The 144,179-nt window shown below is 42.9% G+C and overlaps 1 protein-coding gene across 2 annotated transcripts; it reads right to left on the bottom strand.

The window, feature by feature from the left end:
- Positions 1-40,729: 40,729 nt before the first annotated feature.
- Positions 40,730-128,704, bottom strand: PCNX1 (pecanex 1; the record flags this gene model as incomplete). Of its 2 annotated transcripts, XM_084262905.1 has the most annotated exons (37): positions 40,730-41,028; positions 45,814-45,954; positions 46,442-46,507; positions 47,339-47,775; positions 48,795-49,039; positions 50,725-50,999; positions 52,062-52,292; positions 53,973-54,123; positions 55,356-55,456; positions 56,859-57,089; positions 58,018-58,271; positions 58,688-58,903; positions 59,639-59,697; positions 60,725-60,854; positions 61,404-61,512; positions 61,900-62,077; positions 63,509-63,650; positions 64,940-65,090; positions 66,593-66,685; positions 68,375-68,480; positions 70,149-70,258; positions 71,443-71,534; positions 71,997-72,107; positions 75,260-75,431; positions 77,423-77,455; positions 78,098-78,251; positions 79,323-79,540; positions 81,574-81,631; positions 83,316-83,406; positions 90,455-90,639; positions 95,126-95,258; positions 105,924-107,621; positions 109,199-109,288; positions 110,147-110,192; positions 114,437-114,542; positions 120,399-120,607; positions 128,552-128,704. In XM_084262905.1, the coding sequence occupies 37 exons, from the start codon at positions 128,702-128,704 to the stop codon at positions 40,888-40,890; spliced, it is 7,116 nt and encodes a 2,371-aa protein (XP_084119031.1). In that variant the 3' UTR covers positions 40,730-40,887. The 2 variants fall into 2 exon arrangements, with proteins under 2 accessions (XP_084119031.1, XP_084119032.1); XM_084262906.1 differs by lacking the exon at positions 46,442-46,507.
- Between the last annotated feature and the right edge of the window lie 15,475 nt (positions 128,705-144,179).

Below are 144,179 nucleotides of genomic sequence, written 5' to 3'. Positions count from 1 at the left end.
TTTAAAGGATTATATACATGTTCTATTTCTGGAATCAGACAAGAATAGTAGAAGTGGAAAATTGTCAGCAACTTTGACAATAGGAATCAGAACCTTCAGGAGAGGCACGCAAATACTGAGACTTCCAAAAAGAGTTTACTCAGAAAAGAGCTTGATCCCAGTGCTTTTCTTCAGCGCAGGCTGACCCAGTGGGCAGCTCAGGTCTCTTGACAGTCAGCAGCGCTCCAGTTTCAAGGGAAGAGTCTTTCTTTTGTACTATGGTGCTTCAAATGGAGTTGAGTTTCCTCTAAGCTTTATGCTTGGAGTGAAATAACGTCCTAATTGTTGAAAGAGTGGTTATTGACCATAGTAACGTTAAAAAAATAAACATTTAAAAGGCTCAATTATAAAACAAACCGAAAAAAGCTTATAGCCAGGCCGGCTTTAATGCCACCAAACAGAATTTGTGTTAGCTGTGGCTCTGCCTTTAAATACCAGATTGTATCTGGCACTATCAAAGAAATCCACACCCCCCCTCAGAGAGTCCAATTATCCAGCAGGACCACTCTGCTGGGACAACGCTGAAGAACAATGCTCGGCTAGAAATAGAAGGCCGAACGTCTGTGGCTGTGTCGGGGAAGACAGCAGGCCGGCTGCGGGCCTAGCTCGCCTCACCGAAGACATAGGCCCTGACAATATCCTCATGTTCCCATGAGACAGGAGTTACTCATGCTGAGAGGATGTTAATAATCACATTCTCAAAACACAGCAGCCTTGATGCCAGGGGTACAGACTGCCCTAAACCAAGAAGGAGTTATGGGAAGGTACTTGGGAGTAACGAAACATGTGAAGAACCAGCCATAAGAAATGGTCACAACAGCAGGTGTGTGGATGCTTTTAGGCATCAAAGGTAAACTAACAATGTTTAGTTATAAGATATGCTTGTCAGAGCTCGTGATCATCACTAACCAATCAGTGGGGTGTAAACAGTGTGTGTAACCAATTAGCAGTTTTTTAGCTTGCCACGTTTGCAGTAACAAACGTATAGAATCTGTGTGATTTCACCCAATAAATGGCTTCACCTAAAATTCATATCTAATTGCGTGTTGCCCATCACTGATCTCCGCATGGCTTGCAAAAGAGAAGCCCACGCTGAAAGAACAAGGGCTGCCTCAGGCTGTTTGGATGGCCAGTATCATATTGATAGGAGGAGGCAAAGCTAAGGTACAATTCTGCCATCAGCTACCCAGCACAAGAGATTGCAGTGTCAATCACACTACTGAAGACCCTTTTACACCGTATTTCGTTCTTCCATCAGGAGAAAAACCTCAGTTAGTTTTCAAGAAAATCACATTTATTGGTTCATTGGGTTCAGAAGTGTGGCATGCCATTTGGATGCACACTGAACATTTTCTCTCATGAGCTCACCACAAGCCCTTTGCACCTAGCTATTGCCTCATCCTTTGTACACAAGAAATCTGACATCTCATAGCCATCACTCTTTAGGCAGACGTTAAATATCAAGCACCATGACGAACAGTGACACAGGCACCCGTATACCCTGTATTTACAGACAGCCCCACCACTCATTCACCCTGGCTTGTCAAGCCTCAGAAACCAGAGACAGGTTGTTGACATCCCTGGGAGGTCTCTCACACACGGCAGCATTTCTGTGTTGCCAGGCTGGCCCAGTAGCATGGAGGGTTTGGGATGCCCACCCAGCAGAGCAGCAGCTCACAGGTACATTCGCTCAACCCCTTCTGCAATTGTTGTGCAAGTTTTTTTTCCCTCAGCTTTGGGTGGGCTTTAGTAAGGGTCTCACAGCTCTGGTGGTCTTTGCACATTAAGAGAACTATCTTCACCTGGAAGAAGGAAGCCTGAGACTCTAGTCTTCTGGATTTTCCTTTCTATTTTTTGGGTCATTTTTCATAGGGAGAGTGAATTACGTGCGTGCGTCCCCCCGTCCCGTCCCCCCCCCCCCCCCAGCCCCCTCTTGTTTCCCTTGTTTTCCCTCAGCTCAGGTTGTCCTTCATCCTGCCTAGGCTACAAACAGAATCAGCAAACGTGCTGAAGCAAGTTCCACCACCATTTCCTTAATCCAGCCAAGTAGAGTTTAGTCCTACTGAGAATAATCTAGCAAATCTGTTTCAGGCTCGTGGCACAGGCACCAGTCACCCTCAGACAAAGCAGGAAGCTCCTCACTGCAGATCTGCCACAGATCTGCATCCTGTATCCCTTAGCCTACCCTCAAGCTTCCCCATGTCCCAATCCTGACCCTTCCTGTGCAATACTGAAAGCACGGACTCGGATTGTGGTGGATCGAAGACAACTTTAATAACAGCTGAGCAAACTTTTACACCCTCTCACGGCTGACGCAGCAGCCTCGTGTCAGGTTTCAGAACTTTTCATGAATACCAGAACCACAACATTCCAATACAAAAGGTTGTCCCAGGGGATATCTTTCCCTCTGCACCTTCCTTACCATGACAAAGCACACGGTGCTACCTCCCTGCTAAACAACACACAAATTCACTTGTCTAAACCACCATCTTTCCTGCTTTTTCTCTTGCTTTTGCAGCTTGTCTCCAACAAGGAGAACTGTTTCTTTTCCAGGGCTGCTTTTCCACTTCCCACACCTTCCCAGTCTTCTACAAACCCTCCCCTTCACACCCTGGCAAGGGCAGGCTGGAGAGGACAGCCATGCCGGCTGGGAACTGCCCTTGGCACTGACCAGGGCTGAGTTACTGCTGCCTACCTGCCAGCAGCAGGCTCACAAGTGGGCGGGGGGGAGCAGGGTGCACACCCCTCCTCTCCCCACAGGCCAGTGCCATGAGTTACCCTTCACAGCTCAGAGGCCTCTGATCCCTCTCAAATTTGTTTAAAACTATCATATGAATGTAAAAGCTGTGAGTGTTTGCATGTGAGGGGCAGAGAGGGTAAGGCTGCAGAGACAGAATTGTGTAAGCATAACTCACTTAGGAAAGTAGGCTAAAAATAATAAAGCCACATCATCACATTCTTTCACAATGCTTCAAAAGAACTGGAGCAGTGCTGTGATGAATCCCTAGTAAAACCAAAGGGGAGTAGGTGAGGGCAACAAAAAAGCAACCTCTGCACCCTGATAACTGCCAGGCATCACCACCCCAGGGTGCTGTAGCCCCTCACAGACCCACTTGCAGGCTGCAGCAGGGATGCTGAGGAAAACCCTCACCACACTGCTCCAGTCCAGACCAGCATGCAAAAAAACCTCATCAACACACCTCTCAGATAAGGGCCCCCCCGCCTTCTTAAGTAGGTTTTTGGACACAGCTGGTCAGCAGGAATGAAGCCAGGTGTTAATCCATGTTTTCCCCAAGCACACTGACTAATTAAAACTCTACAGGCTGGTGGTACTCTTGGAGCTCTGCTTGCATTTGTTTGAAGGAGGAATACCACCATTCAGGAAAGGAAAGGCCATAGGAAGAGTAGGACTATTCAGACCAAAGCTTTGCTGAAGTTTAGGGTAGCTAAACACAAAATCATGTGCATATTCACCCCGAGTTCCATCTGTTTTAAATATCACCTCCCTTAGGTGTCTATTCCTGTTAGCTCTAATACCATGTGTTGTGGTTCGGGAGCCATGGCTGATGGGGGTGGTTAGCATGTACAAGGAAGGCTCCTGCTGCAAACATCTGACTCACTGAGGATAAGATGGGAAGAAGAAAAGGAAGCTCCAGATATGAAAGAGACCACAGCGAACTGCTGAGACTGTACTTGTCAGTGCAGTGGGCAGTGGTCTCGGCACACCAGCGACTGAATTGCTGCCAAACACTGTGTAGCAGGGTGCAGATAAGTGCTAAGCAACATCTTCAGCAGAGCCTGTGGGAAGGGAAGAGAGTGGCTTTGGCCACAGGTACCTGGCTCAGCTTTATAAGAGAAGGCGCTTGGCTGAAATTAAAGGGCAGTGGCACAGCGGGCAGTTCAGAGGTGGGAGTCAATCTCTCACTGAGTGATGGATGAGCAGGGAAGAAAGGCCACTTATTTCTCTGCTCCCATTTTCTGCCTCCTTTGCATGCGTGGAGCCATCCTGGCAGTGCCAAAGGGGATGGGAATGGGACCGTGGCTGAGCTGCTCTGGCACCAGCTGTGGGACTTGTGCTTTGGCATTTTTGTTTCCCCCACTGAACATCTGATGAGCCTAAGGTGGGTAGGCAATTTTAGGACAGGCTCATTCCTTTTCTGAAGCTACGATTTTCTGTGGAGACACTTGGTCAGTCCCACCCCCTAAGCAATATAGATGATGTAGCAGAGGCACTTGTGTCCCTCACATATCCATCTCCTGGGGGTATCTTTATGCCAGGTTGGCTGGTGCAAAGGACCCAAGCACCATGCTGTGTGTCTGTGCTACATGGGACCTGAAAGAAAACAGAACAGATGCTTTCTAGTAAAGAGAGGAAGAAAAGGCTGACAATTCATGTAGTGCAATGCTGTGAGGGCTGCAGTGAAAGAGGAATCAACATTTCTTTTTGACAGAGCCACGTTCCAGTGGCTAAACAGGCTTTATAGTCAAGAAAAAGACACATGTACAGTGCGGTGGCAAATAGTGAGCATACATTTTTATTATCTCATTAACACCCTCTCCCACCTTCCTCAGGATCATTTGGCTCCAAGTTTGGCAACACAGTACCATAATGTTCCCAGCAGAAACAGCTGGTATGGAGACAGGATGTTGGTTGCAATGGGCTGAGACATTGTCAGCAGGTGGCATTTATCAGCTCTATGCAAACCCCTTGAGTGAGGTGCTCTAAGAAAGGTTATATATCAAAAAAGCCCCCCAAAAAGATAAGTACAATTTAGCAAAGAGAGGATTTGTAGCTGAAACCTCCTTTTTGTTATAGATAGAAGAGGAGGGAGTAATAAACAGTTCTGTTAAGCTAGTCTGTTGGCTTTAAACCAAGGTAATGAGGCATGCGGGTGCTTTGACAGGGAGCCAGGAACTGCATTTTGCCACCGATTCGACTTCCACCTTTTTTGTCTCTCTTAAGCTGACAGTAAATTCCTCACAGTCCACTGAGCATATCAAAGTGGGGCTCAGGCTAGGTCTAATGCACTGTTAATTGGGGATATAACCTTTTAAAGTACTACTAGGAAAATAATTCATTTAATTAAATATTTCCAGTTGTGGAAACCGCCCTCTAGGCAAATCACACCACCTCTCCCTGCTTTGCACGCGCAAAATGTAGAGTAACAATTCCTGCACACAGTGTTTCCCACACCCATCCCTTCTCAGCTGTCCTCTCTAGGGCTACCTCGGCAGCAGAGGAGGTCACTCCAGTGCTTGGCTCAGAGAAGCGGGAGGGTGAGGTCCTGGCTCTGCTGCCTGCTTGTTTTGTAGCCCTGAACAAAACTCAACCCCTCTTCATGACAGCTTCTGCATCTCTCCAGCCTGGAGACAAGCAGTGTCCTTCCACCCCATCATTCTGCACATCAAGTAAGTGTCCACACAGCAGCGCAGACCTCCTTTGGTAGGGGATATTAAACAGAAGAGGATTAAGAGTTTGCTCAGGCCAGGGTACTGCCAGCCTGTGCCTTGGGTGGGACCTGGTTCAGCTCTGGGCAGAACAAACAAGCCCTGCCTTTGGGGAAGTGCAAGCAGCTTGACCCCCACCACTTGATCAAAGGTGCGTGACCCTACCAGGGAGTCACTGTTGGCACAGTCCACACAGGGAGACAGAAGGACACAGGAAATAGGTCCAGTCGTTGTGTACAAATCTGCCTGGCACTTTGGAGAACCTGACCATGAAAGAAAACTTCCTTTCTGTGAACGAGAACTTGGGTTTTGTGCAGAGACAAACCTCCTGAAACAAGACTATCCAATCTTAACCCCTCTTTGCAGGAGTACTTTTTTTCCCCCCTCCAGATGCAGTACCAACACAGCCAGACTGAGCAGGTCCCACCGGGCTTCCTGATCCCTTTCATGAGATGAGCACAAAGTTCCGACTAGAGAACAAAGAACAAAGGGCGTGAGTGATCTCTTAACAACCATCTCCAACTAACTGGCGGTACTTGCCCTGCAGTAGATAGGCTCCTTATATCTAAAAGGCACCCTGCAGCGACAAGATGGAATCAAAATATCCCCGTGTCTTTGTGCACAGTAGCTGTTTGGTGTACAACCTGCACCAGACCCCCAGGCAGCTCTGTATTTTGTCCAAGCACATGTCTACTCTACTACTGGTACCTGCAACTATTTCTACTTTGCAGCTGGAAAAAACATCTCAATCTCTCTGTGTTTTCACAGAATCACAGAATCATAGGGGTTGGAAGGGACCTCCAGAGATCATCGGGTCCAACCCCCCTGCCAAAGCAGGGTCCCTAGGACAGGTCACACAAGGAGGTGCCCAGACGAGTCTCAAATCTCTCTAGAGAAGGAGACTCCACACCCCCCTGGGCAGCCTGTCCCAGGGCTCTGTCACCCTCACTGGGAAAAAGTTCTTCCACATGTTGGTGCAGAACTTCCTGTGCTCCAACTTGAGGCCATTGCCCCTTGTCCTGTCCCCACAGACCACTGAAAAGAGGCTGGCCATTTCCCCCTGTGTCCCACACTTCAGATATTGATAAACATTGATCCGATCCCCTCTCAGTCTTCTTTTCTCAAGGCTGAACAGCCCCAGCTCACTCAGCCTTTCCTCACAGGGGAGATGCTCCAGCCCTTTGCCCATCTCCTGCTAGATGCCACCATCAATATTTACAAATGTTGGCTTGTAAGTGAGGAAGGCACAGAGTGTTTGAGAAGATTACATTTGCTGGTGCTGCTCTCAGGCTGAACTTGCTCTCTCCTGCAAACCCTTCAAAGGCTGGGAGATGCTTTCTCCAGCATCCCCCATGGTGGCAGCGCTGGAGGCAGGTGGAGGGAGCCAAGCTTGGACTCAGGACATCAAGAGCACAGCACTGGTCTGAGGGTTGCTGAGCACACCAGGTTTTAAGGTAGCACCAAAAGCACTTTGGGGCATCCCAAGCTGTCAAAGGATGGTGACATTCACCTTAGAGTTTTTCTCTCCTCACAACGAGGGAACTGGCCAGATGCAACACTGACACTGCGTTTCAAACTGTTTCCTCAAAACCAAGGAGGAAAGGGAGTTGGGTTTTTTTTTTTGGCCTGTAATGAAAACAAAGAAGAAGTAAGAAAGCCACATTTCTGATCTGAAATCATAGAAATTTTACTGTGGTCTCCAGCAGGAAGGGTGTTTTCTGACAGGCTCTTCAGGACACTTGCCTTTGGCTGCAGCACACCTCCCAGCAGTGCTGGCTCTATCGCTCCTGGGAGTGTTTTGACAAGGAGTTGCATTCCTTCCGACATTATACACTCAGAAGAGGACAGGGTAATCTCCTTGCCTGACCTCCTGCCTCGTGCAGGTCACAGAGGAGCCTGAGTTCATTAGCATCTGTACTTATTCTGTGTGAAAATTAGTCTAGAATAACCACTGCAAACTTTATCTCTGACAGCCCTCAGAAAGACAACGTTCTGCTGTCATTGATGAGATGGACATTTCAGACCCTTTCATGGGCAGCTGTTACAAGTCCTCCTGTCTGTGCCTGTTTCTGGGTGAGTTTTAAGCACATTAATTGATGCCACATGCTGCCTCCATAAGGAACACACAAATCCGTTGGTAGCTCACATGAAACCAGTTGGTGGGTCTCAGCCCAGGTAATAGTGGAGAGATGTCAACATCACCAGGTGCTTCCAAGTGTCCATCCTGCAGCCTAAGTGGCTGGAGACACACCACCACCACCACCACTTTAAAGAAGACCGTTATTACGGAGGTTTATGTAACATCTGGGTAGCTGTCTCCAGTCTCCGGCCTTGTCGGTGTGACACCTTTCACTGGCAATGAGCTGGAGCTATATTTAGGATTCAATGGGGAAACAAACCTTCCAGTGGTCTCATTGCTTAGTTGCTCTCTATTGCTTTAAGTACAATGTCTAACAGCTAAAATGGACTTTGGGGTGTTGCCTACAGAGCTCTGTAATGGTTTCCTGCTTTTTCTTTCTATTTGCAAGCTATTTTAAGTTGTTCTACCTTTCCTGGACTGGCCAAGGAGCAGCGTTGTGCACTTTCATCAGCTGATTCTGGGAAATGTCAGCTATGCTGTTCTTCTGTTAGTAACACGTTTCTTGAACGATTTAAAAATAGCACAGTATGAAACATTTCCATCTTCTCTCTTCTGGAGGAGAACTGAGGGGGAGTTAACTCTTTTCTGCTGATCTGGAGCAAGAAGTCATACAGCTTTCAGGTGCTCTGCGACTGGAACCAGCTGCTGGGGCTGGCAGAAGCAAGAGGATGAGGACACCTGGTTGGAACCTGAGCTAAACCAGGCACTGCCGCTGTCGGAGCCGCCGGCAGCCCTGACATGTGTGGCAGCTCTGTCACTGCAGGCCACAGCAGGGACAGACATCCCAGTGCTGCTCTGCCTCTCTGCTGCTCGCTCTGGTGCTGATCCTGTCTCTGTGAATTGCTCCAGCACTCCCTAACTGCAGAGTCTAAACCTAAGCTGGGAACTACATCTCCCAGACATCCACATCAGTCCTACAGTACCAGCCCATTTTTAACCTTTGTTGGAGCAGCTTATCACTGGCTGCTTGATCTGTGCCTTGTGTTCATTGGTGTCCCCTTCCTTAGCTGTTTGGACATTTGTTTTGACTTTCCAGCATCTTTGTCCTTTCTTTTTTGGTTCTCTCTTCCCCAGCTTGTTCCTTTTTTGCTTCTCCATCTCCAACGTTTCCTCCAGGGCACTTTCTCCTACACTTCCCATCTGAAAGCAGCTTGAAAAACAGTCATGCTGCCCAGGGAGCTGCTTGGCAGCAGCCTGCTGTGATAAACCTGTACTTAGGCAGGTTAGAGGCAGCCAGAAAGCAGAGGGAGAAAAAAAAAAATCCCAAGCACAGAAGCATGTCCTCATCAGACCCACCTTCCCCTGTCCGTTTGCACTTGCCGCACACTTTTCCTCGGGTCCGTGTCCCCTTTGGGGACTACTCTGGTAACCACAAGGTTGGGAAATACTGTTTCAACCACAAAATGCAGCTTCCTCTTTCAGATGACAACTTTTCCCCAGTGCCCGTGGACAGCCTAGAAACATTTAAACAACAACTAGTCTTGGCCTGCTTGTGCAAGCACCTCCAAAGTGCCCACCCGCTCGCTCAGACCTTTGCCCTGGTGACTTTCTCGGGGCACTTGTCTCCCCCAAACACCTTCCCTGATGAGTGCAGCCCTTCCAGCTTTGCCTCCCCCTTGGTGTGACGCAGGTTTTCTAAGTGCAGTCAGTGCAACTGCACGAACACAGATTGCCCACATCACCCAGGGCTGGAGGAACAGCAGAGGTCAGCAAGAGTTTACAGGCTGGTGGTGGTGGTGGTGGTGGAGGGGTGAAGAGGAGAAACAGTGCTGCAGTTCATTACAGAATCATTAAGATTGGAAAAGACCTCCAAGATCATCAGGTCCAACCATCACCCAAAGTTGACTTGTCCCGGTTCTGGCAGAGGTTCAGTGCCACCTTTGCTCTGTGCTGCAGGAAGGGCTGCACAGGAGGGTGTTTGCTTTGAAGCCCACCCTGTTGAAATGATGACAGATATCCCTACCAGCCTCATGGGTCTGGGAGTTAATGGCTGTCTCTTTTCAGGTAGGTATCTAGAGGTACATGGAGGCTTTAAACTGCTTCCAGAATGGTGCCCTTTCTATTTGTTTTCTTTCTTTTCTCGTGGGTATTTCCTGTGGTAGGTCACCCGTGCTTTCTCTGCCTGCCCAAAACTGCTTTAAACCACTGATTAGATGGCTATACATCACAAGGGATCTATGGTATTTTAGAATCACTCCGAACTTTGGCATTATAACTGAAGTCTTGAGTGCACTCTCCAGCAAATCCACTCAATATTGGTTTCTGTTTATTCAGCAGTGGTGTCATATCAAACTTTCTGGAGTGCTCTGACAGAGACTTAAGTTTATTAAAAGAAGTCTGGATAGCAGAGCCAAGTTTAGTTGCAGCCAAGTTATTCAGTAAGACAGCAAGTTGGGTAGCAAAGCAAAAGAATAACTCTCACCTCTGTGCTGATGGCTGGCTTGAGAGCTTGTGTCTGCTAATGCTGCCATGTGCAAGGGTCAGTCCTGGACAGGGATCATCTGCGCCCGTAGCCACCCAGGGTTCCAACCTGAGCTCAGGTGAAGACGACACCCACATGCTTTACTTCTCTCCACTTGAAAATAACACCACCCCAGATGCTTTTTCCTACCAAATAAAGGGCCCTATAGACATGAGGAGAAATGGCAGTGAATTTTGCAATAAAATGTCTCCCAGTGGGAGAATAAGAAGTTGCTTTATCTCTCATAGTTGTTTATCTTTCAGAAATGACTTATTTTCAAAGAATTTTCAAACAACACCAAGGAAGGTTTCCAAAGTTGCTTGGCAAGCAGCATTGCACGAGCACCATTCATGGCTTTTCCTGCAAGTTTCCTTGCTCCTCAGGAACCCACCAACATTGGCCCTTCCCCAAAGGACATGGAATGGCTGGGAACATAGGGCTTTTTATGCTCCCTGATAAAGTGCTTCCTGGGAGATACAGACTTGGGAAGCCTTTGACACCTGCTGATTAAAACTGGCGTGGTCCTTGTCATCTTCACTGCTCTTTATAGCTGAATATCTGCACTCAACCCTCTCCACTGTGATAGCAGAGATTGTGTCACCTCAAGCAGCAGCTACCCCAGGTCTGTGAAGCACGTTTCACCAAAGGGGGCAAAAAAAAAAAGAAGTAGCTGCATCTGCAGTATGAATTTCCCCTGATTTCTGTTTCCTTGGCAATTCTGGAAAGAGCATTTTCATTTAAATTTTGAAACAAACCCAAGAAGGTAGGCAGGAAGGGTAAAAATAAAATATTTTTAATGGTTTTCTGTAATGCACCTAAAGCGAAGTTGCTGGGACAGCTGCAGCTGTGGATTTCCACGAGTGCAGCTTTGTTTGCTGGTAGCAGCAACTCAGGCTGCTCTGAGGGGCTGAAGTGTGTCTTAAAGTGCTTCATACCCATTCAAAACTGCAGGGCAAACGCCACTGGGCTGGTGGCCTTTCCGCATGGCTGGGAGGGGACCAGTGGCTGGTGCGCTGCCAGGGTGCAGCACCCGGGTCAGGGGCCCTTCTTTCAGAGGTTTGGTGCACAGCTTTAGCCAAAGTGCTTGGATGCTGCCTGCCAGGCTCTCAGGCTGTGCATTAGCAATAGCACAAGCTGCTTCAGACAGGGAAGTTGGGTGAAATTCAATGTTTATAGAGTACAAGCAGAATGTCCCAGGGCAGCATAAAATATTATCTTCATTCCTTTATTGGCACTCACGGGAACAGTTAATGCTTGGTTTGGATAGGGCTGACGACTCTGCTGTTGTTCATCGTTTATCATCTCTGGATTACTGTGGCTGCAAATCATTTGGCTGATTTATCTTCTCTTCTGCTCCACAGATGGCAGCGTCAGCGAAGCATCCCACCCTCGCAGGCATCAGACCTACTGCGCGGCGGGAGGCTCAGGGACCTTTGGGGATAAAACCACCCTCAATATTAGTTGACCCCTAACATTCACAGACTGATGTGCTGGGAGCTGCATGGTCCTCCCTGATACAAACCCTGCCTGGGTCTCTGCTTGAAGGCTGTGCTCCTTCGCTGAGGAGACAGTGATGGGCCAGCACACGTGGAAGCATAACTTGACGTTGTGCTACTTAATGTTCCTTCTTCAGCTCCAGTTCAACCCCTTCCAGTGAGGCTCTCATGCACTTAAGCTGTAGCTAGACCAAGGCAGCATGGAATAAACTCACTACTGTAATTTTACCTGAAAGGAAACATGCAGAAGCTGTGCTTCTCCAGCTGATGGCCTGTTTTTTTCCGGGGTGGACAGCTAACAGCCAAGCATCTCTCACAGCTGCAAGCGGAGGGTGTTTCCAGTCCCAAGACACACTGAATCAGTCAATGTGCTGTTCTCCTCTGCTGCCTTATTAGCAGATAAAAAAAAACAACCCTAAGAAAACACAATGCCTTCCCCAAACATCTGCCTCATTTGCCTTCCTCTCAGCATAGCAACAGCTCGTGCTGCAGATGAACCCTCATTATGTCAGCTTGGGGGGAAGCGTAGGTCAAATTCTTCTCACATAACGAGCCTCAACCCTGTGATCTTTAATAGGATTATACTGGGGGAAAAGGACAGGACTCAGCCTTGTGATTGCAGAGAAACTTATGATTCACTGACATCAGTGTGTCTGGGGACATCCTGGACGCTGCCTCCTCCTCCTCTCCCCATTAAGGTCTCTTTGTGCAGAGACACAGGGTTTGTTCAGCTGTTCCTGACCTTGGTCCCTGACCCTGTGCAGCCAGCACCATCCAGCTGCCAGAGAGCTGGCCAAGTCCACAGCAGCCGGACAAGCAACAGAAGTGACCAGGCGTCCTCTAATGGGCTTTGTGCCTTTGGCTTCTGAACTGAACCACAGCACAATTCGGTCTTATCTCCTCCTAACCCTCTAAAATGCAGCTTCTTTTTGTCTTAGAGCTCACTTCTGGAAGAGTACTTTGGTGCAGGCTGGCATGGGCTGCAGCGCTGAGGACTCTGGGAAGCAAATTTGGGAACGATGCCTCCTCTCTTCCCATGTGCAATATTTTTCTGGTAAAACTTACAGGCCCCTTGCTATTTTTGAGCCCCTCCTTAGTAAAATTTGGTTGAAATTGGCTAACAGGCTCAAACATAAGGGTGACAGAACAGGTAGCCCAGGAGATCACATGAAACTTCCTTCCATAGACAACAGGTTTAAGACACGCACCTGCCATGTTAGGAAAAGGGGCGGATTTACAGGAAAGAGCCCTCTCCCAGGACCATCTTTCTGGACCACCCTCACAGTCAGATAGCCCATTCCTACCCCGAGTTAAAAGAGATTTTTCTCCACATATGATGGTCCTGGACTGAAGGGTAAAGGCCTAGGGAATGCTGAATCATGTGTTTGCCACCTCCTACCACCACTACCATACGACACTTAAGAATGAAGGTTTGAGGTTTCTAGAAATAGAGTGAAATAAAATATCATGTCATCTGCCTGAAGATTCAGCAGCCCACGTGTTCTCCCACACATGCTGCAGCAAAGGTACCATGCTGGTGCTCTGGGCAGTCCTCTGGCTGGTCCTTTGGTAGCAGATTAGATTAAACTCTGACTCGCGAGCAGGACCGCGCTTCAGAGGCAAGTGCTCACATCAGCAGCATCTGCCGGGGGCAGTGGTCCTCTCTGCACCAGGGTGAAGTACAGCCTTCATTTTCCTTTCACAGGAGCAGGATGATCTTGCTGTAACCAAGCCTGATTACAAGCCCCTGTCTTCTCAATTTAGCCCACCCCTTCATTACAAGAAAACAAAAAAAAAAAGGTTGGCAAATAAAATTACTAACATATCCTAGCAGGGAGAAGAATTTCTCCACAAAAACGTCTATTTATGTAACCCTCTGCAGCACTCAGATACCATGGAAATCAGTAACGAATAATATCTTGGTAAGCCTGTTGCATTGCAGATTAAGGTGTCGTTCACTGCTACCAAGCTTAAACCTCTTGCAGGGTTTCTGCCCACTGTCTTGTGCTGCTGTATTTTGGGAGCACACTGCATTTTCCACAGATTTCACTGTATTATTTCCAGCTATTTTTCCTTTCCCTGAGCCCAGAGGTCCTCCCTGCCCAGGCCTTTTCCAAGAACAGCAGCCACATCATGCTTACTCCTCCACCTGGCTCCTGCACGGGGATATTTCTGGATATGGGTCGCAGATTATTTAACATCGCCTATCTCAGCACCACCCCACGATTCTCTTGCACTCTCCCTGGTACCTTGCTGCCAGCTATCCTTTATTAGCAGCACTTTGTGTAGCTTTCTGAATTGCAAAGTCTTTGTCAGAGCCGAGGCAACGTGAATGATTTTTTGAGGAACTGCTTTTAAATGTTTTACTGAGAGCCCAATCTATTCCACCTTATCGTGTGCCCTCTGAATCTACTAAGCTTGCAATTCCAGCTGGTGGATTCTTTTAAAATTCATTTCACTGGGACATATGTACACTTGTTAGATCGCTTATCCCATATTCCGAGGAAGCTGCTTTTTAGGCGAGCTTCTATCGCTGGGAAGTCTAAAGACCAAAGTCCAAGAGGGTTTAGTTCACTCCCAACTCCTGCAGTGGTTCACTCATTAAAAGAGATTTCATCTCTGCCTGCAAACTTCATGCTGTCTTCTGATGGGTCACAGGCTTGTAAGAGACTCTGTCTTCTGCTCATTTTACGTGATTGATTTCAAGCTCCCTGATCCTGATCCTCCCCTTGCCAGTGTCCTTCAGGAGGACCTGATTTCTCCCTGGCTCTGGTGATTGCTGTGGAGCTCAAGTCAGGCAGATGGGCAGCATCCAGAGGACTCACCTTGGGAAATAAAGACTAGGATACAGCTTTACATGGGTGGTTTACTAACATATTTCTCTGATGCCAGAGAGGTCAGGCATCCTTTTCCTTAAGCACCTGGGACATTAGGAAAATGCTTTGGACTGCCTGTACATATGTGCAAAATATGAATTATTCAGCATTGCTGAAGATAACTCTGTTATTCAGGGAGCAGCCCAATTCCAAAAGCTCTCCAAGTGTAAAGAGCTATGAAAGACACACCAGAACAGAGAGGAATAATACATGGCTTAGGCTATAACCAGCCACATTAACAAAACACATGACAACTCTTAGTCCTGGACTCACTCGCCATGGGCACATGTGTGTGGAAGTAGCAGCTACACACCCTGTGAGGAGAGAGAGATGGGTTTGCCTTGTGTTTCCCAAGTGACACCATTGCATTTGGTCCCTGATCCTTGTAACCTAACCCATGTGCAGGATTAAGTTATGCAAAATAACCCCCACATTTGCAGGTTTTCTTGAAGCTGCATCTTTGTACCCAGCAAGCTCGTGGTTTGTCAGACATGTGAGTAGCCTAGTTGGGAAGTGATGGAAAGAGCCAGAGGATTGCATGAAGGAAGGCATTTTGTTGATAGAGAAGAGTGGATCACAAAATACTCAGGCCCTGAACACAGTAAGGATGAGCAATCAGGGACTGAAGGAATGCACCACTGAGAGACAGCAGTTCTAATGTATCACAATCAATCATGGAAGATTACCTTTAAAACCCCCCAAGTCCTCTGTCTGTCCTTCCTCTATGACAGTTTGGGTGCTTCTGTCTGAATAAGCAACTTTGTAGGTGAAGACCAACGTTCTCAGTCGACTACTTCGCTGAGCGGCCCATGGGATGGCTCCGGTCTCTACACTCCTGGGGTGTGTCCTGCCCCAGGAACCAAGCCAAGTTCACCCCCACCGGGACATGTCCTCCAACACATCCCAAAGGCATCTCCTTGCAGTATTTACAGTGATCTCTTGTGGCTTCTCAGACAATAAAAACACAAAAGAAAGCTTTTGTGCTGTATGCAAACATGAACACCATCAACCCTCTTACTAGTGGGTACTGCAACCATTTGGAGACCTGCCTGGCCAAGCAGCCTTTCTGTAGCTCACACAGTCAGGAGTTTGTGCAGAGATATATGAGCAAACCAAAAAGCAATGAGTGACTGCAAAGAAGATCTAAGTGGACTACTAACTGCAAAGTAGGCTTATTTTTCAAATAAGCCCCAACATTTTGATTAGAAATTCATGCACATATTAATGAAATATATTATTCCTCAAAAGGAAGCAAAGTGCTCTGTTCACACTGACATTATTTTTCAAAGAATGATTTCTGCCCCTCTGCCTATGGAGCAGGTTTAAAGATCTGCAGGGTTTCCTCTTCAGGTCAGTGACAAAACTTTAATCACCTGCAAGGAGAAAAAGACCAAGGCTCAACGAGTTAATGCTTGTAGCACAGTCAAGTGATGACAGGGAAGACCTGAGAGGCTTTAAAGACTAAAGAGCAAGAAGCCAATTAGTAGAATGGACCAGGCTAGAATTAGCACTCATGGGTAAAGATGGGAAAGGAAAATGAATATCAGGAAGGACTTCAAGGCAGTGAGATACACGAAATTATCTCCCAAGAATAAAGTGGCAGACACTACACTGCTTGGTACATTTAAAATTAGGTTGGACAAAGCGATAGTGAGTGAATGCAAGATAACAGTTGTGCTTTGGCAGGAAGACAGGCTCATCTTCAGCTCCTTGGAGCTGGCTGTTAGCATGATCGTTTCTGAGCAGGGAACTAGAAATAGTCACACAATAGCAGGTAACAGAGAACAATGCCTATACCTACTACTTGCTCTGGCAATTTTAAGACGTTTTGCCAGACAGATCTAGGAAGAACAGGGAAGAACCCTGAGGGCTGAAACTGCTTTTCAACTCTTGCTAAATCAAGAAGAGTCCAACACACACACACACACACACAAAATCTATAATACATAGTGTGAGAGAGAAATTCAGTAGTAGATGGAAAAGAAAACAATAGGATAGAGATACATGTATATTGATCTGATCAGTTCACTACATAATAGAAGGTTGTTACAGCATCCTAACTAGAATTTACACCCTTGGACTAGTGATGATACACCCCTAGTGGGCCAGGTAAAAGAAATGCATCATCAATATTCTCTGGTCCCAACCTAAATTAGGCATTTTGTACATTTTTGTGGCAATGGGGACATCAGCGCTGGGCTGTGATGGGTTCTACCACTGATTTCCTGTGCAACCCGAAATTGCTTTCTCCCCCTTGCCCAGGGGTCACCCAGATTACATGGCAGCGGACGGGACTGCTTGCTTATCCTTACGTCTCATGCTCAAATCCTGCTGAAGACAAAACTCTCCCAGCTGTAACTAAATATTAGAGTCATGCACATGAACAGGGACTGCAGTGAAGCACAGCTAGCAAAAATCACAGCCTACCATGGTGAGGACGTAACACGAGCATTTAAACTCCCAAAGGTTAAAAGAGGCCCCTTGCAAAGCAGCTGAGCCAGGTGCTGAGTTGTGGGCAGCCCTGACAAGGGTAAGAGGCGGGGGGGGGGGGTGTGGGGGGGTTGCAAACCTGTTTGGTGGAAAGGCTCTAGGGCCCCTGATCCAGCGTTGCAAGAGACACAACCCTTAGGAAGAAAGGAAATCATTGTGGGAAAAGTCTGCAACCTCTTGTGAAGGCAGCAGGCGGCTTTGAACTGATCCTCCATAGTAAAAGCGGCCTACTCATTTAATGCATTTCCCTCAACAATAGCTGGGAACTGTAAGGCCCAGCTGTGCAGCCCAACACACAGTTGTACTGCCCATAGATCTATAGGACACCTATAGATCTGACTTTAGCAAGTTAAGCAATCCATTTACTGCCTGTACTTCTGCTACTACTGAGATTTGCACGCAGGCAGTGCATGAGGGGAGAGCAAAGAAACAGCGAGTTAGACTTGTGCCGCTGCCACCGTCTGTTATCACAGCAGAGAAGAGCATTGTTTAGATATGAGTCTGGGTCTTGAGCTCTTGGCCAGAGTCATCTCAAAGCTGCAGCTCTCAGGGACCAACTAGGCTGATGGTACCACCAGCTGTATAGCAGAAAGACCATCCGGATGGAAATGAAGCCCAAAATGTATTCTATGCTTGGCAAACATCACCATTACCAGCGATCGCGGCCACTTCCCCCTCCACCTTCACTTTCAAGCCTCAGGCACGCATTGCAATCTGTGTGCTGCTCAGAAGGGAGCAGAAGACACACACTCACCCCTGTGAGGTTTTCTGGGAAGGGTCACAAGGTTGTAACAGTGAAAATGGGATAAAACCAAAACACTTCTTGGCCGCAAAGCCCTGACCAAGGCGGGAGAACTGTTGAACTGTGGGACAGTTTCCAGGCAGAAAGGACACAGCCTGGTCTCACACTTCATTCAAAACTGGACTACCAAGAGCACTGGGAATTGCACTATAAGCAACAATCTTGCAGGGGCTTCAGAGGACAAACAGAAACTCAAAAATGACCCATAAAACCACTCCTATTTCAGTTTCCTAAAGCTCCACAAAACCATATGCAATTTTGTCTATACAGTATCTGTGCCTGTTGTCCTGGAAGTCCACCTGGAAGCAGCTGGTACTATGTTCTCCAGTGGGCTTTCATGGCCGAAAGATTAGAAATACTTATTTGTCACATATATCGACATTTGTATTACCCCCACCATTAATCTCATTACTTCTCCTGGCTAAGCGACTGCTTTCTTAAGCAGCTGACTGTGCCCAATTAAGGAGCAAGCGTATCAAATCACATAGGTCAGACTTTCCTTCCTTCTCTCAGGAAAGGTGATTTTAAACAAAAGTTTCTATTAAGTGAGGTGGGAAAGAAATTCATCCCGGCTTTTATCTTAATGGTCTTTTGAATGTCACCTTTCCATTTAGATCCTCTAGTGATAATCAGGGGCTTCCCACTGACACACACAGGCTTTGGGAGCTCTTTTCATAATACCTGTCCCTTCAGGCAGTGCTTTAATTCAGGGAACTTGAGTGTCTATAGAAAGAAAAGCAGTCCTTATTAAAAAGAGCACACAAACTTCATTCACTCCGAGCCTCGCACATTATTCCCCAGTGAAAAGGATTTCCAGTTCCTCTTCATGGAAGCAGAGCCTCATGAATACAGAAAACCCAGTGGACCAGTCTGTTAGTCATGCCACATCCCCCTAGCCTTCCTCTAGGACAATAGTGAGCCTCAATTAGGTTCAAAAAGAACTAGTGAAATATCAGCACAAACGATCAGACAGCAGGTTCCTATGCGATACCTGGTAACACAGCACAAAGGATTAATTTTTGTCTAGAAGGGTGTATCATGTTATGGCTACACAGCATCACTGGGCCTGTCTGAAGTGCCCTCTCTGGACCTTCACAAACTGCACTTAAATCTCTCTTGAAAGTAATTTTCTTCCTGTCCTTTCTGCAACGAGAAAACAGCAGGTACTGGAGTTTTTTTGGTGGGTTTTTATGTATATATGTGTATATATATATATATAAATATTTGTGCTACAAGACCCATTAAAAAAAATGCACCTTCACTGGCAGGGTGAAGGTCAGGTTTGATGGGGCTCTGAGCAACTTGATCTAGTGAAGGTATCCCTACTTACTGCAGGGGGGGCTGGACTAGATGACCTTTAAAGGTCCCTTCCAATATAACACACTCTATGAGTGGTGAGGGGCTGGAACAGGCTGCCCAGAGAGGTGGTGGATGCCCCATTCCTGGAGGTGTTCAAGGCCAGGTTGGATGGGGCCCTGGGCAACCTTGTGTAGCTCCAGGCCTGGAGGTTGGTGGTCCTGCCTGTGGCAGAGGTTTGGAATTCTATGATCCTTGGAGTCCTTTCCAGCCCAGACCAGTCTATTTTATGATTCTATGACAGTAACCAATCTCTTCCTTCATCCTACCTTAACGCTCCTCTTCATCAAATATGACGACTTCTGAAAAACACACACTGGGAAGGGAAGGCAGACAGCAAATACTCCCACACCTCTTATCCAACTTTCTGCACTTACAAAAACAAGCCTCCAGGGATGTAGTGCTTACACCAAAGAGTTCAGCAGGACACAAGGAGAGGCACATACACATTATTCCTGCAAGAAACAGTGTGATCATCACAGCTTCCCCTCATATCTCTTCTCAGCCTCACCTGAGAGTGATCCCTTTGATGACTGCTAGTGCTGTGGGCAATTAATCTATCAGGGCCTGCTTTGAAGAACACTGCATTTGCAGGGCCCGTCACCAGGTATAAACTGATGTAGCTCAGTTGCAATGTGATGTTCTGGCCTAATGCAAATAAAAGAAGTAAGCATTGCTGCATGATGAATGGAATGATCAAGCTGAATTGCAATGTAATCCTCATCTAACACTGACATGGAGGCACAGTCACGGCTTCACAGGGTACAGACAACCAAGAGCACGGAGCTGCTGATTAAACAAATAAATCAGCTCTGATGAGCAGAGAAATGCTGAATGCTTCCATCAGCAGTTCAGTTAGGCAACAGCATGAGTAAACAGATGCCAGATCCCCCCCCCACCCCCCCCCGCCCAGAGCAGTGCAATGATATCAAGACAAATTCAGGTGATGGATGGATATCTAAAGTGTTTTTTTAAAAAAAAGTCAATTTCCTTGCACCAGTTTAGAGCTATAAAGGAAGGATATCTGACACACAAACTGGCCAACGTCACTGGGAAAGCTGCACTTCTGACTACTTTCCACCCATTTCAGTTCATCAGCAAGATTTTCAAGAAGGTCAACATGTTTTAATAATGCCATCCTGGCCAGAGAATGGACAGTTTCCAAATCTGAGCAATTACTTTGGGAAAAACTCAGGTGAGCATCCCCATCCATTCACAAATTTGTCATTCTGTGGGAGAACCCAAAATTGGGTGGGAGGCTAGATGATAATCCTATGACAAAGACTCATTAGACCCTACTCCCAACAGAAAAGTGTTTCTCTTTGCCAGGAGAGCAGAGCATTTTCTGCCATTCCAAAATCACGCCTGGGGCAAAGCTAGCCCTGCAGCAGGGCAGCTCTGTGCTGCTGTAGCCCTGCAGGTCCTGGGGTGCCTCGTCTCAGGACGTGCTAGTGCAGCTCCAGCTCATCTCAGCATGTTGACCATGTGGGCAATGAATATATAAGTTTTGGTCTTGCACTTCTCCCTGTACTTTGTGACATAAATTATGTCAGCGTGTTGCCACCCCTCCCTATCTTGCTGTGTATGTCCTTTCCAGAAAGATCTATTGAACGAGGCTTTCCTTTTCTCTTACTGTTAACATGCTGTAAACACCCCTTTCTCAGAAGGTGGCAACAGCATTTGGTCTAATCTCATGCTCCCCATCACCTTCCTGCCCTCTCCAAGAGACCTGGACCTAATATTCAGCCTGACAAGTTCTTCTTTTGGGAATTGAAAAGGTTTTTTGTATGATTCCAGATATAGGGTCTGGGGAGATCTTATAGTGACCTTCCAGTACCTGAAGGGACCTACAAGAAAGATGGGGAGGGACTCTCTAGAAGGGCATGTAGTGACAGGACAAGGGGGAGTGGTTTTAAATTGGAAGGGGGTAGATTTGGGTTGGATATTAGGAAGAAATTCTTTGCTACAAGGGTGGTGAAGCACTGGCACAGGTTGCCCAGAGCAGCTGTGGATGTCCTCTCCCTGGCAGTGTTCAAAGCCAGGTTGGATGGGGCCCTGCACAGCCTGGTCTAGTGAGAGGTGTCCCTGCCCATGGCAGGGGGTTGGAATTTGATGATCTTTAAGGTCCCTTCCAGCCCTAACCACTCTATGATTCTGTAAAACCCACAGGTACCTGTGGTTTTGACATTCTCTCACCCACAAGCGGCATAATCAGTTCAACAAGGCCAAGTGCAACGTCCTGCACATGGGTCGGAGCAATCCCAAACACAACTTCAGGCTGAGAGGAGAATGGATTGAGAGCATCCCTGAGGAGATGGACTGGGGGGGGTGTGGGGGGTGTTGGTGGACAAGGAGCTCAACATGAGCTATCAGTGTACACTTGCAACCCAGACAGCCAACTGAATCCTGGGCTACATGAAAAGAAGCATGGCCAGCAGGTCAAGAGAGGTGATCCTCCTCCTCTACTCTGCTCTGGTGAGACCCCACCTGGAGTACTGCATCCAGCTCTGGGGTCCTCAGCACAGGAAAGATGTGGAGCTGTTGGAGTGAGTCCAGAGGAGGACCATGAAGGTGATCAGAGGTCTGGAGCACCTCTCCTATGAAAACAAGCAGAGAGAGTTGGGCTTGTTCAGCCTGGAGAAAAGGCGGCTCCGGAAAGACCTTACTGCAGCCTTCCAGTACCTAAATAAATACCTAAACCTTATAAGAAAACTGGAGAGGGGCTGTTTACAAGGGTGTATAGTGAGTGATAGGTGGGTAGGTTTTTTTAGATATTAGGAAGAAACTCTTCCCTGTGAAGGTGGTGAGGTCCTGGCACAGGCTGCCCAGAGAAGCTGTGGATGCTCCCTCTCTGGCAGTGTTCAAGGCCAGGTTCGATGTTGTCCCTGGCCATGGCAGGGGGGTTGGAACTAGATGATCCTCAAGGTCCCTTTCAACCCAAAGCATTCAAGATAACTACTTTGGGTACCAGTGAGAAAAAAGCAATCTCAGGTAAAAATAAATCATCCCTTTCTGACCTCAGCTCTCAGGAGAGAACAGCTGCAAAATGCCACCTTCAGCGGTTATCTACATAGAAGACATTAGCCCAGCTTTCCAAACTAGCCATCACCTTGGACCAAGAGAAAGGAAGCACTCTCACACCCAGACAGACAGATAGACATACTCACTACAGGTATTGATACCTCACATGGAAAAATTACCTGTTTTTCTTTTCCATAGATATTTTGGTTTATTACAAAGCAGGACAACAACGATAAAAGACCTTTTTCCCCAAAAGCCATTTAAACAGGCCTAAACCTTTCCATCCAGTGGAACAAATGCATGGGCACGCAAGTGCCATTCACAGCCCAGTGCCAGGGAATGAGGCCTTATTCTCTTCTTGAATAACCTGCATTATGCTGATGCCGTGTTTGGGTTAGCCTTATAAAGCCTAATGACTCCAACTATAAGGTATCAGATCCAGTATTTTCTTTACCTTGTTGACAAAATGCATATAAATTCAATATAAATCCTATACAACTGCATGTCTGAACTCGTGCAAATTTACTTTCTCCATTAACTGAAGACACGAGTATTCTTGTATTAGGCTGGGGACTGGCCTGTTGGAGGGCAATGTAGGGGAGAGGGGGCCTCGGAGTCCTGGGGGACAGCAGGGTGACCATGACCAGCAATGTGTCCTCGTGGCTAAGAAGGCCAGTGGCATCTTGGGGTGTGTAAGAAAAGGGGGGTGGATAGTAGGTCAAGAGAAGTTCCCAAGAGGGAAACACATTTGGTTGTCCATTTTGTAGGAGAACATAATTTTCCTAAGTTATGCAAAGGAAAGCAGGGAAATAGTTAACAAGCTCCGCCTACCAAAGTGGAATTGCATGGGGCAGGTGAGGGCTTGTTCATCCTTCCACAGCACAGCTGAGAGCTTCCACAGGGAAGGTTTGTATCGGAGGCAAAGGCTCCCTGAGCACAGAGGCTGCCATGAGACTGGACACCCATCCTTTTTCAGTCAGCTTTGTTAAGCCTTATTTGCAAGCCATCAAATAAAAAGGTGAAAGTATGATGCAGCACTACATGAAGGAAATATTTGGCATATCAGAAGTGCTAAAAGGTTGTGGCAGCAAAGCACACAGGGTGCAGCAGGTGCAGATCCGTTTAACCTGCACCTGTGGGAAGGTAAACAGGATGACACCTGAGGGACAGGATGACACCCAGAGGGATCTGGACAAGCTCAAGAATTGGACCCATGTGAACTTCCTGAGGTTCAACAAGGCCAAGTGCAAGGTCTTGTACCTGGGTCTGGGCAACCCCTGTTATCAACACAGGCTGGGGGATGAAGGGGTTGAGAGCAGCACAGGAAAGATGGAGCGGTTGGGGCGAGTCTAGAGGAGGCCCCGAAGCTGACTGGTGGGCTGAAACACTTCTCCTCTGCAGACAGACTGAGAGAGGTGGCGTTGTTCAGCCTGGAGAAGAGACTGGGCAGACCTTACAGCAGCCTTCCAGTACCTGAAGGCACTACAGGAAAGCTTGAGAGGGACTGGTTACAAGGGCACAGAGCGATAGGATGGTTTTAAACTAGAAGAGGGCAGATTTAGACTAGGTACAAAGATTTGCTCTTATGATGAGGGTGGTGAGACACTGGCACAGGTTGCCCAGAGAGGTGGCAGATGCCCCATCCCTGGAAACATTCAAGGCCAGGCTGGACAGGGCTCTGAGCATCCTGCTCTTGTTGGTGATGTCCCTGCTTACGGCAGGTTGGGGTTGGACTGAATGGCCTTTAAAGGTCCATTCTGACTCAAACCATTCTGTGATTCTATGACTCTGCTTATCTCCCCCTCTTGACTGCGGAGGGGCCCTGCAGGAACAGGGACCCCTGCCCACTGCAGCAGTACACTTACTGCAGCTCGCTCAGCTCATGCTGAGCTTTGAGCCTTGGTGGGTACCCAGATAACCAGCTACTGCTAATGGGAAAGAAAGGTGTTTGGTACCAGTGGTGTGGGGGGGACACCAGGGGATGACACACCCCTCTCATGCAACAGGGGGAAGAAAGGCACTGTGTAAAGCAGGCACAGGCTTTTTCCTCCAAACGTTCGGGTTTTGAAAGCTGTCTGTAGCTGTCCCTTGCTTGGGCCGGGAGGGGCTATCCCGTGAGAAGCAGCCCCACAGTGAGGTGGTTTGTCAGCCTTTTTTCAATGCCTGGTGTGTGTTCACCCTGCTGTGCTGAGGCTGCACACGGAATCACTGTGGGCAAACAGTTCTCTGGTCCAGGGTGGGATGTGGGGAGCCGGGAAGCCCATCTCACAGGGAGTTTATTGTATACAGAAGGGACTGAGTGTGTAGGCTTGGATGGTTAAGAACTGCGAGCAGTTTTCCTGGGCTGATGTGCACATTGGATAAAGACCTTCCTTTGAGAGGGGCAGTTGGTATCATTCGTGGCTTGAACTGACCTAACAGCTCACTGCCAAGAAAAGGAAAAGTCCTGCTTCTCCCTCCCTGTGGTGACGCCAGCCCTGGCAGCCTTCTGGGCTGGCTCTGCTCCCTGAGCTGGCAGAAGCGACCTCCCCAAGTCCAAGGGGACCAGAAACCATGAGCAAGAGGACCCCTTGGCTGGGAGTGGCGGCAGAGAGAAGGGAGCAGGGAGCTGTTAGGGCTGCAAGGTGCACATTCCCCTTTGGTGCCGAGCAGAAGTGAGATGAAATCTGCTTGAAACACGCGGATCCACTTCTTGGCACACAAGAGATGACAGTAAAACCTGATGATAGCACTATTTTCCTGCAGGACACCAGCCTCATTCTGTAGGCAAGGTGGGCTGCCCAATGCTCTGTTTCACATGCTGCACAACATCCAGCACATGTGGCAAGAAACATATGCCAGGAAGACGTATAATTAAGTAATGAAGAAGCATGATAATACACAGGCACTGAATGACAAAGTTAAGGAGGGAATCACATTATCACAAGGTTGGAAAAGACCTTTAAGATCATGAAGTCCAATTGTTTCTGTCCTATGCTAAACCATATCCCTAAGTACCTCATCTACCCACCTGTTAAACACACCCAGGGATGGTGACTCAGCCCCCTCCCTGGGCAGCCTGTCCAGGCCCTGACAACTCTTTCAGGGAAGAACTTTCTCCTAACATCTAACCTGACCCTGCCCTGGGGCAGCTTCGTGCCATTTCCCCTTGTCCTGTCTCCTGTTACCTGGCTGAAGAGACCATCGCCCACCTCTCTACACCCTCCTGTCAGGTAGTTGTTGGTGGTGATAAGGTCTCCCCACAGCCTCCTCTTCTCCAGACTAATAGCACAACTTTATTTCCATAAATGCCTTAATTCAGAGCGCTTCCACTGGGAAACGTGTCCTTTTACATGTAGCTCTTTGCATCAGATTTCTTTTTTATGACAAAGAGACTGTATCTAACAGAATTACTTACCAAACCAAAGTCATGCCCAGTTCTGCATGAGCTTATTTGAGAGCGCATAGCCATGGCCCTCTCTGTCGCACAAAAGAGTCAGGTCTATTAGCTAATTGATCTCTTGCTGCTCGGACCATTTTAGGGGGAAGGGATGCTGCTGGCATCTCCTGTAGCTCTGATTAATGGGCCGGAATTTCTTCACATTCATCATCTCAACATCTTGGCTGAGGTCTTGAGGATTGAAATCTTGAACTGACACACCTGTAGTGACCGGTAGCATCTTCTACGTATTTCTAGGACCAGATTTCAGCCCCTGTCAGTGCCGAATTAACCTATTTCCATGACCTACAGGCATTCACTGGCTGCAGGGCCTGCCCAGATCGATGCACCATGCCGCTGCAGTGGGGCTGTAACTGAGGTACGGCTGGGGATGGTAGTGGTTTGGGGTGAACTAACGCACCCACACACATCTTGGCCAGGAACACTGCTGCAGCAGCTTGACCCCATCCCCACGTACTACCCTGCTGCTAGAAAGATGCTTCACACACAGTGCTACGTAAAACTCTTACGGCCATCACCTGTCATTCAACACCGCTTATTAACAATGGCTAACTGAGGAAGCCTGGTTTTCCTTGTGATCCTGATTTCTTCCTCCAGCATCCCTCCAAGGGAGCTGTGCCTGTGCTGCCTGCTCCCCAAAGCTTCTGCCTACCTCCTCGGCTGTGCTGGCTTCCACCCAGCAACGAAAATACATGTCACTGTTTTTTAACACCGAGGGAGTATTTATAGTCTGGAGCTTTTGTACTCTCTTCCATAGCTTAATTAGCAATGTAATTTCCTGTAGATCTCTTTGTACTTGTGGGAATGGTGGAGAATGGCAATTACCAGGGAAAGCCAGGGGCAGAGGGGGAGAGGGAGAAGCGCGCAGACGTACACACAGAGCCATTTCTCTGCAAGTGGCACGACTCGGAGATGGCGCAGAGCTAATGCTGGTGGAGGGGACTGTCTGTGGTGGGTTTGTAAGGGAGGAATGACTCATTTCATGCTCAGCGCAGCTTCGGGAAGGCTCCTGTATTGCACAGGAAGAAACCCTGTATGTATGGAACCAAACTAACTTCAGGCCCACAGCCTGCATTACCAGTACTTTCTCATTTGAAGAGAAAGGATCTAATGAATAGTATTACTGTGCCCAAGAAATGCCAACAGCTGCTGGTCCCCTCAAATAACCACGTTGTGATAAGTGCCCAAAGGCCACGTGTTCTACGGAACTGCACGAGCACAGACGACAAGATCCGTGGGCCAAATCTAGCTTGTGGCCAGGTACAATAAGGGAAATGAGGGGGGAAAAATGAGCAACAGTGGTATGGGGAAGGAGGTCCAGAGCAAAGAGCTCCTCAGGTGCACCAGCCTGAGCAGATCCCCTTCCCCAGGGCAGGTATTTCTCACAGAAAAACCTTCTCTAGCCTTCAGCCCTGGTAGGAGCAACTGGACTTAACACGGGTCCCTGGCATGTTTCTCTCACTGCAAAGGCTTTTCTCCAGACCCCCGCAAAAAGCAGTGCCCACAGAGACACACCCCCCCCTCAGAGCTGCAGCTCTGTCTGCTGCAGGGGAACTGCAAAATTTGAGGCTGTGGGCTAGGTTTTCCAGCATCCCTGAGCATGGCAGCACACATGGAGCTAAGGCTGCTTTCCCGGCTGGCTTCTGGCTCAGTGTCAAGTTGGTTTGATTCAGAAACCCTGCCTCTCCCCAATGACAAAATCTGAAGCTTACATCTCCATCAGTATTATAAAAACCTTTACAACATGACATATAGAGAGGGAAATTCCTTCCCACAGCCATTCCCTCCTGTGAGGTAAATAAAACTGTTTTCACCAATGACAAAGGTATGAAAAGGGAGGTGGAAAGAATTAAAATGATCCAAAGTCACCACAGCAGCAGAGTTGTGACTGTGATCCAGGCCCTCATGCCTCACCACTCAGCTTGAACCTCTGCACAGACACCTCCCATGGCATCTTTGCCCCCTGCTGCGGCAGCTGCCAGCGGAGTCTGAACTCATGTTTTGAGCAGCCCTCGCCCAAGGGGTCCTGTGTTTTACATGACTGGTTTGGAGTTACATGCACAACAGAGGCACAGATCCCTCCACTGCCACCCTTCACATCCTCCCAGGCATCATTTAAACCTGGAGAGGAAAACATTTCAGGAAGAGTTAGGAAAGAGTTCTGGGCTCCTCACCATAAGGACATCGTGGTCCTTGAGCAACTCCAGAGAAGGGCAACCAGGCTGGGGAAGGGGCAGGAGGGAAAATCCTATGAGGAGCAGCTGAGGTAGCTGGGGGTGTTCAGCCTGGAGAAGAGGAGGCTGAGGGGAGACCTTATCACCACCTACAACTACCTGACAGGAGGTTGTAGAGAGGTGGGCGATGGTCTCTTCAGCCAGGTGACAGGAGATGGGACAAGGGGAAATGGCACAAAGCTGCCCCAGGGCAGGGTCAGATCAGATGTTAGGAGAAAGTTGAGAAAGTTCTTCCCTGAAAGAGTTGTCAGGGCCTGGAACAGGCTGCCCAGGGAGGGGGTTGAGTCACCAACCCTGGGTGTGTTTAACAGACGGGTAGATGAGGTACTTAGGGATAGGGTTTAGCACAGGACAGGAACGGTTGGACTTGATGATCTTAAAGGTCTTTTTCAACTCTGTGATTTTGTGAAAGGTGGGCATCTCGTTCACAAGTGAGCGAGCGACCCGGTGATAACTCGCTCGTCCCCAGGCGCTGTTCAGAAATCCTTTGCAGGATGAAAATGGAGCCGTGGTTGCAGCCGCAGGTGTGAGTGCCTCATAGCAAATCCCCAAGCTGGGCTCAGGCAGTAGCTGCAGCACAATGTTCCTATTTCTTCTGAGCTCCCAGCTCTTGCGACCCACATGCTTTCTGCCTGAATCCTCATGCAGGCTCAGGAAGGCAGCCCCCGTTTCAGAAGCATGTGGGCACATGGAGGACCCCCCCCCCCAAATAACGTGTCCTGGAACGTCTTTAGCAAACCAGGGCCCCCTGAGCTGCCTGCGGCAAGGATGTTAGAACTCTGTGTTCCTTGGGGTCCCTTCCAACCCAGACCATTCTATGATTCTCTGAAAGGCCCAGAGACAAGCCACATGCCTGCATCTTCACTCACCCAGTCCTTCTGCAGGTGGGTGATCGAAGGCTCTCAGCCTGGACACACTGCCCAATTTAGGTTCCCCTTCCTCTTCCTCCGTCCTCCCACCCCTGACCACAGAAACACCTTGGGCAGTGACACACCAGACCTGGGAGCAGCTTCCTGGCGTGCAGGCAGGGATGGATGCACCTCAGACATCTGGGTGCACCTCGGGCATCTAACCCTCTGGCACCTTTGAGCAGCGCTTGGGCATCCTTAAGTAGCAGCACGTGGGTGCTGGTGCTGCTGGGGGCAGGGGGGCAGTCACACCATGAGCATCCCACACACCTGGGGGAGGGCAGGGGGTGCTGGGGGTGAAGGTGGGGGTGTGGGCAGCGTTTTCACCTTCCTTTGAGCTCTTTATATAGCTGGTTACATAAAGCTGTGCAATTTGGCTCCTGTTGGGAGAGAAAGGCGGGCGTAGGAGTGCTGGTACACCAAACCCGACTGTACAAGTCATCTCTGCAGTTTGGGGTTTTTCCTACCGCTCACCGCTAATCTCTAGAACAGTTGCTGCTAAATATTTAATACAACAGCAAATACCTTAGCAGTAAGCCATAGCATGCCTCTCAACCCTGAGCTAGCAGCCGGAGGACAGTGCGCCCCCGACCCCACCCAGTTTTACAGCCATGCCTATACCAAGGCCTCCTGGGGACAAGTGCCATGGGGTTCACCTCCCCCTGCAGCAGGGAGCCAGGGCCAATAAGGGGTGATGGGGAGCTCAGGGGGGGCCATCTTCTCCCTCCCCAGAGGAGCTGCAGTGGCCAGGGCTGAGAGGGGCAGCCCCCAGTGCTGACAGCTCCTTGGCCATGGGGAAGGGTGAACACTCGTTTTTGGGCTTGGCAGGGGAGTAGGGAAAGCACGGCTTCTCCTGGACATTGTGACATTTGTTCACATTTATGCAGCCCGTTCTGTGCCTGTCACAAACACAGCACTACCAGCACTGCTGCCTTTCGCTCTCCCTCAGGGAATGTATTTTCCATAACAGAAACGAACTGTGTGGAAGCTCCTTTGAGAGCCGTGCAGCGCGATGTCCCATACGGCTGAACTCGCCATCCCAGCCAGCACCCCGCTCCCAGCCCATTACTCATTACACAGGCCACTTCCATTCATTATTATCCATGGGGGGCTGGGGAGGTACAGCAGGTGGCAAGGGAGGGGAGCATCTGGTTTCTCACAGCGATCCCCCGGCACGCGCAGGGCTCCAGCGGCCTCTGGCCTGTGCTGCAGATGTGGCTTCTGTCCGGTCACTGCTTGGGGTGGTCCCGCTTGGTTGTTGCTCATCAGCTTTGCAGCAGGTAATACTTTTCCTGTTGCCTGGAGTTCCCAACTGCTCCCACCCAGCAGGTACCTCGCCTTTTGGAATATAAAGGTGGAGAGACATTTTAGCAGGGCCTGTAGTGACAGGACAGGGTGGAACAGGTTTAAACTAAAGAGAGCAGATCTAGATTAGGTATTAGGAAGAAACTCTTCCCTGTGAGGGTGGTGAGGCCCTGGCATGTGATGCTCAAAGAAGCTGGGGCTGCACCTGGATCCCTGGCAGTGTTCAGGCACAGGTTAGATGGGGATTTGGGCACCCTGGGCTGGTGAAGGGTGTCCCTGTCCATGGTAGAGGGTGGAGCTAGATGAGCTTTGAATGTCCCATCTGACCCAGACCAGGCAGGTACCCATCCAGTACATGTGTTACCCAAACACAAGCACCCAGTCAGCATCTACTCCTTACCTGGGCTGGAGGAGTTACACAGCAGAGGAAAGCCATGCCCATATGCACATTGCCCACCTGACTCGGAGATGCCAACCAGCAGAACTTCCATATGCTGTCATGACTTCCTCCGTCCTAACGCGCTCTGTGTGATGCTGAATGGAAACAAGAGAGGTGGGGAAAGCATGTCAGGTCTCAGCTCCCCCCCAGGTCAATGAGTAGTAGACAACAGGAACGGTAAGAAGCGGGTAAGCCTTAGTTTCTAATTGCTCCTGATATATCAGAGGGCTGCTTCTTCCAGAGAAAGCAGCTGTCGTTTGGTCTCCACACATCTTAATGATGGTGCCTGCAATTGGATGGGCAAGGAGAGACGTTACAAATGGCACTGGCTTCCTCTCTCAGCAGCTCTCAGCGAACGCCAAGAGCCAACTGCTCACCGTGCTGGTCAGTACGAAGCGCGTGCGAGAGGAACAGTTACTGTACTGTGGCAGTTACCTCATGGGGGAGGGAGAGCTGGTCTGCTCCAAACCCTTCGTGTGCCCACAGTGGAAAAGGAGGAGGGCTGCAATGGTTCCTGTTGCAGGGGAACATCACTATGGCCTCTCCATCCCGACAGCCACTGCTGGGATGTGTAACACACGCTCCACTGACAGAGGAAGAAACTGTTTCCTACAAAGGCAGTGTTGACTTACCAGTGACAATCTGCTGCCTGTGCTCCTTGGCAGGGGAAGAGTCACAAGCTCCCAAGGATTTCTTTCCACAGCAGGAACAAAAACCAGTTATTGAACTGTGAGCAGGTTCACCGTACGCCTCTCCAAGCCATCCTGTGAAACCTGCTGTGCCGGTGGAAGGGATGCAGGGTCTGAACAGACAGCAGGAGCTCCTCGGATCCTCATCAGCCTGCCTTCTGAGCAACTGCAGCACGGATCCGTGTTTGGGTTGCCAGAGTTAGCTGTGAATTTCAGGAACGGCGTGTGGAAACAGCAGCCATTTCATTCCCCACTTCACTGAGGAGTGGGGACACTGTGCTCCCAAACCAAGCTTTAATCAGGCATTTTGCCTGAGAAGGGTAATGCACCATAACACACACAAAATGTTTCAGGAAGACAGCAGTCTCTTATGACCTCTTTAGTAATTTTTAGAGGGGTGTTGGCTAAATCAGAAATGTCTTTGCAACTAATTTGCACTTTTGAGGAATTCACCTCTGGTTCACATGAACACAGAGAATTTACTGGGAAGAGGCTGTGAAGTTATATTGGAGCTGCACAGCTTCCACATGTCTTCCAGCTTCTACATGTCTTCCAGCTTCCACAAAGATCAAGTCAGTCTTTCTCTTTCCTTGCATGTCCTTCCCCCAATATCGTTGTCTTCCTTTTTCCTGCTGTTCGTTCCTCTCCTTACCACCCTGGTCACAGGATCGTTGACAGTCAAAGAAAATTACCAATTGGCTACGTGTCTTCCTTTCTTTTTGACATCTGAAAGAACGTTACAGAATAGCAACAAAACTCCCGAAATTAAACACTGCTCTGGTCTGTGGAGGGAACGACACAAGCCTGAGCCAGTGGCAGAGCTGATGGGGGAAAAGTGCTCCTAGAACACCTCCCTGAGGTCTTGCCAGGGCTGTGGCTGTAGCCAGACATATGCTGCTGTTGCTCCCGGTGTGCCTGATGAGCACAGGACTGGAGCCAGCCCCAGCACCCTGGTACCTCAGTGCCACAGAGGTGCTGGGTGCAGGGCAGGGATGCAACGTGCCAGAACTTGCCTGTGCTGCCGTGAGGACATAGGCTGCTCTGCGCCCATGCCACATGAAAAATTCCTCGGCAGTCTTCACTGATGGGTGTGAGAGGCTCATCAATGTCAACACGTGGTGGCCCAGCAGGGTACCTTAGGTCACAGAATCATTAGGTTGGAAAAGACCTTTGAGATCATTGAGTCCAACTGTTACTGTCCTATGCTAAACCTTATCCCTAAGTACCTCATCTACCCGTCTGTTAAACACATCCAGGGTTGGTGACTCAACCCCCTCCCTGGGCAGCCTGTTCCAGGCCCCAACAACTCTTTCAGTGAAGAACTTTCTCCTAACATCTGATTTGACCCTGCCCTGGCACAGCTTTGTGCCATTTCCCCTTGTCCTGTCTCCTGTCACCTGGCTGAAGAATAGATCACCCACCTGTCTACACCCTCCTATCAGGTCAGTGTAGGTGGTGATAAGTTCTCCCCTCAGCCTCCTCTTCTCCAGACTGAACACCCCCAGCTCTCCCCTCCAGCCCCTTCCCCAGTCTGGTTGCCCTTCTCTTGGCATGCCTTAGGACCTCGATGTCCTTCTTATGGTGAGGTCAGATTTTAGGATCCTTAAATGAACCGCTGAGCCCCTGCAGTGGCTGGAGGGACTGGAGCTCTGCCCTTTGCTCCCTCCTGCCCTGTCCCATGGCACATTCCCCTGGCATCCCCAGGCAGGGAGGGAAGGCTTCTGTTTCTGGAGCAGGACAATACCTGGCTGTGAACAGGAGAGGCAGCAGCCCCACAGCACAAGGACACGAACTACGGGGAGGCTTTCTGCCCCCACCCACAGGGAAGGGCTGTGGTGCCCTGTCCGCACAGGGCTAACGGGTGAGCTCAAGGCTAGCCTGCCGCGTGTGAGCCCTGCCTGCGGCTTGCTGCTGAGCCTAGCAGAAGCGTCTAGATGCTTCGGTGCGGGGGATGGAGACTAGAACAGCATCGTTGAAAAAACAACCCCCCCCCCAGCCCAGCCCCAAAGGCTCCCTGAAGGGATGAGCAAGCGGAAAGCCAGGTAGGGGGAGTTCAAAACGAGCTCTCCGCAATCAAAGGCATTGCCTTTCCTCGCCTCCTCCCCGGTAGAGGCTCACGGGCGAGCACCAGCGAGGCTGCCCCGCGTCCCCCGCCTGCCACTGCCTCCCACGGAGACCCTTCCCTTCGCCGCGCACTCCGCAGCCGGGCTTTGCCCCGGCTACAGCGGAGCCCGACTGCCCCCCGGGGCAGCGGCGGGCAGGCAGCCCCGAGGTTCGGCGGGCCCTGCCCGGGCGTCGTGGCTGGCCCCTGCCGCCACCTGCCGGCCGCGGGGACGTTCCCCCGCCCGGCTTCCCCACACGACGGCCGGGGAGAGAGGCGGGCCGGGGCCGCCCGGGGGAAGGGCAACCGCGGGCGCGGGGCTACGAGCAGCGGTAGCGCGGCCTAGGCAGAGCCCCCCCTTTCCCCACACGGCGCGGCCCAGCGGAGCCTTCGGCCGCCGGCGAGACGGGCCCAGCCCGGGCTGGGGCCCCTTTTCCTTCTCCCACATCCCGGGAAGCAAAGCGGGCAGGTTTTTTCTCCTAAATCTCATCTCGGCGTTTCATAATGCTACCACATAGGGCATCAGCAAACCTAAAAACCAGCACGAGAGCCGGGGCTCGGCCCCACTCCCCTTTCCAGGCTTGGCTGCAACGCAACTGCTTTCATAACGCTTTTGGTGACAGCCCCAAGGCAACCTGATGTTTCTGTCACAAAAGTATAAAGGTAGAAAAGGAATGGAAATGGAAACACCCAGCCAAAACCCATTCTTTCTTACAGGCACAGGGTAACATAGAATCCCAGAATCTCCTGGGCTGGAAGGGACCAAAAGGCCCACTGAGTCCAACTCCTGGCTCCACACAGGCCCAGACAAGGCAGAGCACGGCACTGAGCGCATCATCCAGATGCTTCTCAAACAGCCCAGCTTGGGGCTGTGACCACTTTCCTGGGGAGGCTGTTCCAGTGCCTGACCCCCCTCTCAGTACAGAACCTCTTCTGGCATCCAATCTACAGCTCCCGTGTTGCAGCTTCATGCTGGTCCCTCAGGTTCTACCCCTGGCCGCCAAAAAGAGTGGTGCCTGTCCCTTCGCTCCCCCTCATCACAAAACCACAGACCACGATGAGGTCTCTGCTCAGCCTCCTCTTCTCCAGGGTGAACAAACCCAGAATAAGCCTTCCCCTCAGACCCTTCCCCATGCTCGTTGCCCTCCTCTGGACACTCTCCAATAGTTTTGTGTCCTTCCTGGGCTGTGGCATCCAACCCTGCACCCAGTGCTTGAGGTGAGGCTGCCCCAGTGCAGTTCAGAGCTTGACAATCCCTTTCTGGACCAGCTGGCCATGCCGTGGTGCTGTCTGATCATGTAGCTGAACCACCAGGAAGGTTGAAACAGAGCCCCTGGCGTAAGCAGTTTAACTGCCCAAGCCATTTCTTGAGCATCTTGACTTTCCCCCAGAAGCACACCTGTAGCCCACATCATCAATGCAATGACAAGGGGTTCTGCTTCAATATTTTTGGCAAAAAACCCAAACTGCTGCCACAGCAGAGAAAAATTGGCATTTAAGCCAATCCAAGCAAGAGGCAAAAAAATCTCCTAAGAGATGTTCAAAGTTCAGCTGGCCCACAAGGAGCACGTGCTTTGGCACTGGTTCCTTCTTGCTCCACCATTATTTTTTGGAGGAGGCCAATTAAAAACATGATAGGGGACCATCTCTGGCATTACAAGGAAGCCAGGCACTAGCCCTCACAGCGTCTGGTTTTGAAGAAGTCTACTGCTGCTCCCAGACGTTGGCTTAGATAGATGCAATCTTGGAGCACAGAAAGGGGATTCCTCTCAGGCAAAACTAAACCAGTAACTAGACTGACCAGTAAGTGGGGGTCCAGTCCACTGACAGCAAGAAGCAGGAGGCTGCAGCATGTATCCATCTCTTCGTTTGCCACCTCTAAATGACAGTGGGAGGAAGCACAGCTCCAATCCTGTTTTGATACTGCTACTGGTAAAAATATAGCTGGAAGGGCAGCTGCTCTCTGCAAACACAGCCAGTGTCAAGGGAACAGTCTCATTTTTATTAGAAAGGACACGCTTTTCCTTAAGAACATTAATTATATTCGTATTCTCCTCTTTCTTCTACAAATGATGGCCTGAACAAGCTGGTAAAGAAACCTTGTCTAGTGCAAGGAAACAAAAGCAAGTTATAGAGGCTGGAGAAGATGATGGTTTGATTTAAGAAAGCCAATCTTTATTCTGAAGCACCTAGAGCTGTCCTATGAACACGGCACCATTGTTTCCACATTTGGAAACAAAAAAATGACTCCTAAAAAAAAATCCCCAACCAAAACCACCTCACTTCTCTGAGAGGATCAAGATGATGCTGTAATTCTCTGTACTACTGTGAAGAAAGCTGAGGCAGTGGAGGGATGGCAGCTGAGTATTTTTAAGTTAGCATCACTGTATCAAGAAGTGTGGCTCCTCTGAGCACTGTGTTCATCGTGACTTCTCACAGTGTGGCACTTGATGTATCAGATCCAGGGGAGCAGAAATGCAGAAGTCACTGGTTAAGCCGCACTAGGTAAAACATTCCCCTGACAACTATGAAGAATGGAGAATTACAGAGTGTATGGAGAACAAGTGTTCCAGGCTTTGAAAGAGATTCAGAGAGAAGAGAAATCCACAATAAATACAAAATGCTTCAACAAGGATGAGAGAAAAATATTTTCACTGTAGGAGAGGGCATACAGTGCTATGTAGAAGCATCAATGCACAGATGATGCTGGTAGCAAAATAGGAATAGTTGAGAATCTCCTTCCTACTACTACAGAGACATAAGAGAAAATCCTAAACAAAGAGAATCCTTCATTAAGGGTGATTTGATTAAACTTAACATAGTAGTTACAGGGATTTTGTGAGAACAACATGCTAAGAGAAGGTCAGAGAGCAATAAATGACAACAAGTGAAAAAAGGTTTTTTATTTCTCAGTGTTTCTCCACTGTCAATACTGTCCTTTTGCCGCAACACATTGCAAAAAAACTCTGCCTTTTCCATTTTGAACAGCTACAATATTTACAGGCTGTTTCCAGTAACACACGCAGACACATACACACTCACAGACACGCGGGTACATATATCCCTATCCCTGGCAAGGTCTCTGGTTGCTGGTAGAGGCAATATATATTTCCATTGTCCATTAAAAAAAAACAAAGCCAACCTCCCAGCTCTACACTACTCCCCTCTCCTTCCATTTCCAAGCCAGCAGCTTTTGGTGACATCTGCATGACATGTTATCCTACCCAGCTTTTGACCTCCCATCTTTCAGGGTTGTGGATGAGCTGTACTGGGATTATCTACTCAAACTGTACAGACCAGAAGTCATAGAAATTGCTCAATATTCAGCTGTTTGTGACCGAGCGGTGTATGTATACTCCCAAAATCTTTTGGAGCAGCCATCTTAATCACCTTTTTGGACATATGCATATCATGCTGGGGTGAAACAAGCACATGCTTTACTTCCCACCAAGGTGTTATGTACCCACTTTTTTACTAAGGCACCAGTAATCACCAGTCTAATTTCCAAGAGTCCAGCATCACCGAATGTACTGCATTGGATTATCAAGAAGCAAGCCAGACAAGAAACGAAGAGTTACCTATATAATAGGTATAAAAATCCTTAATAAAATTAAGTACATAAAACCTGTGGTGGTACAACCCCAAATCCAATATAAGTTGAGTAATATTTGACTAATATTGTTACTGGTAAGAAGTACAGTCCCTCCCACTCCATTCTGTGAAGGGAGAATTCAGCAATTGAAAAAGCTCTTCAAAGCAGTGTCTTTACATGGTGTCATGTGTGTGGTCAGAGAAACCATCTGAAGTTGAATCCCATAGTAAGGCATCTCTTCACCCTCTCGTCCAAGCCCAGACAAAGCCTTATGGCCACTTGCCAAACAGCCATGGGTGTGGACCTGTGCCACAAATCATCATCTTTCACCCCACCAGCCATCCAGTTCCCAAACCAGTGGTAAGCAATGCCTGGCAGTGAATGAACTATGCAGCTGACCACAAAACTGAGATCACCATTCAAACAAGCCCAATGTCCCAGGTAAAGTGGCTGTAGGACCATTCAACCTACATGGAATTACCTTAAATATATATATAATCATCACCATCTTCTACCACCTTCCCTTGTCTCCTCCCAACTCCAAAATAATTTCACAGATGCTGAATCATGAGAGAGATCCTCACAACTCACTGCAAGCATCATACAGTGCAAGGGGCACAAAGTCTAGGTATCAGTGTCACACAGGGTTTTGGTTGGTTGGTTTAATCAAAACACTTTAAGGGATTTCACAAGGAGGCGAAATGGGAAGAGGATTCAAGAAATGAAGTAGCAGCCACCTTTACCAACAAACATCATCTGATTAGTGGGCTTTTCAGGCCTCTTTCTGTAATCATTTGTTTTAGGGAGCTCTAAGTCCTTCCATACGTACACCGAGATACCATCTTCAAAGAAATCCAAGAGGAACAAAATAGATTGGGATCTACCTGGAAGCTAAAACAGGACTTAACTGGAATGTTCTTCTGGCAAGAGAATATCACAAAATGCAAGTGGACAGAGTTAAAGCACTGGTCTGCAATGGGTTTTCATGAAAGCTTAAAAAGAACTAAAACCAAAGCTCTATTCCTGAGCTCAACATGGACTGACCGACAAGACTCATTTGAAAATACCCATTTTTCCCATACTCACAAGAAGAAGAAAAAAAAATATTTATCAAATATCAAGACAAAGGTCAAAGAAAAGAAGACAAGAGCTTAAGTTATCTCCAGTTAGAACAGAGGTTTCCACCAAGAGACCTGTCCCGTGGGGAGTCAGAAGAAAACCAAATACAGCTCTGCCAAGTGGAAACAGTCACAAATTTCGTGCAAACCTGAAAGGGTTTGGAACACAGGAAAACTTTTCCCAAAGCCTCATGGAAGAGCGAAATTTATTCGAGGTGGCTTCTGTTGAGCAGGTCTGCAGTAGGTATGAGCACTCTATGTGAACAGCTTCACAAAAGGTGTTTGGCTGAGTGTCTGAAGGAAGCAGTAACCTATTAACTGGCCACATTAAAATCTTATAATCTCCTGAAGGCAACACACTGAAAGCCTTAAGATGAAAAAAAAAAAAAAAATATATATCTCTATCAATTCTTTGCCTTTTTCCCCTGTCTGCTGATACAATTCCAAGTAGTTACATTTCTGTCCAATGTTTATGTTAACCAGCCTTTAATTCTGATCATGTCTATTGCCAGCAAGGGCTGCTTTCATTACCCTGCCCTGAGGTCAGTGAAAGAGGTTATTCAGAGCAGGGGTTAACATACTGAAAAACCAAACCACCAAACAAGAACCCCAAAACACCCCTATGTATTTTTCAGTCATTTGTTTACCTCAAGGCTTCACTACAACAGCAACAACAACAACAAAAAATTGTGCAACTAATATCAAAAGGGGGCCTATTTTCAAGCAAACTCCTCTTTCTAAAATGAAGCAATATTCCTAGTGATGGGGTAAACCCTGTAATCACCTGAAGGGAAGGACACAGAATAAAACTTTAACTAAAACACCTTCGAAATTCACACATTTCCTTCATTCCTGACAGCAGCGTCACCAGACTGATGAAGAAGGTTCAGCGACTGTACCATGTTTCCAGATACCCAGGAGATGAATTCAACTCCAGCGCGTTATAAACTCTGAGGAACAGCAACGTTTCTTCAGCAGTGGCAGATCCACAGCTGTGCATTTATACCAAGATTGAATGAGACTGTGTATGCACAAAGCCAGTAGCAAAATGCAACTGTAAAATGCACAGGGACTTCCAAAAGTTTGCATAGTGTATGATGTAAGGAGGGTCCCAGTATAGCTCACTGGGAACGGTATTGAGAATGGACTAGCTACCAGGCAGACTTACCCTTTCATGGCTGGATGGCACAGAGTGACCTCACAGTCAGAATGCTAATATTCCTTAGGTAGCCGTTTCTTCCTTTTTCTCATCCCACGTAACTTCACTCTTACATTGGGTACACAATGGACAAGGTTTCTCTGACGTGAGAGAACTAATGACAGTAACCTCTGTGGTACAGGAGAGGTCTCTTCCAGGTACATTACATATAAAGAGGCAGAGGTGACTGGGAAGAAGATGGCTGCTCCCAAAAGCTAGGACTGTGTGCAGTTTCCCCACAGAGTCCTACAATATTACAGGTCAGAAACAGGAAACAATCACAACAGGTACATTTTTTCTTTTCCCTTGCAGATTAAGAGAAGAGAGTCATAGGAACTGCAAGTCAAGAAGAAACCAGTTTCCCTCTCACACTCCTGTGATAGTTCTGAGTTACTTGTTTCCCTGAATACACACTTTTAAAAAAATACAATAAAACCTAGGATATGTAACACATGAATAATTCAACTTCACAGTTATAAATACTCAAATTACACTTACATAGAATATATAATCACAGAAAATAAAATTCAAGTCATAGAAAAGAATGAAGACTAAAGGGAAAGAAAAGGCAAGGTGGTAAAAGTGATACAACTTTAGGGCTGTGCCGTCTAGAAAAGCTCTTTAAAAGCTGAAATCAAGGTTTTGTTGGTGGGTTGTTTGGGGTTTTTTTTGGTTTGGTTTGGGGGGTTGGGGGTTGTGGTGTTGGTTTTTTCTTTAAATTGGATGGGGGAAAAAAAAGCGCCAAACCTTCAAGCACCCACAAAGTAATCATGGAACTGTACCTCCCCCAAGCAAACTCCACATACTGTCTCTGCCAGAGAAGAGCCCATAAAACAACCTCATCAGCTCTGGGTGTAAAGCAGCAAAGCAGCCATGGCTAGCCTAAGGGAGGACAGACAAAAAGTTGTATATTGGGGTCCACTTGACAGCTAGACATGTTGTACAGATTTGGAGTACCACCACAGTCTGATGTATAGTATAGGGATACTCAGGTGCTTTTCTATGTGTTTGTTGTTTGACCATTTATTGTGAAGAGGACGCAGCAAATGCACTTGCATGAAATACAGAACATAGAACCAAACCCATGGCACAGCCCTTACCATCAACATGTATATGGAGAGGGAGGGGATTAATCCCAAAGGCAATTTAAATAATGGTATTTTATATACTTATATTTATATATATAAATAAATGTTCTCAGCAATCTCAGGGTTGTTTTTAGTGCATTGCTGTAAAAAATTAGTGCAGTTCTCATTAATGTTTAGCTCATAAAGAATAAGAATCTATACATCTGTTCAGTCTCTTCTTGCCACACCTGAAACCTTTACACTGTTTCACCAAACTGAAGGTTTGTAGTCAATTTCTTTAAAATAAGGTGGATGAATTCCACGCACTCTGTGACAAGACATGGCAATTTTTGGCAAAACAATTAGAAAAATATGAGGTGCTCTGATCTTAGAACTGAAAAGTTTGTTGATTTAAAGCATTACGCAATGCATAAACAAAACTCAAAAAGATATGTCTCAACAAATCTATCCTTCATGCAAATGTTTCTTCAGCAGCTAACAACTTAAAAAAAGAATCTTACATGTGTTTATTTGGGGAAAGGGACTTAGACAAATCTGTGTTTCAAGTCCTTTCCTACAACTGGACTGAAGTTTCATGTCCTGGGAGCTGCTGCTTCTGGACCCTTCTCTCTTCTGAACCATTGGAGAAGTTTCAGTCTCAAAGAGATTTACACTTCAGCCCCAAGTTCAAGGACTCCAGTTTCGACAACAGCAACGTATTTATCTTCAATTTGAACCAGCAGGATGGTTTTATCTATATGGGACCGACTACTTGGATCTCTGCTGCAAGGCACCCAGCGGTGAATCACCTGGGGGGAAAAAAAAAGGGTAATAAAACGTAAGTTCCATAGGGTGCCATATCAAAGTCCTAGCTGATAATTCAAGGCCCTGAGAGGGCAAAAGGAGCAGTAATGTAAGTGCTACACTGACTTTGCTGCTCGTTTTTCAGCAACAGCACAGCACACCCACAGACAAGCTACTCGCTGAAGTCTTGTTGGAAATCAGCAGAAGATGAGAACAGCCAGCCTTTGACTTGAATTTCAGCAGGAATAAACAACATAACCCAAATCATAACCAGACAGTCATGCAAAGTAACAATTAAAAAACAAGTATGGACTTGGGATATTTTGATGTTCTAGTTGTAATAGTCTTGAAATACCTCAGTGTCACGCAGCACATAATAGCACAGGACTGTAGTTTGGCAGGAGTTAGGTGTAAACTGCTCTCTCCTTTAAATCCTTTGCCCTAATTTTCTTCCCTGTTCACTATGAATTTAAGGTTGATCTTTTAAATTAAGTTATTCAAAGATATTTAAACACAAAAAAATTACTAGAGAGGGGAAAGGTTTCAGAAACAGTGACACAATCTACTACCCTATACTCCCTTGGATCTACAGAGTTCAGGTACTTTGATCTGCAGTTTCCAGGGATCCTGCCTGACACTGAACACTAGAAGGTCCCTTTTCCATGCAAGCCCCCATATATAAGTATGGCCAACTCTCTGCTCAGCTGGCTCCATAAAAATATGCCCTTAACTTCTGAGTGTCCCAAAGGTACAACAAGGATGATCCAGTGACACTGTTTTAAGTACTGCCAGCTCCACAGAAATAGAATTATCTCTAATTTTCTAGTTGTAAGAAGAACCTTAAATTCAAGACAAGGTAAGAGACAAATCAAAATTCACTTTCACAAAACCCAGGACAGTACCTGTATATTTAGAACTCTTGAAAGCTGTGAGGGAAAAAGTAATCTATACAAACCCAAGAGACACCCACTCCCCCCCCTTAATCTTCACTATAACCAGCTGACAATTTCTCTAACACTGGATGAAGGAGATCCAGCTTTGTCCACTGTGTGACATCTACACTGTACCCATGGGGAGAACCAGAGCAGCACTGCATCTTTAGCTCCCCTTCATTTGGTGCAACCAGTGTGATAATGAAGTGGTCTGTTCAAGTCTACTTCAAAGTCTGTCCAAACAACCTTTTTATGAGGCTGTATACAGTGAGGCCAGGGATATTCAATCCCCAGACACATAAAACATCTCCCAATAAAGTCCAAGTACTACATCCTTGCTGTCCAGCTTAACTATCTGCAAGGCACCAGTTTTAAGGGCTGACTCCCAAGGCATGGATATTGAGGCTCCTTAAGAACTCTGTATACACACAAGTCGTACATAAATTATAACTCATGGCAACTATCCCCCCACACTCAGTTCAACCATCTGTTCTACCCTGACTAGCATTTGATACCCATAAATGACTGATAACATGCAAAACGGTGTCCCTAGATAGTCAAGAGGTGATAAGTATCTCTGAGGAGGAGGAGGGGGGGGAAGGTTCTTTTGCATGCCAGTGTCAAGTATCACAGGAAGACAATGCAGAGCATACCTTAATGTATACCTTAAGGTCAGAGTCCTTGAAAAAGCAGCTACAACACAAAGAGGATTGCTAAACTGCATTTCCTTGAAGAAACCCTATAATGTCTTTGTGCATTATATATACTGTATCCTCAGCAAAATCAAAAAGCAAAGTTAAGAAAAACACCCTTTTTCTATGTAGCAGAAATTTTAAACAACTGAGAGTGCTCAAATTCACCCTTAGATGAATAGTTATCTAAGGGTCATATCATTGCATCTAACACAACCAATTCTTCACACATCAGAACAGTAAAATATGTTTTGATCCTGTATGCAATTCAGGAAACCAGATACAGAACACACAGCCCTGCAGTGCAGTGACTCCCAACTTCTGTCGTAATTCAATTCCTGAATCTATCACACATCCCCACGCACAAAACCCAGGAACAGTCTTTTTTTCTTTTTTTTTTTTGTTTTTCACCATTCTCTTCCAATCCTTCTTACTTCTGCTTTTGACTAGTACATCTTTCCCCTTGACATGCCACAGGAATGCTGCTCAGTACGAGGACCAATGTTTTTTTCTGAAGCAGGTAAGAATCATTTTGGCCTGTTTGCAGAAAGTTCTGCAGGCACAGGTTCAGAAAGGGGACCGTCCCAAGAGCTAATGGCTGTACTGACAATAGTAGATTTAACCACAGGCAGCTGAAACAGGCAGCATAAACTATGTCATCAAGTTAAATCCTTTCCTGATCACATATAGGATAATCTGATGCTTTTCTCCTTTCTCCTTAGGTTAAAAGATGCTCTTCTAAAAAAACCCTGCCAGTATGCTGTGCTAAAAATAGATGAGAAGCATTCAGAACAGTAGCTTACTCTGACCTTCAAATCAGCTTGTTTTAATCTTCCTGTAACATCAATCACTGTACATGTCAGCATGCTGCAATTTGCAAAACACACTCAAAAACTCCTGAAAAAAAACCCTGTCCAACACAACCAGGCAACAGGACATACTTCACTATAACCCTTTACATTCACCATCTTTACAACATTCTTGATCTGCAACAGCTAACAAAGTAGCTTCAGAAGTGTAATGTCAAATGCAAGGTAGCCATGAATGTTTACAACAGCACTCTGAGGTGTTACCCACAAGGTAACCCCCCAGTCTTAAGAGAACACTGTCAACTATGACAGAATTGTTTTCAGAAGGAATTTATTTCCAGGACCCTTTACAGAATCACAGAATCGTAGGGGTTGGAAGGGACCTCGAGAGATGATCTAGTCCAACCCCCCTGCCGGAGCAGGATCACCTGGACTAAACCACACAGGGACACATCCAGGCAGGGTTTGAATGTCACCAGAAGAGACCCCCCCAATTTCTCTGGGCAGCTTGTCCCAGCCCTCTGTCACCCTCACTGTGAAAAAGTTCCTCCTTATATTCACATGGAACTTCCTCTGCCCCAGCTTGCACCCATTGCCCCTTGTCCTATCACTGGCCATCCCTGAGAAGAGCCTGGCTCCATCCTCCTCTCACCCTTCACATATTTATAAACATTGATCAGGTCACCCCTCTTCTCCAGGAAAGAGGCCCAGCTCCCTGAGCCTCTCCTCATGAGGAAGGTGTTCCACTCCATCATCTTGGTGGCCCAGTGCTGGACTCTTTCCAGGAGTTCTGTGCCCTTCTTGAACTGAGGGGATCAGAAGTGGACACAATACTCCAGTCTCACCAGGGCAGAGTAGAGGGGGAGAAGGACCTCTCTTGACCTACTAACCACCCCCTTTTTCTCGTACACCCCAGGATGTCATTGGCCTTCTAAGCCATGAGGGCACATTGCTGGTCATGGTCACCCTACTGACCCCCAGGCCCCGCAGGCCCCTACTGCTACTCAACCTACCCTGCTCCTCAACAGGCCAGTCCCCAACCCATACCTTCCTTCACATATACACAGCATCAAGGTAGAGTTGGCTTATGCTGTTATCCACATACTGCCACTTCTTACCTGAAGTTTGCACATACATCCAGTGATGAGGACTTTCAGACCACAAAATCCAGCCCCTGAATCCAACTTATAAATCATGTCTCCAATTGAAGTAAACAGTCAAAGCAAAGCAAATTCTTATCAATTGTCAGAGCTGACATTTTGCACAGGAAAATATAGTTGGATCAGTGACCCAACACAGGTACAATGTCAGTGACTCTTCCCTTTTACTGTCTCTCACAAAGAATACTCACTGGGCCTATCTGTGCAATATATGCTAGGGAGCTGCTTTGGCAGGGGGGTTGGACCCGATGATCTCTCGAGGTCCCTTCCAACCCCTACAATTCTGTGATTCTGTGGAGAATGTGCACCATGAGGGTGGTGAGGCCCTGGCACAGGGTGCCCAGAGAAGCTGGGGTTGCCCCTGGATCCCTGGCAGGGTTCAAGGCCAGGTTGGATGGGGCTTTGGGCACCTTGTGCTAGTGGGACAGAGCCCCTGCCCGTGGCAGGGGGGCGAAGCTAGATGATCTCAGAGATCCCTTCCAATGCAAACCAGTCTGTGATTCTGTGCTCTTTACTGACACGAAGGTCTAAAAAATTGTATATCTCAGTAAAAACCAAAAAAAGTTGTTTTTTTTCCTCCTGAAGAGATCCTAAATTAAGAGATAATTTTTCTAACTGGTGCAGTGATTTATTCAGCTGTAACACCCCGAGGGAAAAGAAAGGCAGACTCTGAAGTCACAGGTTTTCACAAGTTTTAGTTACAGCAGGTTTCCTTCATAAAGAAAGGAAATAATGTACCTATTATATAACAAGAGGGACATCTAAAAGACAATCTTACTTAACTCTGTTTTAATCAGAGTAATTTCAAAATAAATATTGTTAACCATTCAATTAAGGACTCTGGTAAATTGACCTTTCATATCTGCTCAAGGATTGACAGTTTAAGGAAAGGAAAATGAAGGCTGGATGAATGAGTGCAATGCCTGAGAGTACATAGCAAGAGCTGGAAGAAGGCAAGGAAGGAGACATGGTTGACAACATTTGAATCATCATCCTGCATCTTTTGGATTCAGTTGCAGAAACATCCCTCTGCTTCAAATCAGGATTCCAAACCTGCTCTTCCAGCAACAGTGACTTGAAGGACAACTGCTGATCCAGCTTACGCTTATCTTTGGCCTTGACAACTAGGCTGACTGCCACAGAATCAAGACACTGCCTTTTCTTAAATTAGCTTGTCAACTTCTAAGCAAAACTTACATGGCCTTCCATGCCTTCCTGAGGACTCCAGTCTTTCCAGCTGTTTCTTCCAGCTTTTAGCCGTATCACCTCATCTGGCCACTGCAGCTCTTTCCTTTTTGACACGTTGATCCCTTCCAGTACTTGACTGGGATCCATTAACTATAAGTAGGAATTGAGTTCTGACTGTTAGTTCAGCCAAAATTTAAAAGAAACAGATAAACTGTAACCTTTTACATACTTCCAGAGCACTGACTTAAACCCACAGAAAGTTATTAACTAATCTCAATGTTGGAAACTCAAGCTCCAAGCTAGGAAAAAGCCTTAGCAGCCCAAAATTTAGATATTAGGCTGTGGCTTCAGACACAGCAGGCAATATACCAGTTCAGTGCTGTCTGAACCAGCAGCTCTGGCTCCCTTTACCACCCCTTCTTCCACTTGTTACACTGGCTGATGGCAGAATCTGAGGAGCTGGTGTAACACAGGCATTGGCAGCACATGGTCCAGTAGCAGGGGAGGGTTAAGCGATGATGCGCTGTTAAAGTTGGCTCATCACTTCTTAAATAATATCTTAAGAAACACAGTCTTGGAGAAGTCACTGTTAGGCTGGAGAACTACTTTGCTACCAGCATGGTTAGTTGAGACCCACCCCATGTTTTGAAGTAAACTGGCCTTTCCACACAGGCAGCAGGAGAAAGCTCCTGAAAGCTTCTTCCTATGTAAGGACAGAGAAAACCACGTAACATCCACTATCCAAGGGCACATGCCAACTTTGCCTGTATCCTCCTGGCACAGAGGAATTAAGTAGTTTGATAAAAAGGCTCTTGCCTGCAAACAAAAGCTACTAAGCACAGACCTGCAAAATGAATTTGTTAACTTAGCCCACTTATGACACAGTTTACTAAGGATTACTCTAAAAGGAGAGCATATCAGCAATGAAATAATTTTGATGTTTCCCACTAATATACTGCCAAAGCCATGCACGTGGGGCTAACAAAAGCTAGGAGAGCAAGAACAGACCCCTGGATTTTCACAAAACAAGTCACGTTGACATAATTAACTCGGTCAATAGCATACTGCGTGCTGCTCAGTACACCCAGATTTGTGACAATAATTAAAGAATAAATACATATGAAAATGAATAAATATATATGAAAGCAATCATTGTCACACTTAACTCTTGTGGAAAAATGTACTTGATTTAAAATAAGAAAAGCTAGCTGCTTTCTTGCCCTGCAAATGCAGCTCTTTAGCTTTTACATGGTGTAATGAATAAAAGCAAACTAAGTATGAAGCGGAACAGAGCTCAGCTGACACTCTCAAAGCTGCAGTACAGCAAACCATAAGTAACAGGGATGTCTACGCATGCAGGAAGGCTGGTTGTCCAGAAAACCTTTTCCTCAACATTAGTTCTCTAAATATAACTGTACAATAATTGTATACGGAGACATTCCAGACTATTTAGAATGGATTTCAACAACATACAAGGTAACACTAACAAAAGCAAGTGGAAGCATAGGTTAACTTGTTCTTCTGGACTATTCACCTGGATTCTGTAAATAACGTCATCCTTTTTGGCTTGCATTTGATTTGCAGGGCTTGCATTACCACCTGACTGAGTTTCAGTTGCATTACTCCCTCCTTCTGTCCCTAGAAAGCCCACAAGGGCATGCTGTTTACAGGCTGGGATGCTTTGGCTGGAGCTGCTAGAAGAGGGCAGTCCATGCTGCGCGCTGACCCCAGTCTGGCCAGTAGGTTCCATTTGGTTCACCATAGAGAGGCGGGACTGGATGGATGATGGGAGGTTACGGAGGGATATCTGACTGGTGGAAGAGCGCCGACAAGGCACAAAGCCTGTTGTGGATGTGCGAAGAGATGAATGACGACTGCCGTAGCAATAAGATGAATGGCTAGCTACTGAGGCACGGGCAGGGGAATGTCTGACAAGGCTCGACTGCACAGAGTGAGAGCTGTGACTGGTGCCTAAAAGTAAAAGATACAGTATCAGGAGAGTTTGATAAAGCCTCCCCCACACATCAGACTTCTGACACACAAATGTTTTAGCACTTTAGACCCATCAGTTTGTATCGATCAACAACTCCTAAAACAGTTGTACTGTTGCGTTTCATATAGCACTTCAATGCATCCCATTAGTCTTGGAATTTGTGCCCTGTTCAATTCACAATCCTGCAAGACAGGTAGCCTGAAAAATGTTTCAGCCTTGCACTTAACCACATAAACAATTTGTTTCTTAATATTAACACTTAGGTTTTCCATACTTAAAGCATTAAGGCAGGTAGAGATGTTCATGTTTCAAAATACCAAATGCCCGGATATTCAAAGATTGAGTCAGAAAATGTTAGACCAAGAGCTGTTTATAAACAAATTCAGAAAAATGTAATGCACTTTGAAAAACAGAATATGAATATTGGTGCAATTGCTTCTCCTATGCTAACTACTTGCTTCTCCTATCCTAACTACTAAAATTGTGTAAAAAAAAATTCATTAAGCCAAATACACCTTTAAATTCTTCGTAAATAAATGCAGTGTTTGGAAAGCTTTTTCTCAGCTTTACCGTTTATCACCTTCTTAACTACAGATCACTATGGACTTCTGGATAGGATCCAGCTAAAATACTATCGAAACAGAGGATCCGTTTGACTGTATAAAGAAGAAATACGATTTCAAACATCCCCAAAACACAAGTTTAGCATTTGCAGACAGAAAAGATCAAACCCACAGAGATGTGTTTGTTATATAAAGTTATTTAATCTATTTTGCCAGCACAACTATATCCCTATTGCTCGATTCCCTGGCTGGGAACCGTGTATTGCATAAACCAGTACTGTACTTTGTGGTGAATCCAGCAGATGTTAGCACTGCAAATCACTCTTGTTTGCTGCTGCTTTTAGCACAGGCCTGCTCCAAGGAGCTGAAAGGCCAGTTCTGACTACAGGACTCTACTTCTTTAAAGTTGTTGCTTTGTTTTAATTTAACTTTACCCAGACTGGAGGGATGAGTTGGTGGATGAGCTGCAGGAAGAGTTGTGGGATGAGCTGCAACAGGAGGGTGCTGTACTGATGCTCCAGGTCCCTGCCCTGTGGTTGCACTTCCTCCTCCTTGTGACATGCTGCTCTGCGACTCATTGATAGTTGCATTGTTACTTGTGCAAGAAGCTCCACCTCCAGCATCTGAATCTTCAATATTTCCACCGCTATTGCAGCCAGCTCCACAACCTTTCCTTAGTCTGAAAACATAATGCAATCCACATATTAAGTCACGCCTCCTTATCACTGGGATTCTAAGAAAATCCTTATGATGGCAAGTGACAGGCTTTCCTCAGCACAACCCACAGCGTTCCTCAGGACCAGAGGAAACTTCCCTGTCTCAGAATATGCTTTGCAAGTATAACTATTGCTTCCTAAGAGATTGCAGTTTTCTTTATGACACCTATTCAAGTAGCAGTTATTTATTGGGAGCCAAATGCTCATATAAAATAGCTTTTAAAAAAGAAAACCACCTCTTAAATGATAAAATTCTAAATATAAAATGCTGGTAGAACACTGGTTATGTTGTAACAGTTCAGTAAAGCTTTTGCTCCTTAACACACCAGTCGTGTAGTCTTACACTGCAAAATCTTTGTTCAGATGAGCAGGAAAATAAAAAGAGAAAAAAAAACCAACAGACTTTTAATGTATTTGGTTTCTTCTTACTTTCAGTAACATCCTCACAGTTGTATGAAGCACATATTGCAATTACCTGAATCACAAATTCTTGTGTGACTTTTGAACACTCAGACAGTAGGCTGGCCAACATATTCCAGCGAATATACAAGCTTTATAATTGTTTACAATAGTAAACTCCAAATGGACACAAAAACAGCTCCATAGCACATTCTTCCCTTCAATTTGTACTTTTATTAGTCTTTTCTTTCTGTCACACTTCAATTTTATTTGCTTTCAAGTGAGAGCACCTCTCCAATTTTATTTGCCCCTGGGATCCAGAATCCCAAAGCACCCACAGCTTGGATCGAAATACTGTTCCATGTCATGCTTCCACCTGTTATTCTATTACGTGTCAGACAAACAGATGGCAACAGAAGACAGGCACCACAGGCTGCAGTAAGCTTGACATTCTGGAGTAAAGCAGCACGTTCTGCTTTGATGTGCTGTAGATGTCTAAGTGTAAATGTTACCATCAGAACAGCTACAGGGGTGTTCCATCTATGGTACCAGCTCTTGGAACTGGTAAGAACTGGGACACGCATATTGGAATGCCACACACAGCTGTCACTGCTGCTTTTGGAGGGACAGTTGTAAGGGGTCAGAGTGCAGTAAAAGTTCTCATGGCCTATAAACCACACCACAGCAAGAGTTTGCACTGGGTTACTGGGGGATCGTGTGGAAGGAGGATTAGATTATCACTCCAGTTGTTCTGGCTCTGACACATGGCACATTTATAAGCACTCATGAAATTCTGAGCACCAGCTAAAGCTTGAGTTACTATGTACTAGCACAGCCTAACAGCGTTAGTGGCACTTGTATGCTGAACATTTGCTGGACAGGAACCCTATCAAATAGCCCTGATTCTGCAAAGGATGGTATTATAGACTGCAAAAGTGATGGTACTGAAACAAAATATAGAGAAGCTGCATTATCTGTCGTTATCAGACCTGACATTAGAACCGGAATTGCAGTTTTGTCCTGTTGAGCTTTCATTTACATAGTTTGTGGCTTATTACTTACATGCCTTGAAGATTAATGGTGTACCAAAGCAGCTGCCATATAGTACAGATGTGCTTGAAATAAAAGCCAAGGCTTATTCATGTTTCTGTGACTGAATATTACAAACTATGCCACATTAGGCACGTACAAGACTAGTTAATATGAGAGCCTGAACACATACTAATGAGAACTCATTTCCTCAGCTCACCTGTGCCACGTAGACACGATGAAGTTTCTGATGTTTCCTAAGCTGATAGCTCCCCCGAGAATCTCCTTAAGCTGCTCATGACTATCTGAGTAGGAAGTAGTCAAAGGCGAGACGTAGATGGGGTATCCAATTGGCTGGTCACAGGAGGAGTTGATCATGTTCCTCAGAGCTTGTTTTGCATTTTGAATGCTTCCTCTTTCTGGGTTACGATTACGCAGGAAGACAAGCTCCTGTTGCTGCCCTGCCCACAGGCCACGCACACACTCCTTGTTCACCTGCAAGAGAGGACAGACAGAAGCCAGGGAGAAAGGCTGTGTCAGAAAGTGAAACAAAGAACATGAAGACCGCTTCACTAATGCAGGTAATACTGTACTGCAGAACCACAGGCACTCATATTCATGTTTTTAAAAAAGTTGAACTGTGGGGAAGGGGTCACCATCTCTCAGTCGCGGCACTGAACCAAAAGACACAGAGGAACAAGATATTTTAATTCAGTACATGATTTTCTGATTAAATACTTCCATGACATGGAAATAAGCAGCACTGGCAATGACAGATCAGCAACAAAAAAAGTTACTTAGAAGAGTTGAGTTGAAGTAGCAGTCTGGTATAGTGTGGTGGTTTGGCCCTGGCTGGAGGCCAGATGCCCACTGAAGGCACTCTATCACTCCTCTCCCTCAGCTGCACAGGGGAGAAAAATATATATTGAGAGGCTCAGGAGTCGACATAAGGATAGGCAGAGATCATTCCACAATTAGCATCACAGGCAAAAACTCATGGCTTCAGTTCTTCACAAACTGCCCCACCATGGGTTGTTTCTACAGGGTGCAGACCTTCAGGAACAGACTGCTCCAGCACAGTCCCCCATAGGGTCACAAATCTCTCCACAAAGCCTGATTCAGTGTGAGCTCCACTCTCCAGGGTCTGCAGGTAGGGTCTCTGCTCACCATCATCTTCCGTGGGCTGCAGGGGAATCTCTGCTTTGGTTTGCAGTGCCTCCTCCCCTCCTTTTTTACTGATCTGGCATCAAAGTTTCTTACATCTTCTCACTCCCTTCTCTGGTGGCAAAAAGTGGCTGATTGCATTCTGGGTTCCGCCCCCCCCCAACCCCGGCTCTTAAATATGTTATCACAGAGACACTACCACCATGACTGATGGGCTCAGCATTGGTCAGTCCTTGAGCCAGCTGGTGGTGCCTCTGTTGGACTTAGGGGCAGCTTCTAGCATAAGCCACCCTTGCAGCACCCACCCCCCCAAAACCCCAACACCTTGCCACACAGACCCAAAACATAATTAATTAAAAGGCACTGCAGGAAGCAGGGTGGCTAAAGCTTTACCTTAATCACCCTGAAACTGAGATAGCGCTTGTTCAGCATGATGATTTTATACTCGTTGGTGCCATCATCCATCACGTGGCGCAGAGCAAGGAGGGAGGGAGAGTTGGAAAGGACTGCACTCCGCCAAGCAGGGTCCCCTTCGTGTGCTATAACCAGGTTTTCTTCATGGGTTGTTATGGCTTCATAAAGGACAGAAGGATCATCATATTCATCTGGAGAAGTGAAGTGATCCTGTTTCCAAGGACACACATTCAGTAAGAGATGATATAACTACGTATAAAACCCAAATATTTTGCACCACAAACTCCTGAAAGGCTCGATGCATTGCACCAAGGTACAGATCAAAACCACCAGGTATCTACTAAAGAGCATGGTTGAAGATGACCTCTTTTCCAACAGACTAGTTCTATTCACTTATATTGGTTTCAAGCTAAAAGAAGCAAACACAATTTGAAGGCCCTACCTGTTATTAATTCAAGTAAGTTTCTGGTTGAATGTTATTCTACACTGATGTCTATTTCTGCTACCTGCAGAACCACTTTAGTTTTCATCATCTTTGCTTATTCACAACTCTCCAACTATAAAACATACTTAAGTAAAGCCCTGGTTATTCACTGAGACCATATTCTATGAAAACAGCAACTGGAAGAAAACCATTTAAGGTTTATCTGTATATTCTATTAAAAAGTTCACATTAATACTTGATGACAGACTATTTCAGCATCAGGTACTACCATACAGCCTACACTACTGCCAGTCAAATAAAATCAAGATTTACATGTTCAGTTCAGCAGTAGGTCACATTGCTTTCTGGTTAAAAAGGATAGTGGTTAACAGCTAAATTTCCAGCCCTGGCTGCACACTGCAAGCAAATAAAAATCAGCCTTTATAGATTAATACAGTCATGTTCATTGAAAAAAAAAAAAATCTAACAGAATGTTTCCCCCCCTCATTTTCTGTCTCATTTCAATCCCATTCTGTACAGTAACCCAAATATACTGAGAACACTTCAGAATCCTTGAAGTGGTACTTCTGCTGATTTCAACAATGTAATTAGTCTACTTGGTTACACGCACTTTGAACACTTCGATGAATTCTGCTAAATTCAGGGAGTTTGTGTTCTATTAGGGAGTTGATTCAATCACTGCAAGCTTTAGGGGATGTCTAGCCTCTCTAATAAAAGCAAAAATGCAACTTCATTGCCTAAAAAATGCAACTAAGATTTGCCTGCTTACCACAATTTTCAATCTGCTGTTCTACAGTACCAACACTTTCTCCACCCTCCCTCCCAGCCCCTCCCCTCCAAGTGGTTATCACACTCGCACTTGCTGAGCTTAGTTAATAGACACACTGGACAGAATTTGAGATTATTCGTCTTCACCCTCACTATAAAGATCAACTCCTATTTCCGTTTATTGAAGGGCAAGTCTTCTCATTCTTACCTGAATCCTTGCTGACAGGATCAGTGAGTAATGCCAAAAAATGTCCATTCTTGCAACACTTCAGAAAAAAGAACAAGAAACTCCCCCCACTGGACAGCAGGAGAGGGCTACGCAGCTTTGGATGGCATGATAACCTTTTAAACCAATTACTTTTATATGGGGAGGGGGAGAGGGAGGGAAAGATATCAGTGGCTGTTCATAAGGGAATCTTCTCTAGGTGACTATGAAACAGGGCTTTATGTTCTGATCTATATTTGATGCAACTCTCAAGCTCTAAGCATAAACTGCAGTCCCTTTCCTCTATATCACCTTCCAGATGAGCTATAATAAAACAAAAGACATGATACTCCCTCATTTTCAGCTGTCTATAGTATATGCCCTTTTATACCCTTCTCTCTGTTCTTTCTGAGCCACGTATTTTTAGAATGGCAAACACACAGAAATAAAAGGAAAAGGACACATCTCTGACCTGATGAAGCTTCAGTGACATCCGTATTCCAGGAACCACTACTTTCCTCAGCAATTCCATGTCAGCAAAGATCCATTCATCTCTGATTGAAGAGATACGGAAGTCACCCTTAAACAGGGCATGCAGACCATACAGGAAGGATTCCAGATTACTGTTGAAGGGAAAAAGAAGAAAAAAGCCCAAATAGCAACAGAAATAAGATATCCACAATTATCATCACTGACAAGAGCAGAAAACACTGTGTCATACTGAAAGGCACATGAATTTTCTCTACAAAGATAATTTAGGAGGTAGGACAAGAAGACGAGAACATAACTATGGGTTTCTGTGTAAGCAAAGCTTGGCCAAGAAATGCCTATGTGCACTGAACAGGTAATGAATAACATGCAGCAGCCTGAAAGGAAACAAACAGGGTGAGGAATGCCTGAATTCCTTCTGAAGATTTTTGAAGAGAAATTTTTTTCAGGTAATTTAACACCACAATAGACCAGTTAAGGAGGACATGCTGCTTCAGTTGTGCTTGCTTTAGTACAGAATAAGAGTCTTAAGAACTTTCTCATGCTTAAAAGCATTATTTCCTTTTACTCTAACTTAATCATGGAAAAAAATATTACATATGCTCTGACCATTCTTATGGCTGCAAGGCCTTTGGGGTTGGGGGGGCGTGGAGTTGGAGCAGTGACTGACTGATCCTTAGAAAAATAAGTTTCCATGGAAGTGAGGTAAGACAGGTTTTACATTTGGCACCTAGCTGGCCAATTGCTCCCACATCAGAGTATTCCTCTCTCTTTTTTTAAACTATCACCTTGATTTCCTGAAATATGCGACTATATCTTACATTGGCTTTCTAAAGTAAGTTGAGGCTGTGAGCCTGAAAGAAAGATGTTTCCATATGATGACAGAGCTGAGCTGAAGGAGATTTCTACAAAATGACTGCTTGCCACAGAGCCAGCTAAACTGTGAAATGTACCACAACAGTCTGATCTAACTTCCACCTTCTTCATTTTAAGCAGCTGTCCTCTTCTTCCCCCTATTTCCATGTAGGGCACATCCCTCAAGCAGAAAACAGTGCTTACTTTTAGAACTCAACCAGCTCCTGTTTTTTTCATGCTGTGGGTGCTTACCCACAGTAGAATTCTCACCTTGCATCAGTTCAACAAACCAAAACCCTCAAATTCAAGTTCTCCCCCATTTGCTGTTCATTGGTTATGTTTCAGTAGCTGTTTAACAAAGACGGGGCACGTAGCATACCTATCCAGTCTAAGGAAAGATGATGTTAAATATCCAATCCTTTTATGAACAGGCACTCATCTAATTCCAAACCTGGGAACACTGAGGGATTTTGATGAAGGGAAGCTTACAACAGCAACAACATTTGATTACCTAGACATATGATGTGAAGCTGTTCCCAATGCTCTCCGCCCTAGAACGCAGAGTCCATAACACAATGTCACCAGGGGTGAGTCTTTACTTGAATCCAGTGGCTTGCAGTAACAAAAAGAAAAACAAAGAGGTGAATGAAGTAAAGAAACTGGCACAGAAAAAAAACCAAAACCATTCTTCTAGGAGCAGAGCCCCAAACACATACAAAGATACACAGACTGAATCGTGCAGATGTACCTGCCACACCAGCTGCTCTTGCTCAGACCTCCAATAAGAAGGCTTTTTAAAGAGTTTTGCAAGTAGAGTATGATGAGTACTTGTAAAGGTAGACACACACCCCAACTGATTTGAAATAAGACAACACGGCAGCTGAATAGATGCATGCAACATTCCTCATGGATACTGTCTACCTTTTATGCAAGCTGTTGAGTAGCAAAATTATGAGATTAAGACAAAACTCTTTTTAGTGAGTAAAGTGGATTCTCATATACCATTATATAGTAATGGTAAATGAGCGGATTACTCATTTACTCATTAGTATATAATTCTGAGTTAACTGAACACCGCCCTGGGCTACAGCTTTATTCAAGGGAAACTCACTCCCAGCTCAAAGCCAGTAGTAGCTGCATAGGATATATAAGGTCTTAGATATCATTCATTTCGGTGATTAAAACTGATTTTCAATACCTACAGAAAATATTTAACAAGATCATGACTCGGAGGGAAACAATTTTCTTCAGCTGTTGTTTGTCATTTGACTGCAGAACATTAAGTCTCACACTGGTTAAAATGAGCTTCTAATTAATTTTTTACCTCCAAAGTAAATCTGAACTCTCAGATCCCTCATTAAACAGATGCCAATTACATTCCCGTCCCTTTAATCTCAAGCAATTTCTGATTACTCTCAAAGGTAACACTACTTTGGTTAGACCACATACAGCTTTTTTTGTAAACAGAAGTCAAGGTATTCCTCTACAAACACATTAATGCTTGCATTTAAAAGGTGGAAGAATTTGGAGAGAGGAAGAAGAGGGCAAGTTCTTTTTCAAAAGGCAACAATTCCAGTGGTCCAAAGAAATGGTATAACACAACCACTAAGAAGCCATCAGTTTTAAAAGGCAGCAACAGGTATTATATTTTTTGGGGGGTGGGGGGTGTTGTTTAGTCTTTTTAAGTCAGGGCTGATTTGAAAACACTAACTTAAGCACAAAACACCAACTCTATAAACATACCCCTTTGTATGTAGAAAAACACCTGACAGATTCAACTGATTCATCTGAACTGGTAAATGAAGATTCACTATCAAACAGGTTAAATCATGTACTACTTATAGAATTTATTCCAATTCACATCTCAAGAGAGAAGATCAAACCCTTAATATTTCAGTTACAAATCAGCATTTTAACAAACAGCATTAGACAAGCCTATAGATCAAACCAACAGGGGGAAAAATTGAGACCACCCTAGAATAGCAAGTAGCTTTCCTCACATGTTCATCCTTACCTTCTCTCTTCGAGAGCAGCAATATTCTATCCAGTTCAAATAGATCATACAGAAACTCTCTCTGGAGATCCCTGCTAGGCGGTGGTCATAATCCTCATCGATGTTGGGGTTAAAGGTTGGATCTACATCCACGTAATTGCGGTCGGTGCAGAACCGCAGGCCTTCCTGCATCGTCTCATTAGCTAACCATTCGTCTAGCTTGGGGGATGTTGTGACATAATAGATGATTCCCTGAAACAGTAGTAGTTAAAAATAGGAGTTGACATTGTAATAGCAAAAAAAAAAAAGTCAGTAGTCTCAGTCATTGTAATTAATTTGCATTATTTTCTTGGTAATGAATAAACCTGATAGACAGTAGCATGTATTTAGCTCACAGGCACAACACAACACAGGTCTGTAATAAAGGTAAGTTGTTCAGGATTTCTAAAGGGAAACAGAGAGGGAGGCAGGAATCCCTGTAATTTTGCAGAAAAAAAAGTACACAGGATCTTTCATCTAGTTAACAAGGAGGCATGAATTTCTAAAGAATTCAAATACTAAGTAAGAGACTGGATGGTTTAATACCCTTGTGGGTTTTGGGGGTTTTGAGGGCGGGAGAAGCCCAACAATTTGTGTGTGTACATAAATATCTTGGAAATATTTCAACCTGAAGCTTTTCATTTCAGTTCTTCGAGAGAGGGGAGATTATGGAAGAAAGATATTGTCAGTAAATTGATTATCTGAGGCCTAGAGTCCTCTTATAACTGAAGGGTTTTGGTTTTTTAAATAACCAGAAGCCACCACCAGTGACACATCTGGACAGCTTTTAAACACGAAGGCAGCTTGGCTTTCTCCAAGAGAAACACATGATTTTTCATTTACAGCACAGCTGCTACATTTGGGTAACAGCTTCTGAGTTTGTATTACAGCTTCAGCCAGAAAGTCTCCTCTCCTATTCTAGGTCATGCTACAAAGTCATTGTCCTGCTCATGCACCAGAGCATCAAGTAATCACCAGTAGAGCAAACTCTGTCCTTTGATGAAGGTAGTCATACATCTCAAATCTGTATCGCATTTTATGATCTTCAAATGAAAGGCATTGGATGCTGAAGACCTTAAGCAGCTCCAAGATGTCATACAGCCTCCCTCCTCCTCCAGGGTTGTCCTGGTCTGAATCATACCTTCACATAGTAAGTGGTGAGAATTTTCCGGAGATCAAAGACTTGAAGCATGGAGGCTGCGCTGTTATCAGTGATGCTGTAACCCTCCAGAACATACTTTGTCACAAGCACTTCCCAAGCCAGCCAACGCTGCCCAAAGGCAGCATTAAAGGAAAGCATGTGAGGAAGGTGGCCTGGTTCACAACAACAAAACCCTTCATCTTCCTCCACACCTTCAGTGATGGCCTCTACTTCTCGTTGCTGGCAGTAAGTTCCTTAGGAGAAAGTAGAGACAAGAAGAAAAGTTGAGCACTTCATATGATTGCTTTAAGGCTGACTTGTGTTAAAAAGCGTTTCAAATCCAACCAATGACGTTTCTGTAACACCAAGTGAACAGTGCCAATGAACACAAAAATTGTGGATAGCTTAATTTATTGTTCTAGGATCACATTTCAGTGAGGTGTCTCCAAAAATCAACTATGGTAACCATGTTGCCCTAAAATGGAAAGGGCGCCTTAGCATCAATTCTGGTAGAGCAAGTTAATTGTCCTCACAACTGACAGGGCCACAGAGAGGCCCTCGAACCCATTTTCAATTGAATTAATTTACAGGATGGAACTGAAAAGAATTAAAAAGCTCCCAAAGCAGAAATGCATTTTTCAGTACAGTTAAGGAAGTGTAACATGCTCACCTCTGAATTCAAGCCCTCTCAGCTGGAAGGTGACCAAGCCATTTCCTATCTCTATAAGGTGTACTAGTGCATTGAGGTAGTCAGAGGCTAGGATGAAGCAGTCCCCAGTACTGTAGTTTCCCCACCGACCCAACAACAAGTCTCCACATAAGCTGTGCTGAAGGGAACGGGTTAAATGTTCATAGAAGATTGAATTCAGATTGTTGTCATCTGAACCTGCAAGAAGATTAGATTTGGGTGATTATCTGAATGCCCAGAGAAACATCAAGCTTGAATGTCAATTATCACTTCACATTGAAGTCTACGCTTTTCTTCACAGCAGCCTTGTTTCAAGCTTGTTCTCCACACCCCACCTCCCCTTTAATGGACAGCTACTCCAAATGAATGCTAAGTGACACTTAGTATTTTTGACCAAGTTTCTTCACTTTTTAGTGACTCTTACTTCAGTTCCATATGTGGTCTACCACCAATCTATTCCACATAGCACAGAAGTATCCCAAGAATGACTGCTGTAGTAGTCTCATCACCATGACACTGAGTCACCCTCAAATAATATCTAGCTTTTCCTAATTATATAAAAGTAAAAATCATTACATAAAAATAAACAGCTTAATGCATCCTACAATGATAATTGAAGTAGCAAAGCAGACACACGGGAAGGTAAGGGAGAAAAGAAACTTAGTAAGAGTCTAAAGAATAAAGCAAGATATATGATTGAGGAGAAAGTAACAGTAGACAACAACAGAAAGGGTGGGCAGGGTTACAGAAGATCTGAGAGGAAACATCATGAATCCTGCGGCACTCCTATAAAAGTAGTTTACATTTAAAATAAAAGCCTATTAAAAAATCCCAAAATAAACCCACAAAACACCACCAACTCCACCCCCCAAAAAATTCCAAACTCACCAGCAAAAGCAAAAGCTATCACCCAAATCAGATTAGGAAAGGTACCTGGATTTCGATCCAGCTGTGAAGCCAGTCTTGTGTTTGAATGATCCACACGCTTTGTGCTGGAAAACAAGAAAAGAAAGCACATTTAACACAGAATTATAGGTAAAATTATTGCTCTTCTCATACATAAAAGTATTTTGTGCCTATCATAGCATTGTGATCCAATACCTAATAAAGTTTGTCCACAGTAGGTTACCATAGAACATCTTTAGTTTTAGATCTAAGTGTAAATATTTTCTTAGATCCCATAACACTTTAGTTATGACGACTACAATTAAAGAATTAAATCAGCACACCTAACGTTCCAGTAGACTTTACTCAAATTAATTTTCATACATTTAATATTTCATTGGCTGAGGTAACAAACATAACTCTCTAATGTAAGATTTGGAGCGTTGTATTTAAACTGTTCCAGTGTTTGGGAGTGGGTGGGGGGTGGAGGGAGCAATAAAGCAGCTAAGTGAAAAATGAATTCTTCAGAACTCCAGAGCTATTCATTCATCTTCCCCTGCTGTTTTTTTTTAAACTTTCACTGGTTTCATTACTCCATCAACAGCAGACTTTGGAGAAATAAAACACATGAAGGTATAATCCGACACGAAGAATCTTTTACTACTGATCCCACCTTGAATAAAGAAAGATTTTTATATTAAGTTTAGCCAGTTTTAGCTGTGAAGCAGTCAATAATGAATACAAGTCAAAAACAGTTATGAACTTCCCCCCCCCCCAAACCTTTTTGTACATAAATTCACTTTCTGGTTAAAATTGCACTTTACAATACTGTAATTTTGATGTTTAAAAGAAGAATCACCACCAGGATGGCATAATTTTAAGCACAAATTACTTAAGAAGCTAAACCAAATGTTGCTGCTACAAAAAAACCCCAGATATGAAAGCATTCCAGAAACAAGTTCATTGAAAACTTTCAACGCTGTAAAATAATTTTCTCTGGAAAAAGAAAGCAGTATTTGGAGGAAAAAAAAAAACAAGCAAACAACAAAACAGCAAGAAAGACCCCAAAACGACACATTTAGCTATAGTTAACGTTATTTAAAGGACAAACTTGAATGGTCTTATTTCACCTACTTGTAGTCTCTTTCCCAGAACTTGACAGGCCTGGCATATGAAGTGATGAATATTGCACTTCCCAGAAAAGGATTCAGCGGAGTAGAGAAAAAAGCTGACACAGCTGCTTGGACAAACAACATTGCAGAATCTGTGGGATAACAGAGTTAAGGAAAGCCAAGCAGCAAGGATTGTTTTTTTTCCCCCATACTTCAGTGATAGTACTCAAACGCCATCAATTAAAAAAAAAAACCCAATACAAATTCTTATGCAGCCAAGTACCTTTACAATATCCCCAACAAGAGGGGGATTATTTTTAAAAACAACCACAGAACAGATGCAAATTTGGCACTAGACATGCCTTCACAACAGTCTACAAGGAATACTAACTCAACACCATCTAAACCTGTCTACACAAGCTTCAAGTGGTAACTAAAGCCATAGTGACTCTTGAAGATGGGAGTGACTGTCAGAATCAAAGGTGTGGCCTTCTCAGAACGAAGCAAATCCCGCTCTGTTTTGTATCAAGGTTCTTTTCCTCCGATTGGAAGCACTGTAGCAAGGCAGAAAGTGTGCACACTTTCATGAACATTCTCTAGGCAAACCTGTTCATTGGGTAGATTTAGCCCATAATAATGCAACATCCAGAAGTTCTCAATACACTACTTCAGGGAAGAGCAGCTGCATTTTCAAAGGATACGTGGCACAGCAAAGGGCTGGGCAAACGCATGGAAGGCAGATCCCCATGTGATCTGCCAGGGAGCAATGTAGGTATATACAAATCTCAATTTATAAAAGAGTTCCCAAAGCTTCAGGAAAACAAAAAAAAAAAAAAAAGAGAGAAGAAAAATTTAGTGATACATCTGAGAATCAACATGCTTTGCAGTACATCAATATCCTGAGGAATTTCTGGGTCATGCTAGGGTTCTTACTGGTATACCAGAAGCCTTGAGACTTACAGAAAGGATGTAATAATGAAGCAAGCAACATATGTACTTCATTGTTCTCTGTAAACTCCTGAGATGTTCAGAAAGTTACATATGCTCTCTCAAGGAAACAACTGCTTTGGGAAGGAGAAGTCTTAACTATCCTATAGCATATAGATTACATTATTGATGACCTAGAAGATTATCTGAGTTAGGACTACGTGTTTTTCTTTTTAGATGAAACACCTAGAAATAGAGAGTTAAAGTTACCTTGCTGAAGAGTATGGACATGAAGAAGAGATCTAGCAGCATGGTCTCAGTAAAACTTTTGTAATCAAAAGTAAAGAAGAGCACTGTGAAAATAACAGTGACATACTGGCACGTTGGGCTACTGAATGATGAACGCAGTAACTTCAAGCCAGCTATTGTGATCATTAAAGCACCGAACCTGTTTAAGAAATTCACACAAAGTTATTTATCTGCTGTCCAAAATGGGTTAAAGACCACATATGTCATTGATGTCATGCAATGCTAATCTCTTCAAACTCAAGACTTTTTTGGGTGGAGTGTTTTGGCTTGGTGGATTTTTTTTTAAGACAACTTAAGAATTTATTTATTTAGTAAAAGGTTACTAGCCAAGTGTGTCTATCAGAATTCTCAAGCCAATCAGTGTTCAGGAATTAGGATTACTGGTAAGAGTCTCACTAAATAACAACAAAAATCAGAGGTGAAATATCTTCATGTACTGAACTGAAGCCTAGTCTTTAATTTAGCGTACAAATATTGAGATGTAAAAATGCTAGTGCTTTACTAGCAAGGGATTGTTAATGAACACTTGATTATTTCCTGCATGACTATACTGCTCTAGTTTATATGGGAAAAACTGCAACTTAATTAAAAAAACAAGCTTAGTGATACTCTTTTTTAGAACCAGAAACTAATAGATTAAAGGGTTATAAAAAATAACATTAAAGTAGCATCATGGCAATGTATCTCAAAAAAACCTTGTAGATTCGACAGTGGTGAAGCCAAAGCAAGAACTTAATAGATACAGAGATTATTGAACAAAAAAGGGCAAAAAGCCAAACAAACAAAAAAACAAACCACCCAAAAAAGCAACCCACAAAAAGAACAAACCTACACCCAAAAACCTCAGCATTCCTTCCCCTGTCCCCCCACCATACATATTCCATTTTGTTTCAGGATTTATTTTCTATACAATACTTCTGTTCTTAACCAATAGAACTTCAAATCCAGACAAGCCACCTGGTCACCATTCTTCACGACAAAAACTCTCACTTTCTGAGACAGTCACATATAATCCTTTAAGCATCATAACTAATGCTCAATTTAAGAGGTAGTGTGCAATTCCATCTGGATACAGATTATACTTAAAGGGCTTGAAGGCCTAAGGACTTCCCTGATGAGATCAGAAAGCTGTAGAAGGGTTGCAAGGTGACACGGCAACTCGGGGAACATTACAGAAGTCTTAAGTTTACACCTGACAGAACACCAGAACATACTGTATTTGTCTTGAACTACCCAAATAATCATGTTCTAGACTCTGAAGACCAACAAGGAAATCCTGCTCTCGCACTACTAGATAGCTCTGCAACCTACAATTTTTCTAATACGTGCTGTGAATTGAACATTTTGGCTTTGTGGGGGTTCCTGGTTTAACACTAACACCCTATTCTGTTTAATTCAACAAGGTGACTTGGTTCTACACAAGCTTCTAAATAAAGAAAAGCTTTATTTATTCCTTGCCTTAGTTTCAAGGCAACAGCATTAATGGTTTTCACACTGAGGCTGGAACTCACTATTTAATTCCCACCACAGCAGACATACTTAAGATTACTTGATAGCCTTTTCTACTTACTCAGTATCCAGTTTCTTTGGGCTAGCAATATTCTTAGCGCTGCTGCTAAGCTCATTGAGGACTATCAGTGGGTAGATAACATTCTTCTCTACAAAAAGGAGCCAAATGTGAAGTTTCTCAAACCACATAACATGTGCAGCATCTATCAAAATATATTAAAAAGAAGCAGTCAGATAGAACTGTCAAAGCAAATTAAGCTAATAAAATAAAGATCACAGAATCACAGAATTGTAGGGGTTGGAAGGGACCTTGAGAGATCATCGGGTCCAGCCCCCAAGATTCCTGATCCAAGTCAGTTGTGGAGCCAAACACTAACTGTATATATGAAGAGAGGCTGAGGGAGCTGGGCTTCTTCAGCCTGGAGAAGAGAAGGCTGCGGGGGGACCTCATTGCAGCCTTCCAGTCCCTGAAGGTAGCAGAGAAACAGGAGTGGAATCAGCTTTTTAAAAGGCAGACAATGGCAGGACAAGGGGGAAATCAATTAAAGCTAAAGGAGGGAAGGTTTAGATTAGATATGAGGGGGAAGTTTTTTTACAGAGAGTGGGGAGGTGTTGGAACAGGCTGCCCAGAGAGGTGGTGGATGCACCATCCCTGGAGGTGTTCAAGGCCAGGTTGGATGGGGCCCTGGGCAACCTTGTGTAGCTCCAGGCCTGGAGGTTGGTGTCCCTGCCTGTGGCAGGGGGGTTGGAGCTCTGTGATCCTTGGGGTCCCTTCCAGCCCAGCCCAGTCTATGATTCTATTCTCATATTGGACTTTCAGTTTTATTTAACCAAGATTAAGAGAAGCTCCTGCTAAGGTACTGTTGGTAGCCCCAGCAGAGTTTTTGCATAGTTATACGTCTGTACAAAGTGTATTACAAAATAACTATTTGCAAGCTACTTGCTTACTGCACATGGCAGGGAACAAACTAGGTTGCCAGCTCTTCAATAATTTCAGTATTGTTACTGATGAAGCTGTTGAACATTGGGTGATTTATCCCATACAAAAGGATGTTTTCCAACATATTCCAGCCAGAAGGCTTTTGGTTTACAAAATGCCTCATCCCTGGAGGTATTCAAGGCGAGGTTGGATGGGGCCCTGGGCAACCTTGTGTAGCTCCAGGCCTGGAGGTTGGTGGCCAAGCCTGTGGCAGGGGGGTTGGAACTCTGTGATCCTTGGAGTCCCTTCCAACCCATGCCATTCTATGATTCTATGATAACATTAGCACAGGTAATATATTATCACCAACAGTTAGGAAACACTTTAAAACCTCAGTTCTTCATGTTTTGATTGCACAATGAGAAACTAAGGTGTTTCTAGTTTATGTCATTAAATCTTACCTGTCATTAAAAAAAAGCATTGAGAGCAATAAAGGAGACTAAGTGTATCAACAGGTCATAAGTTGGTCAGTAACTACAGCAAGTTTAAAAAAGTGTGAGGAATGATACTTACTTCGAACTTCAAACTGATAGTATTCCTTGGTTTTCAGCAGCGGGTGAGAAAAGCAATGCCAAGGAAGTTGCTTTCGGAGTTGAGGCAGAACATAATGGGTCACAAAGCCTACTGTACCCACCAATGCATAGAGAACATAACTTAAAATAGGCTGGAAAGAAGAATTGAAGAAATTAAGGTTTGAGTTTTATAAATCACACATTAATAATGTAGCACTTTGAGTGATATTTTGAAGATAAATAATAAATAGTATCAGAGAATAAACCCTTTATTGGTAACAAGTTTCCACTAAGTTGAGAAGCATTTTAAAGTAAAAATGGTACAACCAATCTTCCTTCATAGCACCTTGCTTCTGCCCGACCTCCATTTCATAAACAATACAGCTGTTACCCTCTAAAGGCTGCACCCAGTTTACGTTTTCATTTGCTGGATAAAATCATAGAATCAGAATGCTTTGGGTTGGAAGGGACCTTAAAAATCATCATGTTCCAACCCCATCATGGGCAGGGACACCTTTAACATTAAAAAAAAAAAGGTGGTGTAAAAGTGTAAGGAGAAACAACTCATCAATCTTATGTTCTCTTGAAGTGAGTGAGAACTCACCTACCAAGACCAAACTCTTTCACAGAATACTACTATATTAACATAGCATGAAGATTGGCTTTCACGGTAACACTTCCTATACATAAAATTTCTCTCTAAATTTCTAGGTGTCATAGCAAAATTAAGATTCTATGACCTTGTGACACGCCAGTGATTCAGTAACTGTGTGACGCCGAAGCCTACTGAGCTATGCATGAAGAGTGCATACAGCCAAGTTCCCCAAACATGGGAGAAAGTCAGGCAGGCAGAGTGCTCAAGGCCAGCACTAGCACACCTGCTTAAGCAGGACACTTTACCTGAATATCTGAAGCTACCTAAACACAGAGTCTTTTAAAAATTCATTTATTTTAACAATAGGCACCAGCAGGAGGGTAAAACCCTTCTAAAATACATGCAAGCAGCTTCCTTTTGCCTGACATAACCAGTGGTTCCATTAGAGGAAAGCCAAAATAGGAAGTTGAGGAACTGCAAGGCTTTAGACAAATGCCTTTACTTAAATTCAAGTACAGAATCTAGAAATTCAAAGAGCTTTATGTATAGGAAGTGTTACTGTGAAAGCCAGTCTTCATACTATGTTAACATAGTAGCAGTCTGTGAAAGAGTTTGGTCTTGGTGAGTTCTCATTCACTTCGAGAGAATATAAGAGTAATGAATTGTTTCAACTAGGAGTCATATGTACACGTTAGAAGTACCCAAAGTAGCAATATTAGCTAGACTGACAACTGAAAAACTTAGAGGGTACTCCCCTATATTATAGTCTACAGCTACACTAGCAGGCAATTGCTGAGATAAACCCTCCCAGTCTTTAAGAATCAAAGCTTTTAAACATTTTTTTTTTTTTTTAAGTTTAACTTTTCCTTACTCCAAAATGTTGCCAGCATTATGGAACTGAGATAGGTGAAGGAAGAGGGCATTCTGCGTCAAGAGACTAAAATAAAAATCCAGAATGTTAGAAGAAACTAGGAAAGAGAAAGGGAAGAAGAGTTTCTAAGCACATAATACAGTATTCTTATATATAAGACAAATGGCAGACGTGAGGGAACCCCTTACCTGTAAAACTGTAAATACTGTACTGACATGAATGGCAAAGTAGAGTACACCAATGACGATGCACACAATCAGGTCAGACTGCAAGCGTTCACTCTGGGGAGGCAGAACAAAGTCATTTTAGAACACGCCAGCTTTGGTTATCCTCTTCACATTCTTACTGCCTATCAGCAGCAATGCTGACACTGGTTAAAGATTTTCAAATTGTGCCAGTGTTAATTACTTCCATTGAAGTTATCAGAAGTTTTGCAAATGGTATGGCTAAAAGCATTTAAAAGCTCGTGAGTTGAGCAGAAAGATGCATACCCACATTGGAGCAGGAGAAATCAATACACCCAACACCACCTCTCTGATTCTGGACTGTAAGGGGGAGTATAAGGACGACAAATACAGCACTGATGAAAGAGCCAGAAGCACTAACCAAATTTCCCACTTAGTATCTAAAGGGCAATTAAGAGCTCTGGAGGACAGCTGCCGAGACAGAGGTACCAACCACCCTTCCGCCCTCCCCACTCCTTTGCGGAAGGGTAAAGGACAGCTCTGGAATGACCCTGAAGGAGTCTGAATTTCTATTGCCCCGAAAAATTTAAATAAGCTACTGACAAAGGGCACAAAATAACAAAACGAGTAATGCCAGACTCGGTCACAAGAGGGCAATATGTACTTAGGGACACTACTACTAGGAGCCTCCAAGTTTAGATCTGTTCCCACTCTGTAAATACAGCATTCATATTTTCAGCCCAGAAAAATAATTGAGGGAATAATTATTCCAAAATCGATCAAATTACACACAGCAATTACTGATGCAAGGTCTTGGGATACAACCCAATAAGCTGGGGTTTGTTTTTTGGGATTTTTCTTTTTAATATCTGCAAGTCTTGCTTTAAAAACCACTGAAAGAATGTACTATAAACCTCAGCTTACGTGCCCCCTTGTCAACTAGCACCACAAATGAATAGCTGAAAAGGAGCTTGCACCTTCTTTGTTCATCCTCTTGTGCTAAATGTTAAAAAAATGCAGTTTCTCTGCTCTAATTATTTACTTGTGGTTTCCACATGCTGTACCTTGCCTCACCTCTGCCTGCTGGACCAGGAGAAACTCAGCTACATTATTGTTCCCCTATAGCCAAAACCTACACAACGTTTAGCAAACATTCAACCTTCTTTTCTACAAATTAAACATACACAACTTCTTAAGCCTTTTACTTTCTGCTCCACTGTGTGAAAGAATAATCTTTAAATATTACTACATTTATAAATAGAGTGAATTTGTACTAAAAAAATCAGAGTATGTGCTAAAGTAAGTGGAAGAGGTTACACCTGCTCTTTAAACATGAACAAAACGCACTTTCCATCATTTTTTTCCCCTGCTTCTGGGCCAGTGCACACAAAACACTTTCACAGTTATTAGGAATACTGAGTTAGTACAGTTTTACTGTACCACTAACTCCTTCCCACTAACTGCTGCACAAATGCAGTTATCATCTGTTATCATCAATATGAGCTAGAATAAACCCCTCAGTGGTTCTTCACTGAATTTACACTAGAGAATTCCAGTTCTCTTACCTGCCTCCTTTTAGATAAGAGTATAATGCTCATATTGCAATTAAGTGACCTTGGTTCATCATCAGATTTAAAGGAAACACTCTAATATTTGTTCTAATCTACACCACAGTAATTAACAAGCATTGTGAGCTAAATTCAGACCCTGATGGATGCTATACAACCTACAATAAAGTAAATGGTTAGAGTGAATCAAAAGACAAAAGTTTAAAGGCCTACTTACCACAGAATTTCTAAGCTTTTCAGGTAAAGGATCTTTTACTTCGGACAGAGGATCCTCGGGGTTTTTGTCTTCAGAATTAGGAAAAAACTTTGATTGCACTAAAGAGCTTAAAAACAGACAAAAACGAACCCACTGAAAAGCGTGTATCATTCTAGGTTGTTTCAGAATTGCAAACTCAAAAGTTTGATTACAAGTAGATGACAAGGAAACACAAACCTAGCATATCAGTACTTTCACATGGCTGAGCAAATTCACAAAGATCTCCACTTCATAAAATAATTAGTTCTCTGGTTGCACACAATGACTACAATTAAAGACAAGTAGCCAGATGTTGTTCAAACAGCTCAAGCGGGTTTCCCCAGTACCAACAGTAGTAACCCAACAGGTACTCATGAAGCCCTTAGTACTCATGAAACAAAACTTTAGTTCATAAATAAGGGAACAGAAATGTAACTTGGTGCAAAGTTCCAAGTGGTCTATTTCTCAACACTAATTAGACAAACAAGAATTCCTTTGCTTTTAATTAAAAATTCAACAGTAACAAAAAATTCTACACTGCCCTGATTAATTTACTAGTTAGCCATGCTAAACCAATAATTCCTTAGCAGACTTCACTGGTACTAGAGCCCCAAAAGCTTAGATGTAAGCTTTGAGGAGACCATATGCAGCACTACTAACCACCCCTAAATGCCTCAATGTGATTTTTCCTACAATACCCCACATAGTACGGAAAAATGTAGTATTTCACTCTATGGGCAGGAAGCTCACTACAGAACAAGTCCTAGATGTCAAACGTGATTTCATATTGCAGTGCATTGCAATAGTTAACTGTGCCACATCTGGCTGGAATCTGGTCAAATGTAAGCATTCAGGCTACAGCACTTGGAAAGAGCAAAAGAACAGGTATTTAGGGACAAGGACCTCATACCAACTGCGTAAAGTCATCTGAACTAAGAATAGGACAAGGTTTAGTTGTCAAGCCAAAGGTAAGAATCTTCCCTGTGTGTGAATACTCACAAATTATTAATCTCCCTGTTCACAGAAGAGGCCCCTTGCTATCTACCCCAGACCACTGCTTGTCGAAGTCATCCAATGTTATGGCTAAATTTAAGTCCAAGTTCAAGCTCTGCTTAACCCAGGTGCATGACCAAGCCTCTATTGGCTATTTTGTTGGGAGGTGCTTCTCCTACTGGAACTATTTTGTTTTACAGACATAATTATTAACTTAACCAGAAATACTCTCATCACCAGATCAATACTCTAACCCAGAATAGCAGCACAAATACATTTCCCCATGCTAGACAGGCACACTCATTGCCAAAAAGGATCCTTAGTGTTTTACATATGAAACAAAACTATTTGAATAAGTACGTTGAGCATATATTTAAAGATAAAAGCACAGTAAATTAAGTGGGAGTTCAAAAAAATTTACATGTGGGTTTCAGCTTAAACCACCACTTTGAGCATCTCTTTAAGTGGGTACAGGTAGTTCAGCACAAACACAGAGCAGAAAGATGACACCTGACTGGCATTTTGGAGAACATCAGCAGGCAGTTAAATCAGATTTTGGCATGTAAGTGGTCTGCTAGAAGAAAGGCTGTAGTTAAGAAGAGGAACTAGGTGCAAAACTAGAGAACTTCTAGCTACTAAACCAACCTCATACTATTTTTTTATAACGCTGGGGACTACCAGTTCTAACAGTAGTAATATCATAAATATTGTTCCCTTGTGACTGCTTCTTCCTTACGGAAGGGATAAAACCGGAGTTACTTACAAGAGCACAGAGGGGTCACTACTTTGTCTGCTGAGATGATACGATATTGCCACTAACAAACCACAAAATATGGAGAAGAGAACTGGAATATGCTGCCCATCCCAAGAATCCTGGAGACAGAAATTAAATATTAATAAAAAGGAGACAAAATACGTAACACTTTTCTGACATACAAGAACTATGTATATCACACAGAGAATGGAAAACTAGCTGCAATTCCCAAAAATAAAACAGGAGTTTTAGTGTAACTGTAGCACAAACTAACAGTGTACATCCCCTAGATCCAACACCATCTTAACCACTGAACAGTCACTAGTTTTCATTACCCTTACAAGGAGTCTCCCCCATTCCTTGAGACAACAAGGTTTTAGAGTTGCGCTTACTCACTACTTCATTTTTAAGCTTTCTTATGTTTTAACTTATTTTTTGCTTATGGGCTGAATTCATGTTAAACCCATGGATTTCATTTTTGGTTTGTGATCTGTACTGGATCTGCAAAGTTGCCACAGTGCTTCTTTGTTTATCTTGAAGAGGTGTTTACAAAAGGCTAATGAGACAAATTCACAGAAAGCTAATGATGTTCTGTGGGCAACAGCATCATGGGAATATTTCCTCTGGCAACTTTTTACTGAGTGGAAAAAAGGCAGTCAGCTCTGAGTTGGGAGGCACACATGCCACAATTAATTGTGAACTCAGAGCATCTGATTACTGACACACACCTGAAACCAACATCACACTGTTTTCAAGCAGAATGGCATTTCAAACAAGGAACAGTTGTTGGTGTGGGGTGGGTTTTTTCCTTCCCCTTTACCACCTATATCTCTATCTTTTAGACAGGTACACATCTTCACTTTGACACTACTAAACTATTGCCTTTTCAAGTAAAGATTAATTTGAAAAGGTTGTTTCCCGCTTTCAGCACTGCAAAGAAGTATTCACATGAGCCACTCAGAGGTTAACAAGCCAACACAAACAAGCCACAAACACAAAGTGATTTACTTTTTGTTTTTCAAGAACCAATGCAGAATGGACCTGAAGGTAAACATCATGGATTTTTGGCCACAGAAAAACTGCCTGATAGTGCAGGCACAAATCAGCCATCTTTCTAAAGCAAGTAACAGGCTTTGTTCCTGCACTGTATCTCCTTTATTGATATCACAGCCCAGCAGGTGTAAAACTGCACCAAACCTCGTATTTCTAATTCACTTCCTGCATTTTTAAGTATTTAAGAAGCAAAGCAGCAAAGAACAAACCCCAAAACAGTAATTGAGGATGCATCTGAGGTTTTGCTCACCTTGAGTGCACCATAGCACAGTCCATATAGCAATGCTACTGCCACAATACTACAGATGAAACTGTAAAGTGCTGCAAGCAGGCTTGTGGTAGCTGAATATTATAGAAAAGGAAGAGAAAAAAACAGAAACAGTATTAGGTAATTAGGTCAGAATACAAAATATTTCAGATTAAGAGAGGTATCAGCCCCCAATTGCAACACCACTCTGATACAAAGAGAAAATCCAACTCTCAGCAACTACTTGGGTTGCCCCCTACAAATTATTTTAAATTATTTATGTGGCTTTATCTCCTTATTTATTCAACAGAATTACTATGGGAATGGTTAACAGCTGCAACAGAAACTAGTCAAGGAAAAAGTATACGTCTTGAGAGATTTACTAAGCCAGCAATTCTATTTCTCAATACTCAATCAGAAGACCTTTAGCCTTTTAAAAATACAATTTGCATTCTACGTTTAGAGGGTAGGAATACAACTAGTCTCATCACTAAATTTTTTTAACTAGCCTATTAAATCAATGACTGCTTTTGAAACCTGACATAAACAACACTCACCATTGCCACCAAAGACATGAATATCCAGCTGTTCACAGAGATACATCACGAATGTATTCACCTGAGGCAGGAGACCAATGAAGAACACTATAGGGAAACATAGTGTAAACACTGTGGAGAAAAAGAAACACAGCTGAGAAAGTTGTGAGCATGAAAAACATAGTATGGTAATGTACTCTTCAGTCCAAGTTCTAGGGTATCACATAAACCATATAATTCAACATCACTGAATTATTTCTACTGTTATTTCTAAGGAAAACATCCATGATATAATTCCCTACTTCAGTGACTCTGAACTGACTGCACAGGTATTACATCAACCAATAGCCACAAGACTTCTTGTCCTTTAATTTTAAGCACTTGGACATGAACACAGGCCAAATGAGGATTTCCATTTTTATTTAACAAAGATCAGCCAAGAGTGTTTACAGGTTACAAGATTGACTTTTCGCTTACCCAAACCAAACTGCCTGCCTGGAATGACAGTTCCAGGTTGCCACACCGCCAGGAGAGAGGCCAAGCATCTGGGTTTTCTGCAACTAATAATGCCTGACAACTTCACTCATTTTCCCACACTGCTTCTGGAAAGTTCTGATCCTGAATTACTTCAGGTTTTTTTAATGAAAATGGGTAACTGTAGGAGCCATTAAAATCTAGACAAAGTACAGGACTTAAGAATGCAAAGATAAATGAACGCCGCAGAATTTTAATACAAGGAATGGTATGCCCCAACCTGCACATACCATTTACTTTCCTTCTTAAGGAATAAAAGGTGCAGAAATAATACTCTCATACAACTGAGTAGTAGTGCAGATCTAATTTACAATCATAAGTTCTAGGTTCTGAGGAGTAGAAGATATAAACCATAAAAATAACCCTAGCAAACAGTATCTGACAATTTAGGGGACAATCTTCCAGAACCTTGACTAGTAGCTTCAGTGACAAAAAGAAGATACCACTTTTAAAATACCCAGTAAAAACTCACAAGTCTCAATTTTAACTTTCTAACTCCACATATGCAAAAGGGTTTGATACTAACGGACATCACATTAGAAATACCTACAGTGAGAGAGCTACTGAGAATCTGATTATTTTTTTCCCCTACTCCTTGGTAAAGTTAAATAATTAAATGTTGTTTGCAAACATGTAGGTTGAGGGCTTCTGCATCTTGTTACTGATACAAGTTAGCCAACATAAGACTGAGGACCCAAAGAAAAAGTTGTTCAGAATTCTCAAGTCAAGCCGTTACCTCAAATCATTACTCAAGGTCACCTACAGGGAAGGCAAACTATCAAGTGCTCTGTCACTGGCAGTTTAAAAAGTGGTTTTGTGAAGGCCTGTTTGGGTCCACTGAAAACAATGCTATAAAATAGATGTGGGAATACACAATTTATAGAGTAGTCCAGAAAAGAGCAAACATTTCTGATGGCTTTTCAAGCCCCTAACAGAATTGCTCTCTAATGGGGACCCATAGGTGAAAACATAAAATAATTGTCACAAACGTGGGGCAGATTTAGACCAATTGATGAAGCCCAGTGTGGGGGGGACAGAGCAAAATCAACAGAAGAATTTATACCAGTCCTGAGGTATACGTTATCTAAACCCAAAGTTTGCCTTGCCCTGCAGCTCTGCTGTTCTAGTAGTTCTGGCTGGGAATGGGAAAAGAGGCAGCCGAGATTTTTCCTTTGCACTAACAAGACCTATTTGCTAACAGGCAGCTTGCTGAGCTATACACACACAGCTCTTTGAACCACTGCTGCAGCAGCATTAAGAGTTGCTCCAAGCACAAGCGTGTGTGTGGCAGGGAGAAGGTTAGGCTTTTATTTGGGTTTTTAAAGAACAAGAGCTGTTCTGGCAGTTTGATTTCATTGGCAGAACTAAGAAATTTAACAAACCACATAAGCTGATGCAAGATACTTGAGCAGAACAGTAGAATATAAGGATCATAAAAGCATTCAGAACTCTTGAACTAAGCAGTGCTGAAAGCTAATCCCAAAATTAATGTGACCTGGTGTAGATGCCAGCACATCTTTAAAACTGAAAAAGATTCTGAGTGCTTCCACAATACAAGACTCCACCTACATAAACAATTATGTATTTACGGATATTGGGATATGTTATAGCAATGACTGGAGGCAATTGAAAAAGGAAGAAGACACTTTAAAATTGACAGAGTATAAACAAGGGGAAAATAAAGTCAAACACAGGCGTGGTCTTTTTCCATCCATCAGAATGAAGTACTCCATAATAATTGTTACCAATAAATTAAAAGTCAAAAGTAAAAGAAAGTTAAAAAAACATAATAAAGATCAAAACCAAGTTTTAATTTTTCTAGGACTGAAGACTATTGAAGAACTGGAGGCATGCAGTCATAATATTTAACTGCTACAGTCTACCATACTGTATAAAAATCTCAGAAGAGCACGTGTGTTCAATTTAGGTGAACTCTTACAGATTTTCTTTCCCCTCCAAAGAAGTGATCCAGAGAGTCACCCAAATAACTTTGCTCCATTAAAGAATATGTACAAAGTTCCCATGATAAGATGGCCTTCAAATGTTTACATTCTCTTTCTCCTTTCCATGGGCTTTGCCTGAGATTACATAGTTGTTTCTATTTTCAATAAATTTTAAGTACAAAGTGGAAGAGTTTGTTGTTTGGTTTGGAGAAGATGGGGTGGTGTTAAATGCCAGCAGTACTGTGAGCAGACTGTGCCACTCAGAATTCAACGCAGATACCAAATTTATAGTTTGAGGCTGTATGAGGTATTGTTTTGAGAAGAGGCACAGCAAATGAAATTTAACCTGTCTATAAACTTTTAAAGTCATGTTCATACTGTTCTATCTGATCACTAATCGCAAATAACCTGATTTAGGAGAATTCAATAGCCACAAGGCCCTCTAGAGAGGATGAAGGAGTCCAAATCAAAACATCTCTAACCACTGAGCAGCTAGGTCCAAGCACAAAGCAGCCTATTCAGGTCTAAACTGAGAAAGAACAGAAGGATCAGGGACGAGCACTAAGACACTAAAGGGCAATTTATTTCTTTTTTTCCTCTGTCACCACATCAGTTACAGTGCTGCTATAGAAGGGGAGAAGTTTCTTAGCTAAAATTCCTCTTTCCAAAGGAATCCAAGCAAACTGCATTTAGAAGGTGATGATGTGACGGTGTCATTACAAGATGCAGACTGGAAAAACAAAAACCAAACAAAAGAATTCTACAGTGGTGAACCAAACAATTCCAATCCACAAAAAGGCCACTCACCTATAACTAAGTCCCTGGCTGACAGCAGCAGCAATGGGTTGGTGAAAGCCATTCCATACAACCTGAATCTCGTTGTAGATATGTTCCTGCTGCCATAATCCAACAGCCAAATAAGACCACAACATAAACAGAAATATACAGGCCTACTATAGGCTATGATACGATTATGACCCTGTTAACAAAAAGAGAACATTATAAGCAGAAAAAGTAATTGTTAAATAGTTATTCTTCTGTTACAGACACTTTCAGAACCAAAATTTATCATTGTTCAATCAATGTGCTGTCGCCTCAACACACAGAATCATGGAATGGTCCATGTTGGAAGGGGCCTTACAGATCGTCTAACTCCAACCCCTTGTATTGGCAGGGACACTCTCCACTAGCCCAGGCTGACCAAAGCCCTAACCAGCCTGGCCTTGAACACTGCCAGGGATTCAGGGGCAGCCACAGCTTCTCTGAGCACCCTGTGCCAGGGCCTCATCACCATCACAGGGAATGGTTTCTTCTTAACATCTAATCTAAATCCACCTCTGGTTCTATCACTCCCATGTTTTTATAAATAGCCCCTCTCCACCTTTCCTGTAGCCCCTTCAGGTACTAACTAGATGATCTCTCTGGTGCCTTCTGTTCTCCAGGCTGATCAAGCCCAACTCTCTCAGCCTGTCTTCGTAGGAGAGGTGCTCCAAGTCTTCTGATACTCTTTGTGGCCCTTCTCTGGACTTGCTCCAACAGCTCTGTGGCTTTCCTGTACTGGAAACCCCAAAGCTGGATGCAGCACTCCAGGTGGGGTCTCATGAGAGCAGTGCAGAGGGGCAGAAGCACCTCCCTCAACCTGCTGGCTACGCTGGTTTTGATGCAGCCCAGGATACAGACAGCTTTCTAAACTGCTAGTGCACACTGCAGCTCATGTTGAGTTTCTCAGCTATCAGCATCCCCAAGTCCTTCTCCTCAGGGCTGCTCTTCATCCATTCCCTGCACAGCCTGGCATTGTGCTTGGGATTGCCTCAACCCCTGTGCAGGACCTTAAAATTGGCCTTTTTGAACTTCATGAGGCTTGCACAGGCCTGCTTCTCAAGCCTGCCAAGGTCCTTAGGATGGCATCCTTTCCCTTCAGTATGTTGACCATACCACATAGCTTGGTGCTATCAGTAAATATGCTGCAGGAGCACTTTATCCCACTGTGCATATTGCATACAGAAATGCAGGTCCCAATACCAACTGAGGAACACCACTCATCACTGGTCTTTACTTGGACATTAACTCATTGTCTACAACACTGAGACAGATTTAAGTTTTGTTCATAAAATCCTTGCAGCAATCTAAGTTGTGGGTTTTTTTGCGTAGCTTTAATATAACAAGGGCACAACAGATTAAGCTAGACTAAGCTATGTTCACCCTATGCTCCACCAAGTCTTAAAGAATGTTTCTTGTGATATAAATATCAGAGAAACTTTAACCAGGCTTCATAAGTGAGAGAGAACGTATTAATTTTTACGAAAAAGCAATTAAGAGTTTATTACTGAGATACTGCTCCTGCTGGAAAAAGAATAATCTTACCAGTAAAACATTACCTAAAACAATATGAATACTTACTGCAGAGGAATAACACTTTTTCCTATCTTATTTAGGGCATAAAAGTATTTTGCCTTGGCAATCTAGCAGATGTACAATATTTTTATTGTGCACAACACTAGCACATTAGTATTTCCATGCTCAATTGCTAATACTCATTACAGCATTACATACTCCAGAGTGAAAAATTAAGACTGTATACACACCAGGACAACTGAGTGATCTACAAGACCAGATCAGAGCATCAAAGCTTTACCAGTACATACCAGGGTAGGAAATTACAACATTAAGACTACTTCTCAGTGTAATTTCTTGAATACTAAAGATTAATCAAAAAATTCCACCCTACCACAATATTTCTATATGGTAAAAATTAGGCTTAAAACAAGGAGGATCTGCTAGTTACCCAAGCATATGGGGTGGGGAATAACATGCAAGTTTCCACCTCACATACTAGACAACATCAGCCTCTTAAGCCTTACAAAAAGGCCCAAAAGGCAGATGCTGAAAAGATAAAGCCAAAAAAGAACAACTGTCTGCAGAAGTTCCACATCTGCAGGCTTAGCACAGAGGCACATGCCCATGACTTACATGTCGAGGGGAAGAAGAATCTGGCTGAACACTCTGAAACCAAAAGTGAAAAGAAAAGTTACCCAATCTACAGGTAAAGTGCGTTTACCTCCCACCCCCCCCCAAAGTCTTGATTGAAGTGATTTCAATAACATCTACAATTAATTATACAATTGTCAAGCCACTCTATAGCCTTTATGTAGCACAATATATTAAACAATAAAATCTGCTCAAAGAGTATTTGTCTCTAGCCAGTTAAAAAGCTCCTTTTTTAGAGCTTTCACTTGAAAAAACCCACAAAAAGTGTTCCATTTAAAGGCATGCTTAGAGAAAGCTGGTGAATATGAATGTATTGAGGTGTTTCCACTAAAACAAACAAACAAAACCACCACTAAAACATCATGTTTAGCTTGTAGGCTGTTTTCAATGTGGTCCTCTTTGGGAACACAGAAAGTGCAGAACAACAAATAAAGCACTGTTTAACAAACACACACAAAACCCTTCCAGTGAAGTGACCTTGTATAACCATATAGCAAACTTTCCACAAAGATGAAGTTTACTCATTTCTTTTTTAAGTGATAAACACGCAGGTTTTGTTGTTGTGGTTTTATTTTCCTTTAAGCTTTAACTAACCTGCAACACCCAACCAAAATTATTTCTATTGTTTATAGAAAATGAAGATAGAAATTAAAATACCTTCAACAGCGAGTACTGACAACTGGCTATTACCAGGCAGAACTGGAAGACCCAAATATCCTTGAAAAAGCCCTCTATAAGAAGTACAGAGCCCAAAAATGCAACTAGAATAGCTAGGATGACAGCTAACACATTTTCAAGGATCTCACGATTCCTGTATTAGAGGGAGATAGAAAAAAAAGTAGAATTAAAAGTTAACTACGTCTAGAAAAAGCTGCATGGGAACAGTTAAGGTCAGAAGTTAACAAGAGTTATGCTGCTGGTAGCAAAGGACTTTAGAATAGATTTGAACTTGCACAGACTATACTAGCACATTGTCATAGCAAAGCTAGAAGCTAACAGGATTCCAATGATAGCTGAAAGCAATTAGTATCTTATGGAATTGACCTTTAAACAGCAGAAGATAATTTCAGCACATAACTTCAGAAATAATTCAACTGCTCAACAAGAAGCATGATCTGTAATACAAATCTATAGTCAAGGCCCACACAGGATGACTGCAAGCCTGTGAAAAATATATACATGATAGATTATATATAAATGTGTCAATTTTGTAATGAAGTACCCAAAAACGCTCTCACTTGGCTAAGATATACCAAGTGAAATAAAGGGAATTCCTCATGATGTGGGTAGTGCTTAGGAACAGAATCAGCAGTATTTCTGCCTGGAGGAAAAAAAAAAATATATATATATATAATCACTGCTACACTGTTTATCTACCAAAATTTAAATACTCATATGTATGCCAAAAGCTGGAAGCTTGGCAGGGCGGGGTGCGTCACCTTCATTTTATTCCACTAAACAAATGCAGCAGGGACAACGGGTTGCAGTGTTAGATGACCCTTTGGAAAAAATGCTTTGAAACAGCAGGTAAATTCTCTACTTGCTGAAATAATGAAAGCGTATCCTGAGCTCTAGGACCTTTCAGTTTTTTGGGGTTGTTTTTGTAAGAGAAGGTTACTTTCTAGCTTTAAAGATTAGCAACAAACCTCTTTTTAACCATATTGCCCCAGTCAAGCAAACAGACTTTTTTTTTTTTACATTGCCAGCAAAAAAGGGAGAGTGGCCTCCATTCTTTTAGAAAAACTACATTTTGTATTATTCTTTCATCATTCAGAGTACAGCAAATAAGTACAATTGCCTAAGGATAGCTTTATCTGTACTACAGTTTAGCTACCATTTTCTGATCTTTACTTTCTAAGGTCTAGCAACACAAGGATCTCACCTATCAAATAAAGCCAGAAGAGTTAATCTATCAAAATTGATGCTGATCCAAAGCTTAGGCAGGATCCAAAAGCGATAGTACTGCTTGACTTTTTGAGCCGCTTCCTCTTGAGGTTGCATGTGGTCCTGAAGATCAGGGCTCAGGTCAATATCTTGCTGCTCCAGCAGGTCTGTATCCATGGTTAGCAGCCTGTTCAGCCTGATCTGAGGAAGAGAAAGCTAAAAGAAAGTCAGTATTAACAAATGCTCATTTTTACTACATCACTGCAGCCGACTGGAAACTGCTCTGGAAAATAAGGCTAGAGCTATTTAATTTCACTTTTAAGTAGTATGTTAAAGCACACTTAGTTCTGAGGCTTCTACTTACTTTTCCTGTCCTTATCATGGCAAATGAATAGCACCAGCAACAATAATAGCTTGCTTACAACACAACAGTTTGGCATTTTAGCATATGCCTCATTTCATACGAAGCATGAACATGTCTGCCAAGCACATTATCCCATTTACCCTGAAAACTTCAAATTTGAAGGCAAGTAAACTGATAGAGGAACAGGAATAAAGTATACTACATGGGTAATCCAATTCTGAATTTAAATAAAGCACACCACAGTTCTTGTAGTGGGCTAATCTACATGCATACCCATGCCAAATGGTTGGTTTTGCATGCCAAAGCAACATGTGCATCAGTGGTCAACTTCATATACCCAGAGACAAACCAAAACCAGCTCTGCCCTAACTAGCCAGGTACTACTTAGACTGACTTTATTTCTCAGTTACTCTGATTTGGCACTCCAGAGCTCTCTCAAAATCACAGTAACACTAACCACCATAAAGGACATTTATAGAGAGTGTTTGGAAAGTTTAAAAAGTTATTACTCTATGGATGTGTCATCTAACCCACTTCAAATTTCATTAACAGACCAAGAAACATCCTAATGTGCTCCCCTTTATTCTTAAAGGGTACCATCACCAAAATATTATTTAATGAAAAATCTTCATAATCTTTTAACTCCAGAAGAAAAATATAAATACTCATGTCACCTTTATGTGTCAAAAGGTGTTTGGGGTGAGTTTTCTGTTGGATTTGGGGTCAGGTTTTTTGTTGTTTGGGTTTATGTGTTTTTACAATTATATTGAAGTTTAATATTTGATTTCTCATTTCTGAATTTTTTCTTCATTCCTTAAGGCATCAGCATATGGTAACTATGCCCAGTCAGCTTTTACTTCCTAGAAAAATACTAAATTAAAAAAAGCAGGAACACTCCCTTTTGAAAAGCATTACTGAAGTAAAAAACATACTTTCTACGATAAACTAGGTCAGAAAGCAGAAGGGCTTTTGTCAACTTTTAATAACCTTCATTTCATTAAAAGCCTTCTTTGAAGGCTACATTTTGGAGGGACACAGTGAAAAGGAAAAGCTCCACTAGCACACACCAGGATTCAAGAGCACCTTCTTGATCAAAAGCATGATCAGGTAAATGGAGGTTTGTTACACCCTCTGCCAAATGCAGAGTTTGTATTTCACTCCCCCTCTTGATTACATCACTAGGTACTTCAATAGCCTTTACTTTGGTTCCCAAGCTTAAGAGACACAACCTGGAGATTCATGACCACTTGCACTGTTTTCATAACACAGTAGCATCAGATTTCAGAATTAAGAATACAGGTATGTTTGGACTTGTCAACAACACAGAAGGTTTGAGATGACAAAACTAAGGCTAGCTAAAGCTATCTGCAGTATGAAACAGAGTAAGCCCCTGCCTCCCTCCTCAGTCACTCCTTGTATATGAATCAATTTTCTCCAGCAGACTCCAAGGACATTTAATTCCTTTCAGGGAAGCAACTAAAGTTTCTCTTGGTCAGAACACGAAATTTATTCCTTCTGCTTCCTGCTAATCTTACTAATGCACAGAATGAAAACTCTGTTCAAGTTGTCCAGTCATCTCTAGAAACTTTTGCAAGATACTGCAGAGCATTCAATTTGCATGTGATTTAGAAAAAACACTACAAAAAAAGAACTGTGATTAGAGGAAAATATTTAGTGTAAAATTTTAATGTGCTATGAAGAATGATGAATTTGTATGCACATATGAAGACACCGCAACATGAAATATTTTATCTTCATTTAATGCCAGGTAAAAATCCTTCTTAAGAACAAAGAATTACCATCAAAGTATGATTAATCAGCGCTATGAAATTGGAAAGTCTTCTGATTTTTTTGCATGCTTTAAAATTAAAGAAGAAAAACTTACTAGATCGTGTGGATAAAAGCGAACTGAGGTAGAACTCGATACGTGAGAGTCCGTGTCACTATAAGAACAGGGGAAAGACTTCAGATTATAAAACTACATTTTATTTCAACAGGACATTCTAATGTTCTAGTGTCCCAAATTAATTTTGACTCCTTGCAAATTTTAGCTAAATTTTTCCTTCGATTGCACATTATAAATACAAGTATCTACTTCATCTCGTGTCTTGCAGTAAATTCTGTAGCCACAGTAAATCAGGAGACTTTACCCTTACCCGTGGTATAATTTTCTCAACACTGAGCCCCTAAATTGTCTAACAAGGATTATCATGATAATCATTATTCCACTTGAAAAAGTAAAAATGTTTTCTAATCTGCTAGCTACTGATGTGTAAGCATGCACGACAACTCCACAAGAGTGCAGAGACTACTACTGTGTTCACACACAGTGTTACTGTTAATTTCATACTGTTTTTACCAAGTCCCAAAACTGCCAAAAATAGTACATACTTAACAGGAGTATAATGAGCTACTTAAATTGCTTTGGCAAAAATCTGAACTTTAAGTAAACTTAAACCTCTGGCAAGAATAGCAAAGTTACTTCGTGATTTCCAGTGATTAGATGAGAAATTTCTCTTACTGTATGAGAGTCCATATCCAACCATTGCTTTTTTCCCCCAATTTTGGATAGCTTTTGGATGTTTGGTTTCCATGTAAATCACATGGCTGTAAGACTCGTACCAAATTTATGCAACTTCCCTTCAGTTCCTTGCCTTAAGATAAAAACATTCTTTTGTTATCAATTTTACTTCACTGAAACTCAGGTATTCTCTAAAGCTGAGATCTAATTACTTGGATGTGGCCAGTTTGTTCCTTCCATTAACACATATCCCTTCATCAGAGCAGCCAGCAGCAAAGCCATTGCATCTAAAACATGCAAGCAGTAGAGGCAGGCATTGGGAGTTTGTGCAAGGAAAAAAGAACTTTGACGAAGTTCAACTCTACAAAAGGCACTTGCACACACATTCACAAGAAAGATTTGAAGATGGGAGCTTTTATATTCATTACTCCACATTTCCAATAGCTGTTCCACCTACACGTGGTGGGAGTTTGTAGCACTTCGCATGATGCGATAGCTTCAGCACAGTTCTACGTAGTGAAGTGGACTGGGGGAGTGGGGGAGGTTTTGGGTTCACTCTTCTGTCTCCTGTCCCTTCAGAAAAAGGGCAGACATCTTTCCAACAACAGATGAACTTTCCAGTATGTAGCTGGCTATTTCAACTCTATATAGAGTCAAATTTCAACCTCAGGCATGTTAACATCTCCAGGTATTGTTTCATGCCATTGGTGAACTTGAAAACAAATTTATCAGTTTACATTTGCTTCACAATTGGAAGTTCATTTGTAAACAGGTTAACAGCCATTATGGTCAAAAGTACACCTACTTCCTCAAAACCTGTGTTAAGTCCTTTAAGAGAGACTTTCTATAAGCCAATCAAAAATGCATTTGTCAAGTTCTCAGTTCAGACATTTATTACTTAAACTATAATTAGTCTTAGTTTTCCAAGGTTTACTGAAGTGGAGGAAATTATTTATGCAGTTAGTGTCACTTAGGTTTCAAAAGTAGATGTAAATGGATAATACTGATTTTTTGCAGTTCACATTAAGTAACGTTTTTTAATTAACATCAAATACTCTGCAGTAGTAAGACAAGAATCATCGCTCTTGACTGGCCTTCACACACACCAGATGTTAGATGCTCTTCTTGCAGCTGGCTCAAAGTTCACCAGTGACATGTCGCAGCCCCCTGTCTCGTAGAGCGTAGAACTGAACTTACCTGTTAAAGAAAAGGTCAAAAGCAGGTCAAAATTTCACAGTGTTTCATCCCACTGTTTCTATTAACTTACTAAGATCAATTTAGACATCTAAATTCACAGCAGTGTCAGAATATAAAATAGAATTACACATTAACATGTCACCAGTGTGGACATTAGCTACTCAGTCCTCTTTCATACCATTTTACATGACATATATGAACTGCAACACTGAATTAAGTTTGAGTTTTTAACTACACAACAGAAGCATAATGAAAGCTTTTCTCCCCCCTTAGAGAATAATCAGGCAAGCAACTTGCAGTGACCAGCTTCCCCAGTTCTTCCTTCCCCTCCACTCCCTGCAGAACAATCAGTGAATCATTTGCTAGCAACATTTAAGAATCAGGGCATTTAGCTAAGGCAGAGATTCCTTAAGTGTCCTGAATAATTCTTTTGAGAGGCACAGATCTATTTGAAAAGAAACACAAAGAGTGAAAGAAGCAGTCAGAGATGCTTCCTAAGTTCTACCTCTAGAAAAACAGCAGCAAAAAGAAGAATGGCAGGCAAATATTTATCCAACAAGACAGAAGCAAAGATTTTTGTATGAGAACAGAAGACTACAAACTTAACTTCTCAGATAAATCATTTGGAGTTACTGGAACTCCATTAACCATCATTTCTGAAAATTATTATTTGAAACTTTTTGAATGAGCTATTCCTAAATATATAATTAACAAAAAAAAAAGTAGCCACAGACTGTTACTCAAGTGATAAATTACCTCAGTCACAATATGATGTTTTTACAGTGCCCTTCCCCCTGATCAGAGAGATAAGCACTGTCATTTCCCCTGAAGGTCAGGTTCAATATATTTCAGCTCTGAATGCAGGAAGCTGATTTTGAAAGTGATCTCATATGAAGTGTTCTGCCAACTTCTCCATCTATTCTCGCTCAAAACCCTTCTTTAAACCACGATGCAAAGCATACATTATTTTAAGATCTGCTTAGACAAAAAAGATCCCACTTCAGAGCATCTGAAGCAAAGACTGTGCATGCCTTCTCAGATGCATGTCTTGCAGCAACTTCCTCTTCTGTTGATATGAGGTAAGAAACAGTCCCAAGAGAAATACTTAAAATCAGAGCTTTCAATCTTTCCCCTTTCTGCAAGAACATAACCTGCTTCTGACAGAAGAGTGTATGATTTTATTTGCTTTTTTAAATGCTATGATCCTGCTCCCACTTCTCTTCAGACCCAGAGACAATTTAGTTCTATTTAGAAGTGTTTAAAAGTAAGAATGTTAAAAACCTCAAACTGAATGATTAAACTCAGGGAAGCCAAGGAAAAATACTGGTACATCTTCATCAACCTTTCTGGCCTCAGGGGGTGACTTGGTATCAACTAGACACATACCACAGCCATGCTAGGACCAACCACTCTGACAAGACAGTCAGCCACATAGTTCAGGAGTCACAGACAGTGTGCGTCAGAGCTCAGTAACGCTCCAGCTGTGTCAATGTTTAATTCCATCTGCTGGAGGCATTTGTAAGGAAATACAAGTAGAAAGTTTGCTTGTTCTGTTTTAATTCCTCAATAGTTAAGACTTTAAGTAAACCCTTTAGTTACCTATCCTTTGGTTTTTGATGTGTAGTGTAGTAAAGGTACTAGCAGAGTTTAAAATTTAAACTGAACTAGTACAAGACATTAGGAATCCTCCTCCCCACAGCTAGTAACTAACCACAGTTACACAGGACTATTTCTCAACTGCATCAGTGAAAACATACATTTCAGCAGCAAACATGAAGGTACTAGATAACACACTTGAGGTTCTAGTCAGCACAAAATTGTACATAACTTTGTCCAGCAAAATGTTGCATGCAACCAGTCCTTGAAGGAGAACAGGGAGTTTGGGTTAAATTCTTCATGGTTTTGTACTACTGATTAGAGCGCCTGGAAATTAAACTCTGATAAATAAGTTAATGACATTTTAGTCACAGAAATTAGAGTATATTACTTGCAAGATATAACTTCCTATTCTCTTAGGCTGAGATAATACATCAGATGCATTTGTTTCAGAAGTACTGAAATGCTGCACTCATGAAGTGTCTGTAAAAGGCTTCAAGCTACAAAAAAAATTTAGCATAAAGTACTTCATATTAGAAAATACCTACAGGTCCCTCATATCCAACACATCTTTGAATCTATCAAGATTTACTGCATTTGTGTTGCTGCCATAAATACTGCACAGCTATCCTGGGTTAAGAGAAGCCTGGTTAACAGACACACAGCCAACAGACAGAACACACACTGCAAACCAGGCCCCATTTTTGCCATGCTTGCAATTCATCCCTCCCTACTTACACAGGTTTCCCACTCAAAGGTAGCTCTCTGACAAGAAAACCCTGGATTCTCAATAAAAATCAAGTTGCCAGCTTCGCACCCTCTCCCTGCTTTTTCTACAGAATTCAAAAGGCTCCCCAGAAAAGCCTCATCCAAAGCAGAAAAGATGACAGGACCATTTGATACTATTGAGGATGCAAACCCTAAGGTGTGACTGGAGATTCCGTGGCAGAGCTCTGAAGTCCTAGAAACTAAATACTTCTTAAGTCATGTGAGGTTAACTGCAGCTTCCTCAGAGCACTCCCAAACTCTGGGAGATCCCCATGCTTACAAGATTCAATATGTATGGATATACCTAAGATCTTTAGTTATCCTAGGAATTTTCTTTCCCTCCCATTCCTAGCTCTCCCTACAGTGTTCTCCAAAATATTTCAGCAGCATCACACTGAAGAAGCTTCAGGATGTTTTTTCTTTCTCTAAGGACTGTAGTTTTATCAAGTTGCAAACAAATGACAGACTCCAGAGTTCCACTCCAGAAATACAGCCAATTGAATGTTTGTCCACCAGACAGAAATGCTTGTACCTTCTCCCCGCCCAAAGAGAGAGTCTGTCAGGTCTGAAGAAATTAAAGCCACCCAAACAATATTCTATTTAGACCAGGTTACAAAAATAACAAAACCAAAGTCATGGATACTCAGGCACACAAAAACGAGATAGATCTTTGTTCTGATGTGGAGAGGAAAAGACAAATGCACTTCCCTTGAAACAAGGAAACTTGTTTCAAGAGACAAAAAGATCTCATCACCAAGTCCAGAGACAACCACATCATGACACACTGTAAGGAGCATTGTTCTTTCATACAGGCATCAGTGAAAGCAACCAGCTGATGAGCTTACACAGATGAAACTGGGGAGACCTGAGTGGTTCAGGATTCAACTAAAATGATGCTCTGATGGCCTCCTCTACCCAGTTATTTTCAGTACACTTCCCGGCCTTCCATCTGATAGGTATCACTTTGTCTTAAACCTCTCAAACTAATTCTGAACCTTGCTAACACTTTTAGACCTGTTAAAGCCTATGTCCTTACGAGGTCATTAAGGGATATTAATATACTACTTACAGCAATATTTTAAAAATCCTAGTCAGCAAAACCAAAGCCATCGGAATCTGAACGCTCTGTAGCATGCAAGAAGCTATCATTTCCAAAGGTACAAGTTTTACCTTCAGCTGCAGAATGAAAATTTCTAAGTTTCATATAAAAATAAAAACCGACCCACTGTGAAGTTTGTTAAAGGAGCAACACGCCTGGTTTTAATTCCAGACCAAACCAGGGATATTTTCAATAAGAACAATGGGAAGTAATTACATATTTTACACTTGTACCTCTGAAAATACCTCCCCCCATCCCAAATAAGTTAAGCCTACTTAATTATAAAAAGGTATTACGGAAGTGATCCTAAAACGGTTTTAAACAAATAAGCAATCAGTAAATGATTAACTGCCTTCATAAATCAAACCACTACAATAAATCCAAAAGACAATCACTTCCATACGTGTGGTACAAACAGAAGGCCAACCCAGCAGTGTAACTGTATCTTAAAGCTCCAGATGACCAGCTCTCTTTAATCACAAAAGCAGTATTCCTCAAAGAAAAAAAGTAAAAGTCATCTAGCTGAGGACAAGAACCTGCTATTCCACCCATTTCAGAACCTGGTTGTCTATTCTAGTAACTCAGTACTTTTTAACACCTATGGCCTTCACTCCAAGGACTGAAAAATCCCTTCACCTATGTGCCGCAAGGGTCCTGTCAGTGAGAACCAGAGGCACCAGTACTGGCACACTGTGCTCTGATGACTGTCATTCACTAAGTCATGATACATGTTTTCCTGCTTTCTGGAGTCACATTATGCTCATCCTGCCTACAATCATGGCATTTGTTCTGCTACCTTTCCTTTCTGTCCTGCATTCCCCCTATGATTTACTTCATGTCTACTGCTCCACATTAAGCTCTCTCTCTAACCCTTTGAGTTCCTTCCTCCTCACAACACAATTCATAAAAATCTTTCTACTTTGAACCTGGAAGATTAAAAATAATGCCTCAGCATCTCTTGCTTACTCTCAGGACAGCACTAAGTTAAAGATGACTGGTACAGTCACCAGACTGGATGTAGGCCAGGTACAATACAGAAAGGTTCAGCCTTATTTTTCTAAGTCACAAAAATAGAGCTAAGAGGCAGGAATCTTTAAAAGCAAACAAACAAGCAAACAAAAACGTATCTTGTTAAGAGCTACAGGTTGACATCAACACATAAATGGACACAAGGGAGAAGCAGATACTGCACTGCTGTGGTATGGGCTTTTAACATAAATTAACACAGGGTCTGTTTGTCATCCAGAAGAGCTAGAATACCTAACAGAAATTCAGTAAGAAAATAAAGCCTTATATATCTCTGTACAACACAAACAAGCAACAAATAGAGTAGACAAGGCTGTATTCCCGGTTGCTGTACATCAGGTTTTGTTGTCATCTAGTTCTCAGCCTGGATTTTTTCTGCAGTGACAAAGCACTGGTCACATCACCTGCATTGCTTCAATGAGCATCAGAATAAATGTTAAGGGAAAAATCAAAACTAGGACCCTCCCACTAGCACCAAGTCACACACCAGTAAAGTAGCAGGGTCATCTTTCACTGTAAGGTATCTTGGGACAACAGAGCAAAACCAAGGGCCTTAGACTTAGGGAAGCTGAGTAGTGGTGTTACTTTAATGGAAGATAATAGAATCAAAGCAAATCCCAAACCAAACACACTGTGTACCAGTTGTGAGGGAAGGTATTCTCCCTTCTTGTCAGGCTGATAAAGGAATCATGCCCATGAAAGCTTGAACCCTTCTGCCAACTATTTCACTTTAACAGAAGACAGTCCCTATTGCACAAACTAATAAAAATGCATTTCACTTGGAATAGCTGCTTTCAAGCACTGAAGTTTTCTAAACAAATGCTTAGAGCTTCAAATCAGGAATAAAAATCTGATGTATAATAGGGATTTAACTGAAGGTTTTGTGCCTCTCAAAGGCAATGTGCTGCCCCATATAACTGTAAGCACGGTACACAAGGTTTCAGAAGAAGGTTGCTATTTAAGTTTCTGAAGATTCCAATACATGCCAAGTACAATGAATATGCCTTTTAAGAGAACCTGAAAGCATTGTTGAATTTCTTAAATCATCCACTTGGATTTCTACTACAACACAATAATAGAAGTTCCTCAATAACTCAAACGTAACTAGATTGTGCATTAAATCTTCAATTCTGTAAAACCTGAGTGTATTATTTTGGGCAAGATAAACCAAATCCTTAAAATACAATCATGGTGGCTTTAAGAATAAATCTCAATATTAACCGTGGATACATTTAACCAAGATCTCACAATTTCAGAGTTATAAGCCAATATTTTTTCCAAACAATAAGAGAGTCCAAAATAAATAAAGACTTCTTTAGTTTCATACAAGCTTTCACAGTTCAGATAATCATACAAGCACTGAGATGCAAGTCTAACATTTTCGTAATTTGGAAACTAGTAAAGCCAGAAACTATAAAGCAAAAAATTACCAGATTAGTAGATGCATGTATTTAGCACAACTGCAAGTAAACTTTACAAAACACCTCAGAGAGCATCAGGGTTACTTTCGGGTTTGCTTATATTAATTTCTTCCTTATATTGCAGCTACATGATGCCAAAGAACGGCAATTTGTTGGCCAAACTCGTATTTAAATGGGATACCACAGCCTGGCAACTCCTGAAGTCTTCCCCACTAGGAATAAGATGACAATTCAGTTATCTTTTAGTACTGGGTTAGCATAAGGTCTGAAATGAGTGTTTTGTTCTGAGCTAACCTGTACTTCTCAATTATGACACCCACTCAAAACACTGGCACTAATAATTGTCAGTTCTAAAGATGGCTGTTTTAATAATTTGAGGAAAATTCCATATTAACACTCAAGTTGTGAGTAATTCAGGCCATGGATAGATAGCTGCAAAGATCCTTGCGAGGAATAGTTTCACATTTGCCCCTGCATTACTGTGTTGTGAGAGATCCATGATGACAGTCTTAACTTCCTTCTCCCCAGCAATTTTATTAGCTGCACAGAAGTTAATAAAACAGTTCAGAATACTCCATAAAATCCACCATAAAGAACTATGGGCTACTCCATGAAATGATGGCATTTGATATAAGAACAAGTCCAGATTTGCTGCCAATCTCAAGCTCCTAAATTCAAGTGCACAGGAAAAGTAAAGCACTTTATTTTATGAACAGCACCTAAACAAGACTCATCTAGAAAAGATGGAGAATTCCTACAGACCTTAACAAGTATTTTTATCGGGAACCTAAAGATCCTCAAAAAGCTGTGCTCAATCTCTGTCCAACTGCCTGTGTCAATGGAAGAGAATTTATGCATCACGCATCACGTGTCACGAGTCAGCAAGCTCTCACAGCACCACTACTTGTAACTATGCACTCTTCAAGTGTTTCCCCATCATGCATTCGGTAGAGAAAGCACCTCAAAAGGCAACTGTGAAAGGCAAGGAATTTATGAGCAATGTGGCCTCCTAAAAAAAGCACCTACAAGGTTCAGAAACAAAGCTAAGGTTAGTCAGCTGGTTTTCCACCGCGTTATTACCGATACATCTGCTGTATTACAACTTCCATGTCACCAAGGTTACATAAGGCCTGCATACCAAGTTCATCGTGCAAACTGCTACCGCTTACAGCAGGTGCAGCGGCATGTGAGGCTTCTAAGTGGACACTCCCATTTCTCACCAGCAAGGAGGCGCAAGCGCCGGGCAGAGCTGCCTGGGAAGGGGGGCGGGACTGCACTCTGACCTGGGAGGAGGGCTGCTGGCCTTGCTGACCATCTTGAAGGCTAGGAGAAAACACGGATTGGGGACACGTTACCAGGAAGGAGAGGGGAGAAGGAAAAAAAAAAAAAAAAGAGATAGAAGTAAAACAAGATTTTTCAGTTTAAAGAGGAAAAAGAAGAAAGCCACTTACTAGGATTAAGAAAATACAAAATTGGTGGGTATGTGGACACTTGCTACATTAGCAATCTAGAGATACAATTCCTGTCCTACTACTTAGGACTAGTATTGCTTTGCCTTCTCATACCTTCCCAAGTCACCTTCAAACCCTCAAAAAAAAAAAAATCCTGTAAGTCTTAATTTGTGGGTGCGAAAACCAAATTACCAGTGGTTACTCTAATTCTAGGTTAACCCAATGGATGATCTACTGACAGTGGGGATTATTCCACTAATTTCCATACTGAAGAGTTCTTTCTACTCATTAAGGTATGGTTTGATCAACTGCTCGCATGGCCATTAGAGTGCTGTGATGAATACCCCCAAACTAGAAAGCATCTTTAAGCTCTGAGGTAGTCATACACTACCAGACCTTGCAGATAACTTTTAACTAAAGTTTGGCTTCAGATTTTTTTTTCTACCATATTAAGAATGCTTAAATTTTTAATCAACACAAGTTTTAAGTCTATTTTTATGTTATTTTGACAGTACAGCAAGAACTTTATTACTCAAGAAGTTATTCTGTACCAGATATATACCTGGGTTTTAATTGTCAGCTTGGGAAATTCAGAAAAATTTTTACGTTTACAGCCATATGAGCAAAAACTGCTTCAACGCTCATTTACCTCTTCACAGCTTCTCATCACAAAAATATTTTATAAAGCTATTTCACAAATACATGTTAATAGCTTGTTTAATATAAGCCTGGCAAAATATCAGAATACATGACATTTACACTTGTATATCACATCTACTTTGCAAGATTAGTGTTTCTTTTAACCTTCATTTTGTGCATTTAAAGAAGTTGTCACAGCTGAGGGATGTAATGAAATTAAGATTTTTACACTGATAGAAGCGTTTATATATTAAAGACCATGGAAAATGTCTTAAATACTCTCTTTGGTAAACAATCTGTATCACCTGTTGCTTTTAACATTTCACTGCTTACAGGGTGATGCCACAGTTGGCAGGTAAGGCAACTGAAAAAGCAAGGTTTTTTTAAGAGCTGAGGGTTTCTATCTGATATGCTTGCTTTTAACAATGCTTTCTAGGACATCTGCTTTTTAGTTCTTAGAGCATCACTGGAAAACAAAGTATGGATATAAGTATATTAAAAGGTATTAAGCTCATGCAAAATAAAGCAGTCATGCACAAAGCTCATGACGTAAAAACTGCAGCTCATTATTTATCATATTCTAGCATATTTTAACGTGAACTTGAAATTCACAAAGCCTTCAGTGAGCTACATGGCCATGAAAGCCCTAAGGAAGCTCACAGATGTGCCAGCCCTCACAGTCTCCCTTTATTATCAGTAATACCAAAACAGTGCTAAACAATACTGCCTCCCTTTAAATAGTGGTCTCATTAAAAGCTATATATTTACAAAGCTGCCCTTTCAGTGCCTATCCATATTTATCATATTAAAAGAAACACAAAACATTGACATTAACAGATTGCAGAGATACATTTATTCTCTGCCCAATTAATAATTTTAAAAATACAAATCCTGCTTGGGTCACTGGGGTGCTGCATCAGACACACATGCATACACCACTGATTCCAGAGGATGCCAGTGCATGCTGATGCTTAAAAGCGCCTAACATGCTGTTGACATTTAGGTAGCAGGAGTGGGTGGATGTTCTATACTGGGTTTGGGTGGCGTTTCTTTGTTTTCAAGTTACCAGGCAAAAGTACTCTCAAGTCTTATTTAGCACCAAGCTAGCAGAATTTACTAGACCAGGTTTTACTTGAGGATCTAACCATTGCTAAAAGCACCCACATCTAATACCGTTGTCTCTCTTACTAAACATTCCACAGAGGAAGAGTAGTTGCAACAATAGATAGGATTTTTTTTTAAATAAATTTTTAAAAAATAAGTTGAACTCAACAGATTAAGGGAACATCCCCTTGACACCCAATTTTATGCCACAGTTAGAAGATCAGGTGATTAAAGGTTAACTGGCAAGGATGAAAAAGATGTAACGTTACAGCACGTAAAGATTAGCAAATCTAATACTGTTAGAAGTTTAACATCTGAAGTCATATGGATTAGCAGTATCAGGAGCTAGACCAAGGCAGCTCACCACTAGCATATAGAAGTAAAGCTAGTAGAGTTACAGTGATGTTTTGAAAAGATCTTGGTGATAACTTGCTAAAAAGGTCCTCTGTATTTCTTAACAGATTATTTTTTTCAATCTTTAAGGGTTTCTTCTTCCAGCAACACATAAAACTTAGCAAATGAAAGGTTTTTTCACACTATTCAACTAGAAATCAGAACAGGAATAAATAGAGCTTTCCAAATACATTCCACAGTCAATAGTTCAAATGAAACTTGTGTTAAAGAAATCTGAAAGCATTTTGGTGTTTGATTGGACTAAGGGAATTTAACTCCACTCCAGGGGCAGCCCTTTAGCATCACAAGCAATGCTTTGAGCAAGGTAACCTCACTAAGGATTCAATTTTGAACATAGAATAGAATATAAATATTTGTAATAAAGCCTGTCATTACATCAGAGAAAACTACAGAGTTTGGGTGGGTTGTGTTTTTTGAAAGGAACATGTTAGATAACTAGATGATGTGTAGAAGAAATACAAAAGTAGGATATTTGATCTGATTTTTCACTCTTGAACATCTTGTCTAATTGAATTGTTACTTCGAAAAACTTCAGTTTTCTCACAAGATCTCACTGGAGTCCAGCTTAAGCCACTGTGGAACCTTAATGACTGCACTAGCATATGACAATGAGGCGGCCGTCAGTCTCAGTTTAAAACAGTCCTTTATTTGCCCTACATTCCACCCAAGAAAACACAGTTTTCTGACTAATGCAGTTAAGGAGCTCTGATTAGTCCACACAGCTTCTTATTAGCCAATACTCATAACTACATTACCCTCCTTTTGAAAAAAAACAAAGGGAGATGATTACTAAATAGCTGAGATGATTTAAGAGAACGCAAAGCCTCAGCATCCCTCACTATGGAAGAGCGCACTAGTTTAAAGTTGAGCAAGTTACAGTCAGCAAGACCAGAAGCTTAACAAAAAATTATCTGAAGTTACATGATTACTGCTACATAGAGCGTGAGCCAGTAAAAACACATGTAACTAGTCCTTGTCCTTGATGTGACGTAAGACAATCCTTCAATTGCTAGGCTTCAGGTACCATGCCTGCAATCCTCCTGCCTGAGGAAAATTTGGAGACTTAATCCTTGGTTATTTCAGCAGTGCCACAATGATGGCATGATGCCTTTGTCATCCTCTACCCTTAAGTAGTTTATTTGCTCAGTGTCTGTAGTTTTTCCCCATTAAAAAAAATTGCACAAGTATTCCTGAAATGCAAAGGCAGGCTGCTCCTGTTATTAGAATACAGCTTGGCACATGAGGATCATTAAGAACACACAACGTACAGTTATCCCTGCATATTTCTCATATAACTGGAGGAAGGATTACATGGATATGTATGGAGGAGTGTTCCTTCCTTCACAGGTGATGTTCTGCTCACCAGATTCTCCAACACTGCAGGCAACCACAGGATTAAAAGATTTAAAAAGCAAGTCTACAGTCTTGTTGTGGCTGCTGCTTCTGCTGCCTAAGCTGAGAGACTAGAGTTGCTGTAGGTAACCTATCGCTGAGCTCAGTATTGTTAATGAGCGGGTCAGCGAAGGTTGGAGACTCCTGGGATACACATATATATATATATAGTACATCTTAAACATCGCCAAGGCACGTAAAGTGCTACACAATCAGGCCTGATGGTGAGCAATGCTGTGCCTTCTATAACAAAGGCACTGCTATTACTTCATTATTTCTCTTTTGCTATAAAAAGCTACAATAGGCTGCCTGTATTTCACATCTGGAACCTCTGTGAGCACAATTTGGTTCTTTATGATGCTTTGCCAGTTTGTTATTATGTTTCTCCCATGATCTAGAGCTGTGAAATACAATTAGAGTACCCATCCCTAGTGCTTACTTTCTTAAAGAAAGCCAGAGTGAGGAGTGGTGAACAGGATTCCCATGGGCTTTTTTCCTTGCTTGAAATGGAACACATCTAAAGTATTTGATTAAAAACCACAGAGACTAAATTTGTTAGCATTAGTTCATTGTGTTACCAAGCTGAAATCAGCTACAACATGTTAGAGGATGGCTATCCTGATCATTTTGAAAATAGTGCCACATATACATGCATAATTCAACAAGCCCACAGTGACATGCAGTGACAGCTCAAGGAGGTTATGGTGGGGAAGGAAGTAAAAAGTGCTTTTCTGGCAACACTGGTGGGTGTGGGGAGAAGTGGTCTGCTGCATGCATGCTAAATATGGTGGAACATTTAGATACCCTACCTGAGGGGTGATCCGATGAGCAATGTAGGAGGGGTAGGGTTACTCCCTGCATTGTGCCGGCGTCGTACTGCCTGACGCCTAAATGTGCTGCGTTCACGACGAAATGTGACAGTCTCCTCGCTGGCTTGTGCTGCTGCATCAAGACAGACTTTAGGTCAAATAAGAACCCATCCTAGTTACGTACACAGCAACTTAAGCCTCCTTTCTTCCCCCTGACCCTCCCCAAGTTAATGGATTTGACTTGTAACAACAACAGTAGCTTATGCACTGACTCTTCAATTAACCTGTCTCAAGACAGAATCACAACACACAATTACTAGCAAAAATCTGTGTTTGGGTGTGTGTGTGTTCTTGAATACATAGCTTTTTTGTGACCCCCCAAATAACCATGTTACAAAAGAAAAGTTGAATATACTAAATCTCTTCCATTTACATTGGGCAGGAAGAGATAAAGCTCATCTCACCCTTGATCTCATTTAATAGATAATCAGAAGAGAAGTCTAAAGGACAGAAGACAATCTAAAGTCATCTGCCACTCCTCACCGTAACATCCTCTTTTAGTTTTAGGATTTGTGCCAAACAGGTAAGTTGAGGTTAACCTCATCACACCTCAGGGAACAAAACAAGAGTTGCTTTTTTCCTCGGAAGCACCAAGTGATACCTGTTGCTCCTTTCACACTAGTTACATTATGATTTGGAAGAGCAGGGGGTTGAGATTAAGTAAGAAAGTAACTGCTTGCAGGGCTGGTGTTTTTGTTATTTCAATTCCCTAAACAAAAAAGGTTTAGTCCTCTTAAAAAGCAAGACCAAAACAACCAGCTTTTATGTACTCAAGGGAGTCTTAAGATTTTTGGACAGATTTTACTTCAAAATCCACCTGTGCTCCCTAAATCAGAACTTTGGACTACTTTATAGTGCATCTACAATCTCAGTCTTCCTTGTGAAGCAAGGAAGCTACCGACCAATTCGAGTGCAGAACACTGGAGAGCTCAATGAACGGGTCACAGAGAAAATAGGTTTTTGACAGGCAAGTGAAGGAGGAGGATAAAAAGCCAACTTGACATGAAGTCAGTGCAAGAGGAGATTCACAATTTTGAATGGGAATCACAAATTTGGTAGCCAAGAAGCCTTGCTAGTTACTAGAGTGAGAAAACCAAGGATTGTGTCATGCCAAAATAAAATAAAAGAAACACCACAAAGAAATGCTTTTTTATGGCAGAGAGATCACAGGCAGAGTAGTCCATGTTCAATTAAAACACATTTTAAGTAACAACATTCCTGTCGTTAAACTTCCAAAACTTACCAGCAGAGACTAATGCTAGTCTACAGAGAACAGCAACCTATAGCAACCCACTGCTGCTCCACATACTACTGCAACAGCTCAATTAATCAAGACTGAGTGGAGCAAGAGTCTAATTCAACCCATGAACCACAGGTTAAGTGAATACCATGCATGAAACTTCAATCTCTAGTTTGCTTTAAAAACTACGCAACTACATTGACAGATATATTTTAAGGCTAACATTAAAAGTTGCAAGCATTTCATTTCCAGAACAACAACAGTTAAGGACATCCTTAATTCCCTACTTTCCTACGTTTTCGTGAAAAGCATGGGATTGCTCACTTTCTCTTCATCCCCCCACAACTGTTTTGGTTACTCTAAGCATGAAGAGATGATGCTTCCTGTTCAGTGTTTTTCAGCAAGAATTCAATACATTGCTCTTGGGGTTTAATACACTTTAATGCACAGGCTGATGTCTGCAAGGATTTCTTTATGGTTCTCATAGTTAAAGTACCAGTAAAACAAAACTCACCAAGTAAGATAGTATGAATCCTGACTGTTTTCTGGTAGATGAAGTTAGCACACAAGAGACCGAAACTGTCCACTAATTTTAAGTGCCAATCAGCAGAGCTCATTTTTTACAGTGTATACACATCGGCACATAAAAATATGTTTCACAATACAGCTTCCACTGACTTCCGATGCAAAAGCAATTCCACACAGTTCCTGGTAATCAGTGCAGTTGAGAACCACAAAATAAAAAGAACAGTGACTAGTCTTAAGTGAAACACAAACACCTAAGGCTGTAAACATCAGCATTACATCTTAACTACCATTCACAACTACTGAGTGAAAGCAGCACTCAGATGTAACCCTTCAAGGCAGCACACATCACTGACAGCATCTGGATCTTTTTTCCTATCATCTATTCAGCAGTCATCACCTTCTGCACCAAGTGAAGCCCAAACTGTGAAAAGGCTAGAGGTCCTTCCTATGCAGCTCCCATTTAACACTGAGGCAAGTTACCTCAAGCACCAACTAAGACAGCATCCTCCGAGGAAAACAGGTATATACAAACACATCTGAAGATAAAAAGTTCAAAGTCAAAGCTCATATGTCCTTGGGGATGAAATTCAAAGCTGCACAGGCAAACAGTTCTGGCACTTCTTAACTTTTTATTATTTTGCTCTCATCTTCAAAAAGTCTAAGTAGATTTTGGTCTAGCTCTCACCTAACCTACCAAGGAATTGTTAATTTTTCCTGAAATTTCTACTCAGGGAACATGATCTATATACACTCTTCCTGAGCATATGTAGCGACACTCACAAGCAAATCTAGAAATTCTTCTGTGAAGACTGCAGAGCTTTTCAGCCCAACAAGCTCCCAGTCTGCAAACATTATGCAACATTTCCAGACGCTGTATGTTAAAATCATGACTACATGAAATAAAAAAAAGCTAGTTAAGCAGAAAGGAATAGGATTTGAAATGTGAAAAGCCAAACAGCAAAGTTTGGGTTTGGCTGTTTGTGTAAGGTTTGTTGGTTGTGTTTGGTTTTTAGGGGTTTTGTGTCTGGGTGGAGTTTCTTAAAACTAATTTAAAGAACACATAGGATTAAAATATATACCAGTATGGAAAGCTACTTATTCTAATACATATTTGTGCTTCTATTTGCCTTTAATTAGAAGGAGCAGTACAACAGCTTATGAGTTCACCAGTAGGACGCAAGATAAAGCTCCTAAAATGTTCTCTATCATGCTCTGAGAGCAGTTTCATCATGAGGGAAATAGCTTTACCAGAAATATGCTTCCTTGCATTTCCAGAATAAAAACTAATTCTGTTGAAGTCTGTTCTATTTTTCTGTTTTATCTTAAACTTCCCTGTTGAAACACTACCCTTCATTAGCATCAGGAAATTTAAGTATGGTTCTCCTGCATGTTGTCATATGAATTTGAAACCTCAATATTATCTGGTCTCAAGAACAAATAAATCAGGTTTGAAGTTTAAAGTGCACAAGTTCGAAGTACAAACCTATCGATCTCTGGGAGGTAAAGTAAGAGATGGAGAACTAATAACACCTTTATAGCAAGTTTAACTCTCCCACACCTATTCCCAAACTCAATGTATCTATTTTCACATAGGAAATAAATATGTGTTCACATGCACAGTTTCATTAATGAATACAAAAATCAATGTAATTCATTTTTTCTTCTTTCATTACATTTGATTGGAAAATGCCAAATTAGCAGCTACAGTCACAAGGATGCTACACACAATGGCAATGATGATTTCCCATTAAATAAAATTTATTACAGAGAATTCTAGAGCAACAAATAATTCACATCCCTTTGCCAAACAGCTAGGAACATCAGGTTGAATCACTCTGCCTGCAGGTTGTGTCTTTCCAAAATTTCTCTTTATATACCATACAAGTGGTTGTGAGGTAAACCCCTGTAGCTCCTTAAAGTTTTGGCTATGCAATTGTACAATACAACTTGCTTTGTATTGTACATAAAACATAACATGCAAAGATTTTCTTTCAAACAGGAACATTCACACATACATGCCAAAACACTTATAACATCACTGAACATATATACCACTGCTTTAACCCAGGCTTAGAAGACAGAAATTGAAGGAACATGAGATGAAAAAGCAGAATTTCCAAATTTTGTTGCATTAACAAGTCTTATTCAATTTTTGCTGGGCAAAAAAAACCCCAACCCACTAAACCAAATTCTTCAGACAAACTTGGAAATAGATTTTTTCCCAAATACAAAGATTCCTGGAAAGACAGGGCAGTGAGGTAATACAGAGGTAAAGCATTCATGCCGAAAATCAGAGTTCTTAGGATGAAACTTGCAAACTTCAGTCTAACCAGAAAGAAAACAAAAACAGCCCCACGCAATGGAAACACGGTGCCCCTCAGTCTAAAAAGTCTCAGTGTTTTGAACATTGGTCAGGGTAATCACAGATGCATGGAACCTGCGTGATGCTTGGGCTTGCTGTTTCTCTCCCTATCCATACAGAAACTGATTCTACTTTCAACCACTTGTAATGACCAACCCTATGAATTCTCAGTGACAGCTGAAATGCATGGTTTGTCGCTCACACGTTCACATCAGCAATGAAATCTGCCTTTTAACACTGAACATACTTGACCAAAGCAAATAGCTGAAGTCTAGGTCTTTTGTATTATCTAAATCCCGTCTGTGTTCAAAACCTGATAAACGTGATACTGCTCACACGTACTGATGGGACAACACCATCACTCTCCTTCCAACTGAAGCACTTTTGTAGCCATAAAACTATTATACGAAATGCTTGTAGAATGAAGGAGTGCACTCAGTCCATCTCTACAGAATCACAAGGCTGGAAAAGACCTTTAAGATCCTTGAGTCCAACCATTTCTGTTCTATGCTAAACCATATCCCTAAGTACCTCATCTACACGTCTGTTGAACACACGCAGGGTCAGTGACTCAATCACCTCCCTGGGCAGCCTGTGCCAGGCCCTGACAACTTTCTCAGTTAAAAATTTTTTCCTAGTATCCAATCTAAATCTGCCCTGGCACAGCTTCATGCCATTTCCCCCTGTTCTATCTTCTGTCACCTGGCTGTAGAGACCATCGCCCACCTCTCTACACCCTCCTGTCAGGTAGCTGTAATGTGGTGATAAGGTCTCCCTTCAGCCTCCTCTTCTCCAGGCTAAACACCCTCAGCCATTCCTCATAGGATTTGCCCTCCAGCCCCCTCCTCAGCCTGGACTCACTCTAGGACCTCAATGTCCTTCTAATGGTGAGGAGCCTAGAACTGGACACAGCACTCAAGGTGTGGCCTCACCAATGCTGAGTACAGGGGCAAAATGATACTGATCATCATGAGCTATGCACCACCACCGGAAGACCTACAATTGTAGGGATTTCTTCTACTTCTCCAATGAAAGAGCACAATGCTGGCTTACAGCATTACAGCTTACTGTGGGCTGTCAATGGAAAATATCACTAAAGCCAATTTTGGAGAAACAGGTATGTGGTCAGCAAAGGGGAAAAAAAAACCAGAAGGACATCTTTAAGATAAAAACTTTTGCTAGAAAACAGGGCAGAGAAAAACAGCACACAATTTACAAAGGAAAGCTTGTTACATGGGAAAAAAAAAAAAAAGAGACAAAGAAACAAGGGAAGTAAAGCTCACGACTTCAGTGTTGTGGCTTAATGTAAGAAAGAAAACAGAGTCTGAGATTAGGTCAGAGGAGTATTTCCAATTACACCAAACCAGTCACTACAGCAATCCGCAAAGCAAAACACTGTCAAGCAGGGTATGCTAGGAGAATGAAACCATTGGGTTTGAATTCTGAACCAAACATTTTTACAGTCCAGCTTGACAGACAAGTTTCTGTACTAATGCCAAAGACTAAACTAGGAGTCTCAGTCATACTACTTCACCACCATACTTCCCACTTCCATTATCCCACTTTGAAAAACATTATGTGAAAGAATTCTTGAATACAGCCTTGATCACATTTGGGTCAAGGTTCTGACACAATCTGATACCCTGTTCAATCCAGTCCCTATATCCAGGGATTTGGGTATGAATAGTAGTAGTGTGTTCATGCAGCAGACAAGTGTTCATAACCTACATTAATCTGTATAAAACTCAATTCTGACTTTGGATTTAATCACCGTAAAGAAGAGATCCTTTAAATCTTTAGAGCACACAGCCTCTCCAGAGTAAGCAGTACTGCTCATCAGTATAGCACACAGAGTCAGGTTTGTCTTGAATGGGCTTCTATAAATTATAAAACTAGATGTTAATTAGTAGCCAACTTCGATATATTCTGGAATTACATCTCACAGCTACATCTGGCAGCAATGTGATGACTTCCATTACAGTTCAGAGAGCTCTCAGAACTTTCTTGGCTGTATGGTTAACAGTAAATCCAGGTGCATCTACAAAGCAGCATGAAAAAAAAGTGGCTTATAAACTTATGTTTGTAGACACAACTTCATTTATACCAAAAATTCATATTCAACTCCTGTTTGAGGTTAATACTTGGCAAATTTATGAACACCATATCCTACTTGTCAACAAAATTGAAGCATTATTTCCAAATCTATTAGACTGCAAGAGGTAGTTGCATAAATGCTGCCCATCTAAGACATGCAAAACAGCTCACTCCCACAGCAGTGCAAAGTATTTTAAAAGAACTGAACTACTGCTTTTGGTTTCTTCAGGAAGCTTGAGAGAATTTAGCCAGGGTCACATTTCATAAGTAATAATTGTTTGCCTATCCCCAGGATTATATGTAACATTTTGCTTCATATTTTAACTTTATTCTTAAATCACGAAATGAAAACTCTGGTATTGTCCGCCTAAAAGGGGGCAAAACAGGCAGGACTGAGTCCCCACACAAATGTGCTAAAACTGCGTTTTGCTTTAATAGGTAGTGATTAACAATTAGTAGATGCAAGATTCATTCCAAGAGTTGTTTCATTGTTAAGTTCCAAAAACTGCAGAATTCCACTTCAGCCCCACACATCACTCCTAACACTGTTCACATCTTTGTGTCCAACTGCAACATCTCACCTCTGCTGAGATGACAAGATATCCAAAATCAGAGGTAACCCTGTAAAACCCAACCTTTACACAAAAATAAAAAAAGCAGTGGCAGAACTACATTATGCTTCCAAAGTCAGACATTGGGAAGGGCATTAAAATGTCTGTTATACAAGAACCAAATGATGCGTACATTATGACACTGGTAGTTGACATCTAAAAATTAAGTAGTAGAACACAGTCTTGTGATTCCAATAAACAAACCTGTATAGAAGACAGCCCTTTCTACTGACATACCTGCTTAATCTGATCCAGTTACAGTAGGGGTCCTGCTGAACACATGCACAGAGATTGCTGACACACAGAGCCAGATTACAGTGACTTTACATGTTTTTAAATTTCCACCATTTTCTAAACTCCTTCAGAGTTTGATTTCTCACACAAGACTGTTTGGCTTAGTGTGAATAAGAACTGACAGACTCCCAGATAAGAGACCAGAAGCCCCACCTTCTGTAACTGTATCGATTCCACCTGCAGAAAACACAAACCCAACCATGAAACAGCTCTACAACACAGGCAGAGTACGGACTGATTGCAGACCACAGGCAACATACGCATAGTAGGAAAAGGGTGATGTATCAGTAGCAGGTGACATGACCACCCGCTGCACAGCAGAGAAACAAATTGTGCTTTGAATTTTTGAGAGAATACCCTCTAATAATTATACAGATAGGCTAAGCATACAAGTACAAACCAGGCAGACTGAAAGGACAAACAGGTTTCCATATGCACTGCAAGATTCTAATCCAAGCTCAAACACGCCTGTGTGGTCTGCCCGCCGAGATGTGCTGCGGACCACAAAGAGCAAGAGAACAGGATGAGCTGTTACCTCGGTATCACTATGCAATGCGCAGGAGGAAGACGGCATCACACTGCATGCAGTTTTATTCACAGAAGGGTACAGAACTCGGAGTCAGAGCAAATAAAAAGTTCAATTACAGCAAGTTGTAAAAAAGTAGCAACTTCAAGGGTGAATCTCTTATAGTTAATACAGAACTAGGGGAAGAGCACTTGACTTGTCAGGTCAGCTCCAGTTTTACAGAACATCACCATGTCACACAGGGCATTACGTTGGTTCTTTACACCTTTGCAAGCAGGCATCCAGAAATAGCACGTAGCTGAGAGAAACCAGGCATAGGAGACTATCAAAGGTGGCATTTCCAAAATACCACTAGACACCTAGGCAAACTTTTACACATCTAAGCAACTACATCTAACCCATAACCCACCAATTCTCTAGCTACTTTTACAGGTTGAACAATTGAACAAGGACAGCAGCCATTGTAAGACATTCTCCATTTTTTGTTATACACCCACCACATGTATTTAATTACAGAATTCAAGTGCCGTTCGTCTGCATTTTAATGAACTGCAGTTTCCATTCAAACACACAAATTATCTTGTAAGAAGTGAGTCATTCACCACTTCCTGGCTTAATAAGCTAGAAATGAAACTGCTATGTCCTATCTGCTGAAGTAAAACATGTACAGATTTGTATAGCATCCTGCTCAATAAAAGAATACGAAAGGCCATATCCATTACAGAACACTTTTGAGCAGTTACAGAAACAAGTAAGGAAGTATTCTTTAGTTCCCTCCCTAAAGACATAAAAATAAAGTGAAGTTATAATTACTGATTTAAGTCATATTTAACAAAAAAGTACTGAACGCTGCTGACTGGAAAAAAGAAGGTGGTATTAATACCAGTCTTTGGTTATCCACCATTCATTTTTTAATTATTTGTTTCAGAAAGTTATCAGAAGCAATCACAGAAATGTAAAGATATTTATATAAATTTATAACACAATCCTTTCAGCAGGAGGTTTGACCAGACATCTACAACTCCTATCCAAGCAATGGATGGGCCTCATTAAAATCCAAATCAAGTTTATTCTGCAATTTATCTTCTACATATAATTAAAAGCTTCTTAATTTGATCAAATAACTGTTATACACACGATATATATTCACATTACACATATATGTCTTTAAAAACACTCCTGAATATTGAGGACAGCTCAATAGTGGGAAATAATATAAAGCAAGTTAGATTCCAAGTTAAAACATTTTCTCTGATTACTCACAGGTAAGCCCAAATAAGAAAGCCTATTACAAAACTTGTAGTATAAGCTATAAATGTGGGAAAAAAACCACAACACCAAAAAACACAGAAAAGAAAAAACAGTAGAAATGAAGGACAACACAAAGGTATTATTCATTTGAGTCATGAACAGACACATTCAAAATAATTACTGGCTTGATGCTAGACATGGCTGCATAAATATTTTTGTAACACTAAAGAAAAGTTGTATTTTTGTTCTACAATGACACTTATTTCTTACAATCATAAAATAAACATTTCCATTCTACTGGTAATAAAAATTTAAGATACAGCAAGTGTTAGCAACCTTATGCTGTCATCAAACTTGAAGAACCTGAATCCAAACTGCTTTCGAAGTCTGCCTGAAGCAGACTATTTAATGGTAAAATTACTCTCAGACATTAAGAAGAGTTGTCACAAATCAAACTAAGAATGTGTGTGAAGTTTTTAGCTTGCAGTTAGTACTAGGAAACAAACCTCTTTCATTAAAGCTACTGCACAACTCTGGTACAAGGACTAACAGAACACAGAGGGTACCAATGTAAGCAGAGATATGTGTGTAGATTTTTAAGTGAAGGCCTCCAAATAGGTCTGAACCAGTCAAATTTGATCAGTAATCAGTATTTGCCCCACCACCCTCAAATTATTTCTACTGATTTTTCGAGTTTGGGACAAGGAAGGAGAACTATTCCCCTATTTCTTCTCACTGCAAGTTGTACATCTCTTGACCACTACACTTTGTGTAGCCAGTCTAAATAGCAAGATCAGTAAATTTGGTACAATTTCCTAAAAATAGATCATCTCAAGTACAATTTTATGATCCATTTTTGTGCTGATGTAACAAGATCCAGATTATCTGGTACATATTACCCTCAATCAATCCCAAAAGTCAGACAGGTAATTAGCAATCCCACACTGTGCTAAAAACATATTTTAAACATACTTATCATCCATGACACACAAAGCTTTCCAGCTAAAGCAGACAATACAGCTAACCAAGGAAAAAAGAGACTAAAGCATCATTACAAGTGATAAAAAAGTGTTAAGAGTTCCAATTACTTTGTTAATGCCCCTATTAATCAGTATTACCACCAGTTACTACAGGTAAGCTGTATTAAACCAAGCGAAGCAGTTGTTACCAAAAATGAGGAAACTACATTCCTCTCTCCAGCATAGGAAGGTTACTGTGTTCTCATAATGCCAACAGAAAAAAAACAACCCACAACCCCCAAAGGAAACAACACTGTCTAGCCAACAAGGTCAAGGCTAAGCAAAAAATCAAATCCCTAGGAGGATGCAGCTTTGTAACTAGAACATCTAGGAATGGGCAATCCAAGGCAGCATGGTAAGGGGGGAGTAGGGGTTTTGTTTTTCTGGATATCACCTCAAGCTATGCCAAAGTTCACCTAAGAGGCAGCAGCAACTTCAAACAATCACTTCCACATTCCGAATTTTCTAAACTACACAGTCTTTCGAACAAAAATACTCTTTTATTGTAAACTTTTCAAATAGTACACATAAATTGATGTTTGAGAGTCTGATTTGGTCATGAGTTTTAGGGCACAGCTCTAGTTAACAAAGACTGTCAGTTACAGACCCATAACACCATAAACCCGTAGATTTCATAACATTTCCTTGAACTTCTGTAGGTCTTCCAAGGCATCATGAGAGAAATGCTTTAATCAGTTTTACCAGGCAAGAGTGAAGAAACAGGAAGACACTTATGTTTAGTTGTAACTTAAGTCAGAAATCAGACTCATTAACAAAATACAGCAAGATACTTCTGGCAGGTCATTTACTTACCTCCACTTGCTGAGTCTTGCTCTTCCCCTTCAGGAAACGTAGCCTGGCTTGGTAAGCTATTCCTAGAACGAGTGACTGACTCTAAGTGTGAAGCCCTTCCCAACAGAGATAGCTCATCTAGCACCTCTCCTTCTTTGGCTTCCAAATCAGATTTTGAAGTGGTTAACTGTTTTATGTTACCTGGTGCCATTAAGCTATTTGGGTCATTTAAACAAGCTACAGTACCACTGTCCAGGCTTAATACTCTGGCACGATTCTTGGCACTGTTTGTGCTAGAAGTCCGACGTGTAGATCGTTTTTTGCTAATTCCTTCAGAGCTTACATGGGTTTTGTGAGCATTTTCAGGGTCTGTGCCCCCACGTTCTTTAGAAACGTATTTGGTCTTTAGAGCACTGTACTTTCCCTCAGGAGACTGGCATGAATGGGAGGTGGTGCTGGAAGAGCTATCACTGCTGAACTGGTGAGCTGACTGCATACTTGACGTCCTGCTCAAGTCACTTTGATCACTGGAGTCCTCATCATGACAAAACACAGCACTGTGAGGTTTAGTACCAGATACACCTCGGAAGGAAACATATTCCCTGTGCCGACTGGAGTCAAAGCTACTAGCCCGTTTTTTTCCTGTCCTTCTCCGGCTGGACTTGTGGGTAGAGGCTGTTCGATGTATTAAACTAGAAGATTTTGGTCGAACATCTCCTTCTTTTTGTTTTCCACTCGTTTCTTTAGAAGCTCTTGAATCTACTAACACAGCTAGTTTCTCACTCTGCTCCTCTCTTTGTTCAGCAGCCTTCCCAGATGGCCTGTCAGCTTGCGTAGTCAGTTCATTGGCATGCGGGTTCTTATTGGCCTCTTCTGAAGCAGAGGCACCAAGACCCTTCTGACCATGCATCTCATCAGATGCACCAGAGTACCTGACCTCCTGAACACCACCACTAGTGCTCACTTCCACAGCAGTCCTTTCGCTACTAGTCCTTTTGTCAGTAGAACTACTGTCATCCTCCGAGCCAAGAATGCAGTCCCTTTTCTTACCATCTTTTTTCTCTTCTCTAGGAGACTCCTCCTCATGCTCTGACAACACACTTTCTATATGTGTTGAGCTAGTATGTTCACTTTTATAGCTACTGATGGTACTGTTAGTGTCACGATCAGTTCCACTGCAGTAGCTTTCTGTTGAACCACTGCTTCTAGTACTCAGGCTTCTCAGACTGTCCACGCTTTTGTCTGCTTTCAAGGATCTGCTCTTCCCACTCTTAGCCAGTGGTTGAGGGCTGCTACTTTTCAGAATGTCATCTAATTGAAAGACTCCTGAAATGCAAGAGTTTTCAGCCAAGGACTCTCTGGATCCAGAGGGAGGCTTGGAAGCTTCTAACTCACTGACAGGATCTAGTCCTCGTCTTTGCTGATAGAGGGGGAAGTCATTTAGTGAAGCATCTGGAAAAGCGACAGCAGAGCTAGAAGTCCTTGGTACACCACGTGGTCTATGATCCTTCCTATAGGAGTGAGAATGCAGAGTTACAAGTGAAGCTACTTCTGTGTCACATGCACTGGTTTTAGACTGGTCCACGAGCTGGTTGTTTGAGAGGCACACTTTGTCACTGCTGTCTCTTGGCAAATCCTGTCCAGAGGATAACGAAGGTTGGATGGAGACAAACGAGTCGTTCGACACCAGACGAAAAAGCTTCCGATCAGTTGCCAGATCTGTTTAAGTACACATTTAAAAACGTTCATGTAGAATGTTCATGTAGGTTACACAATCTGCTTTACAACTGCGTGTTTATACCAGATAAAGCAAACTGACAAATCCATTCGCAAGTACTACGCATCACATTACCATTTGAAAGACTTCCTAGCATCTGGGCAAACCCCACAGAGGTTTTATGAAAAAGAAACATCAACACCAGCTTATAAAAGACAACAGTATTCTGACACTGCCCCAGCCTTGTCAGCTATCTCAGATTTAAGGCTTTTGTGTACCCTGCCTTTTATTTCCTACACGGAAAACTGTTTCACATAAGCTTTTAAATTACTGAAGAAAACAGAGCAAGCACTATTAACTTTGAAGTCACAAAAACCCAACAAAAATCACCTTTCCTACCAGATACCAAGCAAGCTAACAGCAAGGATGCAGGCACTGGCACAGGTCTACTGGTACTATAATGAAACTCCCAGTGAAGTTACCTAGTTTTACTACCTCAAACTGGTGCTGTTAAAAGAAACATGAGGACTTGCTGTTGGCTCTTGGTCAGAACAATTGTTTCAGTTACCCATCGCAAGCAGTCTCCTGTAACAGTGTCCAGCTGCAGGTAGTGCTGACAGCCAGGCAGCTTTCCTTTTTGGCACTGTCACTAAAAATAGATCTGGAGGCCAAATTAAGTCACACTCTCCAAAAAGGTGTGCAAATACAATCGCTACCTGTAACTTGAGACTTAACACACAGTTCCATTACTCTCACCTGAAAGTAGTTGAACCCTGCTGCCTAATTACAAGCAGGGCCACCTGTAGCCTCTTATTTTAAACATACTTTCCACACTACAATCACAATATAGCAACTGAAAGGAACCCATCAGTCTGATGAGACTGGGAATACTGTAGCTCACTTTGGCCAGTTAGCTTCTTGTCATCACCGGGTACTTTAAATATCAAACTAAAGATTGTCCTACAAGTTTTAGGCTCTATTTTTGTCAGAACAGAATTTTTTGTGGCAATGAAGCTGAATGAAAAATGAGATTGGAAACAAAACTGGACAGCTGAAGAATACAAGCTAGTAGTCTCCTTGCATCATAGGAAAAAGCAATTACAAAAATCTGATAGCTTGCATGTTAGAAGTAGTCTGTAGTCTGTCCAGAAGCACAGAACTCTGGTGCAGCATTATTTATCTTACAGAAAACCTTGTCTGATTTAAAATAAAAGTCATTTCTGCTGCACTGGAAAACAAAGGAAATTAGTCAGTCTACAACAAATTCCCTAAATCCCATGCCATTTTCAGTATGGCAGGTCATCCAGAGACATGTAAGCTAGCTATCTTTCAGCAGTAAGAAAACAGTAAGTATTCATTACCTGCTGGAAGATGCCAGAACAAGAAACATGCAGCCAGAGAATAAAGATAAAAGTATTCCAGCTATGCATCCCAGGAACTTAATTAAGAAAGGAAACAGCTTCAAGATACCCTTTCCTGAGAGTCTTCTCAGCAAATTGCATTAATTTATTTAGCATGTTAAACAAAGGGTCTTTGGTAACAAAATACCACGTTCAATATGCAGAAGAAGAAATTTTACCTTGTTCTTCACTCCCTTCTTTACATAGACTAGAACTCTGGCCAAGACTTAAACTGATATCATCAGAGGTCTTGGCAGTGTCAGTATCTCCTGTGAATTTTAAAAAAAGAAGAGTACTAGTGGTCAAAGCAGCAACACATACATCTACATACACCACAGATCTCTCCTGTCATGAGACACAGTTGCTTTTATTTTTTTATTTAAAAAGGTGAATAACAATAACTACAAGTAACACAAGATGACTTATCACTTAGTGATAAGTATTGCCTACTCTTTCTTTTGGTTGGTATGTTAGAAAGTTGTCATTCAACTACACAGATCTTCCATGAAGAGCTGTAAAAGAATCCTATATAGAACCCAATGGAAATTATTTTTTTTTTCCTTAAAGATGTGGTAATTTCTTTTTTCATGGCTGCCAATAAAAGTGAGGGGCAAACTGTAACAAAATACTTGTAAAGATTAAAAAGGGAAAAAAATCAGGAAGGTGACAAAAATCCACATCTCCTTTTCTTTTGTCTTATTTTTGGCTTAATTTACAATACAGCAACTTCCCATATTACAAATAACATTTTTTACTTTTGCTAGATCTCAAACAAGAAGTAATCAAGACACTGAAATTTAATATCAGGAGGGAAATTAGTTGCATGGAACTGAAAATAGTACGGAAAGTCCATTCAAACCAATCCCCTGGCTCTGCATTTTCAAGTAAAAGAAAAACCTGTCGTTTCATGGAAAATCTAGCACGCATGCCAGGGTTTCCTCTCCTTGTGTTTTAGGCACTTAATTTGCAACTCCAGAGATGATTTCTTCCAATTAGTAAGTGCTGTACATAGCTCACAAAACAGTTCTGAAGGTGAGCAAGGCAGACAATATTGGTAAACACCACAGTGAACACTACTGATCTGAAGTGTTACTGGAAGGTAATTAAGTAGCAGCTAAAAATCTCACCTTTGATGGTCGCTGCTGTGCCCAGACGAGATAACCCAGAGCCAACCTAGAAAAAAAAAAAAAAGAGGGGGAAATATAGCTGTAAACTTCCAGGAATTACCCAACTGTTGTTTCCTACTCCTGCAATGCATCTATCTGCCTATACACCTAGGAAAGATTTTGAAAAGCACAACAGCATTTGACAGCACGGTGCTGTAAATCCATTTCCAGTTCAATGTTTCCACTGCAAACAAAGTTAAAACATCTAATTATGCATCCAACTCTAACACTCCATTATTCTGTTTTATAGCCAAAGTATTTGGAGATTTTACTGTGCTGATTTTAAAGTTTCCAATATAGTTATACTTAAAGTGGAAACAAGTATTAGTATGGTGATACACTAATAAACATTTAGCTTCACAATAGCAGTTAATAGTGAGCACTGTTGCCTCAAATGCTTAAAGACAACACCACGTTAATATAAAACTTACTTGTTCAACATGATAAACTAACTAAATCCAGAAACTGTTCCCATTGGAGGAGATATGTATTTTTACCAGGTTTAGTTTTCACGTCTGTCAGAGTTGATCCAATGACCAGATAACCACCAGAACCAAAGCACTGGTACATGGAAAGCAGCAGCAGCATGAACAGGGGATATGGCAGCTGAATAAACTTATGACCATTTAATCTAATAATTTTATTTTATCTAATTCACAGAATCACAAGGTTGGAAGAGACCTTTGAAGATCGAGTCCAACCACTCCCATCCTATGCTAAACCATATCCTTAAGTACCACATCAACCCGTTTTTTGGACACATCCAGGGATGGTGACTGAACCACCTCCCTGGGCAGCCTGTGCCAGGCCCTGACAAATCTTTCAGTAAAAATTTTTTCTAATATCCAATCTAAACCTGCCCTGGCACAGCTTCATGCCATTTCCCCTTGTTCTATCTTCTGTCACCTGGCTGTAGAGACCATCGCCCACCTCTCTACACCCTCCTGTCAGGTAGTTGTAGGTGGTAAGGTCTCCCCTCAGCCTCCTCTTCTCCAGGCTGAACACCCCCAGCTCCCTCAGCCACTCCTCATAGGATTTGCCCTCCAGCCCTTCACCAGCCTGGTTGCCCTTCTCTGCACTTGCTCAAGGACCTCAATGTCCTTTTTATGGTGGGGAGCCCAGAACTGCACACAGTACTCAAGGTGTGGCCTCACGAATGCCAAGTACAGGGGCACAATCACCTCCCCAGACCTACTGGCCACACTGTTCTTGATACAAGCCAGAATGCCATTGGCCTTCTTGGCCGCCTGGGCACACTGCTGGCTCATATTCAGCCTGCAGTCACCCAACACCCCCAGGTCCTTCTCTTCCTGACAGCTCTCCAGACAGTCTCCCACAAGCCTGTAGTGCTGCATGGGGTTATTATGTCCCATGTGCAGCACTCTACACTTGGCCTTGTTAAACTTCATCCCGTTGGTCTCAGCCCATGGGTCCAGACTGTTCAGATCCCTCTGAAGAGCCTCCCTACCCTCAGGCAGATCAACACTTCCTCCTTGTTTAGTGACATCTGCAAACTTACTGAGGGAGCATTCAGTCCCTTCATCAAGGTCATTGATAAAGATGTTGAATAAGACTGGACCCAGGACTGAGCCCTGGGGGATGCCACTCGTGACCAGCCTCCAGCTGGATTTAGTTCCATTCACCACCACCCTTTGGGCCCGTCCATCCAGCCAGTTTTTAACCCAGCTGAGGATCCACCTGTCCAGGCCAGTGTCAGCCAGTTTCTCAGTCAGAATGCTGTGAGAAACCATGTCAAAGGCTTTATTGAAGTCCAGGTAGACCACATCCACAGCCTTCCCCTTGTCCATTAAGCGGGTCACCTTGTCATAGAAGGTGATCAGGTTAGTTTGACAGGATCTACCTTTTGTAAACCCATGTTGACTAGGCCTGATCCCCTGGCCATCACACATGTGCTGCATGATAGCTCCCAAGATGACCCTCTCCATGATCTTCCCCGGGACTGAGATCAGACTGACAGGCCTGTAGTTCCCCGGATCCTCCTTCCGCCTTCCTCCCTCTTGTTCCTGAAAGTGCAATTTTTCTTTTGAAGATGGTTTCCAAGCACACAGATTACAGCATGGAAGACCACGCAGCATTCTTTGATCTATTCTTGGATATGAGTTACAATCACATTTCAAATTTGTAGTATCTACTTTGCAGCCATGTTCAGTGACCAGCCCGCAGGCAGGTACCTCCTTATACAACCAGCTGGCTGCTCAGGTCTGCAGTCTGCCTCTGCTACACACATCCTGTAATCCATAGCTCATTATTTTGCAGAGGTGCTAAACAGAGCTTATGCTTTCCCTCAAGAATATTGCCAGTATCACCTCTCGAAGGACTTCAAATAGTACACAAAATTGCTTGTGTCCAACTACTCAGAAACAGGACAGGAGAAAAGGACTTCAAGGCACAATCTGAACCCAAGATACAGAACAAGTATGGCAGTTTGACTTTACAGGATGCTTACTGGGATGCTGTCTTCCAAAAATCTCTGCTCCAAATGACTCCCAGTGAAAATCAGCATAATGCTATTAATTCGCAGCAAACAGAGTAATCTGAATAAGCTTGCACATTTTATTGAGCCATACTACAGAAGAACAATGGCTTAGCTACATGCAATGCAAAAAAAACAGCTGGAGCTTGTTTAATGCATTTTCTTTACTACAAAGTCATGCACCCCTTTAGTTAGTCATTTTGCCATGTTTCAATTTCAGTAACATCCCTTGCTGAATGCAAAGGCATCAGCATGAGAAAGGTATTTCATACAAAAAGCTGACTAGAACTCACAATGCGCTGTTCAAATACCTTTTTGTGCTGCAAATTCAATCACAGGGGACTCCTGAGCTCTATACTGCCTTTCACAGTAGCTTTAGTAGCGTAATATTGTCAGCATTAAAGCACACAGGAAAGAATACAGAGCTTTATCACACTTTAACATTAAAACTGTTATGAGTATATTTGGAATAGGTATTTTTCCCAAAGACCAGTCAAAGCAAGATGATCCCTAGCCTAGTTCTGTCTTCCTACATAGACCACCCCTGCCTTTTCCTTTGAACACTACCAAATACCTTCTGTCTTCAAAGGAGAAAAAAAATCCCTTAAAGAGTACTTACACTGGTAACAGAGCATTACTTAGGTAAGGCACCAACATAACACTGCACTACAATATATACTGCTCGCTCAGAGAGCTACTTAGAAGGATTTGATGCTGTAATAGCACAACAAGGATTTCAACATCATTCAAAAATATCTTCTGTACCTTTAATACAATGCTGCATTGCTAATCATCAACATAACCTTACAGTCTGGCTAGTCACGCTACTTGTTCTCATGAAGAGCTGTTAGATGCCAAGACTGACTAAACATCACAAGCCAAATAAAAGGAACAGCACATGCAGCACTATGGAAGTTGAATGCATAAATCTAGCAGACGTAAGGAAACGGAACAACTTCCCTAGTGAAATTCTGAGGCAACTAGAGCATAATGAAGTTGCATTAAAATCTAATATAGCCAAGATCTTCAGCACTTCCCTCGGGTGCACGGCAGCCCCACTTCGTGCTTTCTTCCCACCCCTGTTGCAATGGGCATCCAAAGATAAAGAGCTTTAGTCTTTCCAGTTCTAACAGTTCATCTTGCTTTGTACTTTACAGTAGAAAATGTTACTTTGCTAGAATCTGAACTGTCAGGAATAACAAATAGCTTTCAGAACACCATTTATCATTTGCAAGAAATAATTGACAGTGGATATGTTCTATAAGACAACCTAACAGAAGCCTCCCCTAATTCACCATAACTAAAGTTTGGCAGATAAGTATCTAAATGACAGATCAAACAAAAGGGAGGAAAAAAATCAGATCAGATGGGTGAAGTTACAGCTTGAGTTATCTAGCAGCTCACTAATATCAAAAGGCCCACTACAGTGGGCCTTAATCTAACTACACTGAGCCACTTTGATTTAATAAATCAGAAGAAAGCTAAATGAAGAAAAGGGATAACTTTGTAATGGGACAGTAGGTTGCCTTAGAAAATGCACCCATTCCTAAAATGAACACAAGACGAGCAACAGGTATGCAGCTGGGAGAGTGTAACACCATCCTAATAAAGCATTTAAATATAGAAAGGTAAATTATTTATCCTAACACAGTAAAAAACCCCATACAATACTAATTTTAAAAAGACAGCAAAGATTACTCTACAGATTGCAAACCCAGCAGTATTAAAGCAAGAAGGGTAAGAGCTTTAATTCTTACCTGGTTGTTTGGATCTATCCCAGCATAAGAATTGCGTGAGCTACAGCCAACAGGTGGAGTTGCCTCTCGTATGAACTCAGACATCTCAATCCCTCCACCCGGGTCACTGAGCAATGAAAAGGCAAAAAAGGAGGAGGGAAAAAAAAAAAAAAGAAACACAAACATTAACCTACCAGTTTGACAGGAGTTTGTCTGTCTACACAGAGTGCAGACTCGAAACATGTTTCCTTTTTCAAACATCAGGGACTCAAACATATGCCAGTATCTCAGATGAAGACTGCTCGTTTGACACAGGAAGCTCAGAGCTGGAGCACCTTAGATACTGTCACAGCAGCTGCTGACTTGGTAACGTCCACTGTCACCAGCCAACGAACACTGACTCTGGAGTTAAAAGGCATTTTGAAGTGCTGACACATGAAATTCTTTGTCTGTACATGCACACACATAACTAACATGCAGAAGTCAACTAACGGAAGTATTGAATAGCACTCTTCAAAGGAGCAGTGAAAGGACTCCAGATCTTTTCCTTACACTGGATCTAGGAAGCAAAGGTAAGGATGGGTTAAACAAGAAAGCTGCACACTGTCAATAGAACTCATAGGAAAGTCAGAAACACACAGGGACATGGCCTCTCTCTCATGGATGCAAACCGCTTTTTTCCTACCAGAAAATAATGTCCCTTCAGATAATTTATAGGCCCTATCAAGAAATACTTTGATGTACTCTCTCTCTATATATATAGATATATATAAAATTACATCCTAATGATGTCATCCTTTCATGATTAGTGAGTATTGGTTTGAAAGTATTTTTTAGATCAGCATTGTAATTTAACATAATTCAGCTTGTCCAAGGAGATACTTATGAAACAAAAGCAAGTTGGACCTGCTGATTAGGACAAGAGAGTGTGTAATGATTTGGGGACTACATCTTGGGGATCCAATCTCACACTGTTAACTACAAAGAGGGAAAAGTTGAGGCATCCTTTTTCCTCTTCCAATACAGTTCTCTTCAACCATCTTAATGCAGGAGACTTCTGAACAGAGATAAGTGCAATCAGACACTGACACACTTTGCTCCTTCCCAAAGATAAACAACTGCTTTCCCAAGTGTCAATGATTCTGAGCTGTGGCAAGTCCACTCCAAAGAACACATGCACAACCCTGATCCAGCTGGACTAAAGAAACTAAAGATAAAGCTCCCATGGAGACAGGGACAGAAGCACCTCAGAATCTGACAGACAGCTGGTCTCAATTCTCATGCAATTAGACCAACACCTAATTATTTTTGTAATATATACACATCAATCTAGGATATTATAAACAAACTGTCTGTAAAGGACCTGAACCATCATTCATTCTGCAGCATGACATTTCAAGCTGCTGTCATCTCAGGTACATCTAAAGGTAGGACCTTCAGAAACATTCTAGGTCATGTAGGAAGGCTCAGGGGCCTCTTATATCAAGGAGATGACAGAAAAAGCCCAGTCTGGACTTCAGAATATATTTCTTCCGCAAAAACAATTTTACTAAAGAAACAACCAGCCATAAAGTTAGCAGAACAATTATGGTCCAACTCCAGACATAAGCATGCTCTTACTGATGGCTGTTTACAGAGTCCTCTGAGCCGATATTATCAATTACGCTATGCCAGAACCACGTAAGGAAGACAAACACACCAACACACACACAAAATTCAGCTTCAATAACTTCCACCAGCTCTAGAGAAAGTAGTCCTCTTAAGTAAGCATTTTAACAACACATAAGGACATAACATGAATTTAAGGATTAAACTGAAAAATTAATCACTTAATGTTTAAGTTCAGCATACATTATGACGACAACTGAAGATATAACAAAGAACACCTTTCACAAAGAGATTAAACGCCTTTCCCAATTGAATAATTCATTCAGAAACATTGCACATGATTACACTATGTCCTATGAAGCAGAAAAACAAGTCAGTGTGAATAAGCTGCCATGCATACAACTGGGTACCTTGCTAGAATGGGAAAAGGAGGTGGTTTTGCCTAAGAGTGAACCAAGTTCCCAGCATAAGCAACAATACAACCCAACAGCACCACTCTGCTCACAGCTGCCATATTCTGTAACAGCACACACAAACTGAAGGATTAACAAAAGCTAGTAACAAACAACAAAAAGTCAGCAGGAACAAGCAGGAATTAGAGATTTTTAGGATTAACTCCCGTATGCATAAGGATTTGGACTACAACAGCATGTAGAATCCTTTAGGAGTAATTTACTCCTAAAGTTGACACCATTCCTTTCTGCTATTAAGTTCTACAACAAGTTTCTTACAGTTTGCTGACTTCATACCTTAGAGCAAACACTGAAGCAAAGTCACGACACAAATCGAGATGACTATGTGATGCCCGGCTCCCTGCAATGTATTCTGCTGTGGGAGATGGCACTCAGAGACCACCCAAAGCAAAGAAAAATCTGGATTTTGAATTATTAGTCACTGTACTATCTAAAGCTACTATCTGCAGCTACATCACTTGAGCATGTCAGAGACTAACCAAGATCTGAAGGGGCTGTAAGTCTATGTGACTAGACACCTCAGGCTGACTCAAGAATTCTGATATTTGTTCTAGAACATCCAGACACAGTTTGGAATGAGCAATTTTGATTTCAGGACAAAGCAGAGGAAGAGTTTTATTTTTCTCTTGTGAACATCATCTTCCATCCTTAATTCCCTACTAAAATAGCAGGATAACTAGTCAGAAGGCTGTTCTCAAAACACAGGAGGACCACAGCATATACTGCAAATGCCAGACCGCATTTGTGTTTCTCTTACAGTTTCAAGTAAGAGAAAGTTTTCTTTAAAGCTTGAATTACTAATTATAGAGTCAAAAAGGCAGAACATCTCTGGTCAAGAACAGATCTGCCAACCACAGTAAACTGCAAGGAGAATAAACTGCTAAGATAAAGCAAGAGTTGTAGTGATTATACTTGTTATTTCTCTTCCTTGTTCAAGTAGACTATATGTAACTCAAAAAATGCAACACTGTCAGTTATTTTGTAGAAGAACATGTAATCATGGTACCACATGAATTTCACAACTCCCCCATGCTGACGGAGACCGGGGACAGCAGTGGCACCAGGTCAATGCCTTATGATACTTTGAACCACAGTAGTCACTGACACAAGAAACAAGCCATATTCATGGCCTCAAAAGCACAACCAATTTAATTTTAACATATCTATGCAGGTCCAGTGATATCCAAAGATTACACTTGTACTGCTTATCTACCTTTTACATGAAATTAGGAGGCTATATCCCTATTCATTGTTTTCATGAACCCTCACAGGAACGTTACTGATTACACTCTCTTCAGTATGAAAGCAGCAACTGCTCTAGAAACAAGAGGATAACTCACATTCCTTTCACGAAATTAAGACTAGCTTATTTCAAAAATACTAACTAGAGAATTTCAGCTTCATAAAGACAATAGGGAAAAAACAAACAGAGCCTTTCCTAGCAAACAGTACATTGCTCTTCACTTAAGCATGCCGAAGTTTTAAGAGAAGACTATAGACCCTCAGAGTTTGGTCCCTGTCACAAACTAACATGAACTTAAGGTATGTGAGCAGTTCATCAGTAAACCTACAAGTGACAGCATATATTTTTTTGTCAGATACTTGAAAGCACCACCTTGCTAATAAACATCTCCGGAAAGAAGAGAAGCTAAAAAGAATACTGAATGTAACTTTTGAATGGTAACCAGACTATTGCTTAATCCTCAAAAAATACCAGTATTCACATATAAAGTGGCCCTGGGTGGGTGGGAGAAAATAAGGACAGCTTTGCACACTATACTACATTGTATTTATTCAGTACCACATGCTGTAGCCTAAGCTATCAAGGCTAATATTCTGATTACAGAGATATTTAAGGTAGCATGCCTGCTTAGATCTCCACCTTATGCTAAGGGAGCAGAGGTTAAAAAAAAAAGAAACTCTACCTACAGTTTCTTCAGACGGGTTTTTATTTGTGTTCTGATTTAACCTACTAAAAAAGGCAACAGCTTAATATTAAACACTCAGTCTACATCCCCTCTACTGGTTTGAATATTATCCCAGAGTTCTTGTAAGCTTCCAGGCAAAGATTAGTATATACTGTACATCCCACTTACCAAAAAGTAACTCCGTAATTTCTGCATTGACCTTGTTCCCAGTTCTAGTTAAGAGACCTGAAAGTGGGAACAAGGATCATATAAAAGTTAATGAAACTTTAGTTGGCAAGCAGGACACACAGCATCAAACTAACCTCTACCTCTGAGCTCACAAATGCTTATAATGTAGTAACTTGTCCCACGTCAAGTGCTCCTTAGACAAAACAGAACTTCTGAAACATCCAGAAGTTATTCACAATACTAGTAGGAAGAAATCCCTTGCCAAGTCTTGGCTACTGTTTTGGAAGCAAAAACTACATGGCTTTAAAAAACCTTCAGTCTAAGGATCACAGCTAAAACATGCGTTAACAAGGCTGCATTGAAGCAGAACAGACCGCTATTTACTTTCAGGAATTTTATTAAGCAGAATAAGCATTAAGATACACTCAGGCAAGCATTCTGCCAGAAATAGCTCAATACACTTTTAGTAAGGTATATGGTGTTCTAAATGGAGTCACAATTAAAATCAGCAGGTTCCAATTACCAAACACAACATGGAAAAAGGGTCAAGTTAATGAAAGATTGATACAAGAAGTCACTGTATATCAACTTAAAGGAATCCAAGACATTGTTTTTGCTAACAATACACTCTGAGCTGAGAGCAGACACAGAAAAATTTAAGACCTGTCTCATGAGAAGCCACCCCCCCATGTGCAATGACTTCCTTTTACTTCAAGACTGAGTATTTTAAAGAGCATCACTTTAACGCTTCCTTTCATTACGCATCCTAACGAACTGACTTAAGAGGCTTCTTTCAACGGCATCTCCTTACAGCATGTGTCTCCATTTAGAAGTATGAGAGGGTTTGTTTGGTGGCATTTTTCTTTTCAATAAAACACACACAGCCTCTTAAGTCAGGACAGCATACTAACTGCCTCACTTTGAAAACCACTCACAGCTACTAGTACCAGAAATCCACAGACAAGAGACAGATGGTATTGAAAAGCTAAGGATTCAAAGGTGATTTATTTCACGCAGTCTAATTCTTAAGATAGCCTCAATTATCTGGAGCCAGTCAGAGGCTTTGATAATAGAGCTGGTAACACATCCAGTCTGATCAGACTGGTTGGGCTGGCCTTCTTAATGAGTCATCTTTTGCTCTTCTTTTTCCAAATAGTCTGGTCAGAGAAGGAAAACCACTGGGGGGGGGGCGGGGAGGGGTTTAATGTTTGTGACAGCAAAGACCAGCTGTGGAAAGGAATTCCCACCTATTTAGGTTACTTCAGAATCATCTTCATTATGGAGCTGAGCAATTCCAGACTTTCCAAATTAACAGGACGGTGTTCTCCTAATGTAAGGCTGTGACTGGAGTCATGCATGATATCAGACTCCTGCTTTTGCAAAACTAAGCGAACTGAACAGACATTTAGTGATTAAAAACTGAGCTCGTAGCATGTGGTCTTTCACAGCTAGATTTTTAAAACTAAGTCTACTGCTGAAATAAGATTACTTGTCCTGGTTGTATTCATTAAGTATTTAGTGGCCTAATCAGCACACATTTTCCATGCTATTGTTTCAGTGCTTCCAGCATTTTCAATATTGTTCTACAGCTCCTCTGGGGGAACAATCAGGAAATTAACTTGAATCCATCATTTCAAACCTAATACATAAATAAGTCTGCTTTTAAACACCAAATGTAAACAGACTTTCAGAACTGCAGAGGTCTGCATCCATATTCCACCGTGTTATTTTTCAACCACCATTCCAGTTACACATCTGGCGAAGACAGGACACGAAGCAGTATACAAGTATGAGACAACACCTTACCTGGGCCCATTGCTGTCTTTCCTCTTGGCTGAAATACTGCTCTGCTCTGGTTTTGCACCTCGGTCCATGTGCTCACTAGCATTCCTCTCCACAATTTCTCCCTCATCCAGTGCCCTGTGCAAACGGTAATTCACCATCTTCAAAACGATAAAGAGAGCTGCTATCACCGGGCAGTAGACAGCTACTATCATCATGGAAGAAGGAAGGGCCTTTCAAAAGAGAGTAAGAAAAACAGTTAATGAACACAAGGTCAAACTTTCATAATACATAAAGCTATCTAGAGCTTAACAGTTTCTTTCGTACTGAAAATATTGATCATGCTGAACACAACCGTTTAAACACACCCCCCTGTAGTCAGGCTTCACGTGGATATTGTTGGAAGTCTAACAAGATAGAAAACAGTTGGACTACAAGATATCAAACCACCTCAGTAGCACACTAAGTAGACCTGTATCAATGGAGTCTGAGAACTAAATTCCACCCCTTGTTCTCTTTTTCCAAGCTACTGGAATGCAAGATCTAACCTAGGAAACCTAGAGCTAGCCTATTTTGTGTGTCACACCTGGTATACTCGATTAGCTGTTATGGACAGAGATGGGAAAATTTTAAGCAACTTGAAAACTAAACCAAGCACAGGGTACTGCCTTATTATTTTAGGGCTAGTACACAACACCAAGCCCATGTGGAAAAAACTGGTGACAGTGTGACAGCACAGTAGATGGGAGAAATGCTGTTTAACTATCCCACACTGATGTTCTAACATTGCTTTTTCAGCTTCCAAAAGCTTCTCTTGCAGGGCAAGTTACTCATCCATCACAAAAACCAAGCTTTTTCCTACCAGCATACAAAAAACCCAACTCAAAACAAAAAGGTCATTTACACTTGTGGCTCACAACTTGGAGCTGTAGTTCACAATATTCTGCAAGACCACACGCTGCAAAGATTATTTGTGCTAGACCTTTTCATGTCCATGAAAATGCAGCCAATACAGATGTTCTGAAGAGAATTTCTCAGCTGTGTCTAAGGTGGCCAGAAGCCACATGAAAAACCTCAGTCCTGAATTAAACTTCTGAAATTCCACTCAGAGTTAAAGCTGGCCTGCAACTTCTGTTGAGGCCCATCAGGCCTTTACAGATAAATCGCTTCAGCCAGAGACATTGCAGTGCAGACTAACACTATTTAAAAGAAGCCTTCAGGGTACTTGTTAAACTTCAGCTTTTACTTCAAGGCTTTCACCCTTCAAATTCACCTTTTATTCATATTTATAATTTTACCATTTCCTTAGGCAGTCACTAAACAAAATGAGGTATTAAGTCCTAGTCTTCATCCACAAATACACCACCTCCCTCACACAAGCAAGGAGAGCCTGCATTCTCAAACACTTGACTGCCAGTGCCGTAAAGGACAGTGATGTAGCACAGTTGATACAAAATTCAAACAGCCATAAATACACAAGGAGACAGATGACAACCAAAATTAAACTGCATTTCTTACCCAGCATGAACATTAATTTAGTAGATAAGAAGAACAAGTGAACCATTTTTTTAGACCTCCCAACTAACCTAAGGAGAATCCCAGCTTGTGCACAAGTTTTCCTCCCTACACAGACCATTCAAGAAGAGTTTGTTTGGAGATGAATGCCCCATGCACACCTTGGTGAATTACAAAGGTAAAATGACTGGAGAATAAGACAGAGCACTATCTGCACATAAAGCCGACATTAGTCATTAAAAAAGAGACCCAATTACAACATTAATTAATTCTACATATTCAAGAATTTATATGTTGTAGAAGGGGTAGTGCTCACCACAATTTAAGCCATGACTCCAGCAAAACCACTGTTCAAAGTCTCCAAATAAAAAGTATTGCAGTAATAAAGGGGATAGAAGAATAAACATTCCTAAATATTACACTGACTGTTGACTTCAGAACAAAACTAATCTTTAATCCAGCTGCTCGTTTTCTGGCAGTAAGCAAAACCAAATAATCATAACCATTTCTAAAGCCAAACAAGCATAAATAATTGTGGCAGGTTACTTATTAGGATTATTTTCTTAAAAAAAGATCAAGTTTAACCTGCCTTTTCCTCCAAAACCAGTCAGCACCTAAGCTGAGGTATACCAAGTTATATTTTGCATGCTGAGCTGGACAAGACCCTAATGGATATGGAGATTCGCTTACTGAGCACCAGGGCAAGAGGAGAAAGGGGGAACAAAGCTATTTAAAAACAGCATCAGTAAGCAATCAGGAGCCACACTGATGCTAATGGCACCCATGCAACCCCTGAAGCATTGCTACAAGGGTTTCCTCAAACATTTTGGTGCTTCTGCTTACAAAAACTTCAGAGGCAACCAGGTCCCTGCGGGCTAAGGCAAGCCTGCTAACTTCTGGCAGAGCATAGGAGCTTCTAAACAGTCTGCTACTCAATCAGCACCACAACTTCAGCTAGCCTCTCTCTTACAAGTACCCAAGTGTGCAGAAGCCATTACCAGAAGAGTCAGTTTAACACTACATGACAAAAGCTAGAGTAAGTCTCTAAAAGCCATGCTTTTCTATCTGGAGAGCGTTTCGATTTGTCTACTCCATCAGCAGTGAGGTCACACAGCGTATCCATTTTATCTTCTGGAATGTCAAGTCTACACATCCTGTTCTGCAAAGGAAAAGCTTTAAGAAGGGGGCGTGGGGGATCAAAACACCTCACATAACTTGCAGCAAACCCAATGAAGAATGAAAGGGTGCTTTCTCCTCACATCCCAGAAAGTGAAGAGAAATTAACTCACTGCTTTTCCCTGTTTGTATTCATCAGTAGATACTCCTCTGTGGATAGGGCATATACTTGGGGAACAGAAGAAATTTGGGGATGTCTGCCATCCTCTGCTGCCTGGCTATACTTTACAGTAAGTCTTACAGTGCAGTACAGCAGTGCTTCCCACAGCACCAGCAACTCACCTGCACTCCAGCCTCAAGGGGAAAGTTACTGCAATCCAACCTAAACCCCACGTGCCTCCTCTATTTTTCCTTGCCAAACTTAGAAGCATTCAACTTTTGGGGTCTTCTCTCCACAAACCCAGGCAAGTTAAAGTGACATTTGTATTTTAAACTATGCTTGACACTTGAATACCTTTGAGGTAGGACAAGTCTCTCAGAATAACTGTGCATCCTATACAATAACATCCTCAAGACTAGAATACAAACTTAAGTCCTACATCTTTGCAGATAAGTCTTATCAGTTCTTTTCAAGTACTAAAGTATTTTTACTGGTCACAAAAGACTAAATCCCTCAGGTTCAAGCTTGTTAGCAGACACCAGGTGGCTACAGGTCTGTAGCTGCAACAGCATTTCAGAGAACATCCCATTTTGCTGCACATCTCTAGTCACTTTGATTAGCACCAAAAGAAATTGTACTTTGAACAGCAGTAGTCGTAAGTGAAGCTCTTGTAGGACAGAAGAAAGAGCTAGACATGACCACGCAAAAACTGCCTGCTTTAATTACATTCTGTTGACAAGTTCAGTCATTTAATGGCTGAACAAACCAAATGATTGAATAAACTAGCTGGAATTATTCCCTTAAATCTTAAAGGGAACTTAAGTAGTACTCTCAAAGACGGGGGGAGGGGCGAGCTGCACCAATTTCTACCACCTTCCCCTCAGGAGTTCCTTTCCAAATCTAACACTTTCAAGACAATTTATGAAATCCATAGTATATACGTGTGATAACGGTAAAGCACAGGAATGAAGGCACAGCTGAGGAGCAGGACTGTCCCCTCTAGAAGCTGTTGGCTGCAGGTCAGCTCAGTTCTATCCCATCACACCTTTTGTGAAAGAGTGGTTAGAAAGAGCTTTAAGCACTCCATAATTCCAGTGGCCAATCCAGAACAGAAACTTCAGACCACTAGTTAGGACTAAAATATTCCTATTCTAACTACAAAGGTCACTGTATCTTGATCCAACATTTCAAATACAGAAGTGCCAGGAACCAAAGGGAATTTCTTTGGTCATGGGCTGTGTTGCATATCAATGAAGAACCAAAGACTATATGGATCTTAGCCATCACATCTAGCATTGGCTAGGCAATACAGATGCAGAAGATTCCAGTTTCTTTTTGAAAAGGGATATGTAGGTGTTACCTGTTGAGAACATTCATAGGAATGTCTCCCAACCCAAATCGGATTGCAAGTCCTTATGTAAAAGCAGTATCAGTGAAGCATTCATTAAGCAGTAACAGTTGTCTTATGAAATGCTTTTAACTTCAAGCTCTTTGAGGTCAGTATTTTATAGAAACTTCCACATGGGGGAAAAAGAAAAAAAATCAAGAAACAGCACATGTAGTTTTGTAACCACTTTTTGTTTATGAACAGTCAGAGCCCTTAAGAAGTACTGTTATCAGGGAGCACATGCAGTTATAAGTTACCTAGTTTTTGACTGACACCTCAAGGTGTGCAAAAAAGTACCCAGAAAACTAGAGGTGGATTAGAGCAACATGGGATACCATGAATTCTAATCCCACTACCAGCTCCAAGTACTCAAACTCCTATCTTCAGAAACAGTCCAGTTTCAGAAACTTCATAGTGGGGGGGGGAAAAAAAAGATTTTCACACGAAACTGCATTTTTATGATCTACTTCTGCAACTATGTACACAAGTCAAGAAATCAAGTGCCTATTAAGTAAACTGTTGTCTAAATGAGCCTGACTCTGACAGACAAGTTCTGTAGGTACGTACGAGCCCATCACCCGAAGCAAGGTACAGTTCTGGCTTCTCTTCAGTCACTGGCAAAGTTCCCTGAGCACCAGAGCCAAGACTTCACCCCCTCCCGCGCAGGTGGTGGGGCTGAAACAGCATTCTTACTAGGGGAAGTGCTTTGGCAGCATCTCTCTTCCCCACCCCCTTGCAACACTGATGCCTTAACATCGGCCTCCGCATTTCGGGTATTTTTTCCAGCTCTACCACTATATTGTACAACCTAGTTGTACAGTTTCCCCATACTGTGGTGCACTTTCTTCTCTCAGCTTGAGGTTTGGATTAAAAACAGGGATCAGCTCTTACAACACACACACACACACACAGGTCGACAAGCACTGTTGAGTGTTACTGAATACAAATATCCAAACAGGATAGATTGAACTAGTCTAGAAAGCAGTACTTTTGTATGCATGCTGCCAAGCCACAGAGCCACTCAAACCGACATTTCTCTTCCTCTACACCCCAATTTATTACCTACACTTTTATTTTTTCCACGTTTCTGACAGGGACAGGTTAAGTGCATAAATGCACCTGAGAAAAAGAAAAGTACCTAGATCTGTAACATAGATGCATTTCTGTATACATCTATCTTCTCCTTCACACAGGGAGCAGAGCTCACTTTCACATGCTTACGCTCAGAAGGCAGATGAGGGACCAAGGAAGAAAGGGTAGCTGAATTCTACTGCTGATTTCTTCAGATGGTTTGTGCCAGGCGTTAAATTCAGCACTGGCAAGCACATGCAAAAAGAAACAGAGATTTACAGTGTTACTTGCTGACCGCAACCATTACCAGATTCCATTCTGAACACACAGGATCAATGGAAGGAACACACAGACAAAAGATCAGAACCTTGGGTACAGTAAACCAAGTCTTTAAGCAGTAAGTGCATCTAAATGACCATACCCAAAAGAGATTAAGTGTTCCATTCCTGTTGGGGCTTAAACAACACTACAAGAAACACCAAACCAACCAAAAACGATTAGCTCACTGTAAAATGCATTCACAGCCTTGACAGCCTGCTTACAGGGAAAGTTCTTTGGGGATCCTTTACCTTTGTTGCTACAAAACAGTTTAGAATATCTGCAGTTACTGCTGTCCCAATTCATCAAAGCAACGCTATGATCTTGGAATTCCTTGTGCAAGGAAGCAATATAAAACCTGCCAGCATTCTAGGTCTTTCTATACACCTTGTTTTTTAAACACACAGGGTTGTCTGCCAGCAACAAGTCATTTGAAGCCAGCTTAGAAACTCCCTCCTACACACCAGTGAGCCATGCTCAGAATTCAGATTACTATTACCTAAGACTTTCTTAAGCAAGTTCTGCTTATTTACATATCTCCTACTGCAGTGCAACATTTAATGCTTTTTATTCAGAAAAAGTTTAGGAGATGCTAAGATGGCCATCATGATTCTGCCTGTTTAGTTAATGTCTAGACAACACTTAAACTGCAGAGGGTGGAAAGAGGGAAAACAGCCAAATATGATTCAATCTGCTTTAACTTGTGACTAATCTCCCTACTTATTCTCAGGGAAGTTGGAACTTGTTGCATCTTTAACTTGTCCAGAGCTATGAAGCAAGAGAATTTCTGACCTCAACAAAACCCGAATCAACTTGCTTTTGCCTGTCTTTTTTCCCTTTGAACAGGAAAAGGCTAAAAGGTTTATGCAACACTGAAGTTTACCCCGTAGTACAGGCAATTGAAGCTTTAAGAACAGCAGGAGACTCAAATGCTGGTCCAGGTTTACCAGTTATCAAAAGACCTACATAGAATATAGCTCAGCCCCACAGTGAAGGCTCTTCATAGCTGTTCATAAAGGTGTGGTAAGTTTTCTTTAATTAGTACTGCCTTGCTGAGAGACTACTCTACCAAAGCACAAAAGCAGTACTTAAAAAAAAAAATACATTCAAGACCAGAAGTACTCACTTCTTCCCATATTCAATAGGACTCAAAACAGATACAGATTCATGGTTTTTAGAGAGGATCTGCTTAGTTCTAAGTTTTATCTAGCTGTTGCTCTATTAACTTTGGTTTTAAAAGCATTTTGTGTCAGCCTGTGGTTTCCTTGCCAGCAGTATAAACTTCTCAAACAAAAATCCTCGAAGCTACCTTTTTCTAAGGCCCGATGATGAGAATTAAAAACCTAACCTCCTCTTCCACATCAGCTATTTCTTAGCACAAACTATCTCATACTGCAGTCCTACAAACTGTTTTTCAACAAAGTAAAGGCCTGACCTCACAGCACTCTGCCTCCGCAACTGCACACACGTAGTTTTTTCTCCAAGGTTTCATTCACTAAGTATTTTTTTTTTCTTTCACTATGCAGTTTCTGCTTTTAAGTTGCCCCAGCATCCAGACCTGGCAGACTGGAAAATTACATTCTGCCTCATAAGCTCAAAACTGGTCACAGCATACCTTGTATGATCACACCTTTCTATTGAGAAATCTGAAGTGAAACATCAGTACTTCACAAATAACACCAAACTGCCACAGAAAGGTAAGCACTGGTCAACAGGAAACTGCCCCCTCTGTCCTAACAGATCATACCTCTCCAGTATTTGCCCCCAAATCCAAATATGAAGAGATTTCTCAGGTTTACAGGCTAGCAGTTTCACAGCTTTGACCGAAGCACCAGATACAAACACGTATTCCACAGGAATTCTCCCAAACCAAGTATACTAAAGTCTGGATGCAAACAAAAGAGCCACACTAACTTCTCGCCAGTAACCAGACTCCAGATGCAGCACAGCGAGCGCTTTGCTGGCAGCACGCTACGGGCAAACATAACTTCTAGGTTACGGGCCCTGAAGCACATCCCTGCTGCCGCCTCGCAAGACAGAGGCGGCGGAGCTGCCAGCCAGAACCCCCGCCCTGGCCGGACCCCGGCGCTTCTCCAGAAGCCGTGCTTTTTTTCCTCGACAGCAGAAATCCCCGCCACGCGATGCGGAGCGAAGGCGGGCAGGGCGATGCCCGATTCTGAGGGCGAGCACACGGAAGGCACAGGCAGAGTGGCGCCGACGGAGACCCTGCCGCGCCCCGCTCGCATCTTTCCCGGTTAAACGGCCCCGAAAAGCCGCAGCCTCGGGCGTATTCCGACCCGCCTCGATCGCGGCTGCCGGGCCCGGCGCTCCCAACGGCTCCCGGCAGGGGAAAGCCCCGGGCGGGCGGGCCGCGGGCACCCCTTCCTGGGGCAGCCCGGCAGCGCGCAGGCACCGCCACGGGTAGGGGGCGCCCGCGCGACGGCCCCGGCCCCGCGGCCCTTCCCGGCACACCCCCCCCTCACCCCCCCCCCAACCTCCCCCCGGCCCACCCCCCCTCCCCGCCAGGCCTCCCCGCTGCCGCGGCGGGCGGCCCCCCACCCGGCCCACCCTGACGCCGCTCCCTCGGGCGGGGCGGCGGCCTGCGCTCACCATGTAGAGGGTGAAGGGGAAGCCGAGCAAGAAGAGCCACAGGTATAGGTGCAGCGCATTGACCCCAGCGCCCTGGTGCGGGTCCTGGTACCAGCCGCCGCTCAGCGCCGCCCACACGCCCTGGCGCAGGATCTGCAGCACCTGGGAGCCCATGGCGGCCCCGCTCCGCCGAGCTGGCCCCGCTCTATCCGCCCTGCGAGCCCGGGCAGAGCCGCGCGCCGCCCGCGCTCCGCGACAGCCCGCACGGCCGCAACCACCGCCACCACCTCCCCAGCAACGCCGCCGCCATCTTATGTCCGGGCCCCGGGCCGGCCGCCCGCCCCCGCGCCGCCGATAGACCGGCAGCCCTTGCGGCAGGGGACGCCCGCCCCGCGCTCCGTCGCCGGGAGGGACGGCGCTGCGGGGGCGCTGGGTACTGCGCCTGCGCACGGCCTCCCCGCTGCCCCCGCCTCTGCCGAAGTAAGCAGCGGCGCGGCCGGCACCCCCTGGCGGCGCGGCGGAGGGCGGGCGGGGTGCCGCCGCCAGCCGTCGTCCCCGCCGGGGCCCAGAGCCCGCCGCAGGGTCGCGGCCGGCTGGGGGGGCGGGGTGTGCCTGGAGGAAACCTGTGCCCCGGTCACAGAGGCGCCCTCACGCCCGCGGCCCGGCCAGGGTGGGTCGTGGGGCTCATGTCGCGTCAAGGTTCTCTTAGAAAATGGAGGGAGGCGCCAGCAGAGCAGGGGGCTCTTCCTTGCCCTTTCTCAGGGCCAGGCCCCTAGTAAGGCACCTTACGCTTTACATTATCCCATCCCACGCTCTTATTCTTTTTAAATTAGAGCAAGATAACGCCCTTGCTGGCTTCGGAGCTGGTCTGTTTGCTGTCGATCTGTGGTGTCACCAAACGCTTTGCGTGCCTGTCTCCACCATGGGTTTGCTGTTGCTTTCAGCACGTAGGGAGCCAGAATCACCTGGATTGATGAAAAAGGAGAACATAACAGGGCAGACCATGGGTACGCTACAAGCCTCTGACAGATATAGGTCTCAACTTCTACATTCACTCAGAAAGTCACCGGTTCTCACCAAGTCCTGGCTTTTGAAGCTTTTCCCCTTAGATAAGCACATCCCAAAAGTCATGCGTCAGGCAGAAAGGGACAGAGCAGGGCCGTGTTGAGAGCACGCTCAGGCAGGAAAAAGCAGAGAGGGTGCTCAAGTAGGAAAAAGCAGAGGGATGTCTCTCCCTTCAAACCCTGTGCAAACCCTTAGTAACACTGAGAATCCCTCATTAAATAATCAAACTCTCCCATCCCCTTTGGGACACAGTTGCCTAGAGGGCATGCTACCATACTGTCGCCTCAGTGGTGGAAGGATCTCATGTAGGTCCTGTCCTGAAACCAAGTAACTGTCCCGCTCCAGCACCCAGGAGACAGGGGAAACAGCAGCACAACCAGGGTCTCTGCTGCAGAGGAATTGCAGGAATGAGCACTCGGGTTATTTCAGTCATGACTCACGATGAGCATGCATTTGGGCTGGTGTTTTCAAGAGGCTGCGTTAATGCCACAGTCTCCACGGTGTTTTTTCTCTGTAACAGTTAAGAGAGCCAATGGCAACATTTGGCTATTCTTGGAAAACCAGAAGACAGAAGTGACTGACTCAAAGCAGATGTACATGATCTATTTTTTGTTTCTCCAGTGGGAAAGTAGGGAGAAGGGATGGACACAAAACCCCAACCATGATGGCTTTCTCCCCCTAGTATGAACAAAAACTATTTTTAACTTTATTGTTTCAGACAGTGCATTTTGAAATACAAGGCTGCTAATGGCATTTTGCAAAGGAGCAATTTTTTTGTTTGTTTCTTTCTTTCACTCTGTCAAACAGGATTGAGATAAGACAGGAAAAAAAGGGCATGGGGGATGAGAGGAGAAAAGAGGGAAAAAAACCCAAACCAACAAACCCAACAGAGAAAACCCACAGAGGATTATCATGGATGGTGAGGGGGAATTCCCTTTATCCTTCTGGGGTAGAGTCAAGCATGACCAGCCTCACCAATTACAGTAGGCTCAGAAAAAATAAAATTATGAAGCTTGTTTCAACTACACAATTTACCATCAACACCTAAAATTACAAATACAGCTGTTAAAAGGTGAAGGTTTTTGGATTTGTTATCCATAAATATACTGTGATACTGTAATGATCAGGATTATGAAGCTTTAGTTCTTCCAGCAGCTGTTTTATGAATGTTACATAAAAGCTGTTCACCTTCTCCACAAAAAGGAGGCAAGAGGGATAACATTCATTAATAACACATCTGAAGGTTGCAGTAAATGCTTTAAAAACCTTTATGCTTCTGTTTAGTAGCCATTTATTAAATCTGGACAGATTAACCTCAGTCTCATAGTAATGATTCACATTAAACAGTGCCCCTGTGTAAGAGGCTGGATGCTGTGGAAGCTTATGGCTGCTTCCCCAGCCCTGCTCTGTGAAGTCATTACTCCAGCCATGGAGTGATAGAGGCTTGGGTCAGGGGGAGGGGGGTGGGTGTGGGTTAAAGGAAAAAAACAGAGGAAACAAAGCATGAATATTACAGGCTCAACCCTGATGCAAAACAGCATAACCTAGTTTAGCCCTGTTCAAGAGTACTTTATCATAGGATGATCTTGTCCGTGTCCAGTAAAATGAGCGAGAGAATATCACATGCTTGAGAAGACAATTAAATTTCATTGTTTAGCTATTTAAATGGAGACAGACTGAAAACATTAGGACACAAGATGGGGAAATATCATTGGAATTCATCCAAGCCCAAAGGTAAAATTGATAACAAGCCCAGTTGTAGGCATCATTAGGAAAGTAAGACATGAAAAAAAAATGATTATTAGCTTTTAATGGAAACAAACAAATAATCCACATCTAAATAGAAAGTAACAGCAGGAGACTCAATCTATGCATGAAACCTCTGCAATCCAACTAATAACTAGCTTGTCTTCTGCACTCTGCTTTAGCCTTACTATAGGATGGGTGTTACTCTCTGTATAGGAAAAGAGCACGCTTTAGGAAACATCGCTAAAGATCAAACAGATTATTGGCTAAAATATTTAAGAGAAGGGGCATTCAATCAAATGATTGGAGATCAATGCGGAGACCTGCAATGGGCAACACGCAATTCGATATGAATTTTAGGTGAAGCTATTTATTGGGTGAAATCACACAGATTCTATACATTTCTTACTGCAAACGTGGCAAGCCAAAAAACTGGTAATTGGTTATACACACTGTTTACACCCCACTGATTGGTTAGTGATTATAACGAGCTCTGATAAGCATATCTTATAGCTAAACATTGTTAGTTTACCTTTGATGCCTAAAAGCATCCACACACCTGCTGTTTTAACCATCTATTATGGCTGGTTCTTGACATGTTCACTTTACTCCCAAATACCTTCCTACAACTCCTTCTTGGTTTAGGGCAGTCTGTACCCCTGTCTTCAAGGCTGCTGTGTTTTGAGAATGTGATTACCAAAAACCTCTCAGCATGAGTAACTCCTGTCTCATGGGAACTCAAGGATATTGTCAGGGCCTATGTCTTCCTTGAGGAGAGTCAGGCTGCTGTCAGGCCTGCCAGCAGCCTACTGCCTTCCCCAACAGATCAACACATTTTTCTCCAGCATTCTTCTTGTAACTCATTATGCCGAGACAAAGGCAGAGAAGTCATTTGCCACATAAGCCAGCGTGATGCAGGAGGAGACCAACTCAAAACTGCAACTGTTATTTTGGCCAGGCAATACTTCAGTTCCATTTTGCCTCACGTTCTTAATACACGTACCCAGCCAAGTGCCTTCTTTACAACTGCAGCAATGTTTTCCTTTACTTCATACCACACTCCAGTGGGTTGGAAAAGCATTTGCAAAGTTCAGGGCAACACCGTACATGGTACATAGTAGAATATGGGTTATACCAAATACTCAGATAAGCTAACCACATTTTCTTGAGCAGCCTTAAGAGCACTTTTTTTTTTCTAAAGCATGATTTTACAAGAAGAGCAAGTTATTGAAACACTGAAACCTGCCACAAAAATGCTTCTATATGTTGCCGTTTCCAAGAATAATATTGCAGCATGCTTTGCACTGTTACTGGGGCTTTTAGTTTCTCTCATCTTCTCATTCTAGGGAATAAAGCTCTACATTTTCCCTCCAGGCATCTTTTGTGGGATAAAAATTATAACTTTGGGTAAATTGGTTATCAAATGAATTTCTAAGTTTGATGGGAACATAACCTAGATTATTATGATAAGAAGCAGAAATGAAATTATGAAACAGAAAGTTAAAAAGAATATTTTGTCAAAACTGGGTGAAATTGATTGCGGCCATAAAGAAGCTTTTGATTGGCGCTTTCTTGTCATTTTTCGTAACAGCAATTAGCAGAGTGTGATACCAAGCTGTAAGTAGCTAATAAAAACAATCAGCAGAAATAAGAAAAACGCTGATTTACTCACTTGACAATTCTGATGGCTAGCACTTCTCTCTCCATGATGGATACTGCATTTGTTTTCAGATGAAGATTGACAGGCTAGGCCTTGGTGGCTCACTACCAGTTTTTATTTACTTCTTTCTATTGATTCCTGTTCTCAGGATCTATAGTTAGACAGCAGCATTTCAACCCAGCTTTTTGTATCCTGCTGACACATACTACTTGCTGCGGACTGGATACAGTATCCAAAGCAGTAACTTTGGCTCCAAAAGTAAATAAATAAAAAGAGGAAAGTTAATTTTCTATCTAGCTGACTAGCCCAAGAGAGAAGGGCACCTACCTTTTGATTTCCTGAGGAAGCAATAGTTAAAATATATACTTCCTACTTGGGCATGAAAAGTCTTTGCATAATTTTAAGTCTTGAGGAGTTGGTTGGTTGATGTTTGTTTGGGGTTTTTTCCCAACTATTCCGCTGTAATTCCAACCTGGTTTAAAAAAGAGTTTATCTGAATTCAGAACACTGTGCAAAGTGGCAATAAATGTGGTTTATTCTCTTATTATATCATATGAAAATTAAGTAGGCTTATTTACAAGGATAAAACCTGTCGGGAGATTGTTCAGGATTTGCTTTCACTTACAGTAGAGTGTTTTTTAACAACTGCAGGACTCTACTAAACATGTTGCCGCGATGTTAGCATCTGGTGGCAGCTTGCCTGCCATGCACACAGCTTTTGAACTTCTAAACAGGAGCCAGATTTTTTCACAGACCACACACCTTTTCTAGCAGGGAAGCCACACCAGATCTAGCCCTGTACACTAAGAGGTTGCTATGAAATCACACTGCAAAACTCAGTCCCATGTACTACCCCCACCCCCAACCAAAACACAGCCCTTAGAAACAAGAAGAAAAATACCCCTATTCTCTAGTGCTTCAGCACAGATTCCCCAGCAGGAAGGTTATGTGGGCATGAGACCTCCTCTCCCTGTTGTGTTGCAGACTCACAGCACACAACACAACCCCAGAAGCACAATGGGCTGCAACCTACACCTGCCTTTATCACAGCCACAGCACAAAACATACCTCAAGATCCCCCTGCCTTTTTGAAATAGACCCTCCTCCCCAGCAGCTCCTGAGGCAGGCTAAACTGGTCCCTCTCTCTCAACATGGGAGAACATTCTTGCCCTCACAAACCAAGAAAGGGGAAGAACATTTCACATTTGAGGTGGATTTTTTTTTCCTTTTTTTCCCCCCTCAACTATCCCTGTGATGAATATAGCTCTCCATAGTACTTCACAGTGCTACTTAGGGAGAAAGATCAATTTGCTGGATGGAGGATGCTAATTACTGATCTGCAGGCAGCTGAACCATGAAGCTCACAGTCCCATTAATCCTGCTCTTGCAGTTTCTCAGCTGCCTGCTGCACCTTTTGAGTATGTAAGCTCTTTTTGTGCGCTCTCTGAGCCCTGTGGTTTTCTCAAGACAAAATAAGCAGACCAAAGCCAGATTTTCCCTGAAGAAGAGCACTTACATAAGTTTCTTATTAGCAGGGAGTGCTGAAAGTGGAAAACTGTTTAAAATAGATCCACACCAACAAAGAAGTCCCATGACAGCTCAGAAAAAAAGAATTCTTACCAACTTGTTGATAGCAACCTTCTGTAAGTTGCCGCTCGAACAAGAGCATCTTCAGCTCCACTCCTTTTCTTTGATGTCTACAAATTGTCTCTACGCATCTTTCTGCTGCTCCCAGAGCCCCAGTCTTGCTATCCTAGCCTCTTGCAGATGCTTCAGCACAGCTGAAAGATCATTTGGAATGGCTTACCAGTCCCATTGCTGGAGACAGAGTGCAGTTTGGAGGTAAATTGTCCACCTAAAGATAGTTCTGTTACTGTTTCTTACAAGACAGTTGTGATGGTTTCATCCACTTTCACATCACAGGACTTAATTGTCTGAACGTGTCCATACAGAAACCACACGGAGAAGTGTCATCAGTGTCCTGGTAACCACAAGGTCTCTCTGAAAAAAAGAAAATTGCTAGCATTGCTGGTACAAGAATTGCCTAAAAACACCATGGAGATGAAACATAATAAACAAGACTAAAATTAGAATATCCAAACACCCAGCTGACAGTATTTCAGCAACATTTATACCACATTCTTCAAAGTACAGCACACTGGTGCCTTGCTGTAAGAAATTGCTACCAAACTGATTCATGATGCCACTGGGATAAATTCCTGTTTAAGATCTTTGTTCACAAGCAGTCCTTCTGAAGTACAAAGCTCCCATTGCATGTGAATGAGTCCTCAAGACCGTATTCTCAGTTTTAAAGGATTTCCTCTCCCTCATGGCTCTTTTTTAGCCATTCTTCTCAGGAAATTAAACCTTTTGAATTGCTCAGTCCTTGCATAGGAGATGTTTTAAGTATAAAGTACATTTTCAAAGGCAGAATTAACAAAAAAAAAATAAAAGAAAAAGAAATGCATAGCAATTTCAGGCTAACGAAAACAGGCCAAAATTAGGAGTCCCACGGAGGAAAAGTGGGCAGAATTTAGAGAATAGTCTTAAGAGAGCTGGCTTATCAACATGGAAGTGTGGAAATCTGTGGGGTAACTAGTGGCACTTCAAGTCAGTAATGTTGTAGGGAATATGTAAGTCACAATTCCATGTGATTTGGTTTCGTACAACTATACGGGTCCACTTGGGCAGATTAGCTGAGAGGCCCTGCAGGCCTTGGCAGCTTTCCTAGATCTTTCTTGGATCTCAGCATCATTCTGAATAAACAGAAAAACTAACTTTATATTTCTGTCTGATGTCAACTCCTTTGCTAACTGTGTATGCAAGACTCCTGGCTGAATACAGCCTTGTCTGAAGCGGAATATGGCAGTGACTGTGTGCTTTAGTAGGAGGTGTGAAGAATAATTTTGACATTCAAGACTATTGGAAACAGTATGTAATTCATTTGCCTTGAGATGGAATGTGGCCATAGTTAACAACCTGAATTTGAGAAAAGAACTCCAGAATCTCAGTTTAAATCCCTTTTGGAAGGTAGCATCTCTAGTCACACACTGCTTCAGCACCAATATAAGTCGGTCACAGCAGCAGCAGTGCTATTTTTTAAACAACCAAGGCTTAAATTCCCAGAGATGTTGTATGATTTATACTGGCAAGAAATCTAAGCTGCCTCACAAGAGCTGCCCCTTCCAGTATTCTTCTTTCTGTTCTCTGGAGGTCTCCCAGATAAATACTGAGCAGGTCAGACCTGCTTAGTGCAGAAGATCTGATGAAATCATGCCCTGAGGTGTTGTGACTACTATTTTTGTATTTGCTTGAATTGGCAGAGCCTGAAGGTGCAGTTGACAGATTTCAGAATGTGAAAATGATTAATCTGGGGGGAGTGCCCTGAAACACTGCCACTTTATGGCAGACCTAAAGTAACTTGGATTCCAGCAACCCTTTAAATAGTTATTTAAAAAGAAAACTCATATGAGCTACCCAGTGAGTAACATTCCAGGAATCAGAGAGGCACAGACCCAGGCTGTCCCAGACAATCTTTCCTTTTTCTCTAGGCCCTGTTTTCTTTAAGCACTAGCTTAAGGACCCATCATCCTACGGTCGTACCACTGCATGAACCGAACAAACCCAGGAATAAGTACAGCAGAACGAGGGAAGCCTGAAGGAGGTGTAATGAGAGCTTTATTAGAGAGGACATACGGCTTTTAAAGAAAGGGTCTTTGGCAGCCAACTGGAGGTGGCATAATTATTGGTCGGGAAATCAACAGCAGCTACAAAGATCTTCTCCCTCCCCTGCTGGCTGAGTAGACTTGTTGCAGCCATTCAGTGGGTTTTAACTGGTTTTAATTAACTGGTTTTAACCTACCCTCCACCAACAGCATTTCATGTTGAGCTGATTTAGGAGGAAGGTCTTGCTGTAAGGGAAATCCATAGCTATACAGAAACACATACAGACATTCAACTCAGCCTCTTCTTGCAGCCCCTATAGCTCTTTGCTATAACCCAGAAAGACATTCCCTTTGAACATAGAGCACACGCCTGCATGTATATAAACCCATGCACATCTATAGGTACACCACAGTTCTGCAACACCATATTTTTTCATGCAAATATTCTTTCAATTGCATTATCACAGAATCCCAGAATCTCCTGAGCTGGAAGGGACCCATAAGGACCACCGAGTCCAACTCCTGGCTCCACACAGGGCCAGACAAGGCAGAGCACGGCACTGAGCACATCACTTCTCAAACTCAGCCCAGCTTGGGGCTGTGACCACTTCCTTGGGGAGCCTGTTCCAGTGCCCAACCCCCCTCTCTGTACAGAACCCCTTCCTGACATCCAACCTAAACCTCCCCTGTCGCAGCTTCATGCTGTTCCCTCGGATTCTATCCCTGGCCACCAAAAAGAGATCGGCGCCTGTCCCTTCACTCCCCCTCATCAGGAAACCACAGACCACGATGAGGTCTCCCCTCAGCCTCCTCTTCTCCAGGCTGAACGAACCCAGGGCCTTCAGCCTCTCCACATTTGTCCGGTAGTCTTCAGCTGACAGTCTTCAACTTGTTCTTACATGAGACTGTGTCTTACTTTTTACATCTCATTGTAATGAGATCCATCATGAGAATTATTTGACCTTATCCATATGGATAAGGCCTGATGATCTCCTCCATCAGGAATGGTGCACGGTGTTGAGTAAAGATCTACGTGCAGCCAAGTAAAACAGACTTAAACAGAGACTCGCTTTTTGCAACTCTGTTACCTGTTAAGTGGCACTGATACTAAAGCATGTGTTTGGTGTAGGATTTTTATTTGTGGATAAAAGCAACTTGCAAAGGAGGTATCCTTAATTCCTTTGTACAGGTGTTAAAACTGTTGCAAATTGTGTGATTTACTCTGGTTCACAATATCAACCATTGACAAAGCCAGCACCCAGAGCTCCCCAGTTCTGATACATTAAACAGAGCCATGGTGAACCTAAAGAGCATCTGTACAGACTGTCACAGCTTCTGCAGAGTGAGTACTAGACAAATGAGCTTTATCTTGGTTCAGAGATAAGGCAGTAGGGTGAAATCAAGGCTATTAATTCCGTCTCTATATTTGCTTATCACATAAGATTGGTCCCCACTTTCTATCAAGAACAGTCACTGAACAGCACAGTAGTGACGGACTTCACAGATCAGAGAACTGCAGGTAGATTCATTCCAACTCTCAGCCAGCCTAAAGGTTTCTCAATAAACTCTGCTTGTTGGTCTATCCCTCTGATGGAAAAACCCACAGAAGATGCCCTGAGAGGGTGGGTCCACGAGCAACATTTTGCAGAGTTCCTTCCTGACCTTTTCTTTAGGAATGAGAGATTTGCCCATCATTAAGCAGCTTCATGCCTCTTTCCACAGAGCAGATTCTTAGGGATCTTCAGGCATCCAGAGGCATCTGTGTTTCCCAGCTTGTGCAGGTGCCTTATACCCTATATAACCCAGAGCTGCTGGGCTCTGTGTTCCAGGTTTGGCTGTGGAACACTCTCTGCATCAACAGCTTTTGTTTATTTATTTATTTCATCGGTGCATTCTTTATCAGTCCGCGGCATGGAAAGATACATTCATCCTCTTGGGAAGTCTTTGATGGGCTAAGCAGTGAACAGGGAGAAGACAGAGCAAAGGAATTAGATACAGGTGTGTGATGCTGATGACAGTCTCATATTTCTCACCCCATCTGCCAGAGAAACATATAACCATCACCTTTTCATAGGCCTTCCCAAAACAGTGAGGATTGCAAAATGGCCTGGAAACGCTTTTCTGGAGATAAACAATGGAAATTATCTGACATTAAAAATAAACCTAAAGGCAAAAAGTCAGAAATTACTTCGAAACAAAGGAAGGGTGGAGTAAGCAACCCTTTTGGAGAGTTTTATACTCTGCTTCATGCTGTGTATAGAACCCAGAAATGCCAGTGAAGATTGCATCAGAAATCTGTAACCTGCATGCCTACAGCTGTTCTATACAATGCTGTAAACATGACATAAATCAGTAGACCTATTACAAAATTGGCAGCTGTTAAAATTAGATTTGGAGTGATTTATCTTTTTGCCATTGTTTCAGACTATGACATGACATGAAAAAGAGGAGGCTGTGTTGCAAGCAGTGTTTTAACCACAAAAAACTGGTTTGCAGTAGAATATGTACTTCCAAGATTTAATTCAATACCGAGTGTTACACAAATCATATGAAAAACAGTCTTGCTGTGGTAACAGTGGAATTAAGCACAGGTGGCCAAAGTATTTTGACTCTTGGACAGAATTTTGGATTTCTGGTATACACTGCTGCTTCACAGTTACATTGTAGCTACGCAAATAAATGCTTTCTTGTAAATCTTTAAATGGTGCATGATAAAAAGCAAGCAAAACATTTTATATTAAAAAATAAGTAAATGTTTCAGGCATAATTTTGCAAACTATATATTGAAAAGCATCTTTATTCACAATTATTACTTCTACTGACATCAGGAAAACTGCGCATAACTTGAGGGGTTTCTTTTAAAGCAGAAAGTGTATAGGATCCAAATCTTACAAGTAAACAGTTCAGAGCTCATAATAATCCAACTTCTTGCTAGCCTCCCTTCTGTCTTACCCCTTACAACAGATCTAAACAACAGGTACTTTCTCAAAAAGACTCGTTTGTGATTGGCAGGGCTAGTAGGAGCTTCTGTCTGGTGTAATTCTCATTGGTTTATTGCATCTCCTGGTTCTATGAACCTCATAATCTCATAAACTTTGGGGCGAGCAAATTGTCAGATTTGCTCATGAATACAACAGAGGAGTTACAAGGGACTGAGTTTAATGGAGCGATGGAAGGACATCAGCTCTGGGCTTCAAGCGTTTAATAGGAGTGGGACTGATGTCTCCAGAAAATCCATCAAATTCAGTTAGCTAGAGTGACCTTCAAGGAAACTCAGTAGGAGGTGGCTGCACAGGCAGTGTGTGCGGCCTTGTGCGCTCTACAGGAGGAAAAGAGACTGCATTACTGAAAGCTTATCCTGTATAATAATAACACCTCGTCTTCTTCCCACCGATAAGATAGCAACAGCCATTGTCTTCACGATCCGTCTTTCTTTCCAACATTCTCTACCCAAAATAAGGGTAGATTTGTGCTGAGAGTTAGTCTCTGTGGATACAAACCTGGAAACCATGATGTCCTCTGAATCGGTTGGTAGCAGAGCTGAGGAAAAAGCCAGGAGTCCTAGTTGTGCTTGTACAACTACATTTGAATTAAGAGTAATTTAAGCAAAAATCAATTAACCTGCCTCCCCCTGCTGTATAATTTTTTAAGAAAAAGAAAGATGATTACAGCCCAAAAGCACGTATTTCTTTCTTCTCTCTCTTACAGCACCCTCAGGATTTCTAATGGCCCACCTAAGTCCCACAGAAGATTTAGAAGGATAAACTGGAGGGCAAACAGATAAAAACTGAAATCAACTGTTTAAAAGAATGAAAGTTGTTCTGAGGGGGAAGCTGGAGGAAAAGCATGGTAAGAGTAGTATGAAGAATGCACTATGAGAAGAGGTCTTTCAAGGAGGAACTGAGTGTCTAGGGGAGCCTGCTGGCCTGCGTCTTCTAAACCTCCTTGCAGACCTGATAAAGCTGGGTTCAGTGCTGCCATTCTTAACAAATTGGAGGTAAAGAGAGTTCATGTTCTACAGAGGGCAACCATGAGATCATTTCTCACATACGCTAGGAGATGACTAGATACAGTTCTATTTTCAGTTCTGTACCCCTGGCTGGGCTTACTGGCTGTGGGATGTAACCAGGGCCTGGCAAACTCTCTCCTGGATGGGTGAGAACTCCACCAGACAAGTGCTCATGAGCAAGATGACTCACACTACCTCATTCCTTCACTATGATGCAACTGGCTTTTTTTCCAGAACAAGATTTTCTGATTTTCTTCCACATTCTTTCTATGACTTCCCACCCCCCACCCCATCCCCCCCACTTTTTGGTAAAAGCGCCTGGCTTTGTCATGATTTCACCCTGAAACGAGCAGGGAATTCAATAACGCAACCTGGCAGGGTATCAAAGGTCCATTTTCTCAAGGGGAACAGGAAAAGGTAATAATGGTTTGGGGAACTGGAAAACAAATATGTCCTATGCAGACTGCAATTGTTTCATCGAAGCGAATAAAAACAATGAGCTCTGAGCCTGGAGGAAGCAGCGTGTGGCTCCGGCAGGACCCAAAATAGCCCGGGCGAGAACTTCTTCATTGTTAACTGCAGGATGGGAAAATAAGCTGTGGTTACCCGCCGAGGGGACGGGTGGGAGCCTCCAGCACTGCAGAGGGACAGCGGGCTGGGGTTTGGGTGGCCCAAGGGTCCCAGTGCCCAGCAGGGCGACCCTTCCACACTTCCCCTCCCCTCTGCCCCTGACCCTGGGGTTCACTGACAGCCGCCTGAAGAGAGGCGGGATTTTCACTCTCCTGAAGCCAAAGGTTTCGTCCTTCTGCTGTGTTAATCAAGAGCAATGAAACTATCAGTGTCAATTAGTTACGGGTCCTGCTGGTGAGGTGGTCTCATGTGTCCTTTGCCGGTAAGGATAACTGAAAATAAGTGTGGGAAGGTTACTGTATATGTCAGGTCTTGTATCTTGGGAGCAGGTCTGAGGAGAAGAGAGACTGCTCAGTGGCTGAGACTGCAGCTCCTCAGCATGGGCAACACTCCCCAAGACCCTCCTCCCCAGACAGCGCAGAAGTTTGTTAGCCTTTCCTTTTTATCAGCCATGTAAAGGGGATGTTTAAATTAGATATTAGGGGGAGGTTTTTTACAGAGAGAGTGGTGAGGGGCTGGAACAGGCTGCCCAGAGAGGTGGTGGATGTCCCCGTCCCTGGAGGTGTTCAAGGCCAGGTTGCATGGAGCCCTGGGCAAGCTTGTGTAGCTCCAGGCCTGTGACAGGGATGTTGGAACACTGTGATCCTTGGAGTCCCTTCCAACCCAGACTATTCTATGATTCTATAAAGAAATTCTGGCACAGTGTTGACGATTTAAGCACGGATACCCTCAATCAGGGTTAAGGAAGCAAAACAATTCATATGCTAAAATTGGATAGAAAGGAACTGTAGTTCTTTACTGGCAGTGGAGCATACTAGAAAGGATAACTATGTGAAAATGGGGAAACGCACTTCTTGTAACCATCAAAATTGTCTCACTGTAACACCAGGGTGCATCAAGTATGGCGTGGCCAGACAGTCCAGGAGGGATTGTCCCACTCTACACTGCACTGGGGCGGCATCACCTCAAGCACTGGGTACAGTTTTGGGTGCCACAGGACAAGAGGAACACAAATCTATTGGAGAGTGTCCAGAGGAGGGCAATGAGGATGGGGAAGGGTCTGGAGGGGAAGTCTTATGAGGAGAGGCTGAAGGCCCTGGGTTTGTTGGACAAGAGGAGGCTGAGAGGAGACCTCATTGTGGTCTGTGGCTTCCTGATGAGGGGGAGTGAAGGGACAGGCGCCGATCTCCTCTTTTTGGTGGCCAGGGATAGAACCCAAGGGAACAGCATGAAGCTGCGACAGGGGAGGTTTAGGCTGGATGTCAGAAGAGGTTCTGTACTGAGAGGGGGGTCTGGCACTGGAACAGGCTTCCCAAGGAAGTGGTCACAGCCCCAAGCTGGGCTGAGGACAAGAAGTGTCTGGATGATGTGCTCAGTGCCGTGCTCTGCCTTGTCTGGCCCTGTGTGGAGCCAGGAGTTGGACTCGATGGGCCTTATGGCCCCTTCCAGCTCAGGACATTCTAGGATTCCATGATTCTATATTTTACATATGCATTCAAATAATACAGGCAAATAGCACGCTAGGTTTTCCTTCAGCTTATTAGAAAATGGTGGGTTCCATTCAGCCATTCAGTCTCACCAGGTACCTGGTCTACAGTCCCAGGGAGGTGTGTGCTTCTGTTGCAGGCTTCAGTCCTTCAGACTCCCAGAGGAGTGCCATGGAGTCTAACAAGAGTAGATACCTTTGTAGAGTAATGGAAAGGCTCTGCTGGCACGAATTTGAGGTCAGCGCTTAATGAGCATTAAAGCAGTGAGTGAATTATGCAGCTCATTCTATTGAATCATTACAGAAATCCCTGTTAGCCTCACACAGGTTACAGAAAAATAGTTTAAAAAAGATATATCTGAGAATTGCAAAACCTTTTGTTGTGACTCTTTTTCAAAACTCCTCTTCCTGTTGAGCCAAGTGTCTTACTCGTTTTGAATACAAGAGTCAAAGCTGACTTTGGGAAAGCTCTGATTATTACTTGCCCCTCCACAAATGTTGTAGGTAGAATCTTACCTGAGACCTTTTGGGATTGAAGCTGAGACTCTTTGTTTCCCAGTGATAATTTCAGATCCTACCAGCAGTGGAGCAGGACAACTTATGCTTGAGCAATATATATGTGCAGAAAGCCTGTCATCCATCCATACACTAGCCAATAGGGGGTTGGACTCGATGATCTCTTGAGGTCCCTTCTAACCCCTACAATTCTGTGATTCTGTCAAACCTCTGAGAGGCCCTTTCAGCAGCATAATTTGGAGGCATGATACCACACCATGAGAAAGAAACAGGCATGTATTCTGCCTGCCATGTTAATCATGTCTAGTGCTATATTTTCAAATCTACTCAGGTAACAATTAGAGTCAAAGACACACAGCAGTCTGCAATCTCTTTAGGCCAACTCTTCTACAAAAGCTTCAGCTGTACAGTGAACTGCGCAGGGCCTTGATGGTGTGGAGGAATAGGGTGCACCAATGAAGACTACCAATTAGGGAAAGAAAGAAATAAAGCACATTAATTTTGGAGTGTAAAATCAGACTCTGAGATGGTTGCAACAGTGTAATGTGAAATCCCTGCTTCACAGGTTGGTGTCTCTGGCAGTCTGGGACTGTCCATGGATCTGGGGCTGCCCATGGATCGGGGGCTGCCCATATTGAGAGACTGCATTACAACAAAGCCCATGATGTGTCTCTCTGCCCACACTGAACTAAAACATCAACACAGGATTAGGTCCATTCCCCTGTAAGTACAAGGAAATCCCCTTCCAGTTGCCTTATGGAATATCAAATAAATATAGTATCTTATTTGAGCTTAGTCACCAGGCAAAAAGTAGATGCTATACAGGAAAATCAACACAGAAAATTCTCTGGTAAAGTCTCATGTTTTTTGAA

The sequence above is a fragment of the Gallinula chloropus genome (assembly GCF_964237585.1).
Source record: "Gallinula chloropus genome assembly, chromosome: 4".
Taxonomy (NCBI): domain Eukaryota; kingdom Metazoa; phylum Chordata; class Aves; order Gruiformes; family Rallidae; genus Gallinula; species Gallinula chloropus.
This window is presented reverse-complemented; position numbering and strand designations above follow the sequence as displayed.